General features: G+C 36.4%; 11 protein-coding genes across 27 annotated transcripts in view; 2 read left to right on the top strand and 9 right to left on the bottom strand.

The window, feature by feature from the left end:
* vclb (vinculin b) overlaps positions 1-8,484 on the bottom strand; it is a 29,329-nt gene extending 20,845 nt beyond the window's left edge. Inside the window, exon 1 of the mRNA XM_055175898.2 lies at positions 8,172-8,484. Coding sequence (XP_055031873.1) covers positions 8,172-8,339 — 168 coding nt within the window. The 5' untranslated portion in view covers positions 8,340-8,484. The remainder of the gene's footprint in view (positions 1-8,171) is intronic.
* A 4,534-nt stretch (positions 8,485-13,018) lies between these two features.
* plaub (plasminogen activator, urokinase b) lies at positions 13,019-22,300 on the bottom strand. Its single transcript, XM_055177131.2, has 10 exons — positions 20,993-22,300; positions 20,022-20,136; positions 19,902-19,935; positions 19,557-19,716; positions 17,761-17,855; positions 15,719-15,905; positions 15,482-15,633; positions 14,507-14,647; positions 14,258-14,406; positions 13,019-13,463 (listed from the first exon to the last, which is right to left on the bottom strand). Exons 1-10 carry the CDS (start codon positions 21,067-21,069, stop codon positions 13,275-13,277), a joined length of 1,299 nt encoding a protein of 432 aa, XP_055033106.2. The 5' UTR covers positions 21,070-22,300; the 3' UTR covers positions 13,019-13,274.
* Positions 22,301-25,728: 3,428 nt separating this feature from the next.
* Positions 25,729-43,800, bottom strand: exoc7 (exocyst complex component 7). Of its 13 annotated transcripts, XM_073867221.1 has the most exons (22): positions 43,612-43,800; positions 42,445-42,505; positions 40,599-40,788; positions 40,381-40,486; positions 40,076-40,298; positions 39,794-39,958; positions 39,605-39,616; positions 35,093-35,182; positions 33,486-33,548; positions 32,304-32,449; positions 30,797-30,949; positions 30,593-30,691; positions 30,366-30,428; positions 29,361-29,427; positions 28,620-28,658; positions 28,372-28,437; positions 28,043-28,163; positions 27,627-27,722; positions 27,481-27,544; positions 26,517-26,558; positions 26,273-26,406; positions 25,729-25,997 (listed from the first exon to the last, which is right to left on the bottom strand). In XM_073867221.1, the coding sequence occupies exons 1-22, from the start codon at positions 43,669-43,671 to the stop codon at positions 25,895-25,897; spliced, it is 2,163 nt and encodes a 720-aa protein (XP_073723322.1). In that variant the 5' UTR covers positions 43,672-43,800; the 3' UTR covers positions 25,729-25,894. The 13 variants fall into 13 exon arrangements, with proteins under 13 accessions (XP_073723322.1, XP_073723326.1, XP_073723323.1 ...); XM_073867225.1 differs by lacking the exon at positions 33,486-33,548; XM_073867222.1 differs by lacking the exon at positions 39,605-39,616.
* An 8,489-nt stretch (positions 43,801-52,289) lies between these two features.
* Positions 52,290-55,768, bottom strand: tvp23b (trans-golgi network vesicle protein 23 homolog B (S. cerevisiae)). Of its 2 annotated transcripts, none has more exons than XM_073867219.1 (7): positions 55,614-55,768; positions 55,273-55,346; positions 54,866-55,010; positions 54,298-54,387; positions 53,104-53,237; positions 52,797-52,929; positions 52,290-52,671 (listed from the first exon to the last, which is right to left on the bottom strand). In XM_073867219.1, exons 1-7 carry the CDS (start codon positions 55,620-55,622, stop codon positions 52,645-52,647), a joined length of 612 nt encoding a protein of 203 aa, XP_073723320.1. In that variant the 5' UTR covers positions 55,623-55,768; the 3' UTR covers positions 52,290-52,644. The 2 variants fall into 2 exon arrangements, with proteins under 2 accessions (XP_073723320.1, XP_073723321.1); XM_073867220.1 differs by having other exon boundaries at positions 55,617-55,711.
* A 1,288-nt stretch (positions 55,769-57,056) lies between these two features.
* On the bottom strand, positions 57,057-68,121 carry trim16 (tripartite motif containing 16). Its single transcript, XM_055175546.2, has 6 exons — positions 67,475-68,121; positions 61,307-61,402; positions 59,717-59,950; positions 59,212-59,374; positions 59,037-59,132; positions 57,057-58,621 (listed from the first exon to the last, which is right to left on the bottom strand). Exons 1-6 carry the CDS (start codon positions 68,066-68,068, stop codon positions 58,041-58,043), a joined length of 1,764 nt encoding a protein of 587 aa, XP_055031521.2. The 5' UTR covers positions 68,069-68,121; the 3' UTR covers positions 57,057-58,040.
* A 1,948-nt stretch (positions 68,122-70,069) lies between these two features.
* On the bottom strand, positions 70,070-78,602 carry fads6 (fatty acid desaturase 6). Its single transcript, XM_073867218.1, has 6 exons — positions 77,995-78,602; positions 76,393-76,559; positions 74,496-74,676; positions 74,116-74,300; positions 72,463-72,642; positions 70,070-71,127 (listed from the first exon to the last, which is right to left on the bottom strand). Exons 1-6 carry the CDS (start codon positions 78,227-78,229, stop codon positions 70,978-70,980), a joined length of 1,098 nt encoding a protein of 365 aa, XP_073723319.1. The 5' UTR covers positions 78,230-78,602; the 3' UTR covers positions 70,070-70,977.
* Positions 78,603-80,647: 2,045 nt separating this feature from the next.
* Positions 80,648-92,082, bottom strand: ush1gb (Usher syndrome 1Gb (autosomal recessive)). Its single transcript, XM_055176438.2, has 4 exons — positions 91,776-92,082; positions 85,442-85,892; positions 82,451-83,014; positions 80,648-82,228 (listed from the first exon to the last, which is right to left on the bottom strand). Exons 1-4 carry the CDS (start codon positions 91,937-91,939, stop codon positions 81,944-81,946), a joined length of 1,464 nt encoding a protein of 487 aa, XP_055032413.2. The 5' UTR covers positions 91,940-92,082; the 3' UTR covers positions 80,648-81,943.
* Positions 92,083-95,323: 3,241 nt separating this feature from the next.
* Positions 95,324-102,221, top strand: LOC129421002 (proton channel OTOP3). The gene is made up of 7 exons (XM_055176255.2): positions 95,324-95,681; positions 96,212-96,348; positions 96,524-96,582; positions 96,694-96,821; positions 98,438-99,159; positions 99,758-99,934; positions 101,751-102,221. The coding sequence occupies exons 1-7, from the start codon at positions 95,432-95,434 to the stop codon at positions 101,919-101,921; spliced, it is 1,644 nt and encodes a 547-aa protein (XP_055032230.2). The 5' UTR covers positions 95,324-95,431; the 3' UTR covers positions 101,922-102,221.
* A 997-nt stretch (positions 102,222-103,218) lies between these two features.
* LOC141363661 (protein HID1-like) lies at positions 103,219-117,492 on the bottom strand. Its single transcript, XM_073866523.1, has 18 exons — positions 117,329-117,492; positions 115,938-115,950; positions 112,461-112,574; positions 112,257-112,363; positions 111,982-112,095; positions 111,602-111,857; positions 110,083-110,139; positions 109,750-109,890; positions 109,391-109,481; positions 108,037-108,188; positions 107,880-107,958; positions 107,070-107,234; positions 106,766-106,993; positions 105,422-105,549; positions 105,211-105,285; positions 104,538-104,629; positions 104,297-104,455; positions 103,219-103,343 (listed from the first exon to the last, which is right to left on the bottom strand). Exons 1-18 carry the CDS (start codon positions 117,490-117,492, stop codon positions 103,280-103,282), a joined length of 2,199 nt encoding a protein of 732 aa, XP_073722624.1. The 3' UTR covers positions 103,219-103,279.
* Positions 117,493-120,844: 3,352 nt separating this feature from the next.
* Positions 120,845-127,649, top strand: LOC141363740 (proton channel OTOP3-like). Its single transcript, XM_073867217.1, has 7 exons — positions 120,845-121,221; positions 121,768-121,904; positions 122,087-122,145; positions 122,274-122,401; positions 124,019-124,740; positions 125,387-125,563; positions 127,309-127,649. Exons 1-7 carry the CDS (start codon positions 120,852-120,854, stop codon positions 127,477-127,479), a joined length of 1,764 nt encoding a protein of 587 aa, XP_073723318.1. The 5' UTR covers positions 120,845-120,851; the 3' UTR covers positions 127,480-127,649.
* LOC129421220 (protein HID1) lies at positions 127,631-143,098 on the bottom strand. Of its 4 annotated transcripts, XM_073867214.1 has the most exons (20): positions 142,921-143,098; positions 141,564-141,713; positions 140,920-141,090; positions 139,147-139,293; positions 138,976-139,059; positions 138,026-138,141; positions 137,634-137,889; positions 136,644-136,700; positions 136,305-136,445; positions 135,964-136,054; positions 134,439-134,590; positions 134,284-134,362; positions 133,505-133,669; positions 133,201-133,428; positions 131,028-131,155; positions 130,817-130,891; positions 130,169-130,260; positions 129,925-130,083; positions 128,791-128,886; positions 127,631-128,399 (listed from the first exon to the last, which is right to left on the bottom strand). In XM_073867214.1, the coding sequence occupies exons 1-19, from the start codon at positions 142,984-142,986 to the stop codon at positions 128,823-128,825; spliced, it is 2,421 nt and encodes an 806-aa protein (XP_073723315.1). In that variant the 5' UTR covers positions 142,987-143,098; the 3' UTR covers positions 127,631-128,399; positions 128,791-128,822. The 4 variants fall into 4 exon arrangements, with proteins under 4 accessions (XP_073723315.1, XP_073723314.1, XP_073723316.1 ...); XM_073867213.1 differs by lacking the exon at positions 127,631-128,399 and having other exon boundaries at positions 128,623-128,886; positions 142,921-143,097; XM_073867215.1 differs by lacking the exon at positions 127,631-128,399 and having other exon boundaries at positions 128,623-128,886; positions 138,976-139,080; positions 139,180-139,293; positions 142,921-143,097.
* Positions 143,099-144,179: the final 1,081 nt, after the last annotated feature.

Below are 144,179 nucleotides of genomic sequence, written 5' to 3'. Positions count from 1 at the left end.
ATGCTCATTTTCCAGCTCCCCTAGAGTTAAACATTTTTCTTCCCAAAAATAGTCCCTTTGGTTACTTTCAATAGCAGGGGACGCTTTTAATAACACTACGCCTGCTGCAGCCATCAGCAAAGTCCTTGATTATTATAACGCCAGAATGAGAGTACAGTTCCTAACAATACCTGTCTAGAAAATCACAACTTTTACTTTTTCGTCAGTCTTCAAACATGATGTAACTACAGAAGAGTCTTAAATGGGAAAAATATTGAAACTCTTTGGTTTTTTTTTTAAACGCGTTGCTAATGGTCTAATCAGATTCAATGGATTGTGCTAAGCTATGCTAAAAGTGCTAGCGCCAGACCCGGAGATCTGCTGAATGGATTCCAAAACGATGAATCAAATCTAGGGGAGCTGGAAAATGAGCATATTTTCGATAAAAGTGTAGTGTCCCTTTAAGACCACACACAGTGACAGAACATTACAAATCTAAATATACCTGCTGCCATTTGTGCCAATGTACAGAAGGTGTGAAGAACCACAAACACGTAATAAAGCTAAAACAACATTAAGGAAGTCAGATTTCTCAAGATCTCCATTTAGACTTTAAACACGCACATAAACTTCACACATACTCTCACACCTAAAACAGCAGCTGATTAAAGAAGCCCACAAAGATTACAGAAAATGCACGTAAAATGTGTCCAGGATCGTTTGATTTTTGGTTTGTTCACACTGACAAAGATTTTCCAGAATCTGTGCGTGCATTCACACACATGCCGTAAAGATCCTGTATAGACACGTGACGTATTTAAAGTCCTGAACTTGTTAGGTTTCTTCCACAACGTCTGAAGTTTGCTATTCATCCATGATTTGTCTCTTGAGAAACAACGCATGTGCATTATAGTTTATGATAAGATTATAAGGAGCGTGTTCTGTCATGCTGGTGAATGACCTCTGATAGTGACGAGCTCCCTGATCTCTGCTTCAGTCCAGTTTACAGACATTTCTCGTTGTGAATGTTGACCTGCGTTTGTGTCAAAGAGCTGAACAATTACTTCTTGTTGCGATGACATGCGTATCCTCACTATGGAACGGCCCTTTCGGCATTGTTTCTGCCTCTTGTTCACAGAGAGGGCTTTCTGGGAATGTTACTAGGACCTAGGAGCAATCCCAGAACATTTACGAGACTTGTTGTGTTCACACAGAAGCCTCTCTGTCAATTTTACGGAAATTTTCTGGGACCAAAGTGCTGTGTGAATGGGTTTTTGATCAAAATGCTGACAGTCTGATGGTGAAAATGTGAGGAAGCTCCTCTGACAGTCTGGCAGGATCAGACTAACAGATGCTTCTTTGTATCTCTACTCAACACTCCATACACACACACACACACACACACACACACACACACACACACACACACACACACACACACACACACACACACACAAAAGGGCTCTCAGAGTTGAAGCACTCCTCTCAGAGTAGCTGTAATGACTGAACTTTTGTTCTTTACTCTATTAAATAACATAAGAAAATGAAATCATGAACTGAATTATACGCTGGCTGTAGGGGTGGGCGATATGACCAAAATTTTCTATCACGATAGGATTAATTTTATATCATGATAACGATATGTATCACGGTAGAGTTTTTTAGAAAGAAGATAAAAACAAACAAAACTCAAGCTCTCTGAAGATAAACAGTCAATGATATAAGAATGATAATAAATAATTATGCATGGATGTATAGGCCTATATATATATTTTTTTTTTTATTTAAGGTAGAAAAGTGATTTAATCAGGAGCAGTGAGAGATTTCTCTCAATGCTGTTTGCTTAACACGAGTGACAGACAGGAGCAAAATTAGGTAACTTCCCCTTTAAGACCAAAGTCCGGATCCAATACACTGTTGCACATGCGCTTTCTCTTTAAGCTGTTTACTTTCTCTTAAGACCTAACTGGTCGTGTTTATGAGGAATTTTGACGCGTATGTGTATTTAAGGCCAATAAAGCGGGAAAAATGCTCACAAGCTTAATGAGCAGCGGTTGCGCGACTTGTCTGCTCCTCCTGACACACAGAAAGAACGCACGCATACAGATCTGTTGTCTATTTTTCAATGGCTTAAAATAACTTGTTTTAAAACTGTAGTGCTTAAATACATGTACAAACGTTACGTTTTCGTGACCACACGCATAGGAGCGTGACGTGGGCTTGTAACCTCGATAGAAACGATAGTCCAAAATCTCTACCGGTTGACACATTTCTACCGGTTAATTATGTCTACCGGTTTATCGCCCACCCCTAGCTGGCTGTTAGAGAGCATAGAGAGAGTAAACTCTCTTAATGATGTACAGGAGTTCCTTCATCCACACTTACAATGGCACAAACCACTAGTCCACCCACAAAAACATAAAACATTGAACACAAAAACAACGTAGTAAATCTCTCTGTGATTGATATAAAAGCTTCATCGAGCGTGAATGTGAATGTTAAGTGTATGTGAAGTTTCCAGGACTGTGTGTTTTCCGAAAGGATATTTAGGAACGCATTATCTCAGCATGTAATTAAAGTGCTTTCTCTGATGATAAATGTTTCCTTCTGTGAGATCTGTAACAGACTGTAAACCTCTCTTTCTCTGTCTGTCTCTCATCTTCAACAGTCTGGAAAATCTGCTGGAACATTATAATCCTGAGACAAAGCCAAAACTTCCGGATCGTTACTGTGAGGAAGGGAAGCGCCACAGAAAACATCCTCAAGATTATGTTATTCTCATTTTAAAGACGCTTTGGAAAAACTACAAAATCTGCATGAGGTTAACCGATAAGAGGCTGTTTACACCTGGTATCAAGATGCATTTTGGTCAGTGATTGGATCACAAGTGGAGGACGCTATGCTGTAAATGTGTAAAATGTTTTGAGTGCATCCACCTTCCACCACATTCAGAGGTAGTCGAAAACACATTTGACCGGATTGCTTTTGTGGCATGTGGCAACAAGAGACCGCATTCTGATCTAATGTAATGTACCGAGCACAATGTTTTTACATCGGTCCTGACTTTAAGGCTATGTCCACACGAAGCCGGTGCATTCCCTATCCGATCATTTTTTTTCTTTGCTCTAAAAAAATAATCCGTAAACACGAAACCACTGAAACCGACTGAAAGCGGTGTAGTATATATGCCGGACCAGTATGGGGCGCTGTAATTCTGCCACAGACATACACTATACACGGAGAAGAAGACTTTGAGCATGCGCATAATCAACGTATGGTGTTGTCCATTATCGGTTGTTGGTCACCACAATTGCATAGAAGCAATAGATTTTGCTGTAATAAAGCTAGTAGGCTTAGTAGCTTCTGTAGCACGAACACAATCACGTAGTCCGCCGTTATTGTTGTTGCTGTTACGTGTGACGCTTCCGACACGTGATGTGATGACGTTTTCGCTTCACAAAATATACGGATTGGCTGTACAGACGAAACCGCCAGGGTGTCGGTTTCAGATTTATCCACTTTAGGACCCGGTTTTAAAAAATAGCGGTTTCAGTCTCCCAAAACGCCGGATCCGTGTGGATGAAACGCCAATACGATAAAAAATGTATACATATGCAGGGATACACGTCTCCGTGTGGACAGCCCCTAAGTGCAAACCCACAGATTTCAGCGCAATCTTTAGGCTTTCATTCATTCATTCGTTTTGAAAGTTTTTCCATCAATTGCACTGAAATATCAGAGAAAGCTTTTACATATAAACATGCAAAACATTGTGAAGCATGTTTACTAACAACACAAGCAGCAAACTCTGACATAATATTAGTTTGCATCATTTTAAACCTGTTATTTCTCCCGTTTAAGTTTAAACAACAGCAGAGCGACTCGTCCACAGAAAATCAGGATAAAGAGGCGCTCGAAAACGGACAAAAGAGACGAATTAAAGTACCAGGTGTAAACGTGTCTCGTGGCAACATGTATAAATTGCTATCAGTTAATTAATGGGGAGATAATCAAGAATTGAATCGAAGTCGAATCAGACTGATAAAATGAATCGTTCGATTAATCGATGCATCGAAAAAATAATCACTAGATTAATCATTTAAAAAATAATCATTTATTCCAGCCCTACTCTTGTCCACTTTATACCTGAACTGACTGACCAAAACGCATCTTAATACCAGGTATAAACAGCCCCTAAGAGTGATGAGAGAAATTATCCAGTAACTCTTTGGTTAGGGTCACACTGGCTATGTTTATAAACACTTCTGTAAAGATGCTGAAGATCAAATCAAGCCAAAGTTCCCAGTAACTCCACTGAAATGAAATAGCTGATCTTTTAGCAGGAGAGATGTCTGTTTTTAATACTGAAACATGTGCAAAGAAAAGAAATTAATCTCAACTCATATCAGCTCTGTTGACTGTGTATAGATGGTTTCAGCAGTAACAACATAGACAAGCGGCTTTTGTGGTCCACACGTAACTTTCGATAAGATTAAATAACAAGTACTTTAAATGTAGTTTATTTATATAACAAGCAAAATAAGTAACACATAGATTACCTAGGAAACCAAAACATTTGTTATTTTCGACGAGATATTTGTTTAAGAGTTCAGTTTAGCAACTAGTCCGACCATTAAACAAACAGAAACAGAAAGTAAAGTTCGGACCAGACGCATATCGCTTCACCGCACGTGCACCCGATGAAACCGTCTATAGAAGCAGCAGCATTGCCTTATAGACCGTTTCATCGGGCACACGTGCGCTGATGCGATACACGTCGGGATCCAAACTTTACTTCCGGTTTCGTTGTTTTAATGGTCTGACTAGTTGCTAAACTGATCTCTTGAACAAATGCCTGGTCGAAAATAGCAAATGTTTTGGTTTCCTAGGTAATCCATGTGTTGTTTTTTTGCTTGTTATATAAATAAACTATGTTTAAAGTACTTTGTGGTTATTTATTATTAGCGGAGTTTACCGGAAGTTACGTGCGGACCACGACAGACGCTTGTTTATGTTGTTACTGCTGAAACCGTCTATACTGTTGTGTTTCTCTCAGATCTGAGATCAGTGTTTAATGACGGGACAAGATTTTCATCAGTGTGGTCTTTAGAAATCTGTCTGACCCCATCCACCTCCAATAACTCAAGTTACTAAAGAAGACACAGAGTCACTCTCCAAGAACTCCCCAAATTTCTGATGCGCAGCAGACCTTGAATGTGTGTCTATTAAAAGCTTTACAGAAACTGCACAATGAAGACAAAGGCCAGTTAAAAAAAAAACAAAGCATATATTTTGTGCTAAACACTAATGCTATTTCCATCTTTCTCTCTTCAGGGAATGAAATCTGTGTAAAAGAATTTATCTGCGATAAAAGTGTTTTTTTGATACGCCATCTCGACACAAACAGGAAATGATTTGGGTCTGTGTGGAAACAGAATATTTTCAAACACAAACACGGCCTGCATTTGTCCTCAAAAACAACACTACTAAATCAACAAAATCTATTTTTACAGCAATCCAACCAAAGTTTCAATCAAATCTAGAGAGGAACAAAGATGATTTGAAGGAATACGAGTAAAATAAAAGAGGAAGCAGAACTGGAAGTGTTTATAGATGAGGGGAGGAGAAATAAGACTTCAGAATATTCATCTGAACTCAATATTTAGCCTCTCTAAGCTCGAAGATGTAAGAAAATCTCAGATAATCTTGAAATAAGAGTGAGAAAAATAAGAAACCGCAACGGTTGAGAGAACTGTGTCACAATAAAACCGTCTGAAGTGGCTGTGTAGGCAGGAAGCAGTTTCTCTGGGTGGAGCCACATTAACACACTGAGCCACAGATTCACCTTTATACACATGAACCTAAATAAACCTCAACCTGACCTCAGATACTATCCTGAGCAAAACTAGGAAAATGTAACAAATTATCATTCACTAAACAAACAGAAATCCATTTAAAGAGGGGGTTTAATGCTATTTAATGCATTCAGACTTATTAACACAGTTAAAGAGCTGCTATTCTTATGCTAAACAAATGCAAAGTGTGCCAAACTCACGCCTCCTCTTTCCTACAAGTTTCTGAAAGTTTTTTTTTAACATGGGTACCCGTTATGTATCAGTGACCCCATATTCCTTTTATGGGCATTTCCCCTGGAAAGCACACCCACATGTCAATCAGAGTGAGGACGCTCATTAACATTATTCTTCGAGTAGAAGTCACATCACTGCACGTGACAGCTTTGTTTTATATCAAGACTCAACACTAGCACAAAAGTAGAAGTGTGTTTTTGGATGCAAGAAGAAAGCCTTATGGAAACAATGGCTATAGTTTGTTTCTCCGGGGTAGCAGCAGGTATTTTGTGTGTGTGTTTACTGGATTTCGTTGAAATGGGGCGGTCCCAAGCAAGTCATAAGTTGCAGGCAACTGCATCAAATGTCTGTTTTGTGTTGGCAATCGGCACGTAAGTGCATATAATGTTAACGACACGAACATGTAGTCAAAAATAAGTTATCCAAAGATAGTGAGATAATGTTTTGTGCGTGTTGCTTGCTCATGACTCGCTGGACGCCTCCGTGATCTTGTGCTTTTCTGGAAACAATCGTTAGAGCTGATCAGTCTTTAATAAATCTGGTAAAACTAAAGACTTATCAGAGATATGAAGGATGTAATACAACTGTATATATACTAAAGATTAACATGAGATGAGCAGAAACAGTGTGTTTTATGGGAGCTTTAAGGTCAGATTTCTTCTGAAGATCCTCAGATTGTGAGCATCAGGAACATGACCACCCATGAACTGTGTGCTTAACATATCCAGTACACCTAGTCTAAGTACACAGTACTAACTGTCTACAGTTAATTCTGGACCATTGCTAAAAATAACTACAGAACAACAGGCTGGTAATGTTGCCTATTTACAGCCCTCTGAAGGTTTTGCTTCCGCTTTAAATAACCACAGATGCTGTCAGACAGCTGATTGATGCTCTTCTTCAGTATCTCTCCATGACAGATCACTTCCTGTCCTCTCTATAAACATCTGCACACTACTGGAGTTTACAGATATTCTACAGACTGTACAGGGATCAGTTCTATTGTATATTGTGGGGGATTAAGGGAAACATGTGGTTAAACGCCAAGACTCATATCAATTTCTGATACAGACACTTCAACTTGATAAATAATAATAATAATAATAATTCAGTTGTTCAGCTAAGCTAAGTTGTTTCCATATATAGGGGAGGAAATGGTTAACGTGAGTTTATACACTTTTATCTCCAGAATAACAGCTTGTTCTTTCGACTGCAAGTGTTTATTACAAGTAAAATGTAACAGAAATTCAATATTTGCTCATGTCAATGTTTAGGTACGTTGAGTGTTTTTTCCACGTTAAGCGTTTAAGATTGTCTCTCTGATCTGAAGAGGTTATTTTGCTCTAAAAACCTTTTTTTTTTTATAAAAGATAAGACCAAATAAACAGCCTTAAAACAGTAGTATGACATTGTGCCTTCACAGTTCAGACATTTTGGAGCAGTTTCCTGGATAGGGTTTAGATTAATCCAGGACTAGGTCTTGGTTATATTAGGACATTTAGTAGTTTTTACAGAGACAAAACAATGGCACTGATACATGTTAAGATGTGTCCGCACAAGATGTTTTTTAATTAAGGCAGCTCAAACATTTTAGTCTTGGATTAGGATAAGCCCTGTCCAGGAAACCGCCCCATGATGTTCTTCCAGTAAATCTGTGTTTCTCTGATGGGATCTTTGATCCTCTCTCTATGTGAAGGGGTTCATTCATGAACTCTCACCATTATGCCCTTGAGCAAATCCTTTAACATTAAGCGAACAAAAACATACAATACGAGCAACACTACAAACACAACATCATCTGAAGTACTAGCCATTGACTATCCATTGAATGAAGTAGGCTATTTCTCATGACAAGAATCATTTAGCCAGATTTGTTATTGGCATTGCGTGGCACAGTGGGCAGGATCTCAGGAAAAGGCGGACCTCAGTCTGGATCAAAGCCAGAAACTCCAGGAAACTTTAGCAGATACATTTTACACTAAACACCACCCGACGGATACTTTTTGTTCATCCATTGTGTTTAAACAACTCTCACGTGTGCACGCATGTAACCGAGTCAGTGATAGTTTAGTTTAGTTTCTCTTCTTGTGTGTTAGCTCTTACCCTGACCAGGTTGCTGACAGCCGCTTGCACGGCGGCCACGGGCGCGGTGAGATCCGGGATGGCTTTACCGTCAACTTCGCCTTCTTCGTGCATGATCACCAGATGAGAGATCTGCTGAGCCACGGGCTCCAAAATACTTTCTATCGTCTTTGTGTGAAACACCGGCATGATGATACCTTCAGATGAGTCGCTCTAAAGAGAAAAGCAACCTCTCCGTATCCAAAGTCCCCCGTTTCCAAACGCGCTATCCGGTTCACACCGAAACTCTCACCGACTCCCCTTCAGCAACTACTGTGGGAGCGACTGGTGTGGTAACCTCCGATTCACGAACAAATCGTTCTTTCAATTGAATCGCGAATCGGAATGAATGACTCGTTCGCGAATCGCTGTTCACCTTGATAAAACAATACCCTACACATTCTAATGGTTTCATTACAAATACCATGATGAGTCTTCAGCTGTTTACATTTAAAACAAAAATGTATTTATGTAGTGTTTTGGACCTTTTCCTGTTAAATTGAATGACGTTAAAATAACATCCCATAACCAGCAGAAACAGTATAATTTCCATTAAAAAGCAATATAATTTATATTATAGCACTTAAATCATTTACAATTTTATGATTTTGTGAATTTGTTTTTGTTTTTCAGTCTTTTTTTCACCAGCTTTATTATTAACTTTAACAAAACAACAACACATTACTACAGCAATGAAGATGCAGATATAAAAACAAAACAAAAATAATAAATAAATAAAAATACAAATGCAATGCCATGTAGGGAAACAAAGAACAATAATGTAAATATGCATTAAAATGACATAAAGAAGAATAGAGATATATAATTATTATTGCTTAAGGATAAATAAAGCTTTGAATAATTTCCATACTTGTCTATATCATCTTTAAATAAATAAAATAAAGATTATTTGGATCCAGTACATTTTTGCTTACGTATGAAAAATGTATCTAGCAGGAAACATGATGACGCACGTTGACCGATGAGTCTTTGTGAACCGGCTCATTTAAATGAGCTGTTCGAAAGAACCGAGTCATGGAAATGAGTCAGACTTCCCAACACAGGACCGATCACACACCACCCAAAGCTCCCTGTTGACGTTCACAGGCGCTCCACCAATCAAACAAAAACCACAGGCGCGCCCGCGAATACTATTGGTTCAAGCTTACGTCACTCATTTCGGTTAGCCCCACCCTCGCTTTGTCTAGTTCGCTGGAGACGCGAGTTCTTGCTAAATTACGTCATACATTCTCATGCCCTAAAAAGGAAACTTGGTTCTAGTGTTCTTGATGAAGAGTTCAGAGTGCCGATGGGCACGAGGCTGGAATCCTTCTCAGCATTGTTTAGTTTTTATATCATTTAAGAAGATAAGCAAATACCAAGATGACAATAAAAACTATTTACACTTTTCTTTCACACGTCTTTCTTTTTTCAAATGACAAACCTGCTTGTTTATTGCCATTTTCATTCATTATAAATGTACATAATGTTTATTTAAACTCAAAAGTGATAAGAAATTAGAATTTATTAAAAAAGTGATCATGTAGCTTAGCTTGTGCATCATCATGTGAGCAAGATCTTGGGTTTGATTCTCAGAGAATGCATGGATAATAAATGGACTTGAATGCACTGCACGTTGCCTTAAGATAAATGTGTCTAGCAAATATGCTCAACAATGAGAAAATGTTAAAGATTCAGAAAAGATTCATATGAAACACATGCAGAGTATAAGATCCTGGTTTGAATTGTTTTATAATATTCACAAGAGCAGGCCACCCACTCTCATTATAAAGGTTGTACAGACTTCTCTATTCACTTACTTTAATAACAACATCCAGAGTTGTGTTGAACTGACAGACGACTCAGGCAGCCCAAGAATTTGCCCAACATCTGAGCAGGGACCCTCAACAGCCTGCATTACCTAATATGGTTGCGTCCAAAAAAGAAAGAATTAAGGAAGTGGATTCAGAGTTTTAAGAGTAAACACACTGTGTGTGTGTGTGTGTGTGTGTGTTTGACACGAAAGACTGAATATCTTTGTATTCATGAACAGTGTTGGGAAAAGTTACTTTAAAAGTAATTCATTACAATATTAAGTTACTCCCAAGAAAGTAACTAATTGCATTACTAAGTTACTTTTCATGGAAAGTTATGGTTATGTTACTTTTTAGTTACTGTTGCGTTACTTTTTCTTGGCTGAGGCTTGATCTCTTTCAGTTTTTTATAACTGAAAAATTCTGCATTTAGAAATTTCATATTTCAACACAAAAATTCGATCTCTGTCTGCCATCTCAGTTTCTGACTCAAACTGTTCCCACATGGGCGTGTATGCATAGAGTACATAATATGACTAAGTTTAGTTTAATTCAGAACATACATTTTTAAATCAAATTAATTAAACTAAAACAGTAACTTGCATTACTTTTTTGAAAAAGTAACCCAAATATTAATTTGTACAATTATAAAGTAATGCATTACTTTACTTGTTACTTCAGAAAAGTAATATTATTATGTAATGCACATTACTTGTAATGCGTTACCCTCAACACTGTTCATGAAGACCAACTAATTCTGCTGGCATATCTTTAATATAACCCATCATATTGCCTTTCATAACTAACTAAATATTAATCATAAAGCACATTTTAAGTTCCACAAGAATAACAATATTTCTTCAAAACTGTTTATTTGTAAATGCTCAGGATTTATTTTGTCATTCATCATTTTAGAGGTTTAGCTGGGTTTTTTCAAACCGAATCACATTTATGATTAATCTGTACAGAAGAGTTTATAAACCTGAATGGATTTCACAACAACTTATGCACTGTAGTCAAAGTCTTCTAAACAGACTTATATTTGTGGTCAACATGTGTTACAAGAGCTGCATACATATATCTTCTGACATTCAGTTGATATCAAGTAGAAAATAAAAAACATTTGTGACCTCAGAAGCACATGTAGTAAATCTTGAATGAGTTTGGTTTCTATAAACAGGGTTCCCACACCTTAGTTAACTTCAAATTCAAGGACCTTTTTAAGGACTTTCCAGGTACAATACACTCAAATTCAAGGACTAAATGTGGGGTCACATTTCAAGTGAGAGCAAGGTTAGATCGTGTTACCTTTTAAGATACATTGTAACAGTTCCCTTTCGAGGGAACTCGCGCTGCGTCACTGCGGTGACACTTTGGGGACTTCTCCAGGGGTAAGTGCGTCGGAATGTGTATATCAAATTCAACCAATGGTGAGGCTTAATGACAAAGACAGGGTGACGCAGGAGACAGAAAGTATATCGCTATCTGAAATATTGCCAAAGACGTCGTTACAGGAATGCAGGAAGTATGACAAGGAGACGCAGCACCTCGTTCCCTTACACACGTAACCCGAGATGTTTTCATGTGTCAAACACAACTATGCAAAAAATCAACAGCTTAGCACGTGTGCTTAAAAAGTCTGAAATTTTAATAATATTATCCTACACAACACAGGGAATAATATGGATTTTTTTTCTTGCATAAAATAAATACAAGTCATTGAAAGTGCTTGAATCTGTGCTATATTTTCAAAAACTTACCATGGCCTTGACCCCCCCCCCCCCCCCAGATTTACAAACTTTCAAGGACCCGTGGGAACCCTGTATAAAACACACTTCCATTTTCACTCCGCCATTCAGTAAGTTTTGATACTTTTATATTTTTTATATGGCTGAGAAATTTTTCATGCCAAAGCATTGGTTGGTAATTTCATGTTTTTAAACAGCATCCCTTCTATTGTGTATGACAACACAACATATTGGGTACCAATGTAAGGTATGAAATATGAAGTGTGTGCTATTAGATCTGTAGCTACTAGATGGTATTGAAGTCCGTGTCTCACGTTTATGCACTTCTCTCTACATACTAAACAGTGCCTTCTTGTGGTTTAATATAATACTGCACTCAGTCATCCTACACAAAGAAAGCCCTACTAAACAGACAGATTATATAAACCTGTTGGATTTATAATCATCAACAATTTTAATGCATAAATAGATCAATACAAATATTATTCAACACTGGATTATATATTAACTGGTCAAGAGCATCTGTGAAATTTTTATTTAATATTTTACAATGATTTAGAAACGAATGAAAAAGTTACATTACATCAAAGTTACTGTGAGTAACTGTATTATCAAATGAAATGACATCACATCAGTGTTATTAACTGTTATGATCATGTGATGAATGGGAGTTGATGCCCAGCTGTTATGTGACTTTTACACTTAATAACATGAGGGCTGTTCCACTAATCTTATCTGACACACACACACACACACGCACGCAGGCATGCACGCACTCACAGAAAACATTTTTGCTATTTTAGATTTTTAAAAAATATAATTCTGTTTGATTTATATTTGTTTCCTCATGCGGAGCAAAACATGTCAAAAAAAAAAAAAATACTGGTATTACTATCTTCGTTTGCCCCACACACACTAGGGATTACCAGGAACAGACACAAATTTGCTTTCACAGATTTCCCAAATAATAATATTCACAAATAAATAAGACGATGTGCTTTATAAAACATGTGCACTATATCTGTGCTATTATTTGTCTAATGTTCAGTGATTATTATATGTTCAGATTACTTACATATTTACATACAGCGTAAATTGTAAATCTGCAATATCAACACACAGACTGTTAACTTAGCCCTTACTCATATACATTCAGGTAACAAGAGATATTAAATCCTTTAACAAACGGGCAGGTCCGAATTATTCTTTCATTAACTTCATTAAAGTTTTGCTATATTATTATGAAGAAAAATTAGAAGAGGCAAAACTACAGTTTTTAGATTAAGCTGCCTACAAACTGATATCATTTTTTTTTACTATTAAATCACAGCAAAATTAAACGACTATTTAATACAATAAACTCATTAAAAACAGAAATCTATTTGATCTATTTACAAGTTTGTCTATGTGAATGACCATACAGGCCAAACAAGCACAATTTATTGGATAAAGCTAACCATCTCGATATTCCTAAATAATTGTCAGAATAACTGGCATGTGTGATATATCAGTTCATTTATATTTCATAATTTATCAGATGAGGGTGAAAGTGAAGACAAGCCGGTTTTCTTCAGGATCCATTTGTAGTAGTTGCTCACTTTTGTATAAATACCAGGACGGAACTTTTTAGAGCATCCTTCACCCCAACTCACCACACCGAACTGAAACGCACGACCGCTGATATCACACACCAGCGGCCCACCGGAGTCTCCCTGATGAAATTAAACAAACATCATAAATGTATCAAAATAACTGACCTGTGATAATCTACACCCACTTAAAGGATTATTAGGAACACCATACTAATATTGTGTTTGACCCCCTTTCGCCTTCAGAACTGCCTTAATTCTACATGGCATTGATTCAACAAGGTGTTGAAAGCTTTCTTTAGAAATGTTGGCCCATATTGATAGAATAGCATCTTGCAGTTGATGGAGATTTGTGGGATGCACATCCAGAGCACGAAGCTCCCGTTCCACCGCATCCCAAAGATGCTCTATTGGGTTGAGATCTGGTGACTGTGGGGGCCATTTTAGTACAGTGAACTCATTGTCATGTTCAAGAAACCAATTTGAAATGATTCGAGCTTTGTGACATGATGCATTATCCTGCTGGAAGTAGCCATCAGAGGATGAGTACATGGTGGTTATAAAGGGATGGACATGGTTAGAAACAATGCTCAGGTAGGCCGTGGCATTAAAATGATGCCCAATTGGCACTAAGGGGCCTAAAGTGTGCCAAAAAAACATCCCCCACACCATTACACCATTGCATTAATGAAAAATTGAACAGATGTTCCAAATAATCAAAGACAAAATCAAAGACCTGAATCTAAATTTATAGACAACTCATCCTATTGAACCATATCAACTCTTCAAACTGTTGTTTTATCACATTTGGGAAAGATTGTCACATTTGTGTTTAAAACCAGACACTTTTCATCTTATGGTAACATTTTTAGTTAGATTTTTCATATTTGTGAAGAAATAATGAATGAGTTTCTTACCTCACAGGAGTCAGTACTCCAGTCTTCACTTCCAGCACACAGCATGTTTTTTGTGATCTTGTTACCGTAGTATATTTTACTGGAGCATAGATCATGTGACAATACATTGACCTTTGCTTCTTTGAGATAATTAGAGTAATGCCACGACTCTGAAAAACACACACATACATGCATAATCAAACTCTCTTACACACACATCGTGGATATCATCCTATTATTTTTAATGTGTTAAACAGAAGCATCACATACCTTGTTGCTCTTTCCCATATCCAGTGATGTTACAAGACATCTGGTTCTTGGGCGAGCGTTTAGGATTGGGGATGCAAACCGTCTTCACTGAGCTGGACTCTTTAGCACATCCACCATCCGAACTTTGAATCTTCAACAACGCTAAACACACAAACCTTTCTTTAATGATGATCTTGATGAAAATACGCTGGGTATTTGTTTCTCAAGCAGTAAGATTGTTTTGGTCAACACCTTCATCATAAAGACCACAAACACATTACCAGTAGAAACCCAGTGAGACAATAATAGTTTTGATTAAAACCAATACAATTCCCATGAAACCATTTGAATTTCTTTGATGCTTTCTATTGTTTCAGCAAGGTGATTGCAATACTTGTATTGTCACAATAAGGGTTGCAAAATTCTGTGAATTTTCAATGAATTCTCAAATATAATAATGTATGAGGCTATCTATCATGTAGCTGTGATGCTCTTTCTTCTACATTCTGCTAGCCAGTTTTCTGTTATCATACATACTCTACAACCACCCAAAAGTTCAAACACATTACCATTATTAATGTTTTTGAAAGAAGTCTCTTATGCTCATCAAGCCTGAATGTTTTTGATCAAAAATTATTTATTTTAAAATAAATCCACGGCTTAATAAATGTTAAGTATCAGGATTTTTCAAAATTTGTATTGCATGCATGTCTGCTTATGATCAAGCAAACTGTTTATTTATGTTTGTATATGATATAGTTTATATACATTTCCAAATTATTCCCGTGAATTCTTCTAGATTCCAATAAATTCATTTTAAGTTTCCAGTTTGGAATATTTCCAAAATTCCCCAGATTAAGTTCCCATGGAAATTTATTGGAAATTTTCCACCCGTTTGCAACCTTAGTAATAATACATGTTTGCATCTGCAAAATGCATAAATGTTTGTTTGTGTGATTTGTTTTTTTGTGATGATGATGTGTCTCTGGTTAATACCGATGTCATTTTTGTAGTTGCCATCTTTGTTGTCAAAATTTTCATGGATGATCAGCTCAGAGACTCTGAACTTCTGCTCTCTCTGCAGGTCCGTCTCATTTACCGCATTCTTCCCCAAATATACTGAGAGTGTACTGAGACGTGTCTGAGGACTGTAAACACACAGAAAAGATAAACCTATAAACACACACACACACACAGGTAAACACCATCCATCCATCAGGTTTGTATACCTACCCATCAGTAAAGCAGTGTGTAGCTGTTAGGACCCAGCAGGGTGAGATAAGACTCCCTCCACAACTTAATCCTTTAACCCCAGATTTCCTCGTCAAGACCGCCGCCATCCAGGGGTGTCGCTGTACTGTGCTCAAAGCTCCGCCCACCACCTTCATGAGGCGATCCTCCTTCAGGCCGCACTGCAAACCTGAACAGATTAAAGATTTAAATGACACCTGTCAATCACACAGCAGGAAATATTTCAAGTGTTGTTAAAGCATTAATTCTGTTTTACATAATGACTTTCCTAAACACTTTCCTAATATTATATGTTTAAATGAAATTATCAAACAAGCACACATGCATTACAGTTTTTCTCGATTGCTAAAACACTATAACCAGGCTTTTGAACTAAAATTTCAAAACCATAATGCCATTTTTCAAGAAGCACAATCATTTCGCTGAACTATAAACACTACTCACCTGCTTTAACACACGAGTCAGATTTGTTGAACTTTTACATCAAAACTCTACACACAAATCCCCACATTTCTCAATGCTTACACCATCTGGTCATATGGAAAGCACTAGCATTCAAAACTGTTTACTGAAGTCAGCACAGCTTAGGCTCAAATTAGCAAACAATTACCAAGGTGGAAACACTAAGAAGGAGAAGGAGGTGAAGGAGGAGGAAGAGGACTTGGTGAAGGAGGAGGGAGAGGAGGAGGAGGGTGTGGTGAAGGAAAAGGGAGAGGACATGATGACGGAAAAGGAAGAAGAAGAGGAGGATGTGGTGAAGGAGAAGGAAGAGGACATGGTGAAGAAGGAGGGAGAGGAGGAGGACATGGTGAAGAAGAAGGAAGAGGACTTGGTGAAGGAGGAGGAAGAGGAGGAAGATGTGGTGAAGGAGGAGGAAGAGGACTTAGTGAAGGAGGAGGGAGAGGAGGAGGATGTGGTGAAGGAGCAGGAAGAGGACATGTTGAAGGAGGAGGAAAAGAAGGAGGACATGGTGAAGGAGGAGGAAGAGGACATGGTGAAGGGGAAGGGAGAGGAGGAGGACATGGTGAAGGAGGAGGAAGAGGACTTGGTGAAGGAGGAGTGAGAAGAGGAGGAGGACGTGGTGAAAGAGGAGGAGGGAGACGAAGGGCAAGGTGACAAGCAGTCTCAGATGAAATTCAAGCCACTTTAGTTGACCATGTCCTTGTTCATGGTATGACTATGAGTGAGGTTGAGCAACGAGTAAAGCCTAATTTGAGTCGCTTCACTGTTGCCTCCATCTTCAGAGTCTTCAGGGAGGAAAACAGATAGATGAACTTACAGTAAGACTGCTCTGTACAGTAACTTTAGTGTGCATACACTGTTGGACTATGACACTGGAATAAAGAAATTAATCAAATTGCCTTCCATACAGATCGACATATCAGTAGAGTAGATGAATGCCAGGAGTGGATCATACAAGAGGATTTTACCCTCACTGTTTGGCTAGGTCCAATATAGTCTGTGATGTGGACCAGATTCTCTGGCCTGACCCAGAACAAAGACCGAATAATAAAAAAAAAGTTTTTACAGTTGTGCTATATGTAGTACATGAATTAATAAAAATGTGCTACTGCATACATTAATTGTGTCATATGAAAAGGTTTTTGAGGGGGAGAACCACAAGCAGCTTACCAGTTTTGGATATATTTTTTTGAATTTATTGCATCAGTGTGTAATACTATGTTGTAATGTGTGTTTTTGAAAGCTTGTGTCTAATGTTTGGTTTTTCAGTAAGAGTGAATGGTTTTGAGTGTAGAGCTTCATTTGACCTGAAAATAGGATGTTTGGAGTATTGGGTGAGATGTTATAAAATTGTGTTTACTGTTTGGAGAATATTGGAGGCATAGTTTCAAGAAATGTGTTTAAGCAACCAAGAAAAACTGTAACATACCACATAAATATAATGTTAAAATCTCACAGGCGACAGAGAAGCATCTGCTAAGTTCACAGTCAATAAACATTTCATCACTCACATAACAATAATACAGATGTTATAGTCTGGTATCGAGTTACAGTATCAGTACCATGATTTGGACAGCGGGGAATATCACAGTCTTCTCTACTAATCCCAAACGGTGTCCGTACATAACACCAGGGTCTGGGGCTGTTGTCTGGGTTTCTGTAGGGGTCAAATCATGAACATAATGAGAAAATAATGAAAAAATTAAAGATTTGTGATCCTGTCTAAGGTCCTATTATCAAATGATTAACATTTACGCATTTGGCAAACACTTTTTTCCAAGGTATATATTACAAGGTATACAAAGTATTTTTTATCAGATTCTGTGTACCCTGGTATTGAACCCATGACCTTTTGCATTGTTAATGCAATGCTCTACTACTGAGATACACAGGAGCACATAATGATGAGATTACAAAGATCTCTAACATGATCTTACTCAGTCAATATTAAAGATATTAAGGATATATTGTCATTAAAGGTTAAACTGTTTTCTGAGCCTTTAACCTCGTAAGACCTGAGCCTTCTTGGGCTTAACTTAGCTTCCTCTTCTAGACGTTACATTAGTAATACGCTCACTTATAATGTTGAGTCATAGCCGCAGCAAATTTGACTGCTTATGCTATCGTGTATTATGTTGTGCTATCTGTCACTTTTCTGTGCTTTTCACTGTTTCTATTAATGTAAAGCTGCTTTGAAACAATTAACTATTGTGAAAAGCGCTATATAAATAAAACTGAATTGAGTTGAATTGAGCTTTGGTTTGTCTTTTTTTCTTCCAGCTTTTTTGGGGTTAAAAAGAACCAATTAATATTATAACCATATATTTTGCTTTGAACATGAAGCAGTGTAATTTTCCACGTTTGTGTTCAACAGGTTCCAGTTAGACAGAATTAAGTATTATGGTGCAAAACAACAAAAAAATGTGGTGTCCATGTGTGTATGTTACGACCAATTACTTTAAATTGTTTACAGTGGTTTACCATTATTTAAAATTAGAATTACAAACATTATCTGACAGTTAATAGTTCAAGTGTTATTTTAATTATTATGTCTTATACAACGGGGCGGTTGAATGCTTTATTCTGATTGGTTGAGATTGAATGTTCCATGGGTGTTGATTATATTCCTGTAAACTGCACACTTAACCTGTCAAATATCTTAAAATAATATCTGTGGTAACCGTGGAGGAATAATTCACTTCGTGTTGTGCCGCATTACCACCTTGGGTGTGCATTATTTTCAAATAATTCAACGTCCCGTCGTCATTTATTCCTTACATATGTCGGCTGCCAGTTGTTTTTTTAATGATTTTTTACAGTGATGACATTTCTGCATTGTTTTGGAAATGTTAGCGTGTCTCTAATAAATCGGTCATGCACATGATGATGACTTATTAACTCACTGTCATCAATTGTCTGCAACAAATTTCTTCTCCTCTTCATCTTCATTCTCTCGTTTACTAAAAAAGCTTAAAAAGTCTTCATCTCTATTACACTTTTTGACCTTAAGGCTTAAGAATAACTTTGTAGCTTTGTGAATACATATAATCTTTACTAGGATCTTTACAAGGGGAAACACCTACATTTCTTTGAATTTTGTAACTTATGAGCAACTCTTTGTTCATGAAGAGGAACACCTCAGAAAGAAGTATCAGCGGGTGTGTTTGGATGTTCAGGTTTGGACTTGATCACAAACTGAAGCCCATATAAAATTTCTTCCTGCCCATTCAAACCTTTCATTGTTTACAGTAGCATCATGTTTGTAAAGCAGTAATAAAAGACCCTGTCAGGTTTGGATTAAGATCATTTTTCCTCTCTATTGGGATTGTGATGTCTGTTATTTCAGCTTTAGACCTGCCTGCAGTGGTTGTGTGATCCCAGGTCGTGTTTTCTGCTGTAATCTTTGATTTCATGCAAGAGTTTTGAATTCCACCTCAAACATGTTTGCCCGCTCGCAGTCTCAGATAAAGAGCCCCGGTAGAGCCGTACGTCTCCATCGAAGCAAGAAACAGATTCATCTAGCATTGAAAATCATCATCAGAATATATCAATATAAAATAAATGAGCATTAATGAATTCAAACAAACATTAACAACATGATTCTCTCTCAAAGATTTGTCCATTATAACCACAGGACATGTGATGATCACCCAACTGTGAAGGCTGTAGAATGTGTGTAGATAATTAGAAAGTATTTCTGTACCTGATTTTTTGAGGTGTCGCTTGTGACGAGCTTTCTGCGGATCAAAACAAAATAACATTGGAGCTGTTTATATGAAGTGTGCCATTAGAAATCATTTTTAACTTTAAATACATTACTTACACAAACTGTGAGGGCTGTCAAAGCAAGAATCAAACACAACATGCAGTATTTGGGCATTTTTCTCAGTATCTCTTTTTCTTTCACCGTGCGTGTCAGATGATTGATTTTATATTTCCTGAATCAAATAACAAAGCATTGAGTAATTGACAAAAGACACGAGAAAGTTGTTTCAAAATCAGCATATTAGTTTAACTTCTTGAAATAAGGAAACACTCATCACATACAGCAAAATATACATTTCTCTGGCCAAAAATATATTTTAAATATATGCTAAAAATAGTTTTTAGAAAGTTAAGCCTAATTAAATATATTTTTGAATTTGAAAATATATTTAGTTTTAACCTTCATATATCAACATATATTTCACTTCAAGGGCAAGCAAATATATTTCTAATTTTACAATCCACATGACAAGAAATATATTTTAAATACAAGTTCATTATTTTGAAGTTGAAAATATATTTAATTTTAACTTATTCAAACCTATTATTGAAATTTTTTTGTAAAAAACATAAAGCCTTTCTTCCAATGTGACCTCAATATATTTCCTTGGTTTGAAATATATGGAGGGCTAAACATAAAAAAATATATTTTAAAATATACAAATAAATATTTTGGTGAAAAATATATTTGTAAACAATACAATTCAGCCAATATATTTTTGGCCATATTTAAAAATATATTTTTTTTTGCCATATGGTATTCAGCACTTTTTACATGCTGTAACTAGTTTTACAAGTTAGGTTTACAGTTTTCTGTTTTTAAAAATCACTTAAGATTCAAATGCATTTATGAATGTGACCATTTAATCACTAAATATAAAGTCATAAGTATTATTCAAAAGCTACTAGTACCATGTTGAGGTTAAGATGAAACATAAGATAATGTCACTTTCTATGACTGTGTAGCTTTGGTTAAGCAATATTACATGACTATAACAGATCATAATCAGTAATAAAAACCCATCTCACCTGATCTGCAGATCGTCTAGGTAAACTTCTTCAAAGCGTGTCTTCTGCTGTACAGTATTACAGTATATAACTCTCATCGACTCAAACACTCCCTATATACGCAGCAGAGTCTCCTCTGATTGGCTAAAGCAAAAGCAGGTTTCTATAGTTTGTGGGGCAAACACATGCACAGTTAATATGAAATTAGATCATATTAATGATTCATCTTTCACTGAATTTCACAGTCTAAAGAATGGCAGGGAAAGCAAACTTTTCTTCCTGGCATATGGGCATCTTCTGCAAAACACAGATGCTGACACCCACACAAGTGGGCAGACAGTAAAATCAATTTCACACATTTGACTTCCTGAAATACTCAGCTGTGCAAAAAGTTGAAAACAAATCATGTTGGTCTGTATTCAGTTTTAGGGAATATCATAGATAAATCAATGCAAAATGTGAAATAAAATTGTGAATCAAGGATACATGTGTAAGTGTGATGTCATTAAAATCAGACCCCAATCTGAGCCAATGAAGAAATAATAATCTCTGAAACAAACAGATTAATATGCTATATGTCAGGGTCATATTATATCACTAATGCAACAATAAACATCAACATTTAATAAGTTGATCAACATACAGTGACCCCAAAAGTGTTTGACACTTAGGAAACATTTGTGACCCTGGACCACAAAACCAGTCATAAGTCACACGAGTATGTTTGTAGCAAAAGCAAAAAACAGATTATATGGGTCAAAATTATCAATTATTTTTATTTCATGTCAAAACCCATTAGGATACAATATAAAGATCATGTTCAATAAAGATATTTTGTATATTTCCTGCAAATATATCAAAACGTTTTTGTGAGTGAATGCAGTTGCCAAGGACTTCATTTGGACAATTTTTATTCCTCAATATTTGGATTTTTTCCAGCCTCAGATTCCAGATTTTCAAACAGTTGTATCTCTGCCAACCATTGTCCTTCCATACATCAATGGAAATACTGTATTTTTTATCTTTTAGATGATGCATACATTTACATTTCAAAAATGTACCCATATGACTGGTTTTGTGGTTTAGAGTCATGAGAGTTTTTCTCAGATCACAAATGACATTTTCAAAACACTTTGTTCAACCTCCACATCATCTAGTTTTGGACAAATTGCAAATTCTTCTCGAGGTTGCTTATGTACAACTGTTTGCCGTTTCTTAAATTTACAATTGCTTATGCAATTTTCACCAAAACACATACTGGTGTTTTGTTGAATAGTCTTACACAATAAAACATCTAGCACTTTAAAAAAAATGCTGGGTTGTTTTAACTTATAGTTGGGTACCAACAACCCAGCATTATTTATTTGGGGTACAGATACAAAAAACATAGATTATTACAACAAGAACAATCCGATGCCTTTATCACAGTGTTTATAGCCATGGCTAATTCGCAACACCTGTCCCTAGAAGGGCTTTTCAACAGTTCAGATAATAAGAGAATAAAACATAAGAACAAAAAACAGCAAATACAATAGAATGTCCAAAAACCAGTTAAAACCAGTAAAAATAAATGTAATAATTTAACTCTAACAGATGCACACCTCACACACTATACATCTCATAAGACATGATCACACTGCTGCTGCTGTATGAGCCAGACTTTTGTTATTTTTTTAAAGGTTGACAATTTAGTTAGAGTCTTTATATTTGTATGAAGCCAGTTCCACAGACTGGCTCCTTTCACAGAGAAAACATTTTGAGCAAAAGATGTTTTAAACTTTACAGTTTCCACATGTAACTGCTCTTGTTGATCTGGATGGGTCCAGCCTGTTAACAAATTGACAAAGTGGCTCCGGTGCAAGTCCAATCAAACATTTAAAAAACAACATTATATATCTGCGATTAACAAAATTAGCAAAGTTTAAAATTTTATATTCATTTAAAATATAACAATGATGAAATCGAATAGGCTTTTTGACTAAAATTTTTAGAGCACGGTTATAAAGCCTCTCAATAGGCTTTAGGGTAGTTTGGCTAGTCTGGGTCCAAACAGTGGTGCAGTACGACCGGTGGGACAGAATCATAGTGTTCAAAAAAAACATGAGCACATTCTAATGTTAGACAGCTCCTAATCATTCTAAAACAGTTCATACTGGCTTTCATTTTTCTTGAGATGTTTTTAATATGACTTTTAAAATTTAACTGAGAATCTAAAATCACTCCTAAGTATTTTTCTTGTTCTACCTGATCAATGAGTTCACCATTCATTTTAATGTTATGGTCATTTATTGTACGCGTTCTTGTTATAGAGAAACACATAGATTTAGTTTTCCTCAGATTAAGTGTTAAGCAGGATTTATTCAGCCAATTAGACACTTTCTCAAGACTTCTAGTTAGTGTACTACCGATAACAACAGGGTTTTTGCCAGACACATAAACCACAGTGTCATCGGCATACATTTGAAGGCCAATTTCAGGACACACTTCAGGCAGCTCGTTCACGTACAGGCTGAAGAGAACAGGCCCCAGTATGGTTCCCTGAGGGACTCCGGTCTTAATTTTACATGGGGCAGATTTTACATGATCAATATCTACACATTGTTCTCGGCCCTGTAAGTAAGACTCGAACCATGAAAGTGCCTGATGTGACATGTTATAAGATGACAGTTTTGAAATAAGATGCCCATGATTTACTGTATTGAATGCCCTCTTTAAGTCCAGGAATACCACACCCACGATGTTTCCTTTATCAAGCGGCTGCACAATATTTTCCAGTAATGCACAGATGGCTGATTCAGTAGAATGGTTCTGCCTGAAACCATACTGTTTGGGGTGTATATACTGATGCATTTCTAGATATTGAGTTAGCTGTTCTGAAACAATTTTTTCTAGTATTTTTGACAGTACCGGAACTAGACTTATTGGTCGATAGTTACTAACGTCTGTGGTATTCCTGCACTTAAAGATGGGTTTAACCAGTGCCTTTTTCCAGTATTCCAGTTTTTATAGAAACATTTATAATGTGGGTCAATGGCTGAATAATAATTTGTGCATATTTTTTGAGGAAAATTGCATCTATGTTGTAGTTGTCTTTAGATGAATTGGTATTCAGATCTGAAATAGCTTTCAATACCACTGCCTGATCCACTTCTCTAATTTTAAAAGAATTGTCATTTACTGATGACAATATGTTTAAGTTGCTACTACTGGGCTCACCATCCAAAAAATTTGAAGCAAGATCTTGAACAGATTTAATAAAAAAATGATTAAAAACATTAGCAACTTGAACAGGGTCTGATATGTTTTTTCCTTCATATTTTAATTCATATGAATTATTTATATTTGCATTAGGTTTAATTAAACGGTTTATTTGTCTCCATATTTCTTTAGAATTTCCTTTAGCTTCAGTCAGAATTGTCATATAATAATTTGCTTTTAAATTGCGCAATCTTTTATTACTTGATTTCGTAGACCTTTAAATAACATAAGATCTGTGTCATATCTAGTTTTAAGATAGGTTTTTAGGGCAAAATCTCTTTTTTTTAATTAACTTTCGTACTTACCCATGGAAGCTGTATCTTTCTTTGTGGCCTTCTACATTGTTTTAAGAATTTATTTAAAATGTTACCCATTATAGAAGTAAATATATCACAACACATATTCACTTGATTATGTTGTGAGACTTCATCCCAAGTAGTATTTGCTAACTCATTCTCAAATTTAACAAGATCCTTGCGGGGAATTATTAACTGAGTTGTCTATTGGTCATATTTATGTTCATTTAAATGTTTTTTTTTGAAAGTTTTCTGGAGATTAATATCATGTTGTGATCTGATAAGCCACACACCAGATTGTATGTTTTTAAAACTCTTTCCGGCTTATTTGAGAAAGCTAAATCTATTGCTGTCTGTGATGTTTTTGTCAGACGAGTGGGTTTATTTACAAATTGATGAAAGTCATATTTTGATGTTAATAGGGATATATATAACCCATATTTGACCCAGCATTATTTTTTTTTGTTTATTGCATAAGTCATTAAATGTAAATTGGTTGACCTTTTTGTCATAAACTCATTCAAATGATTTCTATAGATTTTAGACTTTAGTAAATGTGAACTGGATTGAAATTGCTCTTTTGGAAATATTGTTTTTATCTAATAAAAGTGAATGAATGTTTGAGATCTGAAAGTTTTACAGTTTGTTGACATAACTTTACTAATTTTGTTATTTGCACAGGCTTTGTATCATAATGTCAATGCAATTTGTAAACCAAAGTTATGGTGTAAATGTCTGGAGGAATTCTGTCCAATCTCTTGCAATCAAATGTACCCTCATAACTTCATACTTTTAAAATAGAAAAAAGTGCATCCTTGTTCATTCATGATCTTTATTACTGTATCAAATCTGTGGTCATATAGTTAACATCAGATAATATTGAGACATATGATTTCTTGTTCATGAACAATGACTTGACCCTTATTTGTTAAACTGCATGTATGGTTACACTGATATAATAACTCTTTGAAATCGAGAGGAACTGACTACATTCATCCAAACATCATTCAGTTCCTTCCTAAAAAAAGTCATCATTCTAAGAAAAACTCACATCATTTATTACGAAATCTGATTTACTGCCATCATATTTGCTGAATCACATTTCAGTGTTACTTCAATGTGAGCCTGACTCACAAAGTACAAGAATATCAACTACACATCAGACTTTTAGCCTGGCACACAAAAATGACAGAAAACTTGATATACAGAGAATTCTCTATTTATTGCAGTTAAATCATCAAAAAGATATACATAAATAATTTTGTTTATACAAACAGAAACATACAAGCTGGGTAGTGTATTATGAAGTGGAGAGAGAGAGAGAAAAGGTTTGTTGCCCAAAGAAATATGTTAATTGTGTGGGTGTGGCCTACGCTGAGGTGTCAAAGAGCCTGTCAATCATGACCTCCACCTGCTCCGGGCTGTATCGGTGATATTTCTCTGGATTTTTAGTGAACGATATGTTTGCACATCTATAAAAACAAACACAAGGACATTTGTAATGATTCAGAAAGTTTCGAGTGGCAGTATGACATTTCACAGGTTGTGTTGGCATAAAAGCCATATAACCAAATTCAAGTCTATTTTGCTATAGTGGGTTACTTATAGCCGGACTATATCAGGTCTATAGTAAACCTAGACTGTGAAATGACAGCTATTGCTTGCTGTTTTTTAATGAAATCGCATGCTAGTGTTTTTGGAGATTGTGTGTGAATAGTGTATGTGTATGTATAGGTGTTTGTCTCACCGCTGTAGAAAGGCTTTATAAGCGTCTGATACGGCTCTCTTCTGAGCGTGTCTGATAGCATCACGTTGATCTTTATCAGGAACCGCCCAGCCCTTTTGAATCTTACACAGTTCCTCCAAACCGTCATTAAAGCCCTGAGACACACAAAACATATTCAGAAACCAACTTATAAAGTGTGTCATTTGTTAATCATTGTACTAATTGAATGTAACTCAATGTGACTGACAACATATATCTATTGTACCTTAAATTTGTCCTTGATGATCTGGCGTTCCTTGTCTTTGAGCTTTTAAATGAAATACAAAAATGACATCAACCAAACAACATTTATAACAACAAGGGTCTTCAGAAGGGGATCTGGGGGCATCATGGACACATTGGAAAATGTAAGAGGTTCAGAGAAAGAAAGAAATAATATGAAACCGAAAAGATCTTTAGCATAGAGGCTGTTTACACTTGGCATTAACATGTGTTTTCGTCGATCGGATCACAAGTGGACGACGTTAATGCCAGGTGTAAACGGGGTTCAAAACGTTTTGAGCTCGTCCACTTTCCACCACTTTCAACCACATCCAGAGGTAGTCGAAACCACTTTCGATCGGATCGCTTTGGAGTTGCGGAACGCACATGTGGTTAAATGTATTCGAACAGCCACACGCCTTCTCTCCGCCCATTTATCTAATCTGAGGTATTAAACACAAGTTTTACGTCTTTTTTGACTTCTGCTGTGAACATACGCTGAACAGCGCTATTTTTAGCCTTTCATTGATAAAACTAAACCGGCTGATCTCTGTAGTTTAGTTTTGAAAGCGTGTGAAAGTTGCGCGATCCTATTTCATCAATTGCGCTGAAAATTCAAAGAAAGCTCTTACATACTCATGTACAAAACACTGTGCAGCATGTTTACTTGCTAAACAAGCAGTGCACTCCGACATAATATTAGTTTGCGTCCATATAAACTCATAATTACTCCCGCTCGGGTTTGAATGACAGCAGAGAGACTCGCCCACCGTCTCACAGACCACCCCCTCATAGTATTCAGCACAGAAGCGGTCGAAAGTGGACAAAAGAGACGGATTTAAATACCAGGTGTAAACGTAATGTGTCTCTCTCGTCCACTTGTGATCCGATCGATGAAAACACATCTTAATAACAAGTGTAAACAGCCCCATAGTTCAGTGTAGTTGTGTGTGTTGTGTTTTTTTTACCTTGGTTCCAGGTAGGAATGCTGGTATATTTCGCTCTGTCAGATTCTCTGTGACCTTAAACCAGCTGTAGGTGAATAAAGGTTATAATATGACTTCAGGTTTAATGGTTGATGTGTCTGTGAGCAGATGTGTGGAGGTGGATTTACCTGCGCTGGTAATTCTGTATCTCCTGTTCAATAAGTTCACGATATGAACTCTCCACCCGCTTATGAGTTACAGCAACTAACTGAATCAACTCAGACCTGTACAACACACACACGCGCAAATGTTTGATTCACTATTAGTGAGGTCATTTTTACAGACATTTAATGATTTAATATCAAGCTAATTATATTTTTTATCCCATAAGCCTCATAAAAATGCCATCTTAAAGGGATAGTTTACCAAAAAATGAAAATTACCTTATGATTTACTCAACCTCGATGTGTAAAATTATCTTTTTCAGATGAACACAATCAAAACTTATTTTAAATGGATGGTCCGAGCTTAATAATGGCATTTATAATGGATTTAAAACCCCAAAAAGTGGGAATTGAGGATTGAATTTGTAGTAAAGACTCACTTCTCCAGGGACTTCAGGATGTAATTGTAGTTGTTATGAAGGAAAATGGCTCGCAGCGCTGGATCTTCATAGACTTTCGCTTTATTTGACAAATTTAGCTGAAGGTTACCGAGGACTTTATCTACAAAAACAACACGCATATTAATGTTAAACAAGTTATGTACAAAACTGTCTATCTATTACAGCACTGACAATGTATTTCATAAACACAACATGTGCACAACTAAACACACGAGGACGCTGATAATTATATCAAATGCATTCAAAGAGTCATTCTGGACTAAAATGTGACTTTATTGTTTATAAAGTATTTCTGCTGTGTGTCTTACAGATATATGTGCTCAAAAGTCTTCGGCTGAACTCTGAACTGTAGCTGCTGGCAGATGAGCTGCTCTCTACAAACAAGAAACAACAAAAAGTTTATTAAAAACACATCACATGCCCATGCAAAGATTTCCCTCTACTATACATATCGCTTATAAAACATAGTAGCTGAACGATCGTCTGTATTTCATCAAAACTAACTGTCTTTAAATACAGAGGATCATCAACTCTATCCATCAGCACAGACGCTTACCTCGGGGGTCTAAAGGAATATTGTAAGTGTCCCCGAGAACTACGGGACAGAAGCAAAGCAGAAGAGAGAAAGAAGCAAAGGGCAAGAAGTTAAAATAGTTTTGTTAGTGAAGAGCTTAACATCAAATGGCAAGCCGGCTTGAGAGATCGAGTGGGCGGGGTTTATGTATGAACAAGTGGGCGGGGCTATTACAGGTGACATGCACTCATCATACACGAAGGGTTAAATCAGAGGGTTGTAAAATAAAGGCAAAGGAAAAAAAATATGACATACAGTTACAATAACAAAAATGACTCAAATCAGGTTTTAATGTGCATGGGTAACAGGGCTCTCTTTTACTTTTACTTTGTTGTAAAGGTCTCATGTAAAAACAAAACAAATCTCATCCCTTTTGCAGTAAATTGCAGTTTAAGACCGAGATGATTTAGCATCTCTACATGAGAAAGAGGCTTAAGAAAAAAAGCACAGAAATGATAAAAGTTGCTTTATGCAGCTTTAGAAAAACCAAAGAAGGCGGCTTCACGACAGACAGCAGATGAGCAGAGGAGGATGGTTGCGTTATAAACATTAATGTGATAAAAATCTTCAACACGTCTACAGACATAAACTATGACATGCAAGATCCATACAAACATTAACAACAGTCATTTTTGTTTATTGTTGATTTGTGATTAGGTAAGAATGCTAGTTTACAGAAGTCAGAAATGTTGGTATAAATTACAGGTGTAATGTGTTTTTTACCCTGTGATGCCAGCATCGCTCCGGCCGTCTCCTGGAAATCCAGCAGCTGTTGTAGGAAGAGGATTGCCTGGAAAACAAAACTCACACAGTTTATTCTAATCAATAGCTAATTGAAATATGGCTCCCCTTGTGATGTCAAAAGGGGATAATAACGCCCCTTAATCTGCACTATCCAACCACAGCACTGCCATTTACTGCAGAATTCAACTCATTTGCATTTTAAAGGACACACCCCAAAACAGCACATTTTTGCTCACGCCTACAAAGTGGCATTTTTAACATCTTATAATAATTTATCTGTGAGGTATTTTAAGCTTTAAGCAAAACTTCACATATGTACTCTGGGGACACCAACGATTTATTTGACATCTTAAAAAAAGTCTTATGAAATATCCCCTTTAAACGTGCCACTAGGGATGGGACAGTACGAAAATTTCATATCATGATTATAGTGACCAAAGTTATCACAGTAATCAATATTATCATGGTTTTCTTCAAATGAGATGTTCAAAATGAGTTGATACACACACTGAAAACAATTGAACAAGTTTTATTTTTAAAAATCACAATTTAATATTTCATGTCCCTGAAATTATTTCTGTGGTAAAAAAAAATAAATAAATCTGTCTAATATGTTTTACGTAAATGAATACAATACATTATCCCTTAAATGCCTTCTTGTGCAAAAAAAACTGTTGCATGTGCACGCCTGCGTCAAACTAATTCTGGCTGGACAGTATTTACTGCGAGTTTTAAAAATCACGGTAATCAAACACAGGTGTAATGATAATTCAATTTTAAACGATAATACTAACCATCAGGACATTTTATCATGGTTAATCGTGAAACCGGTAATCGTCCATTCCCTACGTGCCACACACAAATATTTTCCCATGGATACTTGACAATTTAATAATAAATTATTTGCAATACAAAGACACAATTTCTTCAATTCCACAAGCAAATCATGTAGTATTTATATAAGGTATAAATGAGTGATCTTACATTGCTTGTGAGCTCATGTACGGTGCCATCTTTCGGCATGTTGTATTCTTTATCTGGATCATTCTGTTGGGACAAAACATCTCATTATGTAACATACATCATCCCACAATCATCCTCATATTGTCAGCACGTGATAGTACCTCAGATATTCATTAATTATTTCTTCTAATATATAATGTATTGTTCAAACCCAGGACCCTTTAGGTTAGAAGCCATGCATGTTGTACCTTAATGCTGTCAGCAAACTCCTCGAGCGCTTTGGCTCCGATGGTCTCCATAGAAGTGATGAGAGCCGGGAGTTTGTTCTTAGTGCTGGCAGCGGTTCCCTGTATTACAACACATCAAATAAAACAACAGTCATTACTGCAGAACAGTGTTAACTCCAACCATATTACAGTAAAATAATACAAGTTAGAATCCTTGTCTTTTACCTGCAGTGTGGCATCAAAGTCTGGTTTGGTTTGTTTGAGATGTCGCAGGATGGGAAATATAGTGAGAACAGCAGAATAATCGTGTCTCATGATGGCTCTGCGTGCAGCTGACACGATGTTATCGCCTTCCAACATCAAATTATCCAACGCCTCCTGCAACCATACGACACACATTTTAGCATTAAAACCTTTGAGGCTTTTAGTCAACGTCTTTTAGCTTTGTATTCTCAGTTTGTCTGTGTACTTCTACAAGGTAACAAGTTGACTTCAGTTATAAACTTCTAGGAAATGAATGACAATACTGACAACATCATCTAGCACTTTTTTTGTCCAATGCAATTCTCTGTTGATTAAGTCTCCTCCCCCAAAATTTTAATTGTCACTGAGCAGCAATAGCAAACCTTTGATTACCCCTTTCAATTATCCACCGATCTGACACTGAGGCTCAAACCTAATCTGGGACCAAATATATATATTACACGGCTCTCTGGAATGCTTGATTCTGATTGGTCAGTTGAGACATTTGCAGGTTCGTTCTTTTCAAATAATAACCGCTCCAAAGTAATAACGCATAGCTGGTACTACTTGTACGATTTAAATCGCTCCGCGCCAATAAAGACCAATAAAGATTACTGTTTGGCGCCATCTTGTGACAAACACTGGACAACCACAATTAAAAATGGAAAATTTTGACATTCATTTTAACATGTACGGAAAAAACAAAACATTTAAACAGTGGATAGAAGAACGAACAACGATAAGACCCAGAGAGCTTACTGAGACTGAACTTGACAAAATAGAGCATGACAGCTACGAAGCCAACACACAAAAAATACAGAATGGGCATTAAAACTTCTCAAAGACTGGCTAAAAGAGAAAAAAATGGAGACAGACAAGTATGAAGCAGAGGATCTTAATAAGGTATTACGATCATTTTATGCATCTGTGCAAAGTTTCGCGGAAGGATAAAAATGTTAATTTAAAACAAATATGCCAATAAAATGTTTCAAATTCATATTCATGTCCGTTTTTTTTCTTATGTGACAAGTAGCCGTGTAATAAGCGGGATAATGTAGAGGCAGCCGGTAGTTATCGGGAAAATAAGCCCCTTCAGTGTGATACAAGACCCTCAGATATATATATATCTTTTTTCAATGTGTGCACTTAATCTTTGTACAGCGTGTTGTGAATGTGTTAGCATTTAGCCTAGCCCCATTCATTCCTTAGGATCCAAACAGGGATGAATTTAGAAGCCATGAATTTTGTTTGGAGCCATTGGAATGAATGAGGCTAGGCTAAATGCTAACACATTCAAAAAGAGCTGTACAAAGATTAAAAGTGCACGCATTGAAAAAGATAGGTATGTATTACTTAGTCTAAGTTGAGGTAAGAACATAGTAAAATATTGAAAAACTGTGGTGTTTTCCTTTAAATACATGAAGTAAAATTGTCAAATGGTGGGATTTAATATATACATAAAACATGCAGAAAAAAACGCAACACTGACCTGTATGAGTGAGTCAAAGGTTTTCTTCTGATGATGTTCTGGAATGATCTCAGTCAGTAAGACGTACTCGCTTTGAGCCAGTTTCACAAAAGCACTGATGCAGTGGATGTATGAATCAATCTCAATGTCCAGCACATCATCTTTCCCTAATACACACACATAAACACACACAGCTGTCAGATCTCAACATAAGACATAAAGTTCATTTATTAATATATGTTTCCTTAAAGAGAGAACTATTGTATTGCTGTTATCAATCCTTCCAGAAAAACACAGTTTTTTTTGTGATTGTTCCAGGCAAAATTCCTTGATCTTGCGGCACATTTTCTTAAAAAATGCGATTGAATATGCGGGATATTTATAAAAATGTATGCAATGAAATTGTGGGAACTTGCAAAAATGGCGTGAACTTGCAAAAAAACGGCGGGAACTTGCAAAAACGGCGGGAACTTGCAAAAAACGGCGGGAACTTGCAAAAAACGGCGGGAACTTGCAAAAAACGGTGGGAATTTGCAAAAATGGCGTGAACTTGCAAAAAAACGGCGGGAACTTGCAAAAAAATGGCGGGAACTTGCAAAAAACGGCGGGAACTTGCAAAAACTGTTTGCAGCTCTTGCAGGTTTTCAGTGATGTTCACATCACAATCACGTCACTTCATAACGTTTTTCAACTTTCTGCTAAGATATGTGATTTTTGCTACGAAAATGGGGGGGTTATGGAATCACGCAAGCCCCGCTGGGCATATTTTGCGCATGGAAATCTGCAATTTATGCTGCAAAAATGCGGCATTTTTGAAAAAATACGGCCCCTGCATAAATATGCGGACTTTGGCTGATTATGCGTTAAATCATGCGATTGCATAATCGCGTTTTTCTGGAGGGACTGTGTTATAGTAATAATGAAAAAATTAGAGACTAAAATTTAATTTTCATGTGATTTAGAAACTCTGGATTTGAAGACCTTCACTAGTTAACTTTTGCAGTTTTCTAGTTAATAGTTTTCATCTTTTAATAAAAATCTTAAATGTAAAGCTACATTTTTTTTGACCCTTTAAACATTTATGTTCATGTTCTTATGTTTTGCAGAAAATTATTTAAACCAGACATTAAATCTACTTCGGGTTGTCGAATTCAGTTTAAAATAACCGAGTAACTGGTAATAAATCTTTTAGGTGAGACTTACCTGCAGCCGTCACATGCTTGTCATCAGACAGGTGCTTAACCCCACGCAGGTCATGATCGAAACCTAATTGTTTAGGATATAGTGACATGACTCGGGTCACTCTCCCCAGATTACAGAGGGAGTGTTTTAAAAGCTCGCCCCCACCAACAAAGCAAAGAAAGGCCTCACATACACACACACATTTACACAGACAGTGTTATGGCTGAATGTGTGTGTTTCAGCCACTTGTGTGTGATGTTAGTGGTGTTTAAAGTGCGTTGAACCCAGCGAAGCAAAGACTTATGGGAAAAAGTGATGTCACAACAGTTTGATCTCAGAACAGTTGCCATGACTACACCCATCATGCACTGACACATTTCATTTTGCTCTAAACCATATAACATAACCTCCTATTATAGAGATTGCACTGAGAGATGGGTTTAGGTTGTCACATGACATGACAGCACCAAGGCGTACACAAATTTGTTTACACTGGGAACAGAAAATATAAAGAAAACTATAACAAAAGGTTATCGTTTGAAACAATCATATCGCTTCACATTTTAAATAAACAATCTCAATAAATTAAAACAGATTTTGATTAGCTGTTAATAGTTGCGTTCCCATTAAAAACTAATGTTATTTTGTAAAAGTCGACAAAAAACGTTTGCAAAATGATGGCGTTTCCATTAACTGATGTTATGCGACTAAAGCCGCATTCAGACAGCCAGCGATGTTATTGCTGCGTGTCGCCCATCTCTTTCAATGAGGCGTATCTAAATCTGCTTGTCATAAACAAATGAGTACCATCCACGCGTGAACTCCACTGCTTCGTTCTCATTGGTAGTCGCTCCCAAAATTCGCTCGACATTTGCATAAAGTTAAACTTTTCTTAACTTTCTTGCGTCGCTGGACACGCCCATACGGTCGCCAACGGTCACTTTCGCTAGTGCCGCCGGAAGTCACCCGGTTTTCATTAAAATGAATGAGATCGCGTTGCTCTGCTACTGCTGGTCGCTGGCTGTCTGAATGGGGCGTAAACTGTAATTTTGTTGTCTCGCGTTAAGTCATAAAAAAAAACATGCTGACTGGTGTGTTCGACTTCATACGGCACCGTGAATTTTTGAAACTTTTTTGCGATATATGAGAGTTTATGCAAAATTGTTGTTTCCATTGGGCGCATTTTCAATTGTTATTTCAGTTTGCGCAATTTAAAGGGTAATGGGAACGCAACCAACAATTCACCCCTCAATTTCAAAACGCATATGGTGGCCACAAAAGGACAAACATGTTGTCGTCTGAGACAACGTAAGGACGAAGCGCACTCCGCAAAGCAGTTTGTACATTTAGGGCTACTGTAGAAACATGATGGTGACTTCCATGTAAAGAGACCTGCGGTGTATGTAGATAAAAACGCTAATTTTAACGTAATAACTATGTAAGGTCTTTATACAACACTGATAATTTAGTTAAATCAAGTTCATCTAAACCTCTGTTTGGTTCGGCCCAGCTGAGGACAAAACTGTTGTGACTCACAAGCTTCGGTTTCGTTTTCTTGAAACAGTTCATAAACACAGCCAACGGGAAACCCAAAGGTTGTGAAGAAGCAGAAAGACAGCGTGTGTTACCTTCCAGGGGAGTGAGGTTAGAACCCTTTTTTCCATCCAGGCCATGCTGAGAGTATTGTTTGAGCAGATTCTGAGCCTTACGGATCGTGCCTGCACCCATCAACACCCAAAAAGAGAGAAAGAGAGAGGGACAGAGGAAGGTATTTCAGAAACAGATGAAGAGATCATCAGATAGAGAAAAGAGGGAAGACGTCTAAAACCCTGTTCACCCGACAGCACAGAACCACGGAGAAAACCAGAACCACCTGAGACTAAAGCCCAACACCATCGCACGGCCACCACGCACAAACAAACACACACATTTATACACACACACACAATACACTAGCAGTGCACATCACAACATCACAATGCTTTTAACACAGCAAGAACATTTCAGACACAAATACAAGCAGTTAATCCTGACATTAACAGTGATGTTAACACAGTAAATAACATTACTAGCTGTTCAAATACATCAGTCATGGACATACATATGAAGACTAGTAGTCTGCTAATCATAATGCAAGTGAAATGTGAATTAAACAGTTATGTATGTAAGAAATGTTGATTTTAAAAGGGTCATATAACCTGGTTTGCTTTGGATTTTGTAAACCTGCATTACAACGATACAGATTCATTAAAGAGCCCTTATTTTGCTTTTCATAACTTTACATTTCCTAACAGTACATGTTAATGATACGCAAAGTTACAAATCTTCAAGTCTACGATGACACAAGTTATCGTCTCCAACTTAAATCTTTTCTTGGACTACAATGAACAATTCCTCTCGCTTCTGACTCACAGCCTATAAGTAGTCGATGTTTTTATATTTAAAGAATGACTAAACCATGATGCAAATCATGTGCAGTGTAGAGTAGCGCTTGTTGTTTGTTGTTTCTACGATCACAAATGCAGAGATGGCTTTAATTTTTTAGTATCCTGTTATGTTCTGCTCAAGCCGCGCTGGTAAAGTTGATCGATCAGATTGGTCATCTGCATTTTCTGGATCAGATTAGGGCTCGGCTTGATAAGGTAGTAAAGACGATACCAAAGACAGTAATGCGGGAGCTCATCTTCCAAATTTGGTAAAGAGAGTCACATTTCCACCACATGCTTGAGGTATTCGGCCAATCACAATGCACTGGATAGCTGGCCAATCGGAGCACAGCACGCTTTCTCAGATCGATGAGCTTTGTAGAAATCAACGCGTTTCAGAAAGGTGGAGCATAGAGGAGCTACAACAATGTACGGTAAGTGGAAAATAATGAGTAAACCACATGAAAACACATTGCATTACACCAAATACACAAAATAATGTGTTTGGGCTATTTATAATGTTTAAGCAGTCACTGGCTGAAGTGTATCAGGTCTTAATAACCTTCAGCTACTGGTTTGTAATGTTAAGCAATGGAAAATTCAGAGCAGGAGAGGTCACGCAAAATCAAAAATAGTTTAAACAGACTTAACCACATTTTACTCTCATTGGTATATTCATAATGGGAACCAGTTTCTCCATTCATAAGCTGTGGAAGGACAATTTGGCATCTCCAGTTCACCTAACCTGCATGTCTTTGGACTATGGGAGGACACATGCAAACTTCACACAGAAAAACCAAATCCATAAACCCGGCCAAGCCTCAAACCAGGGACCTTCTCATATGGCGCTTTTCCATTGCATAGTACCCCACGGTTTAGTTTAGTTTGGGTCGGGTCAGCTCACCTCACTTTTTGTGGTTAGCTTTTCCATTGAGTTTAGTATCACTTCGCAGTGGGAGGGATTATAGGCGTGTCGTTATATTTGCGCTGCATAAGGCTGTGACATCATACAAGTGAGATTGTCCTTGTACATTCCCATACATTTATTTATTTCTCAGTCCGCCACAATATTAAAATTGGCCACCACAAATAGATGTTTGCACATCGCGTTTATCACTAACGTTACCTCTGTCTCACATGACAGTTTCTGTTCAAACACCCGTGGCGTCAGTCGACGGCGCTCAGCTGAGCCTCAATGAAGTTGCATTTAAGCATAAATAATACTGACGTGCACGTCGCGAATGTGCCGCCACAAACTGCAAAACTTTTATGTGTTCCTGATTCACAACCTGTGGATGTTTTTCGTCGCTTAAAGGGTGTTTGGAAACTTACAGCAGAGCACAGATGACAACATGTTTGCTCGAGACAGCGCACGCTAGCAGTGAGCTAAAGCTAATATTTTTACATAATAGGATGACGCCGATGACGATTCTCTCAGACCAATCAGTGATCAACAGTGTTTACGCGTCACGTTTGGTATCAGCTCGGGTCGCTTGGAACCCCAACCGAGGTGGTACGAAAAAAAGTATCGGGTACTACGAAGTGATCCCAATGGAAAAGCTCCCAAAAGTAAGCCGACCCGACCCAAACCAAACCAAACCGTGGGGCACCATGCAATGGAAAAGCGCCAATAGTGATGAAACGTTGCTACCCACTGAACCACTGTGGTTTCATTATATTACCTCACTAGGAATGGATAGGCCAACTTTACAACAATTTTGCTTATTTTTAGGGATGCACGATATATCGGCCGATAACTGCTTATTTTTAATATTATCGGTTATCGGTCTGATAGCAAAATTAGGCCGATAAATGAAAGCCGATAAATGATGGATTATTTTGGTTTGTTGAACCACTTCACTTGCTCATTGCTGATCATGTGAAGTTTTGATTGGTGCTTTCTGTGACATAGCACGAAGATGAGACGTGTTGCGGGCTTAAGAAGAGTATGCTAGTCAAGCACAAATACAAGATGTCCGCGGTCTGGGAGTTTTTTATTGTGAAAATAATATGAATATTTATCGGCCTATATATATCGGTTATCAGCCCCCAAATATAAAGAGTAATCGGTTATCGGTATCGACCAAAATTTCCATATCAGTGCATCCCTACTTATTTTCAAACAAATGTTAATGTAACATTTTTACTGTACAAACTCTCTTATTTAACAGCATCCCATAAATTCATAAAGTCATATGACCCCTTTAATAAGAGCTTAATAAGCAGCAGATGTCATATTTAAAGGGACAATAAGTAGGATTTACCTCCATCTAGTGGTAAAATTGTATTTTGCATTCAAAGGAATAGTGCTCTCTAGCGCTTCGCTTTTCCAAATGCGTGTTGCAACTACGGTAGCCGTTATGTAATCACTGATCTCCTTCTCCGTTTCAGCTGGTTCACGGGTTCTGAAGTAAAACGCATTGGTAGGCTAGTGCATTTTGTCCCTCTCTGCTATTATAGTTTATCAATATTATAGTTTATCCTTGAACTTACCCGTTCAATGTAAGTAAAGAGAAGAAATTCTAAGCTTACAAAGAAAAGTCAGATCACTGGCAGAGGTCATTTGACACCAATGAGGACATATTCATGAATAAAGACACTGATTTTGACTAATGAAACACTTAAAACCCTACTTACTGTCCCTTTAACAGCATCAAACATTAATTTCAGGAGCTGATGTGAGAGTTAACACAACACAGAGTCTATATGAGTGTGTTAATGATGGCAGAACAGACACAGCGCCTCCGTGTGGAAGCAGAAGACAAAGCATGCAGTGACATCTCTGTGATCATTTTAACATTCAACAGCTTAAGAGATTGCAGTGTGTGAGTTAGAGAAGAACAAACAGCATCATTTCATACTGCCACTAGACCACATGAAGCCCCCAGAAACACACAAACAATACAGTAACACAACTGTAGGCCTGCGCAAAACAGCGACTCACAACACTACCAGACAGGTAAATAAACCACCGCTTTACATATGAGCTCTCTATTTATATGCAATGCAATGTATTCTTACTATGCAGTCATTGTATGTTTATAAGTATGTGTGTGTCTTAGTGGTTGATTAAAATGGAGGCGGTTTCCCAGACAGGGTTTATCCTAGTCCCAGACTTAAATGCATGTTTTAACATATCAGTGTCATTTGCAAGGTTGTTTGGAAAAACTACTAAAATGTCCAAATATAACTAAGGCCTAGTCCTGGATTAATCTAAATCCTGTCCGTAAAACGCCCCATGGTGTTGTTATTTAGTCAAGGATGGCTGATATAATGCAGATAATTAAAAAAATAACAACCTAGTCAAAATCATTATCAGGCAATGCCCATTATTTAAAAACGTCCATGATCCAAATGATCAGCATGATCTATAAACCCTGCCAGCTAAAGTCCATTTTTTATGATTTACTATTTTCTCCATAAATATCATAAATAAACAGAATATCTGTGAACATATAACCCTGATATTTAATATTGAATGAGTAAGATCTGAATAAGTAATATTGAATCAGTAAACTGGATTTCACAGACAGGATCACAAATCTATAAATTAAATGTATTATTAAAGTCTGTGATGAAACATTTGTCATGTTCTCAGTGCATCACTAAACTAGTTTTAATGTAAGTGTTTGCTGCGAGTGCTTGAATAAGTACAGTAGCTGCACCCCTAACACCGGAAGCAAGCGATTGACACGTCAACGACTGACTCTTTACCTGGGATGTAGACTGACATCATCAAACACGGGCGAGATACAGGAGAGAAGAGAGGAGAGGGGATGGTTAGTAAGGACACACACTGGAGGAGAGGGCGAACTCTCAACAGGAAATGAACTCATGAGTGATGTCATCAGGCCCGCGAAGAACCCAAAGATGTGGTGAGGCAAAGGATTAAAGGTCACTGACCTGGTCTTTTTGGGGCTTTTTTGGTGGGCGTCTCCTTGCGTTTGGCCTGTACGGCGGGGGAATGGATGGCAGAGGAGGCGCTGTTCTTACGGAAGTGTTCCTTTAAACCCTTTATGGACCGATCCAGCTGACTGGACCGAACCTGAAAGTACACGTTCATAAAATCTGCAGAGAAACACACAAAGAAACACTTAAATATAAAGACTTATGCATATGCTTGGATGACATGGTGCTGAGTAAATAATCAGTTCATCTTTTAAGGGAAACTGTGTGTGTGTGCACCTTGGTTGCGTCCATACTCCACCAGCCAGGCTGAGATGCAGATGATGTCTTGAAGAACAGCCTCGGGGAGATGCTCCAACGTAACGTCTTCCTGCACCTCCATGTCCTCATCTCCTCCAATCGCATCCAGGATCAGAACGGGCGGCACGGGCTTACTGTAGCGTGTCAACAGGCTGCGAAACTCCGCCTCCAGCAGCTCCTTCCCTTTCTCAAATCGAGCTTTCTGCAAGACAACAGCCACTACTATAGAGAACTACTGGACACTTGAGGAAAAAATTCATGAGAAAGATTTATGAGAAACGTACAACTGTGTTGAGTTCTGGGCTGTCGGGATTGTTGTCCTGGAAGTACTCCACAGCTTTTTGGATCTTTGCAATGCAGGCCAGATATTCATCCAGACGACCCGCCGGGCTGAAACAGTAACACATAGGATTTACAATTATATTTTTAATCAATGTTTACGGTAACTTGAGCATCGGTCAAATAGATCCTTTTAACAGTTATGAGGCAGGTTGTCACTCACCCCTCACGGATGATCTTGTCTGTATCTTTGGCGACGTGGTAATAACTGATGACATGATCCATACAAGAGAGAGTTTTATCAACGTTCTCCTGTAATCTCTGCAGGTTCTCTGTTTGTTTATGAACCGGTATGATGGAGTTTTCCAGCTGCATTAAACGGCTCTCAAATGAAGACAGAATCGACACCATTCAAGAAACCCAAACATCCGTCTGAAACATTTGTTTATTTACTCATCATTCTTTGTTAGAGTAAACCACTGTTAATATATAAGGTCAGCAGTATTAATCAATCTTTTTTTAAGCGTGCCCTTTACAGCTTTTATTTGATAGGATAGTGAAGAGATGACAAGAGATGGGAACAGGAATCAGGATTCAAACTCTTGACGTTGACACCATTCACATTTCTTATGGAATACAGAGGTTCTGCTTAAAAGATTACTCCACTTTCATAAAACAAAAATCCTGATAATTTACTCACCCCCATCTCATCCAAGATGTTTATGTCTTTCTTTGTTCAGTCGAGAAGAAATTAAGTTTTTTTTAAGGAAAACATTTCCAGATTTTTCTCCATATAGTGGACCTCGATAGTTTACAGTTTCAGAGCGATCCCAACCGATGCATAACAACTTCTCATTTTGCACTAGCCGTGTGATGCGCCAGCGTAAACTTACGTATTACTTAATTATGTGGAAAGTATATTACATGTGTTACATATGTGAAACGCACACTTGTGGATTATTTAAACAATAAACTGACCCAAATACATTCATAAATATAATTCTACAAAAAATAAAGTCTGAACGCTCCTCTTTCTCCACACGAGCTGTAGTTTCGAATATGTCATGCATGACCTTTCGGCGTGATTACATAATATGTAAGGGCGCATCACACGGCTAGTGCGAGATGAGAAGTTGCGGTTTAAACGTTTTTTTTTAATAAAAAAATGAGGATGGTTTTGCAAGATAAGACCCACATGTCTCAGTTGGGATCATTTAGAGTCCTTTGAAGGTGCGTTGAAACGGTAAACGGTTGAGGTCCACTAAAGTCCACTATATGGGGAAAAATCCTGAAAATGTTTTCCTCAAAAACGTATTTCTTCTCAACTGAAGAAAGAAAGACATAAAAATCTTGGATGGCATGGGGGTGAGAAAATGATCAGTGGTTTTGTTTTATGAAAGTGGAGTGATCCTTTAACATGAGATTAACATAGATTAATGAGGGTTACAAACGTAACGTAAAAACGTCAGTTTGGAGCCAAGGCATGCACAGTGGAGCCAGAGGCGGAGCAGCGGTATCAAACTTCCACCCAAACGCTCGCACACCCAATTCAACCACGCTAATCATAACGACACGCCCCGTTTCTATAGCATCAAATTACTAGCTAAAATTAAACTTATCACAAAAATGAACACTTGAACATATATCAGTGTGACATCAACTACCTGAAAGGACCAAAACCATTTTCGGAAACTTTTTTTTGAAAGTGTAAATATTTTTTTTATTTAGAGCAGAGTCCCCTTCGTTTGAATGGAGAGGGTGGGGTTTATGACTTGTACTGCAGCCAGACACCAGGGGGCGATCAAAGAGCCAGCCCAGCGGCTTCACTATTCAAGACTTATGAGGCACACCCGATTACAAACAAAAGCATTTTCATTTTTCAATTATAGTAAACTATTCCTGTAACCCCTAAATCTGTATTGTATAATCATCTTATAAAGTTTTAATAATGATGGTTTCAATTTTCCAATGACATGTTTCAGGGTTTAATGGCATAGCAAAAATTATCGCAAAATTAAAAAAAAAGATTTACAGTCAATTGACATGAAGCATAATATCTCTCACCATTCCATTAGTCAACTGATCACTTTTCTCCAGACTTTCGCGAATAAATGACAGTGTGTCCTGTTCCTGTAGATCAGACAATAGAATTATTATTTTTTAATCACTCAAGTGGACAGAAAAGTAATGATAACACTTTATAATAAGGTTCTATTTGCTAACATTAGTTAACTACTTTAGTTTGCATAAACTTAGTTAAAGGGTAAATATTATGCAATGGACATACACAACCACCCTACAATGAAAAAATGCACCCTCTCTTTCTTTTTAATCCCCATTAAACCAAAGCAGTCTCATTAGACATGCTGTTTTGATTCTCTTGTTAATGTGACATCACACTGATAAAGCCTTATTGGTTAATTTTAACCAAAATATTTTCTAAATATGTTTGGTAGCACATTGTAGTGCTAATGTGAATAAAGATACTAGACTGTATTCACAGGAATCGGATCTATTTTAACCTAAAGCGGTCACTGTCTGTTGATAAAGGAAGTGAGGAGCTCATTTGCATTTAAAGGGACACACATGAAAAAAAAGCAGCACTTGTTTTGCTCCAACCCAAATAAAGAAATTTTTGGACATGATATAACAAATCTGTGAGGTATTTTGAGCACACATTAGACTTAAATCTGGTAAAAATTGGCATAATATATGCACTATATAAAATATTTGCATTTTTAATAAAAGTATCCATAAATGAAACTTAAATGTTATGTTGCAGAACCTTATTGTAAAATGTAAACAAATAATCATTGTGCAATCACTCATGTTTATCTATGTATCAGCTATTATGTTTATTATAACAAAGGATGTACGGTAGATAAACAGTACTAGTACTAGTAAACTGTCAGTGTCAGTTATTAATAAAAATGTGGTATTGTTATAATTGTCCTCCTCATTTTCCTGGATACCATTGTGTGCATCAACTCAAAGCGTATAACTTAGGGCGTGTTTGTGTTCATGACACCGATCTGAGGCCTGTGATTTAATCTCACAGATCTTTATCTACATTGTAATAATGTGACATTTAAACTCAGTTAAAGAGACTAACAGATTATCTACAAAAGTTTAATAGTGCATCAATCTACTATATGCCAGATGAATGACATCCGCATAGTGATCACGGGATTTCTTCTGATTTTTCGTCGTCTCTTATACTTTAATCTTTAAATCACCTGCTTGAGTTTCTCTTCGATCTTCCGCTTTCTCGCGGACGCATCTTCAGTCGGGATCATCCTGACGGACAGAAATGTGATGGATATAATATAAAGATCCGACCGGTTCAATGCAAAATTTACAATAATATCCAAACATCAAAGTGAACGCAGCGAAAACAAGACACAAACAAATTACAAGATGGCCGCGAACCACTTTCAAAATAAAAGTCTCCATATTTCGGGTAAGAAATCAAATATGAGGAAACAGACTTAAAAAAACGGAAAAGTAAATTTGGTAACGTTAGTCACATTTATGAATGTGAAAAAAATGTCTCGATTTTAACTCATTCTCACTGTGTTTCCTTAAAGTGTTACTTATGCTATGTACTTTAATATGTATTTGATGGTTTTTCTGACATATAATAGTAACATAGTTTACATTACTTCGAAATACATTAATTACTGAGGACTTTAATTCTGTCTAAATTAATAGGCTAACGACGTTTTTTATCTTGTATAAGTTATCCCCTGAGCTTTTTTGACCTACCATGAGTTAGTACCCTTCACTCATGTGTTGATGATTCTTCAAAAGTATAACATAACTATTTATTAGATAATCTAGGGCTGTCACCATTATGAAATATGTCTGACGGTTAATTGCCTAATAAATTGAGGCAATTGTGGTGATTAATTGCCTGTTTTAGGGCTTTGACGGTTATGATGATTAATTGTCTATTTTATTGCTTTGACATTTAATTCTTATACATTTTTTCTTTGTTTATGAAATAATTTTCACATATTGTGTGATTATTTAAATTAAATATTTTGCAAGGTTTACCTGGCAGTAAATATGAATACACATAACACATATTTAAAAGTAATCTGATACTGTCTCGTTAATACAGGAGCTGCAGCTCCCCCTTGGGTATTTTAGAGCGATATGCAGTCATTATGGTGATCTGAAATCATATTAATCATAAACCCTAATTAGATATAACTGCAAATTGATTATTAAATGAAAATAATGATTAAATTACAAATGATTATTAATTGAAAATCATTTTATTTAATCTCCTTAATTTGAACATTTAATTCTCATGCATTGTCTTCTTGGAAGAGGATAAGTACATAAAAAAAAAAAAAAAAAATATATATATATATATATATATATATATATATATATATATATAAATGTTCCTGATGAGGTTTTATGTTAATCTGTAAAACCGTGATTATCCACTAGATGGCAAACCCAATTTATAAAAAACAGAAGCAAAAAAATTACTAATTTTAAACTCTGTGCATGTTTTGATAATCGTTCTGAATCTGATCTCTAACAAAATTCCTTCACAAAAATGCAATTATTTCAGTTTTTTTTTTTTTTAAGAAAAATACCCATAATTAAGAGTTTATAAGCAAAGAAAAAATAGCTATAAATTGGATAGATTGGAGTTTTTCCCTGTTTGCTTGTTTGAAAGCAGAGTGTCTGTTCTTTCATTTGATATATTTGTATGTTTATATATCTTTAGAAGAAAATTTTCCTGGAAGGCATTTTGTGAAACTTTTGTGAAAATCACAAAAAAATGCTGGTGGGCAATTTTTCAAAAAACGGCTGGCGGAATTTGATTACAAAGTTTGGATTGCGCTTCAGCATTGGTTTAAGTGATGTGCCAAATAGAGCTGCTGTGGAAGCCATGATCAGAGAATTGGGGACAATAAGTGACCTCCAGACTGCTGAAGCACTTTTAGCAAACACACACACACCCCTGGGTTTTGATGCAACCACACAAGAGGGAATCTACTTGAACAGTATATATTTTACCACCAAAGAGAACTGTTATGTTGTTGCTGTAGATGAACTTCCAGGAGGCTCTGCTGAGGATTACCAGATCCATATTTGTGACTCCATCAGTTACCTTGCCAATGTCTACTGTCATTTTTTCGAGGCAGACTACGAAAACATACTTCAAAAAATGATAGGAAATATATCAAACACTGACTCCTGTGCTGCCAATCATGCAGCCATTCGTTTAGTCTGTGCATCTTGGAACAAGACCCTGAATGAGCTGAACTGCAACATTCATCCTCTGGAAACAATCGCTTCAAAGAAAAAGAGTGCTCTAAAGGAAATCGAGAAATCCATGGGGAATACTGGGAAAATCAAGGGGAAAGACTGCATTGGGGCCAACATTGTGGTTCAAATGAATAAGATGAGGTACATGGATGGCAAGGGTGACCCTCGTGGCTTTAAGGCCTTTCTGGATCACAAGTTCAACATACGGTTTTGAGAGAAAAAAATGACTATTTTTGCTAAAAACTACTGCAAAGTTACATCTTAAATAATGAGTCATTATGGATTATTCCTTTCATGGCTGGGAATATAGTCATTGGTGGATGCTAATACACTTCCCAATGAGAATACCTTAGCAATCGTTTTGCAAGAGCTTTTTCTCTGCATCAGAAATGTTAGCTTAGCGTAGCGTAGCGTAAGTTCTACCAGGAAACTTGAATGTTACGTCATTCATTTCACAAGGCGCAATCAATCACTCCTGATTCTGATTGTATATAAGCCTCGTACTCACTTGTCTTTGCGTTCGCAGATACTGATGCCAGCATTTACAAGCTCGATGTTCAGTGCATATGTACACTAAAGCGTTGTTACCTGTAAACACGCCGATTCAAATGATGAGTGATTTATCGGGCATTCGAACTGTTTTCCTGGGATTTTCTCATCTCGTTTCGTTTCACCTGCACCATCGCGAGGAGCTCTCACAGAAGGTTAAAGACTTAAAAAGGGAAGTCTTCAAGCTTCCTTAAAAGTGTGTCACCCTGCAGTACACAGGAAGGATACCACCGGCCGTTTCTTTTATGAACAGTGCAAGAACATTTGGATGATCTGTAAAGTGTAACCATAATTGACTGTCGCACACTCTGAACGCCCGCAGCAGATGTCACTAATCATTATTGATTGGCGAAGCGCTGCACCTGCACGCTGGGAGTCGCCGTGCCGGCTTTGGAGGGAATGCTGAAGTTTGTTTTCTCCCTCATCACAGGATCTTTGTCTTTCATCTACAATACCAAATGCTCCGCTTATTATTGGTTTTAAACTGTACGCGAATGTTTTGTGAAGCAAAGACATGGAATCGACTTGGATGAAGAGACTATTGCTCGCGAAATTTCACACATTAAATTCCGCGTGTATGCAATGCATGACATGCTGCAAACAGGCAAATGACGCGGTCTAATGTTCGCGTGTTTCATTGGAATAAGGAATGCGCAAAGTATACAAGCTTCATCTGAACTGTCCCTTTCAGTGTTTTCCTAAAACATCAATAATATAAAGTACTATTTATTCATGTAACAGGTCTTGCAACGTCCTATTCCTGCTACGGTACTACAATGCAAGTTGCTTAATGCCTAACAGTATTCATGCAAACTGTTCATATCAAATGCAAATATTCACGTTAGATCTTCACTCACCTGAACCTAATTACAGACTGTAAGGATACGGGAATACGCTATTTTACGAACTTTAAATCTTACGGTAGGACACACCATTAATATATCATTGGAGAATAAATCCTGGTCATACAGCTTAAAGTTTTCAAGCCCACATTTTTGCTGCTGAGCAAATCGTAAGTGTGTGTGGTCGAATGGCAACAGTAATGCATATTGTTAATTTTATTGAGCACGGGGTTCAGCATAAATGTTTCTATCTAAAGCTTTGCGCTTTAAGATATGCAGTTATTTATGTACATGCATAAAGTACGAAAACGCATCAACTTATAATTGTACTTCTCAAATGAGACTTTATTCCAGATCTCGGTCAAATCCGAGCTCGGTCGCGTTGAACATGCCATCTATTTATCTGGATTATCTTCTCCTAAGGTAAGCTCTCTTATTCATTATACTGGATTGGCTGATATTGCACATTACATGCTTTTACAACCGAGAGATGGCAATGACCATGTCTTACAGCACGGCATGGAGACGGAGCTGAGGTTGTGTGGTGTATTTAATACAATTAAAGGTGTATTGTGTTATGCTGCCTTCACGTGCTATGGGAAAGATGAATTTTTTCTATTTGTGAACTGGTATTTACCAGGGTGTTGTGTTCAAGGGCCTTTTCCATTTGTGTACTAGAATTTACCAGTTGGCTGCGTTCAAGTGCATTTTCCATTTGTGAACTGGTATTTACCATTGCTTTTGTTGTCATTAGGAAAATGAAAGATGGACATCCGGACCGTTATATTGGTAAAACAATTTTAGATTACTTAGTTCATCTGCTACAGCAAGAAGATGATTTATTGAAACTGAAATGGTAAATAATACCATTACCATTACGTTCTGCTGCTCTCCGGCATTTTGGAAAGGTTAAAGGTAATCTCATCTCAGCTACTCGGGCATCAAAATATTTAATGAGTTGCCCAGCTGAAAATAACACATGAGGGGTGTTCATGTGCATTTTCCAAGTGGGATTTTGGTATTTACCATAATTACGATAGCATGTGAAGACTGCATTATTCCTGAGGACTTGCCGTTGTTTTGGTCGGTGTGCGTTCTGCGGATGTCTCAACAAAAGTTGAGCCTGTACACCCTCATGTTGAGTTTGTTTGTTATGCAGTAGACCTCACTTATAAAGTCGAAAAACGCGCGCCTTGCCTCTTTAAGAACACGACAGGTTGCGTCAGTTTAAACCATTTAAGCGCATTGTGCTTGTTTGCAACGCAGGCACCCAGAGCATGCGCATGGGTAGGCTACAGCGGATGTCTGGACACTGGTTTGAAGATGTAATGTGACTGCTAGCTTTTAAATCACAGCACGTAATTCAAATTTTAAGTGCTGTTGAACGTGGGCAACGTATGTTTCACCCAAAATGGTGCTGCACCAGATATAACCACAGAATACAAACACATTTCCTTCTTGTTTTAACATGGAACACAATGGAAATAATGTCTAAATATTTCTCCGAGTGTTGTTATGTCGAATATAGTGGTGTTCGATTATCTTATGTGTTCCAACTATTCAATAATAATCGTCATATGCTGTTTTAATGAATTCCAACATGACTGAAGAATTGGAATGCATCTGAAATAACTTGTTTCTAATTGAATTCTATGTTCTGTTTAAAGCCTGGAATACACCACAGGATTTTTGCACTCCAAGTTTGTAGCAGCAAACGCTTTGTACGGTGATCATGCTGAATTTCTGACACTGTCAGAAAACTTGTAGGCTATCTTGGACGCAAGACCAGGAAAACGTCAGTCTTTGAACTTCTCCCACCGTACGACACTGTACCACCGACGAAGAGCCACGATCATAGAAATCATGATGACTGTTTCACGATGGAAATCTTTCGTCTGGGAAAGCCAAAAATCATGCAGTTATGATTCTAAATGATAACTTTACAAGAAACTTTGTCTGGAATTAGATGCGTACAATCCACTTACTCTGCATCCTCAAGAAAATAGCGAAACATGCATCAACTTTCCATATAACCACATTATACCGGCTGCTAGGATTTAAACCATTATAACAGCACGGACCGGATTCTTACATGAGGCAAGCTATTTTAAAACTATATACATGTTTTTACACAGACTATGGGCATGCAGTTCTATAAGTGCTTTATTTTCAGTGCCTGCAATACCATCAGTGCTCTTTATCGACTTCCAGGAACTCTAATTGCAAACGCTGCAAGGATTTGAACATGCATTATTGCTACATGTACAAGAAATAAGCTTTCGTTAGTATTGGGCCGTGCGCACTTGCGGCGTGCACGCAGGTTGTCACGTTTCATGTCCGCGGTCATGTGTGGTGCGGACATCGATCGTTTCTGGAATGACAGTGTGGCGGAGGATCTTCATTTAACAAATAATTCAGAACTTCTTAAGTGCATATCATGTAAGACTGTTAGCACAAACCTGTCACGTTTAATCATGCTATTATGGTTAGTTAAAGTTTAAGCTGTAAACTTTCATCTAGAAGGCTATTACTTTCGGAGTACGTCCATCTATCAACTGCACAAACCTACTGATACCGCTCCTCAGTTTTTGGGGGGTCTTAATTTACATTGTAAATTGAGAATTTTATAATCATCTGTGTGTCATGGCGAAGCAGGCAAGACAAGGCAACGGATCCAAATGCAATGGTTTATTTCTTAAAACCCAAAAGTGCACAAAGCAGAACCAGAATGAAGACCAGAATACAGGACTAAAAAGTGATGACAGCAAACTATACTCGACAAAGGACAACTGAAACACAAGGACTGTATATATTCATGTGGGTAAACAAGATAACAAGTCACACCTGGGAAACAATCTAGAACAAGGACCAACGAACTACAAGAACTACAGACATGGATGACATTACAGAACTTCAATAAAGAGTACAAGACTGGGGAAACAAGACACGACAGTGACACTGTGCTATCTTTAGCATCATTCAGATTTGTTTGTAACCATCTAATCTTCTCCCTACTTTTATAATGACAATATAAAAGCATGCATACATCAATTGTCTCTCTTCATCAGAAGCTGCGCTCCTAATTTCAACGTGTGCAGGAATTCACTATGACATTCAATTCAATAATGGCAAGCAATAATCAAGGTATGTCTTAAACAATTACTGGTGGTGGTGGCGTATTCAACCATGCTATATCATGGCCTTTGCACCAATTATATCATTTCTCACTCTGGCATAACGTTGCCTTCTGCGGCCTACGCGGCCTCTCTGCTATCAAGCCTAACAAGGGTTTAATTTCCGGCCTGCGCGGCCTCTATGCTCTCAAGCCTAACGTGCCAGCCTTCTACGGATATCCTCTACTACTGACGTCACGGTCAACATTTACAGACATGTTAATGGTATGTATCTTTTGTCAATACTGGTGGTGGTGAATCTTATTGCAAGCTAAAATGTTGGCTTTTCCTACTAGGCATATCGTTGCCTTCTACGGCCTACGCGGCCTATCTAACCCTGGCATATCTTTGCCCTTCATGGCCTACACAGCCTCTCTCGACACGGCATATCGTTGCCTTCTATGGCCTATGCGGCCTTTCCCACTCGGCATATCGTTGCCTTTTATGGCCTACGCGGCCTATCTCTATCTGGCATATCGTTGCCTTTTATGGCCTACGCGGCCTATCTCTATCTGGCATATCGTTGCCTTCTATGGCCTACGCGGCCTATCTCTATCTGGCATATCGTTGCCTTCTATGGCCTACGCGGCTATTTCTCTGGCATATCGTTGCCTTCCAAAGGCCTACGCGGCCTTTTCTCACTAGGCATATCGTTGCTTTCTATGGCCTACGCGGCCTATCTCTGTCTGGCATATTGTTGCCTTCTAAAGCCTACGCGGCTCTTCCCACTAGGCATATTGTTGCCTTCTAAAGCCTACGCGGGCTATCTCTCAGCCTATCTCTCCAGCCTATCTCTCTCTGGCATATTGCTGCCTTCTACGGCCTAAGCAGCAATCCCATGGCCTCTTACGGCATCCGTCAATGTCAGTAGATAACAATTTGTCTTATCTCTGTTTCAGGAACCTCTAAGAAACACTGGTGGGTACCGATCATCGTGATCAATTTTTGGGGATTAGATTCTGGCCTGTCTTCATCTTCAGACTGGAACCGCAAGAATCCGTGACCCCTGGATTTGAACTATGGTCGGGGCCTACGCCAAAGAACTGTACTGTGTTACATTCCAGCCTTGGTTGCTAACTACTGTTAAATGAACTCATATCAATTCTTAATCTATCTTCGAGTCTTTCTGGTAGAAATGTTAGCTTAGCGTAGCGTAGCGTAAGTTCTACCAGGAAACTTGAATGTTACGTCATTCATTTCACAAGGCGCAATCAATCACTCCTGATTCTGATTGTATATAAGCCTCGTACTCACTTGTCTTTGCGTTCGCAGATACTGATGCCAGCATTTACAACCCACCCTCCCTACCACCATCACCAGGTCGGTTCCGTCCATACTCGAGGGGGATTAGATTCTGGCCTGTCTTCATCTTCAGACAGGAACCGCAAGAATCCGTGACCCTCGGATTTGAACTATGGTCGGGGCCTACGCCAAAGAACTATACTGTTATATTCCAGCCTTGGTTGCTAACTACTGTTAAATAAACTCATATCAATTCTTAACCTATCTTCGAGTCTTTCTGGTAGAACATCATAGAGACATGGGGATAGGCTCTTTTGACACATTAACACTATTGTAGCATCTTGTGACCAGTTATGCCACTGCAAGCACCACTTACATTTTCTTCATTGTTCTAGTTGTTTGTGCTCTTCAAGACAGGAGAGAGATTTCACTGAAGGAAAACACAGCTGTTTTTGCTGATAACTTTGAAATTCTTTTGTCTGAAATCAAAAAGTTTTCCTAGGTCGTTTAAAGTGCTCACCTGAACTCATTTCACATTCTGTGCCCTTTTTGGCTTGGCCCCGGTATTGCTGCTTGCAGTTTTAATTATAATTGTTTTCGGTGAGGTACCATGGGTGATGGGTCTGATGCCCATTCCAACTAACAATTAATGTTCATGATTTCATTTGAAAGAACTAACAAAATTCTCAAGTTCTCAAACCTCAACTGATTTTCACAATCCAGATGTCTTTGTAAAGGGAATATTCTGCTCTGTCTAGTCATGTAAACAATTTTGAGATTAGGGGTGTTGAAACAAATGTTGTCATCATACCTACATTTACTTACAAAAAGATTTATTCAGTTTTGCCCAGCCCACCAAAAATAATTTACTGTTATATATAAATATTTACATATGTTTTTGTGTCACCATCACCATGTTGTCATGCAACATTGATTAATAAAACACATACTTTTAACTAGCATTATTTCAGCTAGTTAATAAAACTATGCACGACAGTTTAGTTTGTTTTTAAACAAAAACATTATTTAACCGGTTAACTAGTTGCAGGGAAAAACAACAAAAAATATCAAGGTAACGTCCTCCTTAATTAAAAAAAAGAAAAATGGAATTACTAAAAACTGATTTCTGGAAATACAAGTGTGTCCATTTTTTAAGGTCAGTCTCTTTGTTTTAGGACTCCTCCTGTTTTGTCAAAGCCTGAAAAATAAAACCAGATATCAAAATGGCATTACATACAGAACAAAATTAGGACATTATAATGAAGACATTTATCAAACTGACAAATTATTTATCAATGAATGACATGTACTTCACAAACACACCTGTTTTAAAAACTGCCTTCCAAAGTAATTGGTTGCCATACTCCTCAGGTTTGTCTTGGCTCCCATTTTACAGCGTACATATCCGTACAGATTAGCGCCTTGTAACACCACTCCCAAAATTACCACCGCCAGCGAGAGCAGCAAACACAGCATTAAACACACAGTACATCATCATTCAAGACAACACCCAGGAAACATCATGTATCTTATACTCATTAAACAACATGAAGAGGCAAAAAATCTTTAGGATAAAACTGATAGCTTTGACCTCTGGTGAGTGGCTGATACAATCTGAGCCCTTACCAGCCATTTGATCTTGAAAGAGATGAGTGTAGAGAAAGCAAATATGACCCAGAGGATGGGGCAGATGATCAGACCCAACCAGAATATACGAGACTCTGCGTTTGAGATTTGTGATGCAGAAGACTGATTTTCATTAGCCTGTTCACACAAACAACACAACATCAGCACATCAGTGTTGGAAAACTAAGCTTGCAGTTGACCCATATGGGGGTTTTAGTGGCTGATGATACAGATATTGAAAATTAATGTGGATGATATGAGGCTGATATAACACAAATGTAACTACAGTAAATCAGAGCCAAACAGAAAATAGTTATGCATGTATGTATTTCATTAAGAGCGTCACATTAAAGGAACAGAAAGATTTACAGAAAAGATTTATCAGCCGATGCTACAAAGAAATAAAAAAAAATCCAAATATCGGGCGATATATTGGCCAATGGAATATATTGGTCTATCTCTACACTAAACCAATTACACTATGTATTAAACATTCACTGCAAATGAAACGTTTGCTGCAAAAACTGAATGGTCTGATGCGGTTTCACTTGTATCAAGAAATACGCAGAACATAAAGAGTGTTGGATGACGTGGATATGTATCTACTATATCTATTTACTAAAACAAAACTTCACACATGTACCCGCCATTATATGTGGCGACCTGTTCGTCGTCAGACACGGTTAAATGCGTGCAACCTCAAGAAATATTGTATACACTTCTTGAAGCACAGAATATAGAAAATCCATTGATGATTGACGTCTGATTGGCTGTATACTGTCCTGTATAATGTAAGTGCCTCTTACAACACACACGAGACATGAGATTCACAAAATAAGAAAACATGATTTTTGTCTAAAATCAGTTTGAATTTCACAAAATTGTATTTCACTGTCGATGTCCTCCATCTTAGGAGATTCTCTGAGTTTAGTTCATTTTAATATGCATAGTGAATGCAAAACTAGAGAAATGCTTGTCTATTCTGTGTTTGTCTAAAGTATTCTTTAACTGTAGTGATACGTATACTGTATACTTTGTGTATATATATACATATATTTCAAGAGTAACAAGTAAATCACTACTTGAGTAATCTTTTAATTGTATATATTTTTTTACTTTTACTAAAGTCAATTTTAAAATAATGACTTTTACTTCTACTTGAATAATTATTTCTTTATTTACATGTGTGTCATAGTACCTTTCTTGACTCAAACACCCAACGGCTTTTTCCATCATCATCCACTTGATTCCACCAGCGCAAACCCACCAGCAGACGACCTGTAACATTCTGTACAAGTCAAAATAAAGTCAAAACTTTGAACCTGTTTCACTTATAACAATATTCTAACATTTTTTTATTTAATATCTTCTACATTTGTTTGTGTCCTTTCTGTTCACTTAATCACTTAACCTCCTAAGACCCGAGCTTTGGTATGTCTTTTTTTTCAGATTTGGGGTTAGGAAGAAGCAATAAATATAATAACCAAATATTTTTCTTTAAACATGAGGCAGTGTAATTGTCCAAGTTTGTGTGCAACAGGTTTCAGTTACACAGAATTAAGTATTATGGTGCAAACAACAAAAATGTGATGTCCACGTATGTGGACATCCAGGTCATAAGAGGTTAAATAAAACCCAACAATTCTCCCTAACAAGTCACACATTCTGAGGTGTCTGTGATATACTTTTAACATAAATATGCACAACAGTATTGTTTGTCTAAACAACACAACTAATGGTTTAGTGTGAACAGAGGAAACACAAACCTTCACAGTCCAGAAGTCACATGACAGGAGGAGAATGATGGTGACCATACAGGCGATGAAGCTCCCACCAAATAATCCACACAGCAGGTAAACCAGAAGTGCACTGACCCTGAAGAACAGGTGGAAGAAAGAAGCCACCGGATGCCTGGAGAAAAACATAAGTTCACCATACAGACTGCTGATGTTTATATACAGGCAGGCAAATATAATGAGTACCTAACTTGTACCATATCTTTAAAACAGATTAATAAAGCTTAAATTCACGCAACACTCTCAGACAGTTGATATTTTTCCTATGATATACAAATATATTACATAATAATCCAGTATCCACGTCACCACATACAGGTCACAAAAAACTGTCTGTGCTTTTTAATGTTGATAATTAAGATGAATAACAAACACACTTGACTTTGTTCTTTCGTGCGGCTGAATCTTCCTCAGCATCGAATAACGACACATCATCATCATCACGTGAGTCCTGAAAACACAAAACAACAATAAGCCAGCAGTTATAATTTAATAAACTGTCTTTAATGAACAATTATTAAACACTAATAAACTGTAAAGTGTTTTTATGACGTAAAATGAGAGCTGCTTACTGTTAAGACAAACGGCTAAGCTAAACTAGCTTTACTCTCACTGTATCAAAATCTCATCTTAAAACTCACTGACATTTATACACAAACTCTATTTTCTGGCTTTATAAATGTTTTATAACAAATAAAAGTCGAAATATAAGTCTCACCACCCTCATTGTTACTGCAACGTATGTTGTTTTTGCTGCTGCTGGTGTTGTTAACGCTACTGTTACACGTCACTTCCGGGTCTGTACTAAGGACTGACCGCACCGCGCCTGATCAAAAATGGTGTACACGTTTAAAAAAATACACGTTTCAATACAAGTGCGTACTTTTATCTTTTTATATTTTGTATGTGTTTTCAAAGCAGTGTAGTCATTAAACGTTTTATGTCATTATGTTGTTTTGCTGCTGCTGTTGTTAATGCTACTGTTACACGTCACTTCCGGGTCTGTACTAAAGACTGACTGCACCGCGCCTGATCAAAAACGGTGTACAAGTAAAAAAAAAAATACACGTTTCAAATAAGTGTGTAGGCTACTTTTCTCTTTTTATATTTCGTGTGTTTTTGTAGTGTAGGCATTCAAAGTAAATAATTTCATTAGCTAAAAACAAAGAAGGAGGATGAAGGATCACCATCTCCAGCTGAACCTTGCAAAGACGTAACTGGAAAATTAGAGCTTTCCTAAATGAGCATGCTTCGCAAGTCCTAGTAGTCCAAGCTCTTGTCCTGTCCAGGACTATTGCAATGCATTAGCCTACTGGCAGGGACAGGACTCCCAGCCTGCACAGCCAGACCCCTACAGATGATTCAGAATGCAGCAGCAAGAGTGGTCTTCAATGAGCCAAAGAGGGCGCACATCCTCTTTTTGTCAGGTTACACTGGCTTCCTATAGCAGCTCGCATCAAATTCAAAGCTCTGCCCCTAGCCTTCAAAACCACCACTGGGTCAGCACCCCCTTACCTTCATTTGCAACAGACTTATGTACCCTCTCCATCCTTGCGCTCTGCCACAGAGCGATGGCTTGAGGTGCCATCTCAAAAAGGGAAAAATCACTATCACCTACTCTGGATCTGTTCCACATCTGTGGAATGATCTGCCTGTCTCAACATGATCTGCTGACTCTGTAGTTGTCTTTAAAAATCAGCTAAACCCCATCTCTTCTGCCAACACCTCACTTACTAACACAGAGCTTAATATCTTTCTCTATTTTCCATCTTTATCTGTACACTTTCTGTGAAAAAAAAACTATCAACTAACCCTTGGTGTTAGACTTGATGAGACTTATAGTGCACTTATGTATTGCTGCTACCCTGTTACCTCATTTATAAGTCGCTTTGGACAAAAGCATCTGCTAAATGTAAATGTAATGGAGGACCTTTTCTTTCATGGCATGCCAAAGTTATATTATTATTATTATTATCATATTAGATTAAATTATATAATACTACATTATGAATTCAAATGCAAATTGACTATTTTGATATTAAACCACACGGCAAATGTATTTAATATCACTAAATAAACGCTAGCAAATACTTGAGAGATACTTGTTTCTTCTAACAGATGTAATCTCACTCCAAACGTTTGATAAAACTTGAGAGCCCTGTTAAACTAAGAATTTATTGTATTAAATATATATATAACAGCAGTATTATATTAATGTATTTAATTGCAAAGAGAAAACCGTCAACTGACACCTACATAGAGTTGTCCTCAGTGAAACATTATCCATGTATCCTTGTAGGCTTTGTGACATTATCTCTGTAGACCGGTGAAACCAGTTGTGGCCAAATATGTCTGAATGCAGCAACTGTAGTTTTGTATTTGCATAGACACATAATGTTAGTTATTTGGGAAGGTAATTGTCACAACTTATAGAGCAACAAAATATAACATCACATCATAGTAAAACCACAGCTTACAGACACAGAGTGATCATGAAAGCACGTCTGTCCTATTAACTCATGTACAGGTGTAACCCAACCCCTCCATGACCAACCCTAAAATACTCTACTGCAATATTCAGCTATAACACCTGGTGTTTAACTCTCGTGCAACTTTATTGAATAGATGCACAGAGCAACTTTATACTTAGATCTCATGAATAAAAGTGTTTAATAAAGACATTTTGTAATGTAAAGTATATAGTACACAAAACACATAAATAGCATTTTTTTTCAAAAGCAGTTAGCTGTGCCTTTACGAATTTTTTTTAAATGTTTTTTAAAAGTGTAGTAACCATGTTTTTTTTGTTTGTTAGCAAAACCATGCTTGTACTACACTAACCATGTTTTTTATTTTTAACTGTAGTAAAACCATGGTTAATTTTTGTAAGGAGTACAGTACAGTATGATGCATCTTATATAAAATACATTCTGGCAGTCATAAAACTTTAACATCAGTCAAAAGTAACAATTCACATGACCCAGTTTACACCTGATATTTACATCTATCTCAAATGTGTATCCTATGACCACTTCTGACTGATATCTCACATATTTAACAAGTTCTGTTTAATTATTTCACTCAAGATATACATTAATACCAAGTGTAAATGCGGCCTATGACATGGAAATGATGTGGATGCAGTTTATGGAGGAGAGGAAACTGGAGAAGGTGTTGTTAGGGAGAGAGCTCCACCTGGTTCCACCAAAACCACAACATCCTCCTTCTTGGGAAGCCAAAACGCTGGGTAGAGAGGTTCTCGAAATTCTGCCTGGTACTGGTGGATGAGGGACATGTTGTTTCCAACGTCATAAAATGCCAGCACGCGACGGGAATAATCCACGTAGACACCGATCCGTGTGGCTTTAGGAACGTTGAGAGGCGTCTCCACATCACTGTGCCACGCGGAAAAGCTTTTCCCGTTCCACTGCAGACACCAGGAGAAGTTGTTTCCTGCGATACAGCTGTTGCTCTCAGATCCCTTGCGGTCGATGCTCTTGTAGGTCAGGCCCACGTGAGTGCCCTCTCCTTTTAAATCCACCTCGAAATAATGCCGACCCATGTAGAAGCTCTCGACCGTCAGCACCTGACGGAAGTGCTCGAAGCGCTCGGGCAGGTCAGGATAGCTGTGTTGCCATGGGGTCGTATTTGTGACCTTTTTCTTCTCTTCTGTCAAACGCAGGAACTGATGCGCTGTATCGGCATCAAAGTTCAGAGGAGTTGTATCTATAGGAGAAAATCAACATGTTATATAGTAGACAATTTTAGTCAAATGACTCTCAAATGCCAAAGAAAACTCAGAAGAAACGTCCAACTAAACAGACCAGCATGAATATCAGTTTACGTTTAGATTAAGACACTTTTATTCAGTGCACTATACACATTTTATCACTATGTGTGTTCATAGAAATCCAAACCACAATCTTTCTGGAAAACTTGGTAAGCTGGTAGAGCATTTCTGGTCTGTTTTGATCTAGTTGGTGGGCCAGCATTTCTGTCAGATACTTGTCAACCAAAAGGATCTTTATGGCTTATTGTTGACTTTTTTAAAGTCATCTGTCTCTCTTACTTTATTGGTATTGCGTAGATGAAATGTGTGTAGTGTATTTGGGAAGATGCTGTGGTTGTGATAAATACTCACATTTGAGAAAGTCATCTCTGGTGTTTGGGTTTGGTAATGACATGTTTTGTTTAGCAGTCATAGTCGTATAAACTGTAGTTTTTATGCCCACATTTTCTGTGATTCAAACGAGAAATGTTTAACAATGCTTATAAAACAATGCAAAGATATTTGTATGTTTTGCTCATGTGCTGACCTTTCTCTTTAAGTTTGTTGGGATATAAGGTGAGCAGTTGGTCACACATCTCTTTTGTGGATGCTTTTACAACACGACTGAACGTCTGGAGTCGATCCATGAGACCGATATAAACCCCAGGTAAAGACACGTCCGTCGATTCTTTCTTCCACTCTGAATACTCCTGGAAAATACAATTATGATATGAAAACATCTAATAGCTTACAGTAGTGATGTATCTAAATTTACAGTCTTGAGTATCTTTGTTATAGATGATGCATGTGCTTTCTGTGGAACTGGAAGAATCGAAATACAGAAATAATGATTTCCATTGGTCTGCCATATTGACTGCCATTGGTCAGCAGACAAGGAGATCCACTTTCAAACTCATGCCATTACTTGGGTGAGAAGTAGCCAATTGTGTTCAACCTTAGTAGTTTATGTGGTGTGTGATTTAAAGAGAAAGTATTTTAAGTGAACAAAACGACATTGGTCATGAACTAAACTGTTAGAGGATCCTTTATACCTGCAGGAAGCCAATGTCACTTTTGTTCTTCGTGATCTTCTCTATCTGAGTCTGAGTTTTCTTCAGTTCGGCGCAGCGCTGTTCCAGATGAACTTTAATTCCTTCAGCCTGACGCAGAGCCTGACGCTCCTCCACCTCCAAAATCTCGCTCACGTCTTTCTTGGCCTGCTCCACGGCTGCCAGCAGTAAACTAAACTGCTCCTCGATCACCTCCTGCACCTCCTTCACAGACGCCTGAGGGCAGAAGAGAGGACGTGAAATGTTTTTTAGATAAGTCGCATCGACAAAGTAGTCCTTGACCTTTGGGTTTGATCAGATAGAGGTTTAGCCAGAGGAAATGGCTTGCTCTTATTATTTTCTTATTCGGGCAGGAAGGAAATACCTTTTGATATTGTTTGAAAGCTGTTTCGAAAGATACAATTCAGACATGAAAAATAAATGACGGTTGAAATGGGATGATGAATTGTGCTGACTTCTTGAGCATCACTGAGTGTTTGTATCTATTGTTATAGTTGACTATAAGTCTTTTGATTGTCCTATAAGTGAAAAGATGAATCTCAACATCATACGATCACAGGGTTCAAATGCAGAAGATGCTGAAAAGCAAAGATTCTGCATGAACTGGAAGATTTTGTGAAGATCAGTGAACAGTTTTATGACTCAAGAAACCTTTAACCCCTTAAGTGGTGCAGACCTTTTCGATTGGTGGGGGGAAAGTGATGTACACCTTCAAATTAATAAAACTTTTTTTGTCTAGAAGCCTTATATTGGTCTTGTTTTAAAGTTTTTCACGGAAATGTCTGGAGGTGAAAATATTTTTGTAATAAATTGTTACAGCAGTTTACATTTATTGTAATAAAAAATAATGCAATAAACTATTACATTTTATACATAAAATTACCACAAAAAATTCAGTTTGTGTTACACTTTTAGAGGTTTTACCAACAACGGCCACTAGGTGTCAACGGTTTGCAGCATCCTCTTGTCACAAATTAAAAAATTACTGTCACTGCTTTAATATTACTGCTAAAATGTTAGGTTATGAAATATGAAAACTACATTCTTAGACCTTTCCAACGATATATAGTTTTTTTGTGATAGATACAAATTTACATGCAAAATATTAAAGTAAACTCAGGTGTCCCACTCACGGGACAGTGCCAATAAAGTGAACTATCACAAAACAAAAAGTGTCATTAATTGTCCAAGTAACATTGTGCAATATTAAGAATCAGGTGCATGTTAGCCTGGGTTTCCCCATGCTAAGGTAAATGTTGTTTACGATTGAATTTATGTCTATCTACATACGTCATCTGGTATAATTGAAACGATTGGTTATGAGCTACGTACAGACACATTTGATAGACATTCGTAGCGCCCAATAAACGTCTCTGGGCATTCGTAAACCACGCCTCAAATACGAGAAAATTATCATATGGTTCCCAGACCATGTCTCATTCTCTATAAGACTGGTCTGGTGTTAGCCAGACTAGGTGCATGTAAACTTTTGATCGCAACCATATACCTTATTCTGCTTGTGAAATGGGTCACAAATTGACATTAAGACAGAGTAATGTTGATGTGTTTTACCTCTATTGACACTGTATTGAGCTGTAGTTTATTGATGGCGTTTCCTGCTGCAGTGACGGTCTTTAACACATCCGTCTGTTTGTCTTGAAGTTCTTTCTGAAAACACACAAAACATATAATGTATGACGCACAGCACAAAACACAGATGTTAAAGTTTAATTTATCAACATATTCATGCCCGCCCAGAAAGATCTTTATTGTACAATAAACACTGGGGCGGTACCCTTTCAAAAAGCACACCTTGTACCTAAAAAAATGTATGTTAGTACATCAGAGGTACATAATGGTACCATATGCATTCATATCTCTAACTAAATCCTACTCTACCTCAATATATACTAAACTGTACAATATTAAATACTATTGGTCTTAAACAGGGGTGTCCATGGCCCCTTGGGGGTCCATGGTGGTATTACTGGGGGTCCTCCAAATATTGTTTGAATGCAGAATTTGTTTTTGTAAAAATGATGAAGCATTGCATAAAATGCAGTAACGGTTTAAAAATCAAAACTAAAAATGTAACCATCATGTTATGTAACCATCATAGCAAACTATCTGTTATACATAATGGGGTGGTTTCCCGGACAGGGATTAGACTAGTCCTAGACTAAAGTAAATGCAAGAGCTGTCCAAACTGAAAACATCTTGCACTGACATATCTTAAAATACACCAGTGCCCTTTGTTTTGATCCACAGAAGTAATGTTTTTAGTAATGCATGTTTGTTAACTTCCAAACATGGTGAGAAGCATCACATTTCAGTTTACTTGAGGTATTCAGCCAAACATAATGCACTGGATAGCTGGCCAATCAGATCACGGTTTCTCAGAACGATGAGCTTTGTACAAATCGACGCAATACAGAAAGGCTGGGCATAGAGGAGCTACAATAATATACGGTATATGGAAATAATGCATTTTTGAACAAAAAAAATGTGTGAACACATTGCATTACACCAAATACACAAAATAAGGTTGAGGAACTGAATATTGACCCACATTGCACAGTGAAAACGTGCACTAAGAGTAGATATGTTTAAGTATTTTCTTTAGATGCATTAAACAATGCATATTGAACTGAACCCAGTTTCTCTTTGAATCGCTGAGTAATCAGATCTGAACTCATTTGTTGTTCTTGTCTTGTTTTGTTCTGTTCAGGTTTTGCTTTGCATTCCACAGACATGTTCAGACAAACCCAACACATTGCTCATGTTATATAGAGGTTTATGTTACTGTTCTTCCTTATGTACAGGGATCATCCGACACATTAAACTATAGCATTGAGCTGCCTTTAAATGTACAACCAAAGTCCCTCAACCCTGTAAATCTGATCATCGTCGAACACCTTCAGTCTCAAGAGATATTTTCTTTTGAAGTGTTTTTATGTACTGGACCAGTGTCATGGAGAACATCTGCCTGCAATGTGAGATTGATTCTTTCCAGTTTAAACATGCTCAGAAATGCCTTCCGGATATTCATATACATGTTAGCTCAATGAATTTAACCCATGATTGAAAGGAAAGGGTGTATTAATAGTCAAGACAATAATCTAATGTTATTCTAATCACAACTGTCAGCTTATACGATGAGACCTGAAGGGAGTGGTCATGTGGTTTCTGAGTTCTTTCTGTTGTGTTTCTATGATGTTTTTTTTTTTTGGCTGACCCAGATCAACTGAGCCCATACTGTATGGAAATTTCATTTCATTCAAGCATTTGGCAGACACTTTTATCCAAAGCGACTTACAGTGCATTAAAAGTTAAACATTTTCACAGTATGTGTGTTCCTGGACTCAAACCCATGACCTTTTGCGCTGCTAACGCAATGAGCTACATCCAACAGAAATCATACAGATTTAAAGGATTTAAAGGCCAGAAGATCATAGACACCTCGAGGTGAGATCTTTCATCCAGAAGATGCTAGAAACCGGTGTAAGTGTAACTGCAACCTATTATCAATGTCAAAAGAATTTAACTAACCAGTCTTAACTGTACGTGTTTAAAACGGTCAATAACGTCATAAGCTGTGTTTAAAATGCAGCTCCTGTTGTCATCATTTCTCTTTGTTATTCAGCATAAAGGATCTTCCTCTATATGTAACTGGGTTTATTGGGTGTGTTAGTTCGGTTGTCTCTTGTATTCCCATCTAGGAAAGCTGTCAGGCAAGATTGTTAAACACTTGTGCTGTCTAGTATGTTGTGTAACTCGGTCTAATCCTAATCTCCAAGCACTCTGTGAACCTGCTTTAAAATCCTTCATTTCAGATATATGATGGACACGCCTTACTCTATACACACATGAACAAAAGATCAAACCATCCACCCTGTGTTTGTGCTCTAATTCTCAAACTACGTTTTCTCTACTTTCCAGAGAAGGTTAGGAAGGAACATTTTGTCCTTATTTAGTCATCCACGAATTGTTACACACCCATATGACTTTCATCTATAGTACACTCTCAGAAATAAAGGCACAAGAAGGTACACATTTGTCCCTGGGACGTTACTTTGTACCTCAAAGGTATCTGTATGGTACATATAGGATGTTATTAAAAGGTGACAACTTTTGTACCTTTTTTCTGCACTGAAAATAAATGATTAATTGAATTTACTCCATTTTTTTAAGGTAAGTGGTTTCAATTAATTCATTTAAGCTAAATTTAAACAAAATACAAACAAATACAAAACAAAACAAAAAACTTTTGTTTAAATGTAGTTTAAATAAATTGATTGCAACCACCCACCCCAAAAAATTGACTAAATTCAATGAATACTTCTTTTTCAGTATGAGAGTGTACACTAATAAGGGCACATATCTCAGAAAACTGTAATGATGATTTATTTAGTCATCTAATGCTTTCAATGTATGTTAAAAGAGGAATAATGAGGTCAATAATGAGATTTTTTATTCTGAACTATTGCTTTATATCTTACTGGTGCCTGATTTTAAAGCCTGATAAATTTTATTTGCATTGCATGCAAAGAACTTTGCAAATATAACAGAGAATATATATCAATCTTCTGTTCATCTCACTGCAAAATCTTGAAAAGTTAGATGTACCCTAAAGAAAATATTTAAAGCATGTAAAACCTCCTGTTCAGATATTGTGATAATATCATAAAAGGGAACATATGTTCACTCCAAAATTGCTCCCTACTGAAAACACCAGCTGGTCTTAGCTGGTCTCCCAGCCTGATTTTAGCTGGTTTTAGAGGGTTTTGGGACACTTTGTAGCTGGTCTTACCTGGCCAGGCTGTAACAGCTGACCGACCAGCTTAAAACCAGTTTGACTTATGTGGTCTTTTCTTTTCAGTAGAACTCTAAAATTTCCTAAGAATCAGTAAATGTAACATTTAAAATGAGTGAAAAGTTGCATGTATGATCAACGATTTTACCGCTTTGAGTTCCACAAACTAAAATGAGTCAACTAAAAATGTTTATTAATAACTTCCAAACGTAAGTTTTAACAGCCTCATATTAACAAACACTGGAAATAATTGCAGACTTTTTGTGGTTGTGATGATGAGGTTTATGGCATTCAATCTGCCAGTTATGCTAAGAAATATTCAGGCACTGATTCAGTTTAACGTTAAATAAAAACAAACAAACAAAAAACATTAAATCAACAGGACTGGTTGAGGAGGATTTCAGTTCCCAGCATGCTTTGCACGAGCCTGCATTACGAGAACATTAGTTAAGTGACATTTATGTGGTTTTCAGTAAAGAGAAAGACTCTAATAGTGTTAAACATTCATTTATGTTGAAGATTTGGAAAAGTTTGCTGTTTTTAATTTTTGTGGTAGTGCATGTGCTTAGGTCAGATATGTGTTGTTTTATAATATAAAAATTAACTGTGTGAAAATCAATTCTTCAGTCTTTGTAAAAATATCTGAGATGTCTTTCATTCTTTAGTGTTATATCATACAGAGAAGCTGTCAAAGTAAATGATGATCTCAAACAGAGAAGACGACCTACTTTGTTCTTAACCTGTAATCTTCCAACTTAGGGTAACCTGTTTAATGCATTTTTGTGTTTAACACTCAGATTTCAAAACCAGCAGCTAGAGAAGGACAAAACCGTATCAATGTAAGATTTATAAAACCATCAGAGTTTTGTCTAAGTTAAATATTCCTAATTTTCTTAAACAAGACGCTCATGTCCCTTTTAACATCAATAGTGCTCCCCAGATATTTAAGCTGTCCACACGTCTCATTTCTTATAAGGGTGGCCTAAGAGGAATCTGGTTTTACTCTAAAATCAATAGCCATATCCTTTGAACTTATTTACACTTGGTATTAGATGCGTTTTGATCAATTGGATCACAAGTGGACAAGTGAGACACATTCCCATTAACACCTTGTGTTTTAATCCGTCTCTTTATCCACCTTTGACTGCTTCTGATTCTTAGTTACTTGGATAGGACTGTCTGCGGGAGAGTCGTTAAAACACAGAAATGACGGTTTAATATGCGTACAAATATTATGTCAAAATCCACTGCTTGTGTTGCTAGTAAACATGCTGCACAGTAAATATTTGTATATGTAAGAGCTTCTCAGAGCAATTGATTAAATAAGCGCACACAACTTTCACACGCTCGCAAAACGAAACAAAACTGAAAGAGGCTGAGAGCAGCAGCTTTAGTTTTATCAATGAAAGCCTAAAGCACTGAACACCGTGTGGGCTTGTGCTAGAAGTCAGGGCCGATGTAAAAACATTGTGCTCTGTACATCACATTAGATGGAGAGGTGGAGAGTAGGCTGTGTTTTCTTACCACATGCACGTCTACACCACAAAAGCAATCAGGTCGATTGCGTTTTTGACTACCTCTGAATGTGGGCGAAGGTGGACGAGATCAAAATGTTTTACACCCTGTTTACACGTGTATTTAGCGTCATTCATCGACCAAAACGCATCTTATTAACTCTTTCCCCGCCATTGTTGAGTTATCTCTTCAATTAAGAGAAAAGGCTTTCCCGCAACTTATAAAATCCTAAAGAAAATAGGTTAATTTTTTGAAGAAACCAACCAATATTTGAGAGGTAAAAAGAGAACAAATGAAGGTAGGATGAAATCTTTTTTTGTTTGAAAGCAGATGGTCTGTTCTTTCATTTAAAGGTGCAGTGAGTAATTTTTAAAAGAATCTCTTGATATAAATGCAAAATATTATACAAAACTATATGATCAGGTGTGTATAAAGACCTTTCATAATGCACCGTTATGTTTTTATTACCTTAGAATGAGACGTTTTTATCTACATACACCGAGGGTCCCTTTACATGGAAGTCGCCATTTTGTGCCGCCATGTTTCTACAGAAGCCCTTAACAGACACATTTTTTTACTAAATTGTCTCCGACGATGACATGTATGTCTGGTGGCGGCTGACGTAGCCTCTCTATGTTTTCAAAAGCGAGGGATGAGCAGTGGACTGAGCTGTTGGTTGCAATGCGCAACCTCACCCCTAGATGCTGCAAAAATGTACACACTGCACCTTTAATAATTTTGTATGTTTATATATTTAAAGAAGAACATTTTCTGGAAAGCATTAAACTTTTGTGAAAATCATGAAAAATGCTGGCGCTGGCTGGCAACTTAAAAAAAAAACGCTTGCGGGGAAAGAGTTAATATCAGGTGTAAACGGGGCCTTAGACACATTTAGTTGCAAAGTTATCAACCATAGGACAATCACATTTCATTGTTTTCCAATAGACTCACAATGACTGTGTCATCAGCAAACTGTAAATAAAACCTGTTTTTGTGTTTGCTAACATAATCATTTGTATATAAAATATACAACAGAGTGTACAAAACAGCCTTGAGGTCTCTCTCTCTGTGTCACATAGGCTACATAAACACGAGGAAACCATGTGCTAATGAAAAAAATGTACTTCATCTTAAAAAGTGTTTGCATCTTAAGTCTTTTTATCTTTCTCTGATGTTCAGTGTTGTTTAGATGGAAACCATCAAACACCAATAGAAACAATGATTTTAGTGATGATGTCATCACAGTCACACCTGCAGACAGAAGATAAAGGCTGATGGTCTGTGATCAGATCATCTTTACATTTCATTTCATTTCTGTTTCCTGAACTTCTCTAAAATAGTTAATTACAGAGGAAATACACAATGTCCTCTTCTCTTATTGAAAAGATCTGTGACACGTGTGTGTGATGTACCTCTATTTTCCTGCGTGCCTCTATAATGGGAAGCGTGTTGTGTCCCTGATGGTCATCTGTCAGACACTCCTGACACACACAGCAGATGTCTTCGGAGCAGAAGAGCTCCAGAGGACAGCGATGATTCTCACACGTCCGTCTCTCGATGTCCCTCAGGGGCTCCATCAGCTTGTGGCTCTGAAACTTCACGTTCTCCAGATGTGGCCTCAGATGAGCCTCACAGTACGACACCAGACAGGTCAGACAAGACTTTTTGGCCCGACACGGCCGATCGATGCAGGAGTCACATATAACATCATCTGGCCCCAGCACGTCCTCCACCACCACCTCTGTTTCCTCCTGAGGCTTCTGAAGGTCCTCAGACTCCTGAAGGTCCTCCTGTATCTTGCTTTCTTCTGTGGTCAAACCATCTTCCTGTTTGTTTTCTGTTTCTTCTGTGGTCTCAATCAGTGGAGCTTCAACTTCATTCTCCTGAATCTTCTCCTTCTTTGTGGGCATCAGATTGCCATTACAATCCTCAGAATTCTTCTTCTTGAGTTTGTTTATAGACTCACTGTTCGTCGGCAGGTCTTTCACCAGCTCTACGTCTCCCATGACTGCTCGCCGTCTGTGAGCTTTGACTTCAGTTAAAGCCAAGCCCAAAGTTATGAGAGGTAAGTACGAGCAAACCACTCCCACTGCCACTGAAACATTACCTCATATTCCTACTAACAGCCAGAGGCAGTAGGCGGAGCTACAGAGGGAAGTGGGTGGAGTCAGTATGCAAAGTATGAGGGCATGTGGTTGCACAACTGTTATCATAGCTTTCTAGGGTTGATAATGTGGTGAAGTTAAGAGGTTTTGACAGTGCAATGAAGAATGATGACGATGTCAGGTTAACTGGTTAAAGAAATTGCCAAAAGGTAGGTGCACTGTAAAAAAAATTCTGTAGAAATTACCATATTTATAGGTATTACTGGCAACTAGATGCCAGTAACTGACTGTAGATTTTACATTGATGTTATTTACTGGCAACAGTTTGTTCAAAGTTAAATGAACATGAAACATTTTCAGGCTTTATCTTCTACAGTAAGTTACTGGCAACCAGCTGCATAATTACAGCTAATTTTTTACAGTGTGTGTGAAAATGAACAGTAACATTTTTGCATTTTGTAGTCAGTCTGGATTAACAATGAGTGTCATAACATGAGGACAAAATTTCAATGAATGAACTCTTCTGCTGGTATTTTAAAGATAAAAGTTAAAAGGTTTAAATCATTTAACAGCGGTAATTCAGGAGTTTTGCTATATGGTGTCCCTAATCAATAAACCTCCACATTGCTGTAACTGGACTGTAAGTCACTTTAAACATCAGAATATCTGTGTACTACAGGTCTCTGTTTACAGTGAGAGAATGAGGGTCAAAGTTCAACGCTGTAGGCTGTGGCATTTAGCAAAGGCTGAAGTGCCGTTTAAGGGATAGTTCACCCAAAAATTAAGATTTTGTCATCACTTACTCACCCTCATTTTCTTACAAACCTGTATACAAAATATGGCTGAATTTGTAATGAAGCAGGAAACAAAAGCACCATTGACTTCCATAGTAGGAAAGAATACTACTATGAAAGTCAATGGTACTCAATAACGGTTTGGTTACAAACATTGCTCAAAATATCTTCCTTTGTGTTCAGCTACACAAAGTAATTTATACAGGTTTGCAACAACACAAGGTTGAGTAAACAATAACAGATTTTTGGGATGAAGTGTCCCTTTAAACAGGAGAAAGCAAAGCTCATCTAAGTTAAAGTTTAGTGCTACCACCTGCTGGACAGACAGATGCATCATATAAAATACCATTATTATTTATTCACTTAAGTTACTCCAAACCTACATGCTGTGGATTGTGTCACAGATAGGGCTGCACGATTTGGGTAATTTTTCCCATTGCGGTTATTGCTGTTAATATTGCGATGTGCGATTATACTAAATGGTATCATGAGTCAACTTGATGGGTTTTAAGGAAAATCCACACACAGATTAGCTAAAATGTGTATTTGTAAAACTAGAAATGTTTTCGTATTGCCACGTGATGTAGCAACTGCTCAGTGTCAGTAATCCTAAATCCAAAATACCGCCATACAACAGACATAGTTTTTCTTTTGCTACCAGATCACTGTCAACCTCCTCTGCATCCATCTTCGCTCTGGTATAAGTGACGGCGCACGCCACACACGTGCATGCCACACGGTGCACTGCCTTTTTTGTTCGTATTTCTTTCTTTTTTTAAACAGCAAGGAAAATCATCAAACTGTTATCAGAAAGTTTGTGTTAACAAGTCCACACATTTATTTATTTAATATAATTGCAACATTTTGCTGTCATATAATTGCACAGGCTGACATTGCGATTGCGATGCGATTAATTGTGCAGCACTAGTCACGGACAACAAAGAGTAAATTTCTTTGAAGAAATTTCTTACTAATGGGGAAAACAAAAGAGATTTTATTTCTCTAGATAGGCCTATTTAAATTTAATGTTAGTGAAGGATGATGCTGTTTAGCTCCAGCTATGGAAAAAAAACAAAATAAAAGTCAATAAAACAATCGGTTTACTTTTAAATTCGGTTTATTTGGTAAGTAAAATCAGTGCACCATATCCTACATTTTTTTTTGCATCATTTTCTCTCATACAATACAGACAACACAAATTGCATTGCTTTGTTTTTTAAAGCTTATCAAATCTGAATGAGTCTGTTTAAAACCACTGAAACGACGACACAAACTGATCCAGCTTTGAGTCTTTCTTCATCAATACTAAACACACAGTCATTATGCATAACTTTTCATAATAATAAAAAAACACATGTGCATTTATTACTGTTTTATATAATCAGATCAATTTATGCATTGCTAGCGCATTATGAACATTTATTACATGTTGCTATAGGGAAGGGCTGGTGATACTGACCAAAATGATTTTTTATATCTGCACTTTACATGCAAGTTAAAGCCTCATGTGAGATGTCACAATCACATTAAAGACAAGGTTTTCCTCCCTGTTTAAAAATGATGAATTATTATATTTACCTTTGACACTAACAATAATATTAGATTGACTGTCTAACAGTGTCAACATTACGACCCGTTTGTGTGTTTGTTTTCTATATAGGCCTACATCTATACTGTTAATGTAAATACTATATAGGGTACGTTGTTTGTAGTATTCTTTATAAACTGAGCTGATTAGAGCTACAATGCTGTACTGCCACTGATCTGATGTCAGCACACATAATGATTATTACAGTCAGTAATATTAGTCGGATAAGCGTTGCATATAAATGTGAGATATTACAACCATCCTTTAACTGCCATAAATTCTTTTCTCATCCAATGTCCAGTCTCTCACAAAAAAGCAGCTGTGAACATCATTTCATTTAGTATTGCACTCATCTGTAAATGACATCTGGAATCATCTGAAAAAGCACAATGGTAACCAGGTCCCAATTCTCATTTATTCCGGACTCCTCACTGAATTCCAACTAGTTCAGTGATGGGAGGAGCAAAGACCATCAGCTCCTGATACTTGTGAAAGAACAGAGAGAGACGGGAGAGATAACCGTCCTCCTGATATGGCAACTTTTTCTCCTTCAAATACTGAGATACTATGGGCTTCACCTGAGCCAATGAGAGAGAGAGAGAGAGAGAGAGAGAGAGAGAGAGAGAGAGAGAGAGAGAGAGAGAGAGAGAGAGAGAGAGAGAGAGTGTAAATGAGTGAGAGAGCTTCATCAAACAGATTAGCATTGCTAATTTCGCTGGTACCTGTGACCAGTGACAATAAAGGTCTACTACTATTATCAGTATTATTGGTATTATATTCGTCCTTCTTTCAATCACTTTATATTTTTAATAATTAATTAATTGATTCCTTTTTGTTTAATTTGATTTGTGCCTTTGATGCATCATTTTATACTTAAAGGATTAGTCCATTTTCTTAAAAAATATCCAGATAATTTACTCACCACCATGTCACCCAAAATGTTGATGTCTTTCTTTGTTCAGTCGAGAAGAAATTATGTTTATTGAGGAAAACATTTCAGGATTTTTGTCATTTTAATGGACTTTAATGGACCCCAATACTTAACAGTTTTAATGCAGTTTCAACAGAGTTTCAAAGGACTTTAAACAATCTCAAATGAGGCATAAGGGTCTTATCTAGCGAAACGATTGTCATTTTTGGCAAGAAAAATAAAAAATATGCCATTTTTAAACCACAACTTCTCTTCTTCCTCTGGCTGTGTGACGCACCACCGCGAATTCACGTAATTGCGTAATGCTGTGGAAAGTTCACGTGTTATAAAAGCAAAGTTGCGGACCATTTTAAACAATAAACTGACACAAAGACATTAATTAGTATAATTGGACATACAACAACATCTGGACGCTCCTCTTTCTCCACACTTGTAAACACTGGGGCGGAGTTTCGCATACGTCATCCATGACCTCTTGATGTCATGATGTATTGCGTGAGGAAGACAAGAGGAGGAAGACGAGAAGTTGTGATTTAAAAGTACACATTTTTAATTTTTCTTGTCATAAATGACATTCATTTCACTAGAAAAGACCCTTATGCCTCGTTTGAGATTGTTTAGAGTCCTTTCTTTGAAACTGCAATTTTAAACTGCATTAAAACTGTTACGTGTTGGGGTCCATTAAACTCCATTAAAATGAGAAAAATCCTGGAATGTTTTCCTAAAAAAAACATAATTTCTTCTCAACTGAACAAAGAAAGACATCAACATTTTGTATGACATGGTGGTGAGTAAATTATCTGGATTTTTTTTAAAGAAAATTGACTAATCCTTTAATTATTTTTTTAATGCAATTATTTAAAATTTCCTCATTCTGTTTGTTAAATGCTACAACATCAATTTGTATTTCAAAAAGACACGCACCAAAGCACACACATATACAAGCATGCACATATGCACACACACAAGCACGCATACACACCTTTAGGCACATGTTGTCAGACAGGAATGGAAACAGGTGATGCTCCACATGACAGTTAATGAGGGAGTGACCAAAGGTCCAGTCCAGAAGAGGGTTTCGGGGAAGATTCAGCACACCGTGTGTCATCTGATAGATCCGCTTGGGCCGACATGTTGGAGAAAACATTGGCAGACCGATGTGCTGCACAAACAGACACACAACAGCTGAAAATGACCAGTGTGACCTCATAAAAGACTCATATGATGTAAACATTTAACACTGGCTCACTTCTAGTCCGGTTTTAGTTGTCTATCCACTGTAAGCTGGGGTAAGACAAAGCATTTTAATAGAGAGAAATACTTCAACAGACACTGAGCTAAGTGTGTGCGATGGATGAGAGTTGTGTTAATGTGTCCTGAACGAGCTGCGAGACGCCACGAACACCACAGGGATCCAAATCAAACAAAACTGATACAGGAACACATGACAATAGCGCACAACACACACACACAGTAAAACACTACATGCTACATTTCCTCGAGAGCCAAAACAAAGAACACACACTGTGCTGCCCTTTCAAAATGCTTTAAAACAGCAAAAATGCTTCAGAGGATCAATACAACACTAAACAGTACATCCAGTCTTTACTCTTCCTGGGAAAATCATGCTTTTCCTGCTGTTTCTGCTTTTTTTCTAACAACTGAACCCATATGAACCTGCGAGCAGAAGAGGAGAACAAAGCCGTATTGAGCGGAGATTCAGACTTCAGAGATGTTAAGTAGCTTTAAAGTCACTTACAGTACAGTTGTGCAATGAACCGGAGGAAATGTTGACTGTAATGCACACTGAGAATTTCCAATGTGGCGTAAGAATTAAAGTTCAAGGCCTGGAACCAAAACATTACTGCCCAGACAGCAGATGACTCCAGGCCGGATCTGCACCGAAGCTGCTGACTTGGAACGGATGAGGTGCGGATCCGGCCCAGAATTGTCTGTTGTTTGGACAGTAATGTTTTGGTTAAAGTCCATGAGATTTGGCTGGTGGTCTGGTAACCTCGCAAACACTTTACCCATCAGCCATTAGTCGAATGAATAAATTGCCCCATCCTACACTCGCACCATTGGTTGATGCAGAAGTCATCATGTCAGATTAATCAAACGAAACAATGATTTTTAAAAGAACAAACTCTTAAGAAAGTAGGGTGACCATACGTGCCATTCTTCCCGGACGCGTCCTGGCCAGGATTGCAGGTGCGTCTTCCGGAAGTCGTATTTGACGACCGCATACATCATAGAGGATTATTATTATTATTACAGAAAAGCAACCGTTACATTTTAAGGTCAACAAATACGACTTCCGGAAGACACACCGAAATCCTGGCCAGGATGCGTCTGGGAATAATGGCACGTATATGGTCACCCTAAAGAAAGTCTGCTTATGGCATCACTTACAGTAATCTCTGCACATTAAGCAGGGAGAGAAGAAAGTGTTTCACAATCGAAAAATTGAACACGTCAACTTTCTAAAGCACTCAGTCTCAGGTTACTCCAGGAGGAAAACAGACTTTAAATGAAAGCAACTGCAGCCGTGATGTCTGCTGTATTAAGGCGGATACTTACAGGGTGAAGGTATTGTAAGGTTACACTAACAGATTTGGGTTTGTTTGTGTTTTACCTGAAAGATGTTAACATGTATGTAGGGAACGGAGAACATGGCTCGACACAGAAGCATGACGACCAGAGCGGAGCCGCAGGACAATCCGGACACCCATCTGAGCAGATAATACTGAGAGAAAAACCCCAGACATACACACAATACTGTACGTATGATCTGAAACACAGACTGACCCTTCAGCTGACCTGTAACACACATACACAACAGAGAAAATGTGATGATGATGATGGGCACAGACAGTCACATAAGAACAACACAGGTTAGATATGAAACAGCTCAACGACAAAGTTGATTGTGATTATCATGAAGGAGATATCAGAGACTCGACATCATCTATAGGTGAATATGCTACTACAGATTTATACACTTTTAGTCCTCACCCATGGCTACAATAGGAGTGATGATGGGCACAGCCAGCGGAGCGATAAACAGGTAGACGGATCGAGGTAGGAAGGGAATTTTCCAGGTGCTGGAGTCTCCCAAACCAATGACATTAGTGTGAGCGTGATGCATCTTGACATGAGCATGTACACCTGCTCTCGAAGAGAACGACCCACAAACCTGACAACATACACAGACTTTAACATTACATGATGCATTCAAAGTAAAAAATTACACTAAAAATGTTTGTATTTTAAAAATTTTCTGCATAACAACTTGAGGTAAAACATAAAGCCCATGAAGATCATTTGGCTGTGTCTTTATAATAAAAATTAAGGCTTTCAAAAGATTAAGTGCAAATTATTGCATACAAAATAAAAGTTTGTGTTTGCATAATATATTTGTGTGTAATTATTATGTATATGTAAATACACACATACATAATTGAAAAATATTATATATGTATATATATATTAAATGTACATATATTATATATATGTATGTATGTATGTATGTATGTATGTATGTATGTATGTATGTATGTATGTATGTATGTATGTATGTATGTATGTATGTATGTATGTATGTATAATATATATTATAATATATATATTATAATATATATGTATAATATATATATATATGTATATGTATATAAATATATATATAAATATATATTATAATATATATATATATATATATATATATATATATATATATATATATAAATATATATTATAATATATATATATATATATATATATATATATATATATATATATATATATATATATATATATATATATATATATATACTGTATATATACTGTATATATATATATATATATAAAATATTTTAAAAATCTAATATATATACAGTTTTATACACTTTTCCTTGCTTGGACCGCTTTTGATAGACCACTGCAGACTGGGAACACCACACAAGAGCTGCGGTTTTAAAAATGCTCTGTCCCAGTCGTCTAGCCATCACAATTTGGCCCTTGTCAAAGTCGCTCAGATCCTTACGCCTGCACATTTTTCCACTGCACTTGTCCTCAATGTCCAACAGACGAGCTACTGTAGCTGAAATTGCTGAAAAAGTGAATGCAGGTTCTGATAGAAAGGTCTGGTGAAGTCCAAGTCTTGATGGGTCAGGGCTGTTTTGGTGGCAAAAGGGGGACCTACACAATATTAGGCAGGTAGTCATACGGTTATGGCTGATCAGTGTATATATATACATGTAAATGTTTCTTGAATACATACATGTGTGTATATATATATATATATATATATATATATATATATATATATATATATATATATATATATATATATTACACACACACACACACAAAATAATTACACACAGTGAACACGCATAAATTATGCAAAAGCAAACTTTTATTTTATATGCAATTAATGGCGATAAATCTTTTGACAGCCCTAATAAAAATTTATTGTGGGAGGTACAGTATTGTTTTTGTGAATTCCTTAAAATAATTTTATATCTGAGCATCCAGTCAGGAGGGTAAAACCCGATTAAAACCTCTCTTTATGTCAATATTACGAAATCTGTCCAAAGAGCATCCGCAGAAAATTTGACATATAAGGTGTTAACTTGGTCAAAGTAACAACAATAATAATAGTAATCATATGAACTTTATATAACACAGATCAGACGAAATCATTACAATTCCTGAGAGGTTGAATGAACCTAATTCTGCTCAATCTCAGCCAAATACTTTCCATTTATTTGCATTTTATATGTTGCCAAGATTTAGTTGTGTGGTTTAAAACGCATCACATTGCAAAAAAAATAAAAAATGTGAATGTTGCTTCATTTATATATACAGTATGTCACCATTAATATATTATACAACAGAAAATGTATCTTACTTCGATAAAGAAAACAGCCCAAAATTCAGTCCAAGCTGAAGATTCACTAAGTGCCCCGTGACTGGCCAAGTGCGTCCCTTTAACGGTGATGACGGCATGTGCCACGCCCATAATGATCATACCCAACAGGAAATACATCACCTCAGATGAACCTAAAAATAGAAACCCTGCAGAGAGAGAAAGAAGAAAACCTGATGATGATGGCTAGACCTAAAGGCAGGACAGGAATTAGCTTTAGCCAGGACTAGGCCTTAGTTTAAATATGAGATATAACTAGTTTTAACCAACATGCCTTACTAAAAACATTACTTGTGTGCATTTTGAGGCAAAACAAAGGGTACTGATGTATTTTAAGAGTTTGGACAGCTCTTACATTTCTTTTAGTCTAGGACTAGTCTAATCCCTGTCCGGGAAACCAACCCTAAAAGATAGAAACAAAACTCATGCTTTTATTATTAAACAGATTGTTCAGGACCTAAATATTGATTGGTGTATAAAAGTGTGCTAAAATACATAACATATAGTCACAGCTATGATATGAAGCATCTGTTCACCATTTACTGTGCACATCATTGCGTTTCAATAGATCAGTAGATCTTATAGCAGAAGGATGCAACTTCACAGAAATAGAAACAATAATGCCAATTATATTTAATTATAATGTCATTTAATAACATTCGTCACAATTAAACAGACTGAAGCACCGGGTCACCGGGTTCTCCCTGAAAGATGAGTCAAATTTAAGTGCTGTGGTGAGAAACTAGATCTGCCCAATGGGACGGGAGGACCCAGATCAAACCGGACACCATGACACCACTGCCACAGTAACTTGGATGCCATTGTCTTTAAGAGGTTAAAAACTTTTCTGTGTGGATCAACATTTGGCACAAATCTTAAAAGACTTTGGGGGAGAGTTTCTAGTTAGTTAAAGTCAGTTAAACCACTGCTTAACCGTCTGTCTTAGTGTGATCACACCCCTGAAGTGCAAGAATGAACAAGTTAATAAAGTAAACTATTTAGGCTACTTTAGCTGAAAACATTCCCTAATAATAATAATAATAATAATGACATGCAATATACTAACAATTAATGTCTATCTAGACTGAAATTAGCCAGTAATTCACATTTAGTCAGCAGTCACACATGACATAACTCACACGACAAAATTACAGACTGACTTTTAATATCTTTTAAATGTCTCATATAAAGAAATTAAACACAGTGCCATAATTTTGTCTCAGGATGCACACCAGTATTGTTTTTTGTAAGGTATGTTTGTAAAAACAACTACAATGTCCTAAAAATAACTAAGGCTTAATTTAAACCCTGTCCGGGAAACTCGCTCTTAAAGAGGTAAAATGAAAAAATCATAATGCTATTTTTTGCATAATATTAAACAATTCTCACTACTGTAATAAATCCTGGAGTTTCATTATGAATTTGATTTTTTATGATAGTATAAAATGCATAAATCCCAACAAATACATACCATCATGGTCTAAACACTTCTTTTAAAACAATTTCACATATATGATCCTCTATGTAAAATATCTTATTTTATAAGATATGAAGTGAATATTCAGAGAGTATATATGTGTGTACCTGCAGGTAAAGTAAGGAAGGCTGTGATGAGGATGCTGCAGTCCAATCCTCTCTTCTCCCACCAGCTGCTCTCGCGCACACTCCTCTGTACCAGCCGCGTGAGCTCCATCATCAGAGTCTCGCGCTCTGTGTCTGCGGCCTTCGCGAGCACCTGTCCCGACTCATCGTCCCGTCCTGAGTCCCGGTATCCTCCGCGCTGCCCGGTGTCCCTGCTCCTCTCCTGAATGTTCTGCATTACTCTGCGCGCGCTCAGAGGTGCATGACACAAATACACAGACACACACACACGCACACACCAACACACAATCCTGACCGTGAAACAAGGTTGTGCGAGACTTGAATGCTGACTGCGCAACTCTCTCTCTCTCCCTCTTGCGTTCCCACGGCGATGCTTTTGGCAGGAGCGCGCACCGGCCCAAACGTCGTCTTGAATCACAAGAACAACATTAAAGTATGCGCGCGCACACGCACAATTTCTCCAGCAGCTATTTATTTTTATTTTGTTGCAATGAATTAACGTAAAATGGTTTTACTTTAATGCAGTAACGAGGCAGAAGTTTTGAGTGGACTTTGGTTAAATAGGGTGGACCTCAATGCATACTCCCAAATTACACCATTTAACAAGATAGTAGTGATTAAATTTAACACGTATTAAATTACGTGGATCGAATAATTTTCGGATCAGCAAAAAAGGAGGTGCAGGGGGAAAATAAAACAAGAACAAATCATACAATTATAATCATATGAAAATAGAAATAAACAAAGTTACAAATAAAGTATAACAATAGTATTTAAAAACAGAAATAGAATCAAATAAATAATAACACTATAATTATTCTATAAATTAAATGTAATGAATATTTTTAAACCTACAGAAGTAATTTTCTTTTGTCTTCTGTTGTTTGATTTTTACGGAAAGAGGATTGCCACTGGTGAAAAAATATTTGAATTCTGACTTTATTCTCAGAATTCTGACTTTAAGTCCATCTATGCGCATAGAAAACAGCTCACTTGCATTTAAATAGTTTAAAATAGCATGAACGTTAACATTTGCAGGTTTAGAAACACATGCCAATAATAAACATTCTATATACATTAATATTTATTTCTGAATGATGCGTATTTGAGCGATTATTATTAAAGAGATTATCCTTTGATTTCTTCTGCTTTCCCACAAAAATATTTTGTGTTTCTTTTGACTGGGTGGGCCAGCAGTCAATCCCTGGCCCTTATGTAGCCTCGCCACTGCAACTGGGGAACTTTCTGTTCATAAATGGTTAAACACAAAATCGCACAACACTGTAAAAATGCTGGTTTGTTACCAGTTTGAGTAAAGGGAGAACCACTGGGTTTAGGTTAAATGTTCATGCTACCCTTGTCAGATGACAAGGATAAAACTTCACAGCGACAACAACTACTATTCACAGCTCAGGCCCACAGACCTCGCTACAGCTGGATTGTGAATCAACACCCAAGGACGTTTCTGTGAAAAACAACCAGGAAAGGCAAGATAACACTCACCACTTGTACTTTTCAGAAGAAATGGAGAAACTGGTATTTGCTGGAACACAGCTTTCTCACTCTATTGCTCTGATTTCCCAAATATCAACCAGGCTCCACATCCACCAAAGCCTCCAGGCCCACTGAAAAAAATGATTCATTCAATTTACTCAATTTTTTAAAGTGTTTGCAATCAATTTATTTAAGCTACATTTAAAAAAGTTTTTTATTTTATTTTACTTTACTAATCTTTTTTGGTTAAATGTAGCTTAAATAAATTGATTGCAACCACTTACCTTAAAAAGTTGATTAAATTCAATGAATCATTTTGCCCAGCTAGCCTTTTGGTTCTCAAAACGTTTCCCTAACGCTAGTTTTTGGTTTCCAAAAAACATTTTTTTTACAAAAATAGAACATTATTAGAACGTTCTCATAACGTTAGGAGAACATTATTTTAACATTAGGAGAACGTTAAACTAACCTAAAAATAATGTTCTATTTTCACAAAGAAAACTTTCCTGGCTTACCAAATACAAACCTTGGAAAATAAACGTCTTCCTCTCCATCTGAGAGAGAGAGCACTCCGACCTCTGCCACACCGTCAGGAATCAAACCAGCCCTCATCTGCAAACAGTTAAGCCATTTCCACAGAATAAAGTCAGAAGTCTTGGTGTAATCTTACTACAAAAAAAAAACATACAGTTAAAGGTGCAGTGTGTAATTTTTAGAAGGATCTCTTGAAAGAAATGCAAAATAATGCACAAAACTATATTATCAGGGGTGTATAAAGACCTTTTTATAATGAATCGTTATGTTTTTTATTACCTTAGAATGAGACGTTTTTATCTACATACACAGTCCCCGTACATGAAAGTTGTTCACCACTAGATGCTGCTAAAATGTACACACTGCACCTTTAAATCATAGTTTTTTTTGTAAGGGCTGCAATTCTCAAATCACAAGACCACCAAACGATCACATACACACAACACTTGTGTGACTTTATAAACATATCTCATTCTCTCGCTCTCTCTTATAATCTTTCTCTTTTTCTTGGCAGTAGACAAGGTGAAGACAGTATGAAGGGTCAAGAAGTGCAAAGACATCCAATACAACAAACACAGAAAATCTTAAAAGCATTAAATAACTGCTCTTTCACTATTGTACTCAACTATACTTTATTAACATTTTATCACAGCTATTCACAATTTGTCACTGAATACATTGGCATTTGGCGACCCTAAACATGTATAAGTGCCGAAGTCACATTTCGACGTTAAAATAAGAAAATGAAGCATAAAAACCTTAATTCTCATTACTGTATGCAAAACATGACATCATGTTATTTTAATGGCAGTACTTGTACATCATGATAGTTAAGGTAAAATGTGACCTGGACCCACAAAAATAAAAATAGGGACAATCTTAACAAGTATATCTTTTAAAACATTCAAGACATTAAAAGAAGAGAAAGAAATAAGAAAAGTGAAGAGAAAATGAAATGGGACTCGTTTAGAATTCCACAGACAAGAACTTTAAGAGAAAGCGAAGACTGGTAAATACTTAAACCTATAGTATAGAGAGAAGTTAGTCATGGATGAGTAAGTGTATATGCGCTTATATGTGAGTGTTCTGGACAGACAGATAAAGTAACAAGAGTTATATCACCTTTCTAGGTGTCTGCCACTAAAACCATTCAGCACGGTCCCATAAATGAGCCAAGGTACAAATAATCCATAATCCATTAATAATTCAACTATACAAATATCGGATCAGGTGACAAATCTATAACTGTATGAATTTTATATAGTGCATGATCATATCAACATAAACATCATCTGAATTCTGGACTCTTATGTTGTGCACAAGTTGAATTAATGAATTTCCTGCATAACTTTGCCACAATAATACCTGCAATGACTTTTGGCTGGATTTCAAAACTCCGTAAATACACCAAAAATGTACAATCCCAAATAAGACTTAGAATATTTTAGTATTTCCAATCTATTGAGAAATGATGAATAGTTTATGTACACTGAAACCATTTATCAACAATCATGTGCATATTTGACTTCATTCTCCAAGCAGAAAATGTCTGATAGTGTAATACAGCACGGCTGAAGCTGTAGTTTGCCTCCTCACCACAGGGGGGCGTAATTATCATGTATATTGACCTTACAGTTCAATGAATGATTGGGTGTACAGTGAAACAGACACATGCAACGACTCTGTTCCCAAACTTATTAAGCTGCCTACACAGACAGTTCGAAAAAGTTTGCCAAAAAAAAAAGGTTCCATCTTTTAAGGTGAAGGCAATCCCAGAATACACTGCACTGTTAAAAAAAAATCATAAAATATGGCGAATGAATCAATTGCAAATATGTTTCATTGTAGACGACAGGCAGCAAGGCAGTAGATTCTGTATACACGGAGAAAACCATTCAGTCGTTCACAGCACAGTGTCCTGCATGTCATCATCTCCGTCCAGGACACGGTTGCGTCTGCTGCAGGCGTCCAGTAGTTTTTTGCGAGGTCCCAGAGGAATGTGGATGCTGATGAGATCCTGCTCTGAACAAAGGAGCAACGCGTCCAAGTCCATTTGCTCCCGATTAAAGATGGAGATGAAGTCGGTCAAACCCTGAGACGCTAGGAAGACTTCCAAAGGAGCTGATGAAGGTTGCTGCTCATCATCCTCCTCTTCCAGACCCAGGTCTCCTTCTTCCCATGGCAAATCCTACAGGACACAACATCAAACATTTAGATTTAAATCAAGAGATTAAGTGATTCTTAAATTACAAGAAGCACAATGTTGTGTGCTCGATAAGAAAACGATCTACCAGCCATGCTTGAATTTGAAATTATAGGTAAAATCACCTGACCATAGTTAACATAAAAAAACAATAACATGATATGACTTAACCAGTAAAGTCAAGCCCTTTAGATTGTATATTTATACCTGTAAGTTCCTCTCTTGGAGACCCAATGAGCTGTCAACGCTGACTTCATCTAGACTGGGTGATCGCATTGGCAATCTTCCACGTAATCTGACGTTTGGTGCCCGTCCCACTGGCTCACTCCCAGCTACGCTGCCCTCATCCCGACCCATGCGAAACAGCCCATCAGTCACATAATTCCGGCGGAATACCATGGTGCCGAGTCCTGGCCGGTTAAACAGAGAGTCCCGACCCGAGTCTGTGCTAATTTCAGAGTATGCGGCATCATACAGGCCTGGGTCACTGATCGCCCGAGAAACAGTGTCTTCATCCTCTTCATCCACCCTCATGTCCTGTTTACCTGAAAACACGTTACGGATGTTGAGTCGTGGGTTTGGCTGTTGTCTTGGGCCGGCGTATGTACCCTGCTTTAGAAACATCACATCATTGCCCAGCTGAAGACCAGAGAGCGAGCGAATGCTTCTTCGGCCATCCTCAGAAATCTTAAACGTTCCTTCTCCTTGTTTCTTCTTATCGAGACGCCGCTGAATCTTTGTTTTGCCTCTAGCTGTGGACTGAAGTGTTGCCTGTGGAAAAAATGAATAGTTCACCTGCAACTAAAGGCCAGTTTACACAACAACATTTTCAAGTAAAAACTTTTATGCATTTCAAGTGTTTAGCTGTTCATTTACACATCAACGGCATTTTTTGTTTCCTGAAAATGCAAACTTTTGAAAATGGGCTTTAACGTGCAAGTTTTTGAAAGTGACAGCATGTTTCAACGTAAATGACAAAAACGCAAATCTGTAAAAATAGTGATTTTTCATGCAAAAATGTTCAGTATACGGGCATGCGCGAATATTTGACATCCATAACAACAATGGACTGTGTTTAACGCATCTCCAAAAAAGCGTACAAAATTTTGCTGCTTTATATTCCACGATCAGTATAGTAATACATTTACCTCATCATTCACCCAAACAAAATCGCTTGATGCTATCGTCATCTTTAAGGGAGTCGCACACCGGACGCGCAGCTCAGCGTCTAGGACAACTCAGAGGTTTCGTACACCGGAAGTACACATTAAATAGCGTGAGCTTTGTCAGATAGTGTCTACTTCAAATGCAAAATATACTTTAGCAGCCAATATTAATTGTTAATGATTTGGAACAAATATAATGTGTGCTCTCTGGAGGGATTTGAGCAATCCTGAGTCAAGCTGTCCGCGGCACCTGTCGGCGCCGGTGTGCGTATACTCATAGAAAACAATGTGATTGATTTTTTTAGAACGGTCTGGCGTCTGACCCCCTTTATTATTTGTATTTATTGATCTGTGAAAGAATGTATATGTGCGCAGGCATGTAGTGTTTCTTTACAAAGTAATATCACCCACTACTGGCCTGGCATGAAAAATACTGCGTTTTTAGACATTTCTGTGGATCCGTGTAAATGCAAGTTGTTTTACCAACAATAGCTGTGTTTCCATTGCAGATTTGCGCAACACTTTGGCGCTGTTTTCTAAATTTTGACAAAAGACAATCACGATATTACAGCATTTCCATTTATCGATGATATGCAACTAAAAAACATAGTTTTTCCTCTCGCAATCCCGTCGACTGATATTGGTAGATTTACTAATATCACATCCAGCACACTAGGAGTTATTTTAACCGAAGGAGACAGAATTATACAAACATGAATGCCAAGGAAAGCCTCATATACTTAGGAGCGGCAACATATAAGTGTTTCTTGGAGGTAATAGTACATTATTTTAAATCAAAAGCCTTTTAATAGGTATTGAGGTGTTTCTGGGAGGTATTAGTTCATACCGTCTCATCTTCAAATAATAATAATAATAATGTGACTTACTTGCATCAAGTGATTGCAGTTTTGCTAAATACACCTCTTCTGAATTACCTCATGCGAGCGTAAAGTTTTTTGCAATATGTGGGAGTTTTTGTGAAATTGACGTGTTTCCATTGGCCGTATTTTCAATTTGCAATGTCAATTTGAGCAACTTAAAGGTCAATGCAGCAACTGTCATGTGTACGTAATTTTTTTTTTAGATTCTGTATACGTTACCCCAACACTCTGCATAACTATTATAAATATACCCTTTAAAAGTACTCAAAACATATTCACAAGACTTACGTAAGGAATAATTGACGACGGGCCATTGAATTATAAGAAAATAATGCACACCCAAGATGCAATGCGGCACGACGCGGTTACCACAAACATTGCTCTGGTGCCTATTTTTAATACATTTGACAAGTTAGGTGTGCTGTTATCAGAAATTAATGCATACCCACAGAACATTTCTCAGCCAATCAGAATACAGCATTTAACAGACCCGTGGTATAATAAAGGATAATTCCGGTATTTAACACTTTGAGTCTCATTTCTGGTTTGTTTTGGATGAACTACAGTGATGTATACAGAAATTTTAACATTGGGTCGTGTCTTGACTTTTTGACTAATTTAAAAGCGTCTCTTGACTGCTTCAGAATGGAAGAGCGGAAGTATATATACGCGGTTGTGAGGTATCTGAAAAAATAGTTCCACTATAGCAAATAACACGGATTAAAATCATACATTGCCCCGATATATTTGTTTTGAAAATGAACGTTAAGTGTTGTTTTAATGACATGTTTGTGCATGGCCCTTGACCTCCATTCTGAAGCAGTCAAGAGACGCTTCTAAAGAGTCAAAAAGTCAAGACATGACCCATTGTTAAAATTTCTGTGTCCATCACTGTAGTTCATCCAAAACAAACCAGAAATTAACCTTTATTGTGCATCTGACATCTCATGGTATACTGTTTGAATAAGTGTGTTGAACTAGCGTGATGTTGCGTGTGACACAAAATAACATCATGTTAAAAAGTGAGTAATGATTGGTCATTTTACTGTCTGTCAGACTGAAAAAATGTATCGGCTGATTCAGATAATAAAAAAAAAATATCGGCCGATAAATTGGCCTCTGCAATATATTGGCCCATCACTACTTCATACCTGCGAGTACGTCATATTGGGGTCGAGGGTGTTGAACTGGGGGATCTTGCGGCTCAACGTGCTGCCAAAACTGCTGTAGCTCATGGTGTCTAACGCATCGGTCGCAGCCGTCTCTCTCAAGAAGCGTTTCTCCATGCGCTCGTGATGTCTGCGCTGAAGCTTCTCACAGTTCCTGATGCGTTTCTCGGCGTTACGAAAGCCACGGTCCTTCAGTTTGCTCACCAGCTTGGGGTTGATGGTGATCTGCTTGGCGGCGATGGAGTCCAGGTATCTCACGCATTCCATGTGTCCTCTGGTGGCCGCCATGTCGAGCGGCGTGTGGTAGTCGTTGTCCAAGCACCAGACGTTTGCGCCGAACGACACCAGAAACGACAGGCAGTTTAAATGGCCATTAGCTGCAGCCAGATGAAGAGGAGTATTTCCCCAAATATCACATTTATCTGGATCTCCTCTGGGGCAGAAACACAGAAATGATTATGATGTCTGAATGTCTTGACCACCAACTCTGACCATGTCAGTGATGCATGTTTAATATTTCTCGATGATTCAAGCAAACACCGATATCTAAAGAGCAAACGATGGCTTGAATTTGACATGCAAACACCGGTTTTTTGCATAAACTAATGCTTATTTTCATATGTGCAACATTTGTGCTCAGCACTACACCTACAGTAATCCAAATAACTTTGTCTTTAATTTTTCATTACCTACAAGAATTTTATGTTCAAGCAAACAAAAGGATCTAAGTCAAAACATATTTACCATTCATGTGGGTACACTGTGTGAATCATGTGTGTGTGTGTGTATGTGTTCTGGTAAGGTGTTAATCTGAATAAGTAACATGATGCTTTGGAGATCACTTACCAACTGTAACATGTTACATATGACTAAACCCACTGACACATCATGCAGACTAGTGTTTGTGACTCATATGGACATTTAAAACCATGCAACATGCATTGTACCTTCAACCACCAGCATTTTACAAATACCTTAAACAGAAATTTCTATTGCATTTGTTACATGCATAATGCATTAATTTAATTTTGACTTATTTGGCAGAACCATCAACACCCAAGCGCACATCAACATTTCCTGCTGAACCAACTGTTTGTGTTTCCCTCACATCACATTAGGGTGATTCTCGCGAAATTAGACTTGCGAGGTGTCATGAAACATTTAAATAAAAAAAGTAAATGCTATCAAAATAAGAAGCATAGTTACAAACATCTCTTCATGTACTATTTTGCACATGATTTCAAATGACATCATACAAACCAATATTTTAGTTTTTTCCACATTTAAAGGGAAAATTTTCATTACCGCAATGTGTCCATGACTGGATTTTGGTTCTTTGACATGAAAATATTTATAATTAAAACGTCTAAAAAATCAAAAGCTTCAGTGCATGTTATACTATAAACATTTACAGTAAAGAAACATGTGGTATTTGGTGATCATTGGTAAATGTAGAGACTATAATAAGGAATATTTTTTTTTCAATTTTCTCATCCTCCGCAACAATTTTAAATCTTTGTTTAAGCCCTCAGGAACTAACATTTAAAAAAATAGTTGTAAGGGACATAATTAACTGTGACACTCAAGATGGCTACCAGGCAGGCATGGATTAACGCACGGGCCTACTGGGCACTTGCCCAGGGCACTGGGCCAGCAGGGGGCCCTGTCAAATTTACTGTGTCTATTAAATATTTTAATTTTATTTTCAGTAAAATTGTGTTAAATATTGAGGAATAATGTGAATTTCTTTGCAGTTGCAAAGTATTAACTAGTAAATAAATCAAATAATAATTTTAATGTATTGCTGCGCTGTTGAAAGGGACATCTAGAGGCGAGTGAAAAGCATTGCGTAATATAAAAGTCACGCATAGAAAACGGTTACTCAAAGACCAAAACAAAAATGAGTTTAAAACCACAACCAAGTGGATCAATGAAAAGAAAGCACAAAAGGACAGCTTTTCCTCACCATGCCAGTCAGCAAGAGAATGTGAAGGAGAATGTTCATTTTCTCTAATGGGAAGAGTAAAAAACAAACTAAGAAGCAAAATGTGTCAAGGACGTCTTTCATGGCCATTGAATGCGATCTTGTAAGGGAACTTGATTTTGATGATGTGGTGGAAGAGTTTTCTCTGAGGAAATCGAGAAAGATACCCCTCAGCTAAGGTAAATTTAAACCAACTTTTTTTTAAAACCAACCTTTTTGTTCTAAGCTAGGGGCTGGACACACCAAAGCTTTTACGCCCGCGGCCGGCGCATGTTTTCAATTGATTCCAATGTTTTTCAAATAAGCAAGCAGCTAGCGGGTTTTTTCCGCGTTGAAAACCGGCGCTCGGGGTTTTATTCGCGCTCAGCGCTGAGCGTCGAGAGTTCAAAAATATTCAACTTTTAGTGAAAAGCTCCGCTCTTCTTTTTGATGGAGTATGTTGTACAGTATGTTGACAGATACTGGTGAGATATAAATAAACCAATTTGTGGTGTGAAAGTACAGAATATTGTGTGCATTCTCTCCCCGCGTATTAGTGCCATTGTTAATCCTGTATGATGGGGCATACAGGCAGAGGCAAACCAACACTTGAGCCCTTGCATACAGGTGCAACGCTGTTGCCCAAAAAATTGGTAAAGGGGGCCTTTGAGACATCTGTGCCCAGGGCACATCATCGCCATAATCCGTCCCTGCTACCAGGTTAGCAGTTCTTATTTTTTCTCTCCAGATAAAAGTTGAAATTTTGTTTGTCATGGCACCTAGACAACTTTTTAGTTCTCATTACCGAAACATGAGTTTGTAAATGGATATATTTAATGTAATATCATGTTGCAGTAATGATCATTTTTTATAATCTAAAAAATGTAAATAATTCTATAGGAAATATGTTTTAAATCCTCTAAAAATAGTGATTATAGTAAGTTCAGACCTTAATCTTATGTGAGCAAAAAAATCTGATGCGGGACACCTTTTAAATCTGGATTTCGTGAGAATCACCCATTAATATGACATCTACTGTAGCTTTACAACAGACTGCAAAAAAACAGACTTGTGCATGGCCACTTAAGTGGACTGAAATGCAACAGAAGCTGAAAATGTGCTGATGTACTGTGCTGACATTTAAGTGGAAATGCCAACAGCAGGCGACATAGAGAGAACAAATTGTCCTATTTCATCATGTTGACCTTTAAGTGCAATAAAAACATCTCTCCCTTATTCTCTCTGCCATTGAAGTATTACCTTTACTTTCATCTCCTCACACTTAAAGGGGACAGAGAATGAAAAACCATTTTTACCTTGTCTTTGTTGAATAATGGTAGTCTACCCGCATTCACAAACATACAAAAAGTGCTAAACATACTAAACATCTCAGTCTCATAGAAATTCCTCTTTTAGAAATGTCAGCCAGAAAACAGCCCAATCTGAAAAACTGATGCTTATGACATCACAGGCATCTAACTGCCCCTCCACTTTAAAATAATTGACTACATTTTTTGAGTGGCAGCAAAGTCAGCCAATCAGTAATGAGATTGCAAGTTAAGCCAGTAGGGGGAGCCAAATAGGTGCAAAACCACTTGTTTAAAATCCCCCACCCTAATAGAGCTATCTGAGAGAGGTTTTTAGGAAGCTTCTAAGGCATTATAGACCCAAACAAAAACATTTTTTGTCTACATGTCACAGAACAAGGATAAATACTCCGTTCAATCATTCTATGTCACCTTTAAGGAAGCTCACAAACACACTCAAGATCTTCACTATAGTGACAATCCTGAATTGTGACATCAACGGCAACAATGTAAATCTATATCACACTTATAAAAGATAAACTGACAGTACAGCCAAGTGTACTCATGATAAGTCCACAGACAGACACTAAAAGTTTCCAGACCCTGACATTTATATTCATTCAACAATAAGCCCTATAAATCTGCCCTATCGGACATATTTGGGGTCTTATTGTGCATAATTTATCAGTGCACAAACTTTGAGTCTGACATTATCACAAAACCCTGCCCACTGGCTTATACTTTTTAGAAGATGAGGAATACGAGAGACTGAAGTGAACATGGTTTGTATTTACAGATTGGGTTTGGTGTTACAGCGTAAGATGTGAAGCTGATCAGAGAACAGTGAGGTTGATCACAGAGCAGAACATTTAACTTCCATTATTAACCCCGTCATGAGATAAGAGGCAGGTTATTTAGATCTCATTACCTAATGAATTGCAAATAAAACAACACCACTGATCTGGTATGAGCTGTTTAAAACATCAGCACTTGACTCTATAGCAAACAGAACATATAGAGAGAATATATTTGAATAAAAATCTGTAGGGCTGCATGACGATTAATCGCAACTAGTCGTTTACAGAATAAAAGTTTTGTTTACATCATACATATATGTGTGTTTACAATGTATAATAATTCTGTATATATAAATACACACGCATGCATGTATATATGTAAGAAATATTCACATGTGTATATACATTTTTATATTTATATATATAATTCATATAAATACTTAAAATATAATTTTCCCCCTTAAAATTATACATGTATATGTAAAATAATTATGTATATATAAATACACACAGTACACACACACATATGATGTAAACAAAATTTTTATTCTGCAAACGATTGATCGTTATGCAGCTCTAAAAATCTGTGTATTATATTTACATAAATCACCCAATAAAGCTTGAGAAGGCCACAGTATAGAGATTTCATTGTCCTGAGTGACCTTTATGCAAATTAGCCTGGAGCAATAAAAATGCAAATGAATAAAACCAGATATCCATCAGTCTTGATAGATGTAATACCACAAAGAACACTGAAGCACCATCCTGCTAATAAAACTCTCTCTATATATCTGAATATCTCATAACCAGACCTCTACCAGTCACATATCAATTTACAGTTTATAAACTCTTAAAGTGAACACTTTTAGCCAAACAATCATGTTTTTTAACCTGATGTGTTATGAGAGGCTTGTGTAAGCGTCACAATTGATGTTTAATTCTTTATTTCTGTATAAGTGCAGTTAACTGTATTCTAAACCAGTACCTGCATACAAGCTTGTATAAACTTCATATTCTGTATTCCTCTCTAATGCATAGACACATTTTAATACACGCATGGTCTTACCTTACTTCATATTACTTTTATCCGTCTATCTATCAACAACATAGTTCTGAAATACTACCACATACCATTACACTTTAATGCTTCATGTACAGAAATCATTGTATTAGTATTGTACCATGCCCAAAACCCTGTAAACAAAATATGTTAAGTTTTGTTGGTATAAAAGTCATTAATGTAGTATAGCACAAATACCTCAACAGATTACAAATGAAATCATTTATTCATTTTCTCCAAATCATATAAAATCTGCATAAACTAACAGATCATTATAGTAAAATTCAAAAACAACTTTAACTTTTATTGGCTGTTTGAGGTATGAGTGACACTGAAGACCATTTAAAAGCTAAAAAAGTATTCGGCTGATTTATAATCCCATGAGAATGTATTATAACCAACATTTTACAACATACTTATTAGCATGTTTGCAGCAAAAGCCAAAAATACATTGTATGATATATGATTAAATGATAGATTATTCTTTTATGCCAAAATCATTAGGATATTAAGTAAAGATTATGTTTCATGTAGACATTTTGTACATTTCCTATTGTAATTATATCAAAACGTTTATATCTGTGAGTGTATGCAGTGCTAATGACATCATTTGGACCACTTTGAAGGTGATTTTCTCACTATTTTTTGCACCCTCAGATTCCAGATATTCATAGTAAGTTGTATCTCGGCCAAATTATGTCTTATCCTAACAAACCATACAACAATGGAAAGCTTTCACAACATTCAGATGATGTATGTGTCTCAATAAAAATGACCCTATGACCAGGGTAACATATAACATTGGGCTACGATGTTTGGGGTTTAAGAGAGTCCATGCATAAAACAAGAAAATAGCAACAGATTTTTTGTATTTTTTAAACTAGATGGTCTTCACCATTGGTATTGGTTTTACAGATGTTACTGTACCAGAAGTACTCCACTTATCAAACATAAAGCTTTAATAACATCTATATGAGTTTTTATTATAGGAACATACCACAAAATGTTGCTTGGTTTTAAATGATAATTTTGACATAAAACATGATGATCTCATGGAGGCCCCATTATTTATAATAAAGTGGGATTATAAATACACATAAATTATTAAAAATAATGTGTTTATATTAACAGAAATTAAAGTATTTAAATATGATGTAGGTCTATGTCTAAAGTAAGGTCTATGTCTTACCCTCTCCCCACCACCAGTCTCAGCGCGTCCAGGTTACCGTGGTGAGCGGCCCAGAGCGTCGGCGTCATTCCGTCATCATCCGGAGCGTTGAGATCTTTACGCGTCGCCTCTTTCAGCAGCTCCAGGTATCCGTCACGAGCCGCCTGGTGATATTTATCGTTCATGGCGGCGGCTGGACGCGTTATCCCGGATCACTGAGGCTCATTTGGCGCGTGTTTTCCCCGCGGGATTCACGTGCGCTGCCCGCGACTCGGACAGAGCAACTGAGAGCTCGAGCGGTTGCTAGGGGAGGCTTCCAGGATGACCACGCCCACTTCCGCCTGAGATCACACACCTGAGATATGAGACCACAGCGCTGCGATGGCAGATCTTTTAGGGAATTTGAAATGGCCTTTAGTTTGCACTCACAATAAAAGCTAATAAAAGTTATTGAGGTATATTAAAAAAAAATATTTTTGTAGGATTGCACATCTTTGAATGCATACTAGAGTTATTCTGTATGGAAACATTAAAATACAGAAAAGATGACTTTTTTAAAGGTGATATTTTCTTTTTTAATTTTATTATTTTATATGGTAAGTTTTACATTCATAAATGCAATCAGGCCCAGTATTACTCAATTTAAGGTTCAAATAAAAATGTATTTTGAAACATTGAAAGTACTTTCAAGTCTTTAAGCTACGAAGACAATATTACAATGCCAAATTGCTCATTTAAAAGGATTATATTGTACACCCTCCTTATTCTTTTCAATCTTTGACTTTATTATTTGTTTTCTCTTCTTTTCTTACAATTTTATTTGCACAATTATAAAGGCTGTTTAAATGTTTAAATATTGTTTACAATCTATGCATAATGGCCTAATAAAAAGACCTCCGATGTCAGATTCGGTGAAGGATCTCAGATTAAGTGTTTTAAAATAAATAATACAATAAATATGAATATGCTCATTAATATGACATAAATTGAATGAATTATTACATATATTAGGCTTTTGTCATTTTGGGAATATATAAACAGCAAGAAAATGCATAAAACAACAACAATGGAAAAATTGGCAAACATTAGTTAACACACAAAATATAAAAGCCAACAAATATGGTAATTAATTGTGTAAATTATATATATAAAACATAAGAACGTTCGGTTACACTTTATTTTAAGGCGTCACTGTTACATTGTAATTATATATTTAAGTACCAAGTAATAATTATCAACAACATGTACTTACTATAGGGTTGGGGTTAGGAATAGGGTTTGGTTTAGGATTAGTTGCATGTAATTATGCATAATTAACTGTTACTATATTAATTACATGTAACATGTGTAGCAAAAACACCGTAAAATAAAGTGTTACTGAACGTTCTTTGTATGTCACTCAGGCCTACATCCAAGATCAAACAAATCCAATGTAATATATAATATATAATCCACTGAGATAATTTTTTTTAATGATCTGTTCATTCTGTTCTTAGAGCATATAGCTGGATTAAGTTATATGAGATCATTGCATACTCACACGTTTGCTGAAAAGATAGACAACGCATGGACAATAATTTATTAATATTTTAGGTGAAGATTTAGGCAAAATACAGATAACATTTCGAATAAAAATGTTATCTGTAGAAAATGAAAACCGGACAAACTGTTTACCCATTTAGGTCTCCAGAGTCCAGACCTTAATCTAATAATCTGTGGAGGGAGCTGAAACTTCAAGTTGCCAAGCGACAGCCAAGAAACTATAAGGATTTAGAGATGCTCCGTGAAGAGGAGTGCGCCACAATCCCTCCTGAGATCTGTGCAAACCTGGTGACCTGATGAATTACACATCTTACCAGCAAGGCGTTTTCCACCAGTACTAAGTTATGTTATGCTTGGGGATCAAATGGGTGATTCTCACGAAACCATTGAAACACCACGGCACTAATGATTTTAGCTTTAAAATGTGTAATATAGTAACATTAAAAAGCATCAGAATTAACACAATACTGTGTTCTACCTTGCACAATGTGTAATTTCAACATAAGAATTTATAATTGTACATTTTATCTCATTTTCTGCTGAAATTCTCATTACCGCAATGTGTCCGGCTGTGTTTGAACATGCGTTATGTTGTAAATTAATAAAATTAACACAAAAATATTAAGAAAAAAAATAAATGGATGTTTTGCTAGACTACTTTAGATGACTGAAAAAAATATTTACTGAATATTCATGTATAATAATAATAATGAAGAAAAATGTGGAAAATTATGTGTCACACTTTGAGAACAGTTTTAGCACACATAAACAATTTTAATAAAGTTTGATTTTGAGTGATCAAGCACATGGACCAGTTTCTTCAAGATGGCTACCAGGTAAGATCATTTTTTTACAGTTAATTTGAAATATTGTCTTGTCAGAATGCTTACACGACATTTTGATTATCATTACCGCAACAGATGCTTATTAAATGTTAATTTAATTAATAGAAGCATAATACTTTGATTTTAAATGCATGTGCAGAATCTCCAAATTATGTTCTTTCAGGTTTGTCATGTCATTTTGAAAATATGTCAGTGTTGATGTTTTCTGACTGTTGCGGTAATGAGATTTTTTAGGACTATTTTTTAAATTATGTTACAAAAAGTGTTAAATGATAAGTAAAAGTTTTTAAATTAATGTTCCCATTTACTCCAGACTTTGTTTTTCAATGTCTGGTGGGAAAAAAAGTAAATTTAAGCAATTTTTACATTTTCATGCTTGACATTTTTAAAACCAATTTTTCGTGAGAATCACCCAAATACTTATTTCACTTGTGTTGTCTTTTCTCAGAAACAACAAATTGCTATTCAACAGATATAACAAATTGCACAAGTATATACCAAAAGATCCAGCCTACCCTGCATCACGTGTCAAAATTTGTATAATTGTGCACCTTGCATATAGGTTGCTCTTATAAAAATGGAGATGACTTGGCGGCGACGGACTTTACTTCTGCTTATAAAACCATGATCTTATTCTGTTTATGTGAAATAACGTAAGCCTGTGCTGCCAAGAGCAGGTTTGAGCTTACAGACCTACAACAACAAGATGAGCTTAAAAGAACAAAACAATTCCCAGATCACATCAAATCATCAACACTGAAATCCAGTGAAATGAGTTATATTCAACAACAGACCACAGGATTTGTTTATTTCCGTTGTGGGAGCTATATGGTTTCCTCAGGTTTGATGCCCTTTGGAAATATTTTCTAAATGAAGTGGAGACTAATTTCATATATGCCATCGTGGCTTCTGGTGCCAACTGGGAAGGGCCAACAATTACCTGCATAATTGGTATTTGCCACGAAACAATAAAGATGATTGTTTTCAGGATTGTGGTCTCTCTAATGAAATGCTTGTAGTGTGTACATATATGTGTACATATATACCGTATTAAGCTGGCATTTAACGCAGATGACACACCCACTGGTAGGAGTAATTTGTTTATAGGCAGGGAACTTCACACACATCAGTGAGTCTGGTTAATCTGGCAGAAGCTACAGGGTTGCAGTTATGGTGGAAAACTCTGTGATAAATTTATCGTCTAAACCTGTTGATCATACAACAGATCTGGACCATGATCAGAACCCAGCGGTGTCATCTTTGCATGGCCCCAATGGTTTGGCGCGTGCAATGCTTTTGGTTCCCAGTGGACGTGGTCTCATCTCTGGACTGCTGGGTCTCACTCTGGTTCTCTTTGGTGGCTGTCTGGTGACAGGAGATGCTTTCCAGCTCGGAGAAGTTTTTTTGGAGCCTGAGGTGTTTGTGTTGATACTGATGGTACTGAGCATGATATGGATGCTTTGGTTTCTGCTGTGGGCTCGTAGACTGCCGGGTATCATCCCCTATACTGACCATCATGCAGGGGGCGCTACAGTCACAGGTACAGATATCCTTCATCATCATTACACCATCATCACCGTGTGTTGATCATAACCTCCAAATAACCGCTTATCTTAATAACATTTTTGCAAGTCATGGAAATGTTTTAGTTTGCATGGACGAAAAGGTCTCGAAATATTTAATTGGGAAGATTTTCATGATAGCTCTTTGTGTATGAAATCTTCAATCTGGTAATTCACAAACAACATGTCAACAAAGTCAACAAAATCGAATGTGTTTTCCTGCTCTGTAAGATTTCTTATATTTGGACGTATAAACCTTATAAAACATTTTTACACAACGAGATCCCTCACTTACAAGTTTTTGAATGACATTTTTATTTTATTTTCCTGCTCAAAATGATGCCAATATTTTTGACCACACTGTAAACAAATGCAGCATAAAGTTAAAACAACTTGGTCAATTCAACCTACTATTTTAAGTTTTGACCTGTGAATAGTTGACACAACTTTTGAAATTGTTTAACTTAATATGTAAAGTTAAGTATGTTTGTGTGTGTTTGTGTCCCAGGGGTCCTGTTATTTTTTGCGGGGACCAGTTTGTTACTGTGTGTCTTCATGATGGGTTACAACATTTTCATGACCTCATGCCGCTCGATTGGTAAACTTTTATTACCCTTCATTGAGACACCATTTCTGTTCATTCAGGTGAGTACAACAAACATTAACCTAAACTCTGTGACCTCATCGTCGCACATACATGTTGTTGTGTAATGGGTTCTGTTTTGTAGTTCACTGTTTGTTTTTGTTGTGTGTTTTGTAAGCTGACCTGCTCATATCACTACATATCACTGTACCAGCGTTCTGATCTCATTTCTTACAGGCATATTTACTGTGGGCTCATTCTAAAGACTGTATTGACAAACACACAATGCTCACCAGGTACTGGACATACAAATAAACCTCTATGCTTTTGATTGTTTGAAAAAAAGCATAAATTTAAAGATTTATATTCCTATTTTTTATTTAAATGATGTTTTTATTGTAATATAGGTTTGGATTGATGCTGACTTTAAGCACAGATGTGTTACTGTGGTTTCGAGCGGTCACACAGGATGCCATTCATCTGGAGATCGAGATGGGGAACCAGATTATACCTCTAGGTGACATCAACAACACAGGTAGATTAACCCTTTCACGTCCTCAAATTTAACATGCTTCATCAGAGCAATTTATGAATGTACTGAAGCGTTCATACAAATATAAGGGCCATTGTTGTTGTGCAGCAATTGGGAAACTTCAATGAATTAATATGATTCTGTTGTAATTTAATATTTCTTAATATTTACTTATCATTATTACATAATACTTAAATTTAGTGAAGTTACAGCGTAGCACCGAGCCCCTAAGGTGACATTGGAGTAAAAAAAATTTAAAGTTCAATTTCATGTGCTCACGTTTTCAGTTTTTTTTAAGTATAGTTTCACGTGCGCACACTAAACGTAAAAATAAAATTCTGCACGTGAAACTATCGTGTGTGCACGTGAAACTATCATGTGCACACGTGAAAAGGGGGACATTTTCACATTTTCATGGAGCAAAAATGAAATAAAGTTTGGTTTCGCCTGCTCAAGTGAAACTATCGTGCGCGCACATGAAACTATGTGTGCCCACGTGAAACTACCGCGTACGCATGTAAAATTTCACGTACTCACATGATAGTTTCAGTTGAGCACGCAAAAGTTTCACTTGACCATTCCTCTGAGGAATTTAAATTAAAAAAATAAAGCTACACTGTATAAAGTGAAAGTACACTGTAAAAAACATTTTTGTCAAATCAACACATATTTTTATGTTACTTGAACTTAAGCAATTAAGTTAAACAATTTCAACTTGAATTTATAAGTTATGTCAACATTTTTAAGCCAAAACTTAAAATAGGAGGCTGATTTGATTTACAAAACCAAGTTGTTTTTAACTTCGTGTTGCAGAAACTTTTTTTTACAGTAATATATTTTTTCACCCTAAAATTTTCATCTAAAGTGAAACTAAAGTGACATTTTAAGTTGAAAACACTTTTAAGTGTAAATAATTGAAGTAAATTTTCATGTTGATCCAACTTTTAACTTTTTTTTGTAACTTTATTTTTATCATTTAATGCGGCTCCTCACTAGTCAAGAAAGTTGAAATGAATTGTAAATTCAAGTTGATTGAAGTTAAAAATGTAGGCCTATATGCAACAAGGAATTTTTTTACAGTGCATTTTGAAAATCTATAAATCCGCCTTTAAAGATATAGCATAACATTTTTAAGTTGTATTGTTAACATTAGTAAATGCATTGGCTAACATAAACTAACAATTGACAGCATTTATTATTCTTTTTTATGTTAACTTTAGCATTTATACTGTAAAAAATGATTTGCTGTCTTAAATGTTTTGGAAAAAATCTTTTTAACACCAAAGTTGCAACTAACATTAATAAAGATGAAAAATGCTCTAAAACTACTCTTTTAAAAATGTTGCTTTACGAAGTCATAGTAGGCTATGTAATTAATTTCACATGTCAAATCTGTAATGTACAGAGACCCTAAGGGGACATGGAGCAAAAATTAAATAAAGTTTCGTTTTGTGTGCGCGCGGGATAATTTCATGTTAGCACGCGAAACTGATTTAAAAAAAAATCTTGCACATGAAGGTTTCGTGTGAGCACATGAAACTAAGCTTTAGATTTTTTTACTCCAATGTCACCTTAGGGGCTCAATGCATAGTAAGATTAACTCATATACACAATTTCAGATTTGGGCAATAGCAGTCTCTGCCGGTGTGCTCAGCGTGCGTGTGTGGTGCTGCAGAAAAGTTGTGCAGTTTTGTATCCGTTTAACCTGGAGTTCTGTCTTATGGCTGGCTGTATGCTGTACGTGATGTGGAAGAACGTTGGCCGTCGTGTGACGGGCGGACATCAGACCCAGAAGATCACGCTGCACAGATTACATGATGGTGGGGTTCTGCTGGGTCCTGTACTGGGTTTACTGGTGCTGCTGACGGGTGTCACCGTGTTTGTGCTGTACCAGGTGTTTGTTGACCAGCAGGCCCAACGTAACACCGCCTTCCTGCTGTTTTATGGTTTCCACCTGGGTTTGATTCCCGTCATGGTGCTGAGCACTTTTGCGGGCACAGTAATCCACACAACCCAGAAGATGGGTGACGGGCACAGCAGTGAGGATGTGACACAACAGGTTAAAAATCCCACTCGCAGTCTAGATGTGGTGCTGCTGTTGGGTGCAGCATTGGGGCAGCTCTCTCTCTCGTACTTATCTGTAGTAGCCGGGTTGTCCCTGGGGCCCAACGGCATCATGGGAAACATGGACATGACGTTCTCCATTCTCAGCCTGCTGGAGCTCCCGATGCAGAATGTGTTTATCATCCAAAGACTGCAATCACACGCCAACCAACTGCATAAAGACTCCAGCTGTAAGAAAACAGAGAAAAGCCAGAGAGAAGGAAATGTTACAAATAAGGTTTGTTGGTTAAGAGTCTGGATAAAATTATTTAGGAGACCACTTCACAATTATTTTCAGTTTTTCTGAATAATTACTGACAACAGGTTTAAGTAAAACGGCCATTTTTATTGCATTCTGTGACAATATTTCTCTTAAATACCATACTGTATTTGCCAAAAATGAAAACTAGACAAACTGGTCAAAATAATGCAAAACTTGCAATATTTTCAGATCCTGAGTACTGCAAAGAAAACAAGTTCATATTCAATTTTAAACAACACAATAATGTTGAATGAAGAAAAAGTTTCTGGTAATTCACGTACCCTTACCATAAAGTGTTACTCATGTCAAACATTTTTATTAGTTTAAAACCAGAGATTTTATGTGTCCCATGCTTGTAGTCTTTCACATTGCTCTTGGGTGCTTATTTCAGTCCTCAAATTAGCGGACACTGAACTGGATTGACTGAATGTTCCTTAAAGATTAAACTGAAGTGGTCTCTTCATTTTTTCCAGAGCTGTAAATCTTGTAGCAGATCTTTGTACCGTTGAAAACATTTAACATAAGTGTTTACTGTACATCTGAGATACTGAGAGTCATCATTCATGTTCATAAGGAGAAAGGAGAGCATGGTGAGAAAGTCGTGGACACAACAGCAGGTAACGTCCTGTTTGAGGAAGGCAACAACACACCTGACAAAACTACTGACTGTGAGGAGACTCGTGATCATCATTACTGGAACAGGAGGATTATTAAAGAGATCGCAGCCTTTCTTATCATGTCCAACATCATGGTAAGCACTAAAAGATTTCTGTATGCTGTTATCATCACTTCAAAGTGTAATTGAAGATGTTGGATTTGTTGGACTCAAAGTGTAAAATTCAAACCAAGTTGTATGCAAATGCAAAACATTAAAGCAAAGATTAATGCAGTTTAGTGACATTTGTAATATGCCAGCCTGGCAAAGCTGGTGGGTCAGATGGTCTTCCAGCCAGACCAGCTAAGTCCAGCTTGAAAATTGTCCAAAAACCAGCTTTCTACACCAGCTTTTAGCTGTTTTTTCAGTAGGGTTTATTACCAATATATTGAACCATCTGTTTGTATTTTCCTAAACCCCTGATGACAGACATCAAAAAATATCAGTCTAGTACTCATGTTTTCTATTTAAAATGAGGGAAACATGCATGTGTTTTGGATTTGACAAATAAAGGACACACGTTTTTGGTTTTGGGAGACAACATACTTTGTAAGAATTCCACTGTAAAAAAATCTGTAGAAATAGCAGCTGGGTTGCCGGTAACTTACTGTAGATTTAAATTTGTTTTTTACTGGCAACATTTTGTTCAGTTAAATGAACATTAAACATTTACAAGTCTTTGTCTTTACAGAGTAAAACTAAAAAAACTGCATCAAGCAAAACATTCTGGGAAACAAAATCTGAAGCAAAAAACAGAAAAAAGCTGATGATGATTTCTGGTTCCCAGAATGCTTTGCACGAGGCTGTTATTGTATAGTTTTATTCTGTAAAGATAAAGACTTGTAAATATTTAAAATTTATTTAACTTTGAACAAACTCTTGTCGGTAAATAACATAAATTTAAATCTACAGTAAATTACCGGCAACCCAGCTGCAATAACATTGTAATTTCTACGGAATTTTTTTACAGTGTAATTTAAAAAGCACAAACCAGAAGCAATGATACCCAACAAATGGAGAAACGAACGGCTCTTCAAAAAACATTTACGATTTATTTCAAGTTGTGTTTGCAGATTTATGAGAAAGAAACAGCATTATGTATATGATTATTCTGAAATTTGCACTTACTTAAATAGGGAAAATAATAAAAAATGCTTTAAAGGGTACATTTCACAAGACTTTTTAAGATGTAAAATAAATCTTTGGTGTCCCCAGAATACATATGTGAAGTTTTAGCTCAAAATATCATAAAGATAATTTATTATAACATGTTAAAATTGTCACTTTGTAGGTGCGGGCAAAAATGTTGTTTTTTAAAATGCAAACGAGTTGATCTCTGCACTAAATGTCAGTGTCGTGGTTGGATAGTGCAGATTAAGGGGCGATATTATTAAGATCCTCTTCTGACATCACAAGGGGAGACAAATTTCAATGACCTATTTTTTTACATGCTTGCAGAGAATGGATAACCAAAACTAAGTTATCTCTTTCACATTTTCTAGATTAACAAAAGCATTGCGGATTCAATTAGCACTTAAACATGAAAAGTCTGATTTTCATGATATGTCCCCTTTAAAAAGTTAACCAAACATTGACATACGAAATATAAGTATGAGTAAAAATTCATTATATAATTTTCATAAGAAGTTTAATACTGCCTTAAATGTTATTCAACAAGTGACATTTTGACCGGTTTTAAAAATGAATGGATAACCACCACAGATCTGCACTTTTTTGATTTGATAAACTGATTTTGGTAAAAGTACAGACTACTGCATTTCTTCATCATACCTGTAAATTTACCTGACACATTAGATATGGTCTTTGAGACATCAAACATGAAACTACATTCATCAGGGGATATAAAGACATTGATTTAGTATAATCAGTGTTGTTTAATCCGTCTGTGCAGCTCTGGGTCATCTCAGCGTTTGGAGCTCATCCTCAGTTTGAGAACGGAGTCGGGAAGAAGTTCTACGGATTTTCAGCCTGGTTTATTCTGGTTAACCTGTGTCAACCGCTTACCGTGTTTTACCGTATGCACTCTGTTGGTGTCCTGATGGAGATCCTAATATCTGCCTGACCACAAACTCGAAACATAGATTCTGATACATACCGGTATCTGATACATTATCTACAGTAGTTTCCTTTGACAAACACAATTGTTTGCTGACCTACTGCCATTTCATATCTGATTTATTCTCAAAGCGTAACAAACAATATTGATACAAGAATTTGTTCTTGAAACTTGTGTTTATTTTTAAATGTTGTTTTATTATTTATCCATGATTGTATTTGTGATGTTCTTTATAATTAAGATATTATGCATTTTTAAGCAAACCACACTACAGACCTCAAAGTTGGGTTCTGATATCACATGTTGTTAAATTAAATGAATATAAGTTTTATTATTTTTCAACAAAAAACCTAAATCTGTATTTTTTAGTTTTTTTGCTAGCAAACTACTTGGTCTTAAATGAAGCAAACACTGTTTTCCAACAAAGGGTCTTACACTATAAAAATCTGCTGTAGTTATGCAGCTATGTGTCAGTAACTTACTGTAGATTTAACTTCATGTGTTATTATTGGGCAACAGTTTGTTCAGAGTTGAATGGACAATAGACACGAACAAATCTTTACAGAATGGAACAATGGGATAACGGCCTCATGCAAAGCATTCTGGGAACCAGAAATCCTCATCAACCTTTTTCAGTTTTTTCCTTTAGATTTTGGTTCCCAAAATGCTTTGCATGTGGCTGTTATTTTATAGTTATATTCTGTAAATATAAAGACTTGTTAATGTTTAATGTTCATTTAACTTTAAACAAACTGTTGGCAGTAAATAACATAAAATTTAAATCTACAGTAAGTTACTGTAAACAGTAATACTGTCATTTATACAGAAATGTTTAACAGTAAATTCATAAAACAAAACAAAACAAAACTTTTTCTTCTTAAACATCATCTTACACCTTCTAGGTTCTTTAAGGATGTTTAGATGTTTTACTGTAAAACAGAACAAAATACTAATTAAAAAAATGATTTTTTTTTTGCAGTTACATTTGGAGAGTTTGGTTCCAAAACAAGATAACTCAGTTTTTATTTTTTTGTCAAAACATGTTTATTATTATGTAATCATGTTTTTATTGTGCTACTTAGCTGTATTTTTTGTTATGAAGGTTTAAATCAAAACAAAGCAACTGCAGTTTGATTGATATTAAATAAAAAAAAAAAAAAACCAGAAAAAAAAACGCATTTATCTCGTTTTGGAAACAGACTCTTCATATATAATAAATTCCAGGACAGCAGTCATAAAGATTATAAAACAAAAATAATATGCTGTACAAGCACGGTTTACAAAAGATTTCCTGATGTTGTGATTACATTTATGTTGGTTCATTTTATTTACAATGGGAGTTGTTTTGAGTGGTCTTCATGTCTTTAAACTCTCTGGATCTCAAAGAGTTTGACATCGGTGTCGTACCAAACTGGAGGATCCACGGTACTGAAACAATAAAAAACAGCATCTTTTATGTATCTACTTATGATAATATAAAAGTCTTTGATGTGTTTCTGCAAAATTCCTTTAAACAGGTCTGTAAATCTTTTAAAGTAAATGTGACTGCCATCTGTTCAAGCTAAACGTTTGTTACTTATACCAAGACACCAGGTACAAATTTCAAGAATAAGTGATATGCTTGCATTCAAATTAATTTGAGTCTCTTTCTTATTGTCCTGTAGAGGTAGACAGAGCTTAAAAATAATAATACATCCAGTAGTGTACTCATGAAGAGACACACATGACCCTGAACCACAAAACCAGCCGTAAGGGTCACATTTTTGAAATCGAGTCTTATACATCATCTGAAATTTGAATAAATACAAATATTTGAAAAAATCTGAATCTGAGTGTGGAAGAAAACTCCAAATATTGAGAAAATCGCGTTTAAAGTTGTCCAAATGAAGTCCTTAACAACACAAATACTAATGATAAATACATTTTTGATACATTTACTATATGAAATGTACAAAATATATTCATAAAACATGATCTTTACTTAATATCCTAATGGTTTTTGGCATAAAAGAAAAATCAATCATATTGACCCATGTAATGTATTGTTGGCTTGGCTATTGCTACAAATATATCTGTATGGATTACAACTGGTTTTGTGGTCCAGGGTCACATATGTGAATATAAGAAATTATAACACTAAATGTAATGGCTGTAATCCTGCATAACAGCAAATCCTATTTTTTCCTATTTTAAATTTTTTATCAGCTGGGAATAACATCTGTGTGTTATAAATAATAAAGATTATTCAATTGTTGCTACAAGTGATGATCTGTTCCGTTAAAATAAAGTGAGCATGATTTAAAAGCACCAATAAAAAACCCTTTAGCATACACTATTGAGGGAATTCATTGAGTATCTTAAAGAAATTGAGTGTCTCTCACCGTAAGTAAATGACGCCCCACATGTATGTACGAAACCACAGAGCCGTGCCCTCATTGGCCTGATACCTGCGGATGAGGATGGGATGAGGAACCGGCAACAAGCCCACCAGCGTCCCGTGCTGTAGAAACTTCAGGATCTCAGACTCATCGGTTAAACCCCTAAAAGAACAAACGCACATCATAAACACAGCAAGATTTAACAGGAGGTGCACGCGTGTGTGTTTGTGTATCAATGTCTCACTTGTCTATGCAGATTTTCTCCACCTGTGGCACCAATACCTGCAGCAGTCTCATTATAGTCTGAAGAGGAAGTTTACTCTTCCAGGAGAGGACCTGAAAGAGAACAGGCAAGACTGTTGACCAAACTGGATGAGATTGCCACAGACATGCAGTGGTTGAATATTTCTTAAGAAAAACATTAATAAGAGTATATTATATACTACATAACAGCACTACAAATAAAGAGCTCAGATAGAAAGGCGCTAAACGGCACCTAAATCAAAAATGAGATGATATTATTGACCGTAATATCTCCTGGCACGTATTTATACGTTCATCAAATGCATTCGTTTCAAACTGATTAACCCTGGCTTTCGGACATTCAGAAATATGGCTTTGTTGGCAGAATCAATTAAACGCCACATCCCTTTTTTAGCAAAGTCCTTTAAGGGCACAAAAGAAGAAATGGATGAACAACGGCACACATACGTTAGATGTAAGTTTTTACATGATTAAAGGAGGTTTACTGAATATATTGAGATTTTACCTTTATCCAGAAAGGACATTCAAGAGTGACTAGAGACTTTTTTGCTTTTTGCATCAAAAGAGTTGTTCAATTTATCGTAATTGTAAATCATATAAATGTAGTTTGTCATATGTACATATGTATACGTTTTGTTGGTGTTGTGACTGACCCAGTCTGGAGATGGAGTCCAGTCTGAGCTACAGGACACGCTGTTGTCTTTTTCATCACAATTCCCATTTAAAGACTTCACAAAAAATAAAAAATAGAAATCAACACATTATTAAAACATAATTCCTCAAATTAACAATTTCTCTCTGCAAGAAATAAAGCTAAACAGATGACAGGGGTTAAAGGTTAGGGGTAATGGGTCAATGCTATACCTTGTCATCTCTCCATGAGGTTGATACGGGATCTCCTGTTTGAAAGCTGTGCTCTGATTGGCTATTCTGCAGTAATACGGTACTTCCATCCTCAGAAACTTGTGACTTTTCTGTTAGTTTATCAATGCCTGCAATCAACAACAAACCAACTCAGATATTAACTTACCAATGAATATTCAGTAATGCTGGACGAAATGGACAAAATTTCTAATGCCAATATACTTCCAAATTTTAGTCGATACGATATAAATCTGATGAAAACGTCTTGGGATAAACTGCTAAGAATGCCCACAATGAATTTCTGTACCTACAAACTTTTGAACAAATTTGCCAAGTCTATGAAGCCTCCTCCTATAAGACAATATAATAATAAAAAAATAGTATAAATAAATTGATGTTCATTTTAATTTGTATTTTATGGAGCCCCTAAGGTGACATGGAGAAAAAATTTAAGTTTAGTTTTGCATGCGCACGTCAAACTATCGTGTGTGCACGTGAAATTATCACGTACGCACTTAAAACTTTCGCGTGCGCACACGATAGTTTTACGTGCGCACACGATAGTTTGACGTATGCACACGATAGTTTTATGTACGCACGCGATATTTTTACGTGCACATGCGAAAGTTTCAAATGCGCACGCAAAACTATCGTTTGGGCATGTGGTAGCGAAAGTTTCAGGTGGCACACCGAAGTTTTAAGTGCGTACGCAATAGTTTTACGTGCTCACGTGAAACTAAACTTTTTAAAAAAATTCTGCACATGAAAGTTTCACGTGAGCACATTAAACTAAACTTAAGATTTTTTTACTCCAATGTCACCTTAGGGGCTCGGTAGTATTTAGCCTTAATACAAAATTAAATGTAAACTCACTGTCAAATAAACACAAGACTTTAAAGGTCACCTTTAATATTAATAAGGTGCACCTGAACATCAGTGAGTAATACACACTCCAAATCCCACCCAAATTTATTGATCGCATGGTGACAATGATATGATTTGACGCAAGGTACAGAGAAACGACTTAAATCCGATCAGGCATCAGAAGAAGCACCTTGACCCGCATTTAACACGCACTTTTAGACGTGACATGAATGGACATGGGACGCTGTAATGTATATCGAAAATGTGTTTAGAAACCATATCACCATTATTGGAAAAAAACTAAATATATTGATATTGAATTATTATACATTTAATAGTTTTATTTGCATTGATCATCATACTGTCAATGAATGACTGAAAACATGTCAAATGTGTGACGGTTGTGAATCTGGCACAATTTTAAAAAAGCATTGTGACGTGGTTAAGCCAAATTGTGAAATACTGTGTGATAAAGTTTACCTGGCATTGCCTTCAAGCTTGCATTGAGAGTGCCTGTTTGTACAGGTGTGGTTTTAAACGCTCCATCATTGGTTGTCATGTTTAAGGGATTATTCGACTCAGCATGATTGTTGCTTCTGCTTCTCTTCTGCAAAGCTTTCTGGATGGAGATGATGTCTGCAGAGAGGTTGGCCAGCTGGTGGAAGAGACTGCGCTTTCGAATGATGCTGTAGACTAAGTTAAAGTTCCCTGATTGATAGAAAGAGCAATCTATACAAATCTGATGACATGACTGCATTCAGTGGAGCTTCAGTAACACGCTTACCATCAAACTGATACTGGATGATGTTGTTAAAAACTTCTAGCAGAAAGAAAACCAGGTGGTGGTTGAACGGCGAGGAGAACAGGAACCAACCGTTGGAGAAAACTTCTAGCAGGTGAAGGAGTTTGTTAGCGCCGACCATAGACAAACTCTTCAGATAAGGAGACACTGAAAAACAGCAGAGATCGAAAACTCATGATTAATGAAGTGTTGTAGTCAAGATCACCGAGACAAAGACTTTAAGGGGTCAAAAGACCAAGACCAGACCAGCACACATCAAATTGACCTGAAAGTTTCATAAAGGTCTAACCCTAAAAAGTCATAATAGTAATAATAACAAGTCGTCATCAGAAGTCATTTTGATGTAGGAATTTTCCTAGGTTTCTTTGAGTAAACAAATACAAAAATGCTAAGGAGATGATATGGAACTTCTTGTCAGTGTTTTTGTAAAATCACTGTTATATTTGCAATCATGCTGACATTTATGAAAACAGCTCTCTTGCTATTGTGATATTGCCTAATTATATAAGATGTGAAAATATAAAAAGTACGTTTTGCAATCATATCTAGATTATTTTGGGCATTTGTATTAATTTTGTTGCCATTTTTGATGTAATACCAATTCATTTTTGACATGGCACAACATAACAAAATACATCATATAAGAAACAAGATATTGATTGGAATTAAAGCTGGAAGTGTTAAAACATGACACTCCAAACACATATTAAAAGTCAAGATTAAAAGTGGCCTTAAGTACTACAACATTTAATGTTAACGTGTCTTCTGCAGTATAGAAACAAACAGACTCACCGTTGACTATGATGGTAAGCAGACAGTCGTAGAGCGGCTGAAGTCGCTGGTGTCCGCTGGTGATTATCTTATGAAAAACCTGACGAGTGCATGAATTATTTCTTTTAATTCTTACTAGATGTACTGTATTTACATTATGTGTGTGGCTATATCTCACCACTATCAGCAGGTCAGCATGATTCCCAGCAAACACGCTAATGTCCATCGGCACGCGTACGGTGTAGGGCTTATTGAGACGCACCCCGAAATTCCTCTCACCGCTCAACAGCAGCAGGATGAACACGCCGATGTGCACCAGTCCCACTCGTGCTGAAAAAACCCCCGCAGATATGCAAATACATAAGAACAACATTCAGTACCTGATAAAAGCAAATGTTAAAGGGCTATTTCATGAAAACATCAAACTTATCATGACACTTCATCCATTTGCATTAATAATGGATATATAGTTAGAACCCCAGTCATGTTTTTGAATGGTCATGCATCATTTCCTCAGTTGCCGCTGAGACAGGAGAAATACAGATTTCAGTGTTGCACTTTCTTCTTTCAATGATGTAAAAATTGTTATTTTTCATCATTGAAAGAAGGAAGTCCTATATCTTTGTTGAGGGGGTGAGACAAAAAAACACCCCTTTTCTCTGTCAAATAGGCACCAAATTCTAAATGTATGTTACATTTAGAGTACAAATATAACACTTTCAATAAAGATTAATGTTTCTACGGGTGAAATGCTCCTTTAAACATACTGATATCTTAGATACCAATATTTGTTGGTTTAAATATCCATGCAAAGTCTTGGTTTAAGCTTTTTTATTATTTTGCATAGTTAAGTGCAAATTTCTGAATTGTCATGTTCATTTCACATCTATAAAATTATTTCTTCTTAATAAATGCACGTAAAAAAATGAATATTAAATGTTCTTTGAAGAGTTGTCACTTATCCATTTATTGGGTATTATTGCTTCTGGGTTGTGCATTTTAATTAACAAAATTCCTAAAAATGGTGTTGAAGAAATTAATTATATTACAAGTTTTGACTGCAAATGTCACATCCATAACACTGAAATTGCTCAAAGACAAGATGCAACATTAGCTCCACCCATTTTAATAACCAATACATTAATTGACAGACTCATCATCTCATAAAACTAAACAAGGTCTCTCAAAATGGAAATAAGGGTAATAATTAATGTGGCATTTATACGAGTGACTTTGTAGCTACGATAGGGTGACCATGTGTGCCATTTTTCCGTGACACATCCTGGCCAGGATTTCGGGTAAAAAATAAATAAATAAAACACAATACAATCACTGTAATTTAATTCTTACCTTAAAATGTAATGTTTGCTTTTCTGAAATACAACCTAAAAAAACAATAAATCTTGCTGATGTATGTGGTCGACAAATATGACTTCTGGAAGACGCACCCTTAAATATCCTGGCCAGGATGCGTCCTGGAAAAATGGCATGTATGGTCACCCTAAGCTATGACATATTGTCCAAAGACTCACACTGATTGGCTCGGGCATCATTCAGATAAAACAAAATTGGCACCAGAATCTCCAGCACATCACTGCTTTTCAACACATAAAATAAGAACTTCTGAAACACAGAGATGAAAAACATCAAAGTCTGAACTATACAGATATATATACTGCAAACACACATTCACAAATACTGAACACTTCTGATGTACAATAACTTTAATTACAAAAGCACAAATAGTGAGTTCTGTTTGTACACAAAAAAATCTCTCTAATTTTGATCACAGTGTTGTAGAAAATTGCAAACCAGATATGAAAATCATGATATAATACAGCACTTATCTTTAAGCGTGTATTTGTGTAAGATTATGAGGTCTTATTGGTACCTTGTTAAGGTCACAGAGTTTCCAGAAGAGCACCAGCAGCTCCTGATGAAACTGAATCTTCTTACAGGAATTGGGCAGATACGTCTGCAGCACTGGGTTATTCAATAGTACACTGATTCCTCGCAAGATAAAATTAAAGTCCTACAGAGAAAAACATAACATAGTTAAGATCCTCGTTTATAAACATAATACATTAACTAGTGAAGATGCTTCTAGTATTCTTAATGAATACAGTTTTACGTCACAAATCACACCATATTGTATAGTGGTGGTCGAGGGAGAGTATTTGTTTAATGAAGTGTAAGATGGAGTGTTTGTATAACAGGGTCTCACCTCCTCTCGATGAATTCGGGACAGGTAGTTTACAAACAAATTCTCAACTTGTGTGGCCTGAAACAAACACACAAACACACATATCATATCAGACACTGACCTGAAACCCAAAATACCCACCTAGACAGCATTTTATAGCCTGTGATATGCAAAATAAGATAACTTGCCTAAAGATGCAATACACTATGTGCAATACAACAATGCTTTAGGTTCATAATAATAATAATAATAATAATAATAATAATAATAATAATAATAATAATAATAATAATAATAATAATAATAATAATAATAATAATAATAATAATATTTTATTAATATATTATTAGATATTATTATATTTAAAAACAGAAATGCATTTCACAAAGAGCATTATTGTCTGCAATCTGCACTGACCTAAAACTTCGACTATACTTAACGTTTTGTCCAAAATATTAGATGACTCTGATTATAAGATGACCCCCCCCCCCCCCCCCTTTATAAAGTGTACCTTTTTGAAAATCAACTCTTTTAAAAAATGCTGTAATTTCAAAATACTTCTCACAAGTCAAATGGGACCTGTTTGGTGTCCCACATCCTTGAATGCTTTTCATAAGGCGTACAGTACCATAAATAACCTGCAGTACACCTGGATTTAATAACAATTAGCTTAGGCTGTCCATATCATTGTGAAAAAACATGTAATATTTTATTAACTCTTTCGCCGCCATTGACGAGATATCTCGTGTTTGTTTTAAAGATCGCTCTGAATGGGATCTATATGAAAAGTCTGTCATAAAAATGTAATTATCTCTGCTTTTTGCTCAAAATGTGGTATTTTTGCAGAAACCTACCCATATTCAAAAACTGATTACAAAAGAACTACTGAAGGTAGGTTGAAAGTTTTTTTTTTTTTTTAAAGCAGAGGGTCTGTTCTTTCATTTGGTATATTGTATGTTTATATATTTAAAGAAGAACATTTTCTGGAAGGCATTAAACTTGTGAAAATCATGAAAAATGCTGGCGGGCAACTTTTTTAAAAAACGCTGGCGGCGAAAGATTTAACAGTTGACAACCATTTATTAGGTTGCATCATTCCAGTTGAATTTGTTTAAATGTATTTGGCGCCACCTGCAGGTGTACAGTATGCCATGTAATAGCCTAATGGTGCGTTCACACCAGACGTGGAAGAGGCAGCAAGCGTGAGTGATTTACATGTTAAGTCTATGAAAAGTCGTGAATAGGCATCCTGTGGTGCGCGGTAAGCGCAAATGGCACAGTAAGCGCGGATGGCACATTGCATGCAAATTAAGTGTTGCCTTGTGATCCGTGCGAGTTAAAAACCTGATTTTCGCGCCGCAATTTTGCGCAAATAGCGCGTTTTTGTCGCCTCTTCTGTCTGGTGTGAACGCACAGTAAAGCTCAAATATAAGACATAATTTATAAAAAAGGCATTCTAATAAAAAAAATTATTCGGGACAATGTGGTACTTCATCTTGCAAATCTAATATGGTGGCATGAATATATACGATGTCTTTACCTGGCATCCCTCAACAGAAGTCTTCATGTTGGAATCAGATAAGTTAGTGTCTTGATTTGTGCTCAGATTCGTGATGTTTGTGTTTGTGGCGTCAATGAGCTCTTGCTCCAATGAGACGATTAGGATCTGCAGTGCCAGCTCCACTAGCGCCCCCCGCTGGTCAGAGAACATCAGGTGATTGTACGGTATACCATACCCGATGGGATCATAAGCGCACACCACATTAAGAAGAGAAGTGAAGAGTGGCAGGGCATGTCTTAAAGAGATAGAAATAAACATATATATAAGGATTTAAAAAAACTTTCTGTTTCAAAAGGAAATTTACAAACACTGAAAAAAACTCAGCAAGCAGACTTAAACGTGTGTGTGTGTGTGTTTACCTGTTTTCTCTAGAGCAAAAGAACGACACCCAAGGATTTATTGTGTGTTTGTCAGATGGAGACTGGTACATGTCTTCTGAGAAACATGTTAATAAAAGCTTCAATAACTCTGTCCTGAGAGAGAAACAGAGAAACATTTATAATTGGGGCACATTTGATTTCTACTTTTAATATTCTAATCTCATACTATTTAAGAAGAAAAGTATGTCAATTAGGAAGTAGTGTGAGCGATATAATGATATAAAGAGCTGAAGAGGAGTGGGTGGAGTTCTGACCTATTGGAGTCATGGGTGTGGTTAAGGGGTGGGGCCTGAGCAAATCCAACTCCAGCTTCCCAGATGAATTCACAGCTGTCTATGGACTGAATATCACCAGCATTATTCTAAACAAACACAGTGATCGTATCATCTTTATAACCGGTGTAACACAGCAAGTCATAAACTGACCGTGTCTGAGATATAGAGATATAAAGGGGTTACCACACTGGTCCTGTGGTTATTCTCCACAGTGAAACCTGGGCAAAACAGCAAATCAGCTATAGCCGTGAGGAGAGACTCCGCCAGCGGTCGTGTGGATTCATCATCACTTTCATTCTGTGTTCACATACAAACAAAATATACCGTAACTAGACTTGCAATGACAGCCAATAATACCGTTTACAAAGATAATTTGTACAATATTACCATGGAGAATATCGTGTATAACATATTAGCATAGTTGTTTACATTTCTCTGAAATTTTAGTACTTTAATCAGTAGTTGCTCATTTAATTATCATGCTTAATTTAAAGTTGGTTATTATTTCCATATTCACATTAGACTTTATTTACATTTAAAGTCGCCATGAAATGGAAGTGACGATTGTCTTATTTTCCCCGTGGTGACGTATATCTGAGTTAAAGCGACACTGCTGCAAAGTCCTTGATTATTACGCCAGAATGAAAGTATAGTTCTAGCCATATCGGCCTAGAAAATCACAATTTTAAATTTTCTGTCAGTCTTAGTACACGATATAACTACAGAAGAGTCAAGTTTTAAATAGGAAAAATATCAAATAGGTGCAAAACCACTTGTTTAAAATCCCCCACCCTAATAGAGCTATCCGAGAGAGGTTTTTAGGAAGCTTCTAAGGCAATACAGACCCCCCCAAAAAAAACTGTCTACATGTCACATCACAGAACAAGGATAAATACTCCGTTCAATCATTCTGTCACCTTTAAGGAAGCTCACAAACACACTCAAGATCTTCACTATAGTGACAATCCTGAATTGTGACATCAACGGCAACAATGTAAATCTATATCACACTTATAAAAGATAAACTGACAGTACAGCCAACACTCTAAAAAATGATGTGTTGGATTTACTTAAAATATATATGCACCATTTTTGCATCACACTTTTTAAGTATTCCCAACTTTGATAGTTTTACTTAAAATTTACAAGAAAACCTGTGTTTTATTTACTTAAATTTTTAAGTAAAGAATGATGATGAACTCAAATATTTAAGTTCATATAACACATATTTTCTTGTTTATTTTAAGTAAAATTATTCCAAGTTGGGATTACTTAAAATATATATGCACCATTTTTGCATCACACTTTTTAAGTAAATTCAACACATATTTTAGAGTGAAGTTGGAGCAATTTAGTATACACAGAAAGGTATACATAATTTAGTGTACACAGAAAGGTCTCCTGAACAAAGTTTTTGTCTGACTTAGCTCTTGCTTGAATCAGAGACCTTTTTGCTGTGAGGAAACTATGATGCCCGCTAACCCACTGTGTTGCCCTCTACACTGAGCACACACTTCTCAATCATGGTAACAATGAACAAACATAATTTTTTCAAAATAACTCTAAATACAACATATAACTAACATTAACAACATATCAACATAAATAAACCCAGCAAACATTAAAACAGTCATCTTTTTAGTAAATATTAACCAAATAAGTGAACATGTAGCAATGCATGCTGGGAACTATTCAGACCATTGTTTTTTTTTAAATTGCTTGTTCAGATTACTCAATTTGGCAAGTTGGGTAAACAAATTGGACAAAAACTTAAAACTCCAGTCAACAAATGATATTTGTTAGCAGGATGATTATGCTTATTTCATTCAGTGAACACAAATTAATGAACTGATGCCCTTCAACAAGAAAAACTTTGTTTTTTGTTAAAAGAACATTTTGAAGTTGGATTTTTTACAGGGCTTGTGCTTCACAAAATGGCTACGACAGATGTCATAATTTTTGGCTGGAAAGGCATCATGGGAAATCACGTGGCTCTATAGTTACTTAAAAGTTTATGCTAGATTTAGTTAATTTTGATGCAATTGTTATAGTAGTTAGCATTACTTATGTTTTTTCATTTTATTTTTGGATACATTTAAGTTCACCTGGTAACTTAAATTTTTGTGTTACACATACTAAATATGGTAAGTAGAGGTTGAAAAGTTATAAATACTAAGTTTTTTGTGTTTAATCCAATTACTTTCATAAGTTATGGTTGTTCAGCCAACGAATCGTTTTTTAGAGTGAAGTGTACTCATGATAAGTCCACAGACAGACACTAAAAGTTTCCAGACCCTGACATTTATATTCATTCAACAATAAGCCCTATAAATCTGCCCTATCGGACATATTTGGGGTCTTATTGTGCATAACTTATCAGTGCACAAACTTTGAGTCTGACATTATCACAAAACCCTGCCCACCGGCTTATACTTTTTAGAAGATGAGGAATACGAGAGACTGAAGTGAACATGGTTTGTATTTACAGATTGGGTTTGGTGTTACAGCGAAAGATGTGAAGCTGATCAGAGAACAGTGAGGTTGATCACAGAGCAGAACATTTAACTTCCATTATTAACCCCGTCATGAGATAAGAGACAGGTTATTTAGATCTCATTACCTAATGAATTGCAAATAAAACAACACCACAGATCTGGTATGAGCTGTTTAATACATCAGCACTTGACTCTATAGCAAACAGAACATATAGAGAGAGTATATTTGAATAAAAATCTGTAGGGCTGCATGATGATTAATCGCAACTAGTCGTTTACAGAATAAAAGTTTTGTTTACATCATATATATGTGTTTACAATGTATAATAATTCTGTATATATAAATACACACGCATGCATGTATATATGTAAGAAATATTCACATGTGTATATACATTTTTATATTTATATATAATTCATATAAATACTTAAAATATAATTTTTCCCCCTTAAAATTATACATGTATATGTGTATTTATATATACATAATTATTTTACACAGTACACACACACACACACATATGATGAAAACAAAATTTTTATTCTGCAAACGATTAATCGTTATGCAGCTCTAAAAATCTGTGTATTATATTTACATAAATCACCCAATAAAGCTTGAGAAGGCCACAGTATAGAGATTTCATTGTCCTGAGTGACCTTTATGCAAATTAGCCTGGAGCAATAAAAATGCAAATGAATAAAACCAGATATCAATCAGTCTTGATAGATGTAATACCACAAAGAATACTGAAGCACCATCCTGCTAATAAAACTCTCTCTACATATCTGAACATCACATAACCAGACCTCTACCAGTCACATATCAATTTACAGTTTATAAACTCTTAAAGTGAACACTTTTAGCCAAACAATCATGTTTTTTTTAGCCTGATGTGTTATGAGAGGCTTGTGTAAGCGTCACAATTGATGTTTAATTCTTTATTTCTGTATAAGTGCAGTTAACTGAACTCTAAACCAGTACCTGCATACAAGCTTGTATACACTTCATATTCTGTCTCTAATGCACTTTTAATACATGCATGGTCTTACCTTACTTCATATTACTTTTATCCGTCTATCTATCAACAACATAGTTCTGAAATACTACCACATATCATTACACTTTAATGCTTCATGTACAGAAATCATTGTATTAGTATTGTACCATGCCTAAAACCCTGTAAACAAAATATGTTAAGTTTTGTTGGTATAAAAGTCATTAATGTAGTATAGCACAAATACCTCAACAGATTACAAATTAAATCATTTATTCATTTTCTCCAAATCATATAAAATCTGCATAAACTAACAGATCATTATAGTAAAATTCAAAAACAACTTTAACTTTTATTGGCTGTTTGAGGTATGAGTGACACTGAAGACCATTTAAAAGCTAAAAAAGTATTCGGCTGATTTATAATCCCATGAGAATGTATTATAACCAACATTTTACAACATACTTTTGTATTAGCATGTTTGTAGCAAAAGCCAAAAATACATTGTATGATATATGATTAAATGATAGATTATTCTTTTATGCCAAAATCATTAGGATATTAAGTAAAGATTATGTTTCATGTAGATATTTTGTACATTTCCTATCGTAATTATATCAAAACGTTTATATCTGTGAGTGTATGCAGTGCTAATGACATCATTTGGACCACTTTGAAGGTGATTTTCTCACTATTTTTTGCACCCTCAGATTCCAGATATTCATAATTAGTTGTATCTCGGCCAAATTATGTCTTATCCTAACAAACCATACAACAATGGAAAGCTTTTTCAACATTCAGATGATGTATACAATCTGAGAAGGGATGTGTTAATTTTTTCACATTGTTTTGTGTTAAACTATTTAACACATTATGTGTTGTTTTAAAACATTGTGTGTCATTTCGTGTAGAATGTGAGCTTAAATAAATGAAATGGATAACACAGGATGTGTTAAAACAACACAAAGTGTGTTATTCCAAAAATAACACAGAGATGTGTTAAGTTAAGGACAACACACTAGATGTGTTGTCCTTAACTAGACACAAGATGTGTTAATTTAACACGTTCATTTTAAGAGTGTAGGTCTCAATAAAAATGACCCTATGACCAGGCTAACATATAACATTGGGCGAAGTTTGGGGTTTAAGAGAGTCCATGCATAAAACAAGAAAATAGCAACAGATTTTTTGTATTTTTTAAACTAGATGGTCTTCACCATTGGTATTGGTTTAATTTCAAATGTTTTCAACAACATATTTGGTCTGAAGTTTTACAGATGTTACTGTACCAGAAGTACTCCACTTATCAAACATAAAGCTTTAATAACATCTATATGAGTTTTTATTATTTAAGAGGAACATACCACAAAATGTTGCTTGTTTTTAAATGATAATTTTGACATAAAACATGATGATCTCATGGAGGCCCCATTATTTATAATAAAGTGGGATTATAAATACACATAAATTATTAAAAATAATATATTTATATTAACAGCAATTAAAGTATTTAAATATGATGTAGGTCTATGTCTAATCTAAAGTAAGGTGTATGTCTTACCCTCTCCCCACCACCAGTCTCAGCGCGTCCAGGTTACCGTGGTGAGCGGCCCAGAGCGTCGGCGTCATTCCGTCATCATCCGGAGCGTTGAGATCTTTACGCGTCGCCTCTTTCAGCAGCTCCAGGTATCCGTCACGAGCCGCCTGGTGATATTTATCGTTCATGGCGGCGGCTGGACGCGTTATCCCGGATCACTGAGGCTCATTTGGCGCGTGTTTTCCCCGCGGGATTCACGTGCGCTGCCCGCGACTCGGACAGAGCAACTGAGAGCTCGAGCGGTTGCTAGGGGAGGCTTCCAGGATGACCACGCCCACTTCCGCCTGAGATCACACACCTGAGATATGAGACCACAGCGCTGCGATGGCAGATCTTTTAGGGAATTTGAAATGGCCTTTAGTTTGCACTCACAATAAAAGCTAATAAAAGTTATTGAGGTATATTAAAAAAAAAATATTTTTGTAGGATTGCACATCTTTGAATGCATACTAGAGTTATTCTGTATGTAAACATTAAAATACAGAAAAGATGACTTTTTTAAAGGTGATATTTTCTTTTTTAATTTGATTATTTTATATGGTAAGTTTTACATTCATAAATGCAATCAGGCCCAGTATTACTCAATTTAAGGTTCAAATAAAAATGTATTTTGAAACATTGAAAGTACTTTCAAGTCTTTAAGCTACGAAGACAATATTACAATGCCAAATTGCTCCTTTAAAAGGATTATATTGTACACCCTCCTTATTCTTTTCAATCTTTGACTTTATTATTTGTTTTCTCTTCTTTTCTTACAATTTTATTTGCACAATTATAAAGGCTGTTTAAATGTTTAAATATTGTTTACAATCTATGCATAATGGCCTAATAAAAAGACCTCCGATGTCAGATTCGGTGAAGGATCTCAGATTAAGTGTTTTAAAATAAATAATACAATAAATCTGAATATGCTCATTAATATGACATAAATTGAATGAATTATTACATATATTAGGCTTTTGTCATTTTTAGAATATATAAACAGCAAGAAAATGCATAAAACAACAACAATGGAAAAATTGGCAAACATTAGTTAACACACAAAATATAAAAGCCAACAAATATGGTAATTAATTGTGTAAATTATATTTTATAAAACATAAGAACGTTCGGTTACACTTTATTTTAAGGCGTCACTGTTACATTGTAATTATATATTTAAGTACCAAGTAATAATTATCAACAACATGTACTTACTATAGGGTTGGGGTTAGGAATAGGGTTTGGTTTAGGATTAGTTGCATGTAATTATGCATAATTAACTGTTACTATATTAATTACATGTAACATGTGTAGCAAAAACACCGTAAAATAAAGTGTTACTGAACGTTCTTTGTATGTAACTCAGGCCTACATCCAAGATCAAACAAATCCAATTAATATATAATATATAATCCACTGAGATAACTTATTTTAATGATCTGTTCATTCTGTTCTTGGAGCATAGCTGGATTAAGTTATATGAGATCATTGCATACTCACACGTTTGCTGAAAAGATAGACAACGCATGGACAATAATTTATTAATATTTTAGGTAAAGATTTAGGCAAAATACAGATAACATTTCGAATAAAAATGTTATCTGTAGAAAATGAAAACCGGACAAACTGTTTACCCATTTAGGTCTCCAGAGTCCAGACCTTAATCTAATAATCTGTGGAGGGAGCTGAAACTTCAAGTTGCCAAGCGACAGCCAAGAAACTATAAGGATTTAGAGATGCTCCGTGAAGAGGAGTGGACCACAATCCCTCCTGAGATCTGTGCAAACCTGGTGACCTGATGAATTACACATCTTACCAGCAAGGCGTTTTCCACCAGTACTAAGTTATGTTATGCTTGGGGATCAAATGGGTGATTCTCACGAAACCATTGAAACACCACGGCACTAATGATTTTAGCTTTAAAATGTGTAATATAGTAACATTAAAAAGCATCAGAATTAACACAATACTGTGTTCTACCTTGCACAATGTGTGATTTCAACATAAGAATTTATAATTGTCAATTTTATCTCATTTTCTGCTGAAATTCTCATTACCGCAATGTGTCCGGCTGTGTTTGAACATGCGTTATGTTGTAATTTAATCAAATTAACACAAAAATATTAGGAAAAAAAATAAATGGATGTTTTGCTAGACTACTTTAGATGACAGAAAAAAATATTTACTGAATATTCATGTATAATAATAATAATGAAGAAAAATGTGGAAAATTATGTGTCACACTTTGAGAACAGTTTTAGCACACATAAACAATTTTAATAAAGTTTGATTTTGAGTGACCAAGCACATGGACCAGTTTCTTCAAGATGGCTACCAGGTAAGATCATTTTTTTACAGTTAATTTGAAATATTGTCTTGTCAGAATGCTTACACGACATTTTGATTATCATTACCGCAACAGATGCATATTAAATGTTAATTTAATTAATAGAAGCATAATACTTTGATTTTAAATGCATGTGCAGAATCTCCAAATTATGTTCTTTCAGGTTTGTCATGTCATTTTGAAAATATGTCAGTGTTGATGTTTTCTGACTGTTGCGGTAATGAGATTTTTTAGGACTATTTTTTAAAATTATGTTACAAAAAGTGTTAAATGATAAGTAAAAGTTTTTAAATTAATGTTCCCATTTACTCCAGACTTTGTTTTTCAATGTCTGGTGGGAAAAAAAGTAAATTTAAGCAATTTTTACATTTTCATGCTTGACATTTTTAAAACCAAGTTTTCGTGAGAATCACCCAAATACTTATTTCACTTGTGTTGTCTTTTACTCAGAAACAATAAATTGCTATTCAACAGATATAACAAATTGCACAAGTAAAGACCAAAAGATCCAGCCTACCCTGCATCACGTGTCAAAATTTGTATAATTGTGCACCTTGCATAGGTTGCTTTTATAAAAATGGAGACTTGGCGGCGAGGGACTTTACTTCTGCTTATAAAACCATGATCTTATTCTGTTTATGTGAAATAACGTAAGCCTGTGCTGCCAAGAGCAGGTTTGAGCTTACAGACCTACAACAACAAGATGAGCTTAAAAGAACAAAACAATTCCCAGATCACATCAAATCATCAACACTGAAATCCAGTGAAATGAGTTATATTCAACAACAGACCACAGGATTTGTTTATTTCCGTTGTGGGAGCTATATGGTTTCCTCAGGTTTGATGCCCTTTGGAAATATTTTCTAAATGAAATGGAGACTAATTTCATATATCGTGGCTTCTAGTGCCAACTTGGAAGGGCCAACAATTACCTGCATAATTGGTATTTGCCACAAAACAATAAAGATGATTGTTTTCAGGATTGTGGTCTCTCTAATGAAATGCTTGTAGTGTGTACATATATGTGTACATATATATACTGTATTAAGCTGACATTTAACGCAGATGACACACCCACTGGTAGGAGTCATTTGTTTATAGGCAGGGAACTTCACACACATCAGTGAGTCTGGTTTATCTAGCTACAGGGTTGCAGTTATGGTGGAAAACTCTGTGATAAATTTATCGTCCAAACCTGTTGATCGTACAACAGATCTGGACCGTGATCAGAACCCAGCGGTGTCATCTGTGCATGGCACTAATGGTTTGACGCGTGCAATGCTGTTGGTTCCCAGTGGACGTGGACTCATCTCTGGACTGCTGGGACTCAATCTGGTTCTCTTTGGTGGCTGTCTGGTGACAGGAGATGCTTTCCAGCTCGGAGAAGTTTTTTTGGAGCCTGAGGTGTTTGTGTTGATACTGATGGTACTGAGCATGATATGGATGCTTTGGTTTCTGCTGTGGGCTCGTAGACTGCCGGGTATCATCCCCTATACTGACCATCATGCAGGGGGTGCTACAGTCACAGGTACAGATATCCTTCATCATCATTACACCATCATCACTGTGTGCTGATCATAACCTCCAAATAACCGCTTATCTTAATAACATTTTTACAAGTCATGGAAATGTTTTAGTTTGCATGGACAAAAAGGTCTCGAAATATTTAATTGGGAAGATTTTCATAATAGCTCTTTGTGTATGAAATCTTCAATATGGTAATTCACAATCACAAACAACATGTCAACAAAGTCATGGAAATATCAGTCAGTAGCTGTGGGATGTGTTTTCCCGCTCTGTGAGATTTCTTATATTTGGACGTATAAACTTTATAAAACATTTTTATACAACGAGATCCCTCACTTACAAGTTTTTGAATGACATTTTTATTTTATTTTCCTGCTCAAAATGATGGCAATATTTTTGACCACACTGTAAACAAATGCAGCATAAAGTTAAAACAACTTGGTCAATTCAACCTACTATTTTAAGTTTTGACCTGTGAATAGTTGACACAACTTTTGAAATTGTTAATATGTAAAGTTGAGTATGTTTGTGTGTGTTTGTGTCCCAGGGGTCCTGTTATTTTTTGCGGGGTCCAGTTTGTTACTGTGTGTCTTCATGATGGGTTACAACATTTTCATGACCTCATGCCGCTCGATTGGTAAACTTTTATTACCCTTCATTGAGACACCATTTCTGTTCATTCAGGTGAGTACAACAAACATTAACCTAAACTCTGTGACCTCATCGTCGCACATACATGTTGTTGTGTAATGGGTTCTGTTTTGTAGTTTCACTGTTTGTTTTTGATCAACTTGTGTGTTTTGTAAGCTGACCTGCTCATATCACTACATATCACTGTACCAGCGTTCTGATCTCATTTCTTACAGGCATATTTACTGTGGGCTCATTCTAAAGACTGTATTGACAAACACACAATGCTCACCAGGTACTGGACATACAAATAAACCTCTATGCTTTTGATTGTTTGAAAAAAAAAACATAAATTTAAAGATTTATATTCCTATATTTAGGTAAATATTTTTTTATTTAAATTATGTTTTTATTGTAATATAGGTTTGGATTGATGCTGACTTTAAGCACAGATGTGTTACTGTGGTTTCGAGCGGTCACACAGGATGCCATTCATCTGGAGATCGAGATGGGGAACCAGATTATACCTCTAGGTGACAAAAACAACACAGGTAGATTAACCCTTTCAGGTCCTCAAATTTAACATGCTTCATCAGAGCAATTTATGAATGCACTGAAGCGTTCATACAAATATAAGGGCCATTGTTGTTGTGCAGCAATTGGGAAACTTCAATGAATTAATATGATTCTGTTGTAATTTAATATTTCTTAATATTTACTTATCATTATTACATAATACTTAAATTTAGTGAAGTTACAGCGTAGCACCGAGCCCCTAAGGTGACATTGGAGCAAAAAAATGTAAAGTTCAATTTCATGTGCTCACGTTTTCAGTTTTTTTTAAGTATAGTTTCACGTGCGCACACTAAACGTAAAAATAAAATTCTGCACGTGAAACTATCGCGTGTGCACGTGAAACTATCATGTGCACACGTGAAAAAGGGGACATTTTCACATTTTCATGGAGCAAAAATGAAATAAAGTTTGGTTTCGCCTGCTCAAGTGAAACTATCGTGCGCGCACATGAAACTATGTGTGCCCACGTGAAACTACCGCGTACGCATGTAAAATTTCACGTACTCACATGATAGTTTCAGTTGAGCACGCAAAAGTTTCACTTGACCATTCCTCTGAGGAATTTAAATTAAAAAAATAAAGCTACACTGTATAAAGTGAAAGTACACTGTAAAAAACATTTTTGTCAAATCAACACATATTTTTATGTTACTTGAACTTAAGCAATTAAGTTAAACAATTTCAACTTGAATTTATAAGTTATGTCAACATTTTTAAGCCAAAACTTAAAATAGGAGGCTGATTTGATTTACAAAACCAAGTTGTTTTTAACTTCGTGTTGCAGAAACTTTTTTTTACAGTAATATATTTTTTCACCCTAAAATTTTCATCTAAAGTGAAACTAAAGTGACATTTTAAGTTGAAAACACTTTTAAGTGTAAATAATTGAAGTAAATTTTCATGTTGATCCAACTTTTAACTTTTTTTTGTAACTTTATTTTTATCATTTAATGCGGCTCCTCACTAGTCAAGAAAGTTGAAATGAATTGTAAATTCAAGTTGATTGAAGTTAAAAATGTAGGCCTATATGCAACAAGGAATTTTTTTTACAGTGCATTTTGAAAATCTATAAATCCGCCTTTAAAGATATAGCATAACATTTTTAAGTTGTATTGTTAACATTAGTAAATGCATTGGCTAACATAAACTAACAATTGACAGCATTTATTATTCTTTTTTATGTTAACTTTAGCATTTATACTGTAAAAAATGATTTGCTGTCTTAAATGTTTTGGAAAAAATCTTTTTAACACCAAAGTTGCAACTAACATTAATAAAGATGAAAAATGCTCTAAAACTACTCTTTTAAAAATGTTGCTTTACGAAGTCATAGTAGGCTATGTAATTAATTTCACATGTCAAATCTGTAATGTACAGAGACCCTAAGGGGACATGGAGCAAAAATTAAATAAAGTTTCGTTTTGTGTGCGCGCGGGATAATTTCATGTTAGCACGCGAAACTGATTTAAAAAAAAAATCTTGCACATGAAGGTTTCGTGTGAGCACATGAAACTAAGCTTTAGATTTTTTTACTCCAATGTCACCTTAGGGGCTCAATGCATAGTAAGATTAACTCATATACACAATTTCAGATTTGGGCAATAGCAGTCTCTGCCGGTGTGCTCAGCGTGCGTGTGTGGTGCTGCAGAAAAGTTGTGCAGTTTTGTATCCGTTTAACCTGGAGTTCTGTCTTATGGCTGGCTGTATGCTGTACGTGATGTGGAAGAACGTTGGCCGTCGTGTGACGGGCGGACATCAGACCCAGAAGATCACGCTGCACAGATTACATGATGGTGGGGTTCTGCTGGGTCCTGTACTGGGTTTACTGGTGCTGCTGACGGGTGTCACCGTGTTTGTGCTGTACCAGGTGTTTGTTGACCAGCAGGCCCAACGTAACACCGCCTTCCTGCTGTTTTATGGTTTCCACCTGGGTTTGATTCCCGTCATGGTGCTGAGCACTTTTGCGGGCACAGTAATCCACACAACCCAGAAGATGGGTGACGGGCACAGCAGTGAGGATGTGACACAACAGGTTAAAAATCCCACTCGCAGTCTAGATGTGGTGCTGCTGTTGGGTGCAGCATTGGGGCAGCTCTCTCTCTCGTACTTATCTGTAGTAGCCGGGTTGTCCCTGGGGCCCAACGGCATCATGGGAAACATGGACATGACGTTCTCCATTCTCAGCCTGCTGGAGCTCCCGATGCAGAATGTGTTTATCATCCAAAGACTGCAATCACACGCCAACCAACCGCATAAAGACTCCAGCTGTAAAAAAACAGAGACAGGCCAGAGAGAAACAAATGTTACAAATAAGGTTTGTTTATTTACGGGTCAGCAAAATACTGTACAGCTCTGGATAAAAATCTTTAGGAGACAACTCCACAATTATTTTCAGTTTTTCTGAATAATTACTGACAGGTACATGTTTAAATTAAACAATAATTTTTATTGCATTCTGTGACAATATTTCTCCTAAATATCATACTGTATTTGCCAAAAATGAAAACTGGACAAACTGGTCAAAATAATGCAAAACTTGCAATCTTTTCAGATCTTAAGGACTGCAAAGAAAACAAGTTAATATTCAATTTTAAATAACACAATAATGTTGAATAAAAAATTAGATAGTTTCTGATAATTCATGATAATTCCCTTACCATAAAGTGTTACTCATGTTTTTTACTTTAATTTAAGAGGAGTCAAACATTTTTATTAATTTGAAACCAGGGATTTCATGTGTCCCATGTTTTTAGTCTTTCACATTGCTCTTATTTTAGTCCTCAAGTTAGCGGACACTAAACTGGATTGCCTAAATGTTCCTTAAAGATTAAACTGAAGTGGTCTCTTCATTTTTTCCAGAGCTGTAAATCTTGTAGCAGATCTTTGTACCATTGAAAACATTTAACATAAGTGTTTACTGTACATCTGAGATACTGAGAGTCATCATTCATGTTCATAAGGAGAAAGGAGAGCATGGTGAGAAAGTCGTGGACACAACAGCAGGTAACGTCCTGTTTGAGGAAGGCAACAACACACCTGACAAAACTACTGACTGTGAGGAGACCCGTGATCATCATTACAGGAACAGGAGGATTATTAAAGAGATCGCAGCCTTTCTTATCATGTCCAACATCATGGTAAGAACTGAAAGATTTCTGTATGCTGTTATCATCACTTCAAAGTGATTGAAGATGTTGGATTTGTTGGACTCAAAGTGTAAAATTCAAACCAAGTTGTATGCAAATACAAGTTTTGACATTTGCAGTCAAAACTTGTAATGCCAGCCTGGCAAAGCTGGTGGGTCAGCTGGTCTTCCAGCCAGACCTGCTAAGTCCAGCTTAAAAATTGTCCAAAACACAGCTAAACCAGCTTTTAACACCAGCTTTTAGCTGTTTTTTCAGTAGGGTTTATTACCAATATATTGAACCATCTGTTTGTATTTTCCTAAACCCCTGATGACAGACTTAAAAAAAAATATCAGTCTATACCCATGTTTTCTATTTAAAATTAGGGAAACATGCATGTGTTATGGATTTGACATATAAAGGACACACTTTTTGTGAGACAACATACTTTGTAAGAATTCCACTGTAAAAAATCCGTAGAAATAGCAGCTGGGTTGCCGGTAACTTACTGTAGATTTAAATTTGTTTGTCTTTACAGAGTAAAACTAAAAAAACAGCATCAAGCAAAACATTCTGGGAAACAAAATCTGAAGCAAAAAAACGGAAAAAGGTTGATGATGATTTCTGGTTCCCAGAATGCTTTGCACGAGGCTGTTATTGTATAGTTTTATTCTGTAAAGATAAAAACTTGTTAATATTTAACATTTATTTAACTTTGAACAAACTCTTGCCAGTAAATAACAAATTTAAATCTACGGTAAATTACCGGCAACCCAGCTGCAATAACATTGTAATTTCTTCGGATTTTTTTACAGTGTAATTTAAAAAACACAAACCAGAAGCAATGATACCAAACAAATGGAGAAACGAACGGCTCTTCAAAAAACATTTACGATTTATTTCAAGTTGTGTATGCAGATTTATGAGAAAGAAACAGCATTATGTATATGATTATTCTGAAATTTTCAATTACTTAACTAGGGAAAATAATACAAAATGCTTTAAAGGGTACATTTCACGAGACTTTTTAAGATGTAAAATAAATCTTTGGTGTCCCCAGAATACATATGTGAAGTTTTAGCTCAAAATATCATAGAGATCATTTATTATAACATGTTAAAATTGCCACTTTGTAGGTGCGGGCAAAAATGTTGTTTTTTAAAATTCAAACGAGTTGATCTCTGCACTAAATGTCAGTGTCGTGGTTGGATAGTGCAGATTAAGGGGCGATATTAATAAGATCCTCTTCTGACATCACAAGGGGAGACAAATTTCAATGACCTATTTTTTTACATGCTTGCAGAGAATGGATAACCAAAACTAAGTTATCTCTTTCACATTTTCTAGATTAACAAAAGCATTGCGGATTCAATTAGCACTTAAACATGAAAAGTCTGATTTTCATGATATGTCCCCTTTAAAAAGTTAACCAAACATTGACATACGAAATATAAGTATGGGTAAAAATTCATTATATAATTTTCATGATAAGTTTAATACTGCCTTAAATGTTATTCAACAAGTGACATTTTGACCGGTTTTAAAAATGAATGGATAACCACCACAGATCTGCACTTTTTTGATTTGATAAACTGATTTTGGTAAAAGCACAGACTACTGCATTTCTTCATCATACCTGTAAATTTACCTGACACATTAGATATGGTCTTTGAGACATCAAACATGAAACTACATTCATCAGGGGATATAAAGACATTGATTTAGTATAATCAGTGTTGTTTAATCCGTCTGTGCAGCTCTGGGTCATCTCAGCGTTTGGAGCTCATCCTCAGTTTGAGAACGGAGTCGGGAAGAAGTTCTACGGATTTTCAGCCTGGTTTATTCTGGTTAACCTGTGTCAACCACTTACCGTGTTTTACCGTATGCACTCTGTTGGTGTCCTGATGGAGATCCTAATATCTGCCTGACCACAGACTCGAAACATAGATTCTGATACATACCGGTATCTGATACATTATCTACAGTAGTTTCCTTTGACAAACACAATTGTTCGCTGACCTACTGCCATTTCATATCTGATTTATTCTCAAAGCGTAACAAACAATATTGAAACAAGAATTTGTTCTTGAAACTTGTGTTTATTTTTAAATGTTGTTTTATTATTTATCCATGATTGTATTTGTGATTTTCTTTGTAATTAAGATATTATGCATTTTTAAGCAAACCACACTACAGACCTCAAAGTTGGGTTCTGATATCACATGTTGTTAAATTAAATGAATATAAGTTTTATTATTTTTCAACAAAAAAATCTAAATCTGTATTTTTTAGTTTTTTTGCTAGCAAACTACTTGGTCTTAAATGAAGCAAACACTGTTTTCCAACAAAGGGTCTTCCACTATAAAAATCTAGTTATGCAGCTATGTGTCAGTAACTTACTGTAGATTTAACTTCACATGCTATCACTGGGCAACAGCCCGTTCAAAGCCAAATGGACAACAAACACGAACAAATCCTTACAGAATAAAACAACAAAATAACAGCCTCATGCAAAGCATTCTGGGAACCAGAAATCCTCATCAACCTTTTTCAGTTTTTTCCTTTAGATCTTGGTTCCCAAAATGCTTTGCATGAGGCTGTTACTTTACAGCTATACCCTGCAAATATAAAGACCTGTTAATGCCTAATGTTCATTCAACCCTAAACAAACCGCTGGCAGTAAACAACATAAAATTTAAATCTACAGTAAGTTACTGTAAAACTGTCAGTAATACTGTAATTTATACAGAAATGTTTAACCGTAAATTCATAAAACAAAACAAAACTTTTTCTTCTTAAATCATCATCTTACACCTTCTAGGTTCTTTAAGGATGTTTAGATGTTTTACTGTAAAACAGAACAAAATACTAATTAAAAATTTTTTTTTGCAGTTACATTTGAAGAGTTTGGTTCTAAAACAAGATAACTCAGTTTTTATTTTTTTTGTCAAAACATGTTTATTATTATGTAATCATGTTTTTATTGTGCTACTTAGCTGTATTTTTGTTATGAAGGTTTAAATCAAAACAAAGCAACTGCAGTTTGATTGATATTAAATGAAATAAAAAACTAAAAAAAAACGCATTTATCTCGTTTTGGAAACAGACTCTTCATATATAATAAATTCCAGGACAGCAGTCATAAAGATTATAAAACAAAAATAATATGCTGTACAAGCACGGTTTACAAAAGATTTCCTGATGTTGTGATTACATTTATCTTAGTTCATTTTATTTACAATGGGAGTTGTTTTGAGTGGTCTTCATGTCTTTAAACTCTCTGGATCTCAAAGAGTTTGACATCGGTGTCGTACCAAACTGGAGGATCCACGGTACTGAAACGATAAGACAACAGGAACTTTTATGTATCTAGTTATGATAATATAAAAGTCTTTGATGTGTTTCTGCAAAGCTAAACTTTTGTAACTTATTCTTGAAATCTAGTGTCTTGGTATAAGTCGGGTGTAGGCAATTCGGTCCTACAGAGCCGCAGTCCTGCATTGTTTAGTTCCAACCCTAATCAAACACACCTGAAAAAGCTAATCAATGTCTTTAGGATTTAGACATCAGGTTAGATTATCAGTGCTTAGGCTAAAATATGCAGGACTGCGGCTCTCTAGGACCGAACTTGCCTACCCCTGGTATAAGTGATATGCTTGCATTCAAATTAATTTGAGTCTCTTTCTTATTGTCCTGTAGAGGGAGACAGAGCGTAAAAACAAAATAATACATCCAGTAGTGTACTGATAAAGAGACATACGTGACCCTGAACCACAAAACCAGCCGTAAGGGTCACATTTTTGAAATCGAGACATATACATCATCTGAAATTTGAATAAATACAACTCTTTGAAAAAATTGGAATCTGGGTGTGCAAGAAAACTGTAAATATTGAGAAAGTCACCTTTAAAGTTGTCCAAATGAAGTCCTTAGCAACACACATTACTAATGATAAATACACATATATTTATATATTTACTATATGAAATGTACAAAATGTCTTCATGAAATATGATCTTTACTTAATATCCTAATGGTTTTTGGCATAAAAGAAAAATCAATAATTTTGACCCATGTAATGTATTGTTGGCTATTGCTACAAATATATCTGTATGGATTACAACTGGTTTTGAGGTCCAGGGTCACATATGTGAATATAAGAAATAACACTAAATGCAATGGCTGTAATCCTGCATATAACAGCAAATCCTATTTTTTCCTATTTTTAACCTTTTATCAGCTGGGAAAAACATCTTTGTGTTATAAATAATAAAGATGATTCTATATAGATGACACCAATAAAAAACCTTTTAGCATACATTCTTGAGGGAATTCATTGAGTATCTTAAAGAAACTGATTTTGTGTCTCTCACCGTAAGTAAATGACGCCCCACATGTATGTACGAAACCACAGAGCCGTGCCCTCGTTGGCCTGATACCTGCGGATGAGGATGGGATGAGGAACCGGCAACAAGCCCACCAGCGTCCCGTGCTGTAGAAACTTCAGGATCTCAGACTCATCAGTTAAACCCCTGAAAGAACAAACGCGCATCATAAACACGGCAAGATTTAACAGCAGGTGCACGCGTGGTGTGTGTTTGTGTATCAAAGTCTCACTTGTCTATGCAGATTTTCTCCACCTGTGGCACCAATACCTGCAGCAGTCTCATTATAGTCTGAAGAGGAAGTTTACTCTTCCAGGAGAGGACCTGAAAGAGAACAGGCAAGACTGTTGACCACACTGGATGCGATTGCCATGCTGTAGTTAAAATGTTTCTTAAGAAAAACACTGACAAGTGTATTTTATATACTACATAACAGCACTACAAATAAATAGCTCAGATAGAAAGGCGCTAAACGCCACCTAAATCAAAAATGAGATGATATTATTGACCGTATTATCTCCTGGCACGTATTATACGTTCATCAAACGCATTAGTTTCAAACTGATTAACCCTGGCTTTCGGACATTCAGAAATATTGCTTTGTTGGCAGAATCAATTAAACGCCACATCCCTTTTTTAGCAAAGTCCTTTAAGTGCAAAAAAGAAGAAATGGATGAACGACGGCACACATACGTTAGATTTAAGTTTTTACAGATTAAAGGAGGTTTACTGAATATATTTTTACCTTTATTCAGAAAGGACAGTCAAGAGTGACTAGAGACTTTTTTGCTTTTTGCACCAATTTATCGTAATTGTAATTCACATAAATGTAGTTTGTCATATGTACATATGTATACGTTTTGTTGGTGTTGTGACTGACCCAGTCCGGAGATGGAGTCCAGTCTGAGGTACAGGACACGCTGTTGTCTTTTCCATCACAATTCCCATTTAAAGACTTCACAAAAAATAAAAAATATAAATCAACACATTATTAAAACATAATTCCTCAAATTAACAATTTCTCTCTGCAAGAAATAAAGCTAAACAGATGACAGGGGTTAAAGGTTAGGGGTAATGGGTCAATGCTATACCTTGTCATCTCTCCATGAGGTTGACACGGGATCTCCTGTTTGAAAGCTGTGCTCTGATTGGCTATTCTGCAGTAATACGGTACTTCCATCCTCAGAAACTTGTGACTTTTCTGTTAGTTTATCAATGCCTGCAATCAACAACAAACCAACTCAGATATTAACTTACCAATGAATATTCAGTAATGCTGGACGAAATGGACAAAATTTCTAATGCCAATATACTTCCAAATTTTAGTCGATACGATATAAATCTGATAAAAACGTCTTGGGATAAACTGCTAAGAATGCCCACAATGAATTTCTGTACCTACAAACTTTTGAACAAATTTGCCAAGTCTATGAAGACTCCACCTATAAGACAATATAATAATAAAAAAATAGTATAAATAAATTGATGTTCATTTTAATTAGTATTTTATGGAGCCCCTAAGGTGACATGGAGAAAAAATTTAAGTTTAGTTTTGCATGCGCACGTCAAACTATCGTGTGTGCACGTGAAATTATCACGTACGCACTTAAAACTTTCGCGTGCGCACACGATAGTTTTGTGTGCGCACACGATAGTTTTATGTGCGCACACGATAGTTTTATGTGCGCACACGATATTTTTTCGTGCACATGCGAAAGTTTCAAATGCGCACGCAAAACTATCGTTTGGGCATGTGGTAGCGAAAGTTTCAGGTGGCACACCGAAGTTTTAAGTGCGTACGCAATAGTTTTACGTGCTCACGTGAAACTAAACTTTTTAAAAAAAATCTGCACATGAAAGTTTCACGTGAGCACATTAAACTAAACTTTAGATTTTTTTACTCCAATGTCACCTTAGGGGCTCGGTAGTATTTAGCCTTAAAGGGATAGTTCGGCCAAAAACGATATTAAACCCATGATTTACTCACCCCCAAGCTGTCCGAGTTGCATATGTCCATCGTTTTTCAGACAAACACATTTTCGGATATTTTAGAAAATATTTTAGATCTTTCTTTTGATTAAATGTAATGTTACGGGGTCCAGCAATAGTCCACGACCTTCAAGTCCAAAAAAAGTGCGTCCATCCTTCACAAATTAAATCCAAACGGCTCCAGGATGATAAACAAAGGTCTTCTGGGGGTAATCCGTGCGGTGTTGTTGTAGAAATATCCATATTTAAAATGTTATTAACTTTATTAACTAGCTTCCGGTAGCGCCGCCATCTTAGACTCAGGAGAGAGTGTGTACGTAGTGTACGCACTTTTCTTAGTGACGTATGACAAATCGGAGGGCGGGGGACAGAGCAGCAACAGAGAAACCTCTGTCTATGCTGCGTAAGCGCTCATCCTGAATGCATATGACTCTAAAATGGCGGCGCTACCGGAAGCTAGTTAATAAAGTTAATAACATTTTAAATATGGATATTTCTACAACAACACCGCACGGATTACCCTCAGAAGACCTTTGTTTATCATCCTGGAGCCGTTTGGATTTAATTTGTGAAGGATGGACGCACTTTTTTTGGACTTGAAGGTCGTGGACTATTGCTGGACCCCGTAACATTACATTTAATCAACAGAAAGATCTAAAATATTTTCTAAAATATCCGAAAATGTGTTTGTCTGAAAAACGATGGACATATGCAACTCGGACAGCTTGGGGGTGAGTAAATCATGGGTTTAATATCGTTTTTGGACGAACTATCCCTTTAATACAAAATTAAATGTAAACTCACTGTCAAATAAACACAAGACTTTAAAGGTCACCTTTAATATTAATAATGTGCACCTGAACATCAGTGAGTAATACACACTCCAAATCCCACCCAAATTTATTGATCACATGGTGACAATGATATGATTTGACGCAAGGTACAGAGAAACGACTTAAATCCGATCAGGCATCAGAAGAAGCACCTTGACCCGCATTTAACACGCGCTTTTAGACGTGACATGAATGGACATGGTACGCTGTAATGTATATCGAAAATGTGTTTAGAAACCATATCACCATTATTGGAAAAAAGCAAAATATATTGGTATTGAATTATTATACATTTAATAGTTTTATTTGCATTGATCATCATACTGTCAATGAATGACTGAAAACATGTCAAATGTGTGACGGTTGTGAATCTGGCACAATTTTAAAAAAGCATTGTGACGTGGTTAAGCCAAATTGTGAAATACTGTGTGATAAAGTTTACCTGGCATTGCCTTCAAGCTTGCATTGAGAGTGCCTGTTTGTACAGGTGTGGTTTTAAACGCTCCATCACCGGTCGTCATGTTTAAGGGATTATTCGACTCAGCATGATTGTTGCTTCTGCTTCTCTTCTGCAAAGCTTTCTGGATGGAGATGATGTCTGCAGAGAGGTTGGCCAGCTGGTGGAAGAGACTGCGCTTTCGAATGATGCTGTAGACTAAGTTAAAGTTCCCTGATTGATAGAAAGAGCAATCTATACAAATCTGATGACATGACTGCATTCAGTGGAGCTTCAGTAACACGCTTACCATCAAACTGATACTGGATGATGTTGTTAAAAACTTCGAGCAGAAAGAAAACCAGGTGGTGGTTGAACGGCGAGGAGAACAGGAACCAACCGTTGGAGAAAACTTCTAGCAGGTGAAGGAGTTTGTTAGCGCCGACCATAGACAAACTCTTCAGATAAGGAGACACTGAAATACAGCAGAGACCGAAAACTCATGATTAATGAAGTGTTGTAGTCAAGATCACCGAGACAAAGACTTTAAGGGGTCAAAAGACCAAGACCAGACCAGCACACATCAAATTTACCTGAAAGTTTCCTAAAGGTCTAACCCTAAAAAGTCATAATAGTAATAATAACAAGTCGTCATCAGAAGTCAATTTGATGTAGGAATTTTCCTAGGTTTCTTTGAGTAAACAAAATGCTAAGGAGATGATATGGATTTGTTTCTAAACATTTTTAATGCCAACCAAATAATCAAAAACAGCTCTCTTGCTATTGTGATATTGCCTAATTATATAAGATGTGAAAATATAAAAAGTACATTTTGCAATCATATCTAGATTATTTTGGGCATTTGTATTAATTTTGTTGCCATTTTTGATGTAATACCAATTCATTTTTAACATGGCACAACATAACAAAATACATCATATAAGAACCAAGATATTGATTGGAATTGAAGCTGGAAGTGTTAAAATATGACACTCCAAACACTTATTAAAAGTCAAGATTAAAAGTGGCCTTAAGTACTACAACATTTAATGTTAACGTGTCTTCTGCAGTAGAAACAAACAGACTCACCGTTGACTATGATGGTAAGCAGACAGTCGTAGAGCGGCTGAAGTCGCTGGTGTCCGCTGGTGATTATCTTATGAAAAACCTGACGAGTGCATGAATTATTTCTTTTAATTCTTACTAGATGTACTGTATTTACATTATGTGTGGCTATATCTCACCACTATCAGCAGGTCAGCATGATTCCCAGCAAACACGCTAATGTCCATCGGCACGCGTACGGTGTAGGGCTTATTGAGACGCACCCCGAAATTCCTCTCGCCGCTCAACAGCAGCAGGATGAACACGCCGATGTGCACCAGTCCCACTCGTGCTGAAAACACACAGGTATACAAATACATATGAACAACATTCAGTACCTAATAAAAGCAAAAGTTAAAGGTCCATGAAAACGTCAATCATGAGAAGTATTCCGTTTTTAACCATACTAATATCTTAGATGTCAATATTTGGTGGTTTAAATATCCATGCAAAGTCTCGGTTAAAGTTTTTTTCATAGTTAAGTGCAAATTTCTAACTTGTCATGTCCCTACTGGACTGATAACATTATTTCTTCTTCATAAATGCGCATAAAAAATGAATATTAAATGTTCTTTGAAGAGTTGTCCCTTCTCCATTTGTTGGGTATTATTGCTTTAATTCACAGAATTCCTAAAAATGTTGATAAAGAAATTATATTACGAGTTTTGACTGCAAATGTCACATCCATAACACTGATATTGCTCAAAGACAAGATGCAACATTAGCTTCACCCATTAAAATGGCCAATACATTTAAATCAGAAAACTCTGATTTTTTTCATAACCATCATCATCATCATCATCTCACCCCGGATTTCCACCGACTGCGGAGCGGCTGCAGATCGGCTCCGCTGCGTTACGGCTCCGCACTCTGCCGTCCGCCAATACCCACCGGATCCGTATTTGTTGCAGAGCGGCTGCGTGCTGAAGTGACGAGGACCCGTGAGTTCTCGCAAATTCACATGAAGATCGCGCGATATGTAGTTCTGTCTCCGCCCATTATGACGTTGAATTATGACGTTATTACAAACCAGCCCAGATCACAACACGAGATCTCGCTAATTCAGGTATGATCACGCGATAAAGTCATGGCTCCGCCCTGCGGAGCTGTCCGGCATCCGTCAAAAATAGAAGCTCTGCGTATTTGTGCCGGAGGGCTGTGGATGGCCGGAGCTGTGACGGATTCGGAACGCAGTCAGTGGAAATACACACATTGAATTGAATGGAAACCGATTGACTCCGCCGCCGTTCCGCAGCGGATCCGCAGCCGCTCCGCAGTCGGTGGAAATTGAGGGTCATAAAACTCTAAAAATGGACATAAAGGTGAAAATTAATGTGGCATTTATATGAGTAACTTTGTAGCTATGATAGGGTGACCATACATGCCATTTTTCCATGCGCCGTCCTGGCCAGGATTTCGCGTGCGTCTTCCGGAAGTCATATTCGTCGACCGTATACATCATCAAGGACATTTCAGTAAAAAAATACAATCACTGTAATTTCATTCTTACCATGAAATGTAACGATTGCTTTTCTGAAATAGAGCCTGAAATAATAAACCTTGATGCTGTTGACAAATACGACTTCTGGAAGATGCACTGCTGAAATCCATGAAAAATGGCATTTATGGTCACCCTAAGCTATGACATATTGTCCAAAGACTCACACTGATTGGCTCGGGCATCGTTCAGATAAAACAAAATTGGCACCAGAATCTCCAGCACATCACTGCTTTTCAACACATAAAACAAGAACTTCTGCAACACAGAGATGACAAAAATCAAAGTCTGAAATTTACAAATATAAACTGCAGACACACATTCACACAAATACTGAACACTTCTGATGTACAATAACTTTAAGCATCAAAACCACAAATAGTGAGTTTCTCTCACATTTTGATTGCAGGGTTGTAAAAATCTGCAAACCAGATATGAAAATAATAATATAATACAGCACTTATCCTTAAGCGTGTATTTGTGTAAGATTATGAGGTCTTATTGGTACCTTGTTAAGGTCACAGAGTTTCCAGAAGAGCACCAGCAGCTCCTGATGAAACTGAATCTTCTTACAGGAATTGGGCAGATACGTCTGTAGCACTGGGTTATTCAATAGTACACTGATTCCTCGCAAGATAAAATTAAAGTCCTACAGAGAAAAACATAACATAGTTAAGATCCTCGTTTATAAACATAATACATTAACTAGTGAAGATGCTTTTAGTATTCTTAATGAATACAGTTTTACATCACAAATCACACCATATTGTATAGTGGTGGTCGAGGGAGAGTATTTGTTTAATGAAGTGTAAGATGGAGTGTTTGTGTTTGTATAACAGGATCTCACCTCCTCTCGATGAATTCGGGACAGGTAGTTTACAAACAAATTTTCAACTTGTGTGGCCTGAAACAAACACACATAACATATCATATCAGACACTCACCTGAAACCCAAACTACCCACCTAGACAGCATTTTATAGCCTGTGATATGCGATATATGATAACTTGCCTAAAGATGCAATACACTGTGCAATACAACAATGCTTTAAGTTTATAATAATATCTAATAACATAATATATAATAATATATTTAAAAATGGAAATGCATTTCACAGAGAGCATTATTCTCTGCAATCTGCACTGACCTAAAACTTCGACGACTATACTTAACCTTTTGTCCCAAATATAAGATGACTCTGATTATAAGATGCGCGAGTGATTTATGTGTTAAGTCAATGCAAAGATGGGAATAGGCATCCTACAAATGGCACAGTAAGCACGGATGGCACATTCCGTGTGAATTAAGCATTGCCTTGTGATTGCATTGCAAGTTGAAAAATCGGATTTTACGCCATGTTAACCAATCAGGAGCTTGCTCTCTAGCAGTGAAGTGATTACAGGAAGCGAGCGGAGGCAGAAAAACAAAACAACAGTGGAGGACAATCATCATCGCTACACGAGACACCTTTGTACTTTTACAGGAATTAAAATGTTCTTATTTGGAAAAAGTGAGTGAGGAGGTCGAACAATCTGGTAAGTTTACTCAATTTGAGCTATATAAGCCCCTCCCATTATGCAAATTTACGTTTGAATGTCTCGAATGACTAGAATTTCCCCCGTGAATAAAGCGGGTAATTTCAAAATGTTTAAGCGTCCAATTATGCGCAAATAGCACGTTTTTGCCGCCTCTCTGGTGTCAATGCACAGTAAAGCTTGAATATAAGACATCATTTATAAAAAGCCATTTCCATGAAAAAAAGTCTTATTTCCGGGATAATACAGTACATCATCTTGCAAATCTAATAGGACGGCATGGATATGTACGATGTCTTTACCTGGGATCCCTCAGCAGGTGTCTTCATGTTGGAATCAGATAAGTTAGTGTCTTGATTTGTGCTCAGATTCGTGAGGTTTGTGTTTGTGGCGTCAATGAGCTCTTGCTCCAATGAGACGATTAGGATCTGCAGCGCCAGCTCCACTAGCGCCCCCCGCTGGTCAGAGAACATCAGGTGATTGTACGGAATACCATACCCGATAGGATCATAAGCGCACACCACATTAAGAAGAGAGGTGAAGAGTGGCAGGGCATGTCTTAAAGAGATAGAAATCAAACATATATAAGGATTTAAAAAAACTTCCCAAACTTTTGTTTCAACAGGAAATTTACCAACACTGGAAAAACTCAACATGCAGACTTGAATTTGTATGTGTGTGTGTGTGTGTTAACCTGTTTTCTCTAGAGCAAAAGAACGACACCCAAGGATTAATTGTGTGTTTGTCAGATGGAGACTGGTACATGTCTTCTGAGAAACATGTTAATAAAAGCTTCAATAACTCTGTCCTGAAAGAGAAACAGAGAAACATTTATAATTGGGGCACATTTGTTTTCTACTTCTAATATTCTAATCTCATATACTATTTAAGAAGAAAAGTATCTCAATTAGGAAGTAGTGTGAGCGATATAATAGCTGTGTCCCAATTCAAGGGCTGCGACCTCATAAGCATGGGACCTTAAAGATGAGCACTCGGTCTTTCAAGGTGGCAGCCTCAGAAGTTCGTGAAGAGAACTGAAATGAGACGGTCTAACCTTCGGACGACCCATAATTGGCGTCACCTGCTGCACGCACCTGTCAGCAGGACATAGCAGAAACGTTTCTGACTTATTAAAATAAATATGAAATCAGAAAAATATTAATTTAGTTTAGAAAATATGACACGTTGATGTAGATTAAACTATTCAACAGTATATTAAATTAATCAACATTAGAAATATATGCATCATAAAAATAATAATATTAACACAAAACATAACTTATAATACTAAAACAGTGACAAGAAAAAATGTTTTCTGAAAAATACACTTTTTTAATAAAGGTTTTAATTGTTTATTTTAGAATATCCAGCCATTATGCAGCGGTGGCAGGCGCACAATGAATCTTGGGATATCCTCGGCTGTTAAGGATCCATTCGTTCTATCCTTAACATCGCGGAGAAATGAGGACGCATTTTGAGGCTTCATTCTAAGCATCCTTTGAATTGGGACGTCCTTACCAGCCTCAAGTCGCGCTGCTGTGACGCAATCGGTCTTAAAATACGTCCTTAGAAGGTCGCAGCCCTTGAATTGGGACACAGCTAATGATATAAAGAGCTGGAGAGGAGTGGGTGGAGTTCTGTCCTATTGGAGTCATGGGTGTGGTTAAGGGGCGGGGCCTGAGCAAATCCAACTCCAGCTTCCCAGATGAATTCACAGCTGTCTATGGACTGAATATCACCAGCATTATTCTACACAAACACACAGTGATCGTATCATATTTATAACCGGTGTAACACAGCAAGTCATAAACTGACCGTGTCTGAGATATAGAGATATAAAGGGGTTACCACACTGGTCCTGTGGTTATTCTCCACAGTGAAACCTGGGCAAAACAGCAAATCAGCTATAGCCGTGAGGAGAGACTCCGCCAGCGGTCGTGTGGATTCATCATCACTTTCATTCTGTGTTCACATACAAACAAAATATACCGTAACTAGACTTGCAATGACAGCCAATAATACCGTTTACAAAGATAATTTGTACAATATTACCATGGAGAATATCGTGTATAACATATTAGCATAGTTGTTTACATTTCTCTGAAATTTTAGTACTTTAATCAGTAGTTGCTCATTTAATTATCATGCTTAATTTAAAGTTGGTTATTATTTCCATATTCACATTAGACTTTATTTACATTTAAAGTCGCCATGAAATGGAAGTGACGATTGTCTTATTTTCCCCGTGGTGACGTATATCTGAGTTAAAGCGACACTGCTGCAAAGTCCTTGATTATTACGCCAGAATGAAAGTATAGTTCTAGCCATATCGGCCTAGAAAATCACAATTTTAAATTTTCTGTCAGTCTTAGTACACGATATAACTACAGAAGAGTCAAGTTTTAAATAGGAAAAATATCAAATGAGCTATGCTAAGCTATGCTAAAAGTGGTACCGGCAGACCCGAAGATCAGCTGAATGTATTCCAAAACAGTAAAAATCAAATATTTAACACTAGAGGAGCTGGAAAATGAGCATATTTTCCAAAAAAGTGAAGTTTCCCTTTAAAGGGCTTTGAAATGGAAAAAAAAGGAGTAGGATTGAATTCCTGAATTTGTTTATCAAGAACTGATTGGATCGTTTGAAGTTGGGTCCGTTTTGGGTCCATCGTTTTTTTGAGGAGGGGAGGAAGTTTGCGTTTTTGATTTAAGATTATGAGGGCACATTATCTATTAATAATAAATAATTAAGCTCACAGATAAGTCATTTGTAACAAAATACCATAATATTACTAAACAAATGACAGTTTTTCATTTCAATTTCGTTGTGACTTTAGATCAGTACTTGTTTTGTCATAAAATGCTAAACTTATTTGCATATTTAAATTTTAATAAATCATTTCAAACATAAACCATATTATATTATATTAATATTTGTAAAATATATGGCAATATGTTCTGTAAAATATTCAGTTAGCTTCTTAAAAGATCAATTTTTTAAATTATTATTTATTTTGTGGTAAAAATGTAAAATTATTTAAGCAATAATATTTTTAATATTTGTATTTAAAACGCAACTAAAGCATAATTAAAAACAATGTTTATTTTTAAATATAACCGCAATAAAAGTCCCCCCAATTACACAACATAAGAAATTGACACATCACATCCAACAATCATCAGGCTGAGTGTGGTTTCCTTATGATGTCAAAAAGCGATGTAGAAAATCTAATTGATTCATGAGAGATCTGCTCTCCTCATCTGTGTTGTGTCTCTCTGTATAATTACAGGATATTTAATACACCTTCTTTCTTCAATACAAACACAATCAGGTCTGTGTTCATAGCTGGTAACAGGAGACTCCAAAAATGCAGGAAAAAGTTCACTCTCTCTCTTACACACTTCATGTTTGAAACAAACGTTCACACTGGGTATCTCAAATACAAACAACTTTACTGATGCTAGTTTAGAGAGTTTATGAATACGCTACCTTCACCACACAACTGTTAAATAATGATGCCATCTAAAAACATATCACATCTTCTTCATTATCTGTCCTTTAAACTAAACATTCAAATGTACTTCTCACCCCAGATTTTCCTGCTCTGGGAACAGTAGACCAAAAGAATCCATGCCAGTCCGGATCTTCAAAGATGTACGGCAGAATCCGGGTCAGCAGACGAGTGCATCTCAGCACAATCTGTCTGTCTTTCTCGCAAGCACAGCCGGATTCTGCGTTCAACACGAGTCTCTCAACCGCCTGCAAAACACAGCACTTTTCAGTTTAAAACTTATTAAAAATACACTGAGTATCAAGTACAAGCTAACATTAAATGTACATTCATACATAAATGTACTTTACATTTTTGGAAAAATCTGTTTTATCCTACAAGTGATGGTGGCCAGCATGTTGTGATCACATGACAAGCAAATACTGTGAACTTTTTAACTTTGCTCATCAACAAACAAAAACCTTTACGCATATTTGCTCCTTAAGAAACAAATTTTTTTAACAGCTATAAAATGAAAACTATATTTTTATCCGTATAAAACATCATGTGGGCAAGTAAGTGTTTCTGCAAAATACAGTGATTTTCACACTGAAGCAGCAGTAATTCTTTCAGCTTAGTAGAGGTTAACCTGCTAGAGATGATAAATAAAACTACCATCTATGTCCCACATTGCTAGTTTAGTTACAATAAATGATTTGAGACGTGATTTGTGATACTGAACCTTATAGCAGAGGGTTGCCAAATTGGAGGGAGACTCCTCTCGCACAGCACGGATCTCAGCAGCAGGAATCAATGCAAAAATATCCTGAGCTGTCAAATCACTGTCAGTCCAGAACTGATCCCAGAACACATCATCACAGGCCTCTACGGGCTGCAAAATCACATGAGAGTCAAACTCACAATCTTTTGGATTTCAGGGTAAAAGTGTTTTTAACAGGTTTCATGTGATTCTCACAAGTTTGTTTCATTAAGCGACCTACTAATCTAATTTAAAAGCTGGAAACTTTCCATTGGAAATTTATGGGAATAAACTGTGAATCAAAAAATTGCAGAGTTGCCTATAACAGGGAATATCCTCCATATATCACTCGAGGGGGGATTTTTCATCATATTCTTCCACCTTCTGCTAGCCAGTTTTGTTATCATACAGAATTACTGTACCACCCAAAAGTTTGGACACATTACTATTTTTCATGTTTTTGAAAAAAGTTTCTTATGCTCATAAAGCCTGCATTTATTTGATCAAGAATCATTGTGATTTTTAAAGGATTTTTGATCAAATAAATCCAGGCTTGATGAGCATAAGTGTCAGGTAATATAAAATATTTATTACCTTCCATGCATGTCTTCTTATGATCAAACATATTTTTATGTTTGTATATGATATAGTTTATATAAATTTCCCAAAATTTCCAAATAATTTCCATACATTGCTGTAAATTCCCATAAAGTCCTGTTAAATTTCCAATTTGGAATATTTCCAAATTTCCCCAGATTAAGTTCCCATGGAAATTTACCAAAAACTTTCTGCCCTTTTGAAACCATTTTAATATTTCTGTTTTTATATTTATTTTACATTTGTAAGGACATTTTTAAAAATATCCACAAGTATAGTTAAACACATGTGTTTTTTCGTTAGATCTTTCAGGCATTGTTGACAAAGTTTAACATTGATTTTCTGGGAGGGGTATTCATAAATCATAAACCACCACAAATTTACCATTGACTCACTACAGTAACTATAATTTAACAGTTATATTTGGTCGTACAAATTGTAATTAATCCGACAAATAACCACGGTTATGTTATTTACACCCTTTCTATATATTATGTCCATATGGGTAACACAAACTTTATCTCTTTCTGTTACCTTGCATACAGTTAAATGCTTTGACAAGTTAAAGATTAACTTTAAACGTAAAGTTAAGCACTTCAAACGAGTTTGTAAAGTTATCAGGTGAATGTTATTAATTAGAAAATGAACGACAGTCTTCCATCTGTTACAGTTCACAGCGTTGTTTTATCATTTATACTAAACAACATAAATATTCTTAATCTTTACACAGAATAAAGCTCACCTGTGTTTTGGTTGTAAGCTGTATCACCGCTTTTCTGAAGTTAAGTTTGGTGTCAGAATTACCCATCTTACTAACTTCGGTTTTCCGTGACCGCGCGGCGCGCACCTGAGAGACGCAGGCAGGTGACCGATCCGACTACGGCAAATGGTTAGCTCATGAATATTAATTACGTAAATGCGACGTTGTTCAAAACTTTGCTGTAGCGTCCTGTACGTAACCTAATTTATATTCATGAGACACGCCTTCATCATAGCCGGTTTCGTGATTGGCCAGCTGACTGCCGCCAGTTATTCATTCAACCAAACAGGTTGGCTGACTAGGCTAGCGTCCCGTTACGTAATGAATATTCATGAGCGAGCCTTCGCCTGAGGATTGGTGAATTCGTGAGCCGGATGTTATCCGGGTGTGTTAAGCACATATTTGCAGAATGATTACGCTTGAAAAGCTGAGGGTTTAAAGCCTGTTTTGAGATCAGTGTGGCCTCATTGAATACAATGGGGTGTTTCCTTAAAATAACACACATCACCATCTATAGTCCGCAATATTGTAAATTAAGATGCAGGTAAACTGTGGGGTAAATAGCCTATATATACACACACACAAGGAGCACGTGCTCTACTGTAAGTAAATGATTATGAAAGTACAAAACATTCTGGAAAAAAAAAACAAATATATGTGGCTTTTTGTTTCTGCATGAAACCCTACAATTAATTCACACTTTGAATAGTATTGGTTAGCAATAGAATTAACTAACTCAGTTGTCTTCAATGTTAGGTTGTTAACCCTTACTAAAATTAACAATAGGTGAACTGTAGTAGTCAGTTTTTTGGTTTTATTTGCAGTGATACATAGTAACCATCATTTCATGTATGATCTCACCATAGTATTTGTAGTACAACTATGGTTTTACAAATGTTAATCAAACCACCAAATAAATAACTAAAGAAAAACATTCTTATATTTATAAGGGAGGCTAAATAGTGAGTAAAAAAAATTAAAAAGGAAGTGTTTTTGTTTATTAAACCATTGCATTGCATGTCCTCGATGTTTCCACTTAAAGGTATAGTTCACCCCAAAATGAAAATTATATCATTATTTTTTGCATCCTCATGTTGTTGTAAATCCGTATGAATGTAATTTTAATTTGTGTGAGGAACACATAAGACAATATTTTGATAAATGATGGCAAGCACACAGCTGAGTGTAACCACATTGACTTCCATAGTAGGAAAATCAAATATTATGGAAGTAAAGTGATA

This window comes from Misgurnus anguillicaudatus, chromosome 4 (genome assembly GCF_027580225.2).
Source record: "Misgurnus anguillicaudatus chromosome 4, ASM2758022v2, whole genome shotgun sequence".
NCBI lineage: Eukaryota > Metazoa > Chordata > Actinopteri > Cypriniformes > Cobitidae > Misgurnus > Misgurnus anguillicaudatus.
Note: the sequence above shows the minus strand (reverse complement) of the source record. Positions and strands in the feature narration are given on the sequence as shown.

Excerpts from the sequence above, each read along its gene's own strand:
- tvp23b (XM_073867219.1), bottom strand. Across the intron at positions 53,238-54,297 it reads GGGTGTTTGAGTCAAGAAAG|GCTAATGAAAATCAGTCTTC; the intron begins GTACTATGACAC and ends TTGTGTGAACAG. Across the intron at positions 52,930-53,103 it reads ATCTCTTTCAAGATCAAATG|GCTGGCGGTGGTAATTTTGG; the intron begins GCTGGTAAGGGC and ends TTTGCTGCTCTC.
- plaub (XM_055177131.2), bottom strand. The coding sequence starts at position 21,069 with ATGAGAGTTATATACTGTAATACTGTACAGCAGAAGACACGCTTTGAA. Across the intron at positions 17,856-19,556 it reads GGATCACACAACCACTGCAG|AAACCCAGACAACAGCCCCA; the intron begins GCAGGTCTAAAG and ends TGACCCCTACAG. Across the intron at positions 14,407-14,506 it reads ATATGGGAAAGAGCAACAAG|AGTCGTGGCATTACTCTAAT; the intron begins GTATGTGATGCT and ends TGTGTTTTTCAG.
- LOC141363661 (XM_073866523.1), bottom strand. The coding sequence starts at position 117,492 with ATGAACGATAAATATCACCAGGCGGCTCGTGACGGATACCTGGAGCTG. Across the intron at positions 109,891-110,082 it reads CCCGAATTCATCGAGAGGAG|GACTTTAATTTTATCTTGCG; the intron begins GTGAGACCCTGT and ends TTTTCTCTGTAG. Across the intron at positions 104,456-104,537 it reads GAGAAAATCTGCATAGACAA|GGGTTTAACCGATGAGTCTG; the intron begins GTGAGACATTGA and ends TTGTTCTTTTAG.
- exoc7 (XM_073867221.1), bottom strand. The coding sequence starts at position 43,671 with ATGATCCCGACTGAAGATGCGTCCGCGAGAAAGCGGAAGATCGAAGAG. Across the intron at positions 40,789-42,444 it reads AAGTGATCAGTTGACTAATG|GAATGGTGTCGATTCTGTCT; the intron begins GAATGGTGAGAG and ends TTTGGGTTTCTT. Across the intron at positions 28,164-28,371 it reads ACTTTTGAGCACATATATCT|ATAAAGTCCTCGGTAACCTT; the intron begins GTAAGACACACA and ends TTGTTTTTGTAG.
- LOC129421220 (XM_073867214.1), bottom strand. The coding sequence starts at position 142,986 with ATGGGTAATTCTGACACCAAACTTAACTTCAGAAAAGCGGTGATACAG. Across the intron at positions 141,714-142,920 it reads AGCTTACAACCAAAACACAG|CCCGTAGAGGCCTGTGATGA; the intron begins GTGAGCTTTATT and ends GTGATTTTGCAG. Across the intron at positions 130,084-130,168 it reads GAGAAAATCTGCATAGACAA|GGGTTTAACTGATGAGTCTG; the intron begins GTGAGACTTTGA and ends TTGTTCTTTCAG.
- LOC129421002 (XM_055176255.2), top strand. The coding sequence starts at position 95,432 with ATGCTTTTGGTTCCCAGTGGACGTGGTCTCATCTCTGGACTGCTGGGT. Across the intron at positions 99,160-99,757 it reads AAGGAAATGTTACAAATAAG|GAGAAAGGAGAGCATGGTGA; the intron begins GTTTGTTGGTTA and ends CATGTTCATAAG. Across the intron at positions 99,935-101,750 it reads TTATCATGTCCAACATCATG|CTCTGGGTCATCTCAGCGTT; the intron begins GTAAGCACTAAA and ends CCGTCTGTGCAG.
- LOC141363740 (XM_073867217.1), top strand. The coding sequence starts at position 120,852 with ATGGTGGAAAACTCTGTGATAAATTTATCGTCCAAACCTGTTGATCGT. Across the intron at positions 122,402-124,018 it reads AGGTGACAAAAACAACACAG|ATTTGGGCAATAGCAGTCTC; the intron begins GTAGATTAACCC and ends ACACAATTTCAG. Across the intron at positions 124,741-125,386 it reads AAACAAATGTTACAAATAAG|GAGAAAGGAGAGCATGGTGA; the intron begins GTTTGTTTATTT and ends CATGTTCATAAG.
- trim16 (XM_055175546.2), bottom strand. The coding sequence starts at position 68,068 with ATGGGAGACGTAGAGCTGGTGAAAGACCTGCCGACGAACAGTGAGTCT. Across the intron at positions 59,951-61,306 it reads TCAATACAGTGTCAATAGAG|GCGTCTGTGAAGGAGGTGCA; the intron begins GTAAAACACATC and ends TTCTGCCCTCAG. Across the intron at positions 58,622-59,036 it reads CAGAGATGACTTTCTCAAAT|ATACAACTCCTCTGAACTTT; the intron begins GTGAGTATTTAT and ends TTTCTCCTATAG.
- ush1gb (XM_055176438.2), bottom strand. The coding sequence starts at position 91,939 with ATGAACGATAAATATCACCAGGCGGCTCGTGACGGATACCTGGAGCTG. Across the intron at positions 85,893-91,775 it reads AGACTGGTGGTGGGGAGAGG|AGGAGATCCAGATAAATGTG; the intron begins GTAAGACATAGA and ends TTTCTGCCCCAG. Across the intron at positions 83,015-85,441 it reads CCAATATGACGTACTCGCAG|GCAACACTTCAGTCCACAGC; the intron begins GTATGAAGTAGT and ends TTTTTTCCACAG.
- fads6 (XM_073867218.1), bottom strand. The coding sequence starts at position 78,229 with ATGCAGAACATTCAGGAGAGGAGCAGGGACACCGGGCAGCGCGGAGGA. Across the intron at positions 76,560-77,994 it reads CTTCCTTACTTTACCTGCAG|GGTTTCTATTTTTAGGTTCA; the intron begins GTACACACATAT and ends CTCTCTCTGCAG. Across the intron at positions 74,301-74,495 it reads CACTCCTATTGTAGCCATGG|GTCAGCTGAAGGGTCAGTCT; the intron begins GTGAGGACTAAA and ends TGTGTGTTACAG.